At 35.6% G+C, this 144,179-nt stretch overlaps 1 protein-coding gene across 4 annotated transcripts; it reads left to right on the top strand.

Moving 5' to 3' along the window:
• Window positions 1-24,427: 24,427 nt before the first annotated feature.
• On the top strand, window positions 24,428-143,446 carry ERCC6 (ERCC excision repair 6, chromatin remodeling factor). Of its 4 annotated transcripts, none has more exons than XM_001366039.4 (21): window positions 24,428-24,962; window positions 27,242-27,680; window positions 33,680-33,800; window positions 38,025-38,130; window positions 52,379-53,102; window positions 87,996-88,124; window positions 92,526-92,684; window positions 98,317-98,452; window positions 112,203-112,373; window positions 113,230-113,406; window positions 115,825-115,941; window positions 118,208-118,303; window positions 122,878-123,096; window positions 123,562-123,672; window positions 123,804-123,923; window positions 124,455-124,549; window positions 131,797-131,942; window positions 132,036-132,752; window positions 134,710-134,914; window positions 136,665-136,743; window positions 137,781-143,446. In XM_001366039.4, exons 2-21 carry the CDS (start codon window positions 27,256-27,258, stop codon window positions 138,201-138,203), a joined length of 4,476 nt encoding a protein of 1,491 aa, XP_001366076.2. In that variant the 5' UTR covers window positions 24,428-24,962; window positions 27,242-27,255; the 3' UTR covers window positions 138,204-143,446. The 4 variants fall into 4 exon arrangements, with proteins under 4 accessions (XP_001366076.2, XP_007478682.2, XP_016283627.2 ...); XM_007478620.3 differs by having other exon boundaries at window positions 24,493-24,608; XM_016428141.2 differs by having other exon boundaries at window positions 24,507-24,968.
• The last annotated feature ends 733 nt before the right edge of the window (window positions 143,447-144,179 follow it).

Raw genomic sequence — 144,179 nt, 5'->3', positions numbered from 1 at the left:
TTATGGTGGAATTAGATCTATTCAACCTGAGGGGTGTGTATTTGTGTGTAAGATTCTCTTAAGTGGTTATTCACAACATATGTCATAGATCACACAATATCTCAGACTTGAAGGGACACCAAGGCTATCTAGCTCAACTGATATCTGAAGAAGAATCCCTTCTATGACTTCACTGTCAAATGGTCTTAGAATCTCTGCTTGAAGTCTTCTTGGGGGAGGGAACCTACTACCTAAGCACAGTGGATAGAGTGTTGGGTCTAGAGTTACAAATATCTAAGTTCAAATCCAGCTTCAGGAATTTGCCAACGGGGTGACCCTGGGTAAGTCATTTAGCCTCTGTCTGCCTCAGTTTCCTCACCTATAAAAGGAGGATAATAATAGCACCTACCTCTTATTGTGAGAAATAAATGAGATATTTGTAAAAGTGCTTGGCATAGTAATTGGCACATAATAGGTGTTTAACAAATGCTTGTTGCCTTCCTTCCCAAGTCATTCTATTTATTTGGGGATGTTCATTTAATTTATTATCAAATATAATAATCAAATATTTATTTATCGTTAAGAAGTTTTCCCTTAAATCTTTTCCTAAATATGTTTCTCTCAAACTTCCTGGATCTGTCCAGGGCCAAGCAGAATAAGTCTAATTTTTCTTCAACACGACAGCAATCAAGTGATTCACATGCAAAATTCCTTCTAGAATAACCTTCAATGAATATACCCTTGTGCTAGATGAATGGAGAAGAAAACTAAACTCATTCACTGCAGGTAACCTTGTGGAGGAAGGATGAGTTGGTAAAAAAATGCATGTGCTGCTAGATTTTTCATATTTGTTTAGAAGGCTTCCCTAGGCTGTTTGTCTTATCTGTCCAGGGAAATTTACCAGAGGCATATGTTTGGACTCTATACACACTCCCTTATTTACAGATACCTCTACAATTTTTCAGATTGGTCAAATTTCGCTTCACCAGCCTCTGCTAGTGTCCTTGGGGAAATGGGGGAATAGAGTACCTTATGATCTTCATCATAGAGTCAAGCATGATGTGCAATCTGCATAGCCACATGTACGATTCCATCCTAGAAAAGATGGGTTTTTTAGAGTGCCAATCCAGAATATTTTCTGCCAATAATAACAACTGATGGATCATCTTAGTCTTTTCGATTTTCCTCATGTGAGTGACTCCCTCTAGTGTTCAACATTTGACAAGCTTTGAAATGATACTTGATTTCTATTTGGAGGGAAAGTCCACCCTTTCAGGAAGTCCTTTCTAGAGATAAGAAATCTTTCATGTCAGTGTGGTTGTCATAAATTGCATTGCTCTAAATTTATAATGCAATGGGTTCTAATTGCTACTATGCATTGTATACACCCATCAAGGGAAAAGGGAAAACTGAAAAAATGGAGGAAGGAGGACAGCTTGGGTATTCTTTTGAAGAAAGCAGCAAATATGTAATAGGTCCAAAGTGTATAACTCTTCATTAATATTGGGGTAGGGTGGATGGTGGGTTTTTAAAGTGAAGGGGATCCAATGGATATCCTGAAACTATATCCCGAACTTCTCCCTGCAGGGTGGGAGATGAAGGCATCAAAAAGGAAAATAAATTTCAGAGTCAGAACCAAAGTTAAGTGACTGGGGCTTTTTTCCTCGGGGCAATGAATTGAGATGGTTCTGCCAATGCTTATTGCTTTTCAGCAGTATGAAAACGACAAAGCTTAGCATTTAGGTAGCTAGAATAATTCGTTAAAATAGGGAGCTTACCAAATGGCTGGCTGAAGTGAGGTTCTCCCAGAACAGTTATTGCTGCTTGCCTTGGATATAGCATGTGCTGGATACAAATATTCCTGGTCATAACTATGTTAAATAGGCTTTATCTTCTTCTACAGTTAGGAAAACTTCTTTGTGTTTGTTACTCTAGAAAGAATTAAATAAGATAGTTACTTCTTAGTGATATCCAATACAAAAGGTCCTGCTGCCTGTCAAGTATCCAAATTACCTTGATATAATTTAACATCCATTTCCATATCAGGATTTATTGTCTTGATTACTCTGGCATGACTTGCAAAGAGATCGGTTACTTGTGGTACCAAGAGGACCAACAACTTGATTGCTACAACTGGAATTCCCACTCATGCCAAGAGTGCCTAGAACCAGCTCCATGAGCTCCTAAGAAGTGATCTGATTCACCCATCTCATTCATCTATTTTTATGTTGACATTTGAGGGTTTGGGCTATATATTCTCAAAGCCCCAGTGTAATAGAGTGCAGGATTTTCTTCTCCAAGATGTAGGATAAGAATTCACATTTGAGCTCGGAGTTAGACCAATACTACCAACCCCAGATGGAGTGGAAGGCAAAGCAAAGACCCTTTCTATAGGGTGTCTATAGTATCCCCACCTGTGGTTGGTTATATTAGCTGCTAACAATGAGGATATAATTTTGGAATCAATAAGCATTAATAACACCTATCACACCTTGTTTTATTTTTGTCTCATTCAAAGCTCTCAAAATATTCTCAATGATGCAGGAAAATTAGTTATTGCTAAGCATATTTTTTCCTCTTTGGTTGTGAGAGTATAATTTACGAGTCTTGTTCAATGTAAAATGGGAGAGACTATTAGGCAGAATGAGCTAGAGTCCACTGGGTGATAATGTCACATAGGTGGTTAGCCAGACCAGGATCTGGGTGTAGATTCTCTGATAACAGGACCAATTAACTTGTAACTGTGGGCAAGTCACTTAACCCCCATTGCCTAGCCCATACCACTCTTCAACATTGCAACCGATACTTATATCAATTCTAAGACAGGAGGTAAGGGTTACAAAAAAAGAAGATATTCAACTCACACAATTGTGGGTGGTCAACTTAGAAGGGGCACAAACACTAAAAGATAGGGGAATTGAGCCTTTCAAAGAAAATTAGCTATGTGCTAGGATCATCTACTTGGATTGCTTCTTCTACAGATGTTATAGTTTTATTTGATGATCAGATTCAGAGAAATCGTTTGGTGATGATAATAATAGAGTCACAGATTTAAATCTAGATGGAGACTTAGGAGTTATCTAGGCCAATTCACACACAGACACACACACAGACACACACACACACACACACATTTAAATAAAGGAAGAAACAAAGCTTTATCCAAGATTGTACTCATAGCAAGTGGTCAAGGTGGGCTTCAAACCTAAATTTCTGACTCCAAATCTAATACTCTTTCCACAACATCCTGCCTCTAATATTAAAATATTTTGATTAATATTTACAGAATAGATACCATGTAGAAGGCACTATTATGTACAAAGTACTAGACAAGAAGACATGGCACCTACCCTACAGAAATTGACAATTTAGCACAGAGGATTAGATTTGTAAATTACTTTGCCCTTTCTTTTCTAAATGTTTCAGTATTTTTTTTCCTAGATGGTTTACCTGGTAGGTAATCACTTGGTCATTAATAAAAAATAGATTCTCTGTGAGTTGTCCTTCCTTCATTCTCTCCTTCTTTACTTCCTCCTTGTGTTAAAATTGTATCTTGTGGTCTCCTTGACTCCTCTAGTTGATACAGTAAGCTTATAAGTATGTATAGTAGTCTCTCGGTGACCGAGAATGACTATTGTCTTTGTGCAGTTTCATCTACGGTGTACCCTCATGTGGCTTTGGAGTCCAAAGGCTGAGGCGCACAGTGTGTGGCACATGGGGCTGGGACTCCAGTTGTTATGGGAGGTGCGGTTGTGGCCTGGTGTCGGCGTTCACGCGCAGCGGCAAGACGTCGACGTCGCTCATCTTCAAAGGTGATGGCGGCATGGTGAATGTGGGCTCGCCAGCTGCTTCTGTCAGAGGCAGCGAGTTCTAGTTGCTTTGGTGTCATGCCAGCCCACTTCAAGTTGGACTTTAGCTGATCCTTGAATCTTTTCTTTGGTCGGCCTTGTTTCCTGAGTCCAGCTGACAGTTCACCATAGAATACCTGTCTTGGTATTCACTGTGGGTCCATGCGGATGACGTGTCCAGACCATCGTAGCTGGGTTTGGAGGACCAGGACTTCGATGCTGGTGGAGTTGGCTCTGTCGAGGACTTCCTGATTGGTGATTCGGTCCTGCCATCGGATCCTCATGATTGACCGGAGGGAGCGTTGGTGGAATTGCTCCAGCTGTTTCATGTGCTTCCGGTACAGTGTCCATGTCTCACAACTGTACAGGAGCGAGCTGAGGACCACTGCATTATGCACTTTGAGCTTCGTCGCAGTGCTTACATCGCTGTGTTGGAGGACTTTGGAGCGCAGCCGCCCGAGTGCCTGGCTGGCCTTTTGGATCCTGGCATTGATCTCATGGTCCAAGGACCCGTCATTGGCGATGGTGCTGCCCAGGTACTTGAAAGTGTTGACGTTAGAAAGCTGCGTGCAGTTGATTGTAATGCATGGCTGGTTCGTTGGCCTCCCTGGTGCAGGTTGGAACAGCACCTCTGTTTTGCTGAGGCTGATAGTCAGGCCAAACAGTTTTGTTGCAGTGGAGAACCTGTCCACAATGGTTTGGAGATGATTTTCTTGGTGGGCCATGAGAGCACAGTCATCTGCGAAGAGAGCTTCCAGGATGAGTCTCTCTGTTGTCTTTGTTTTTGCAGTCAGGCGGAGAAGGTCAAATAGTGAGCCATCCAGTCGGTATTTGATGTATTCGCCCAGGTCTAGATCCATCACAGCATGTCGTAATACTTGGGTGAAAAATAGTTTGAATAGTACTGGAGCGAGGACACAGCCTTGTTTCACGCCATTGGAGATGTTGAAGCGATCGGAAGTCTCTCCACCAGATAGGACTTCCCCTGTCATGTCGACATGAAAGAGCTGGATCAGTTTGATGAATTTTGCTGGGCAACCGAGCTTGCTGAAGATCACCCACAATGCGTCCCTGTTCACTGTGTCGAACGCCTTTGTCAGGTCTATGAAGACAATGTAGAGACTCAGGTTCTGTTCAAGGCATTTTTCCTGCATTTGCCTCACTGTGAAGACCATGTCGATGGTGCTGCGATCTGATCGGAAGCCACATTGTGATTCAGGCAGGTTCTGCTCTGAAACAGATGACAGGAATCTGTTGAGTATAACACGGACGAGGATCTTTCCAGCAGTGGAGAGTAGTGAGATGCCTCTGTAGTTGTCACAGGCTGCTCATGAGCCTTTGTTCTTGTATTGGGCTATAGTAAATGCAGGAAACAAGATTACAAAAGGAATCCTAGAAGTCACATCCATCTTTCCCAAAGATCAAGGAGCATAATTTGCAAATTGTATCATATTATCAAAAATTGCATCCTGTTAATATGGGCTAAATAAAGAAGCTATCTAAGATTTGCTGTTGGGGCCTCTAGGTCCCATGAAGTATAAATCTTAGATAAGTTCCACATATCTGCAGTAAGAACAGCAGAACACCAAATGCTACTGACAGCCTGTGATGATGTGAACATGTCAATTTTATTTATTGACAACTTAGAGATAATTTAGATATATTAATGAACTGACTCCAAGGTAGTATGGATTGTAGTCTGTGTCTCCCCCAAAAACAATAAAATGAGATCTCAAGCTCCTACCCTCACCTCAGACCTCTTCTATCACTGAAGGGTTCATGCTGCCAAGTGCTCACAACTCTAATTCAGGATCACGAGTGACTTTCTGTTTTTCTACCCATCCCCATTCTCTTTTCACATTTCCTGTCTTCTTCTTATCCCTCTATTCTGATTTTTCATGCTGTCTACCTCTGTACTCCTTTTTACTGCTTATGTCTTGTAAACACCAAAACTGTAAGGATAATTTTTAGTGTTTTGACTTAAAATCTAAAATAAGTCATTGCCATGAGAAATTCCCAAATATGAAAATACCCAAGTCAGCTGGGGAATTATGGAGATTTTAATTAATAAAGAGAGAAGGAATTAAAGGAAGGAGAGAGAGAGAGAAAGAGAGAGAGAGAGAGAATTAATTTAAGCTGCTCTGGCTCAGGCTGAGCCAAGCAGTAGAAAAAGGTCTAGGCCAAAGTAGCCTCCTTGAGCCTAAGGGAGAGTGAGTCTGTCTTTATCACTCACCACAAGAATGTCTCCGAGCTGGGTTCTTCCACTCCGAACTGAAATTCTTCTCCAAACTGAATTTAATTGTCTCCTGACTTTTTACCCTTCCTTTTAAAGAAATTTTCTCTTATGTCACCTCCCCTAAATTTTCACATCTATCAATCACAGTAGATGTTTTTTCCAAAGACTGCCCATTCATAGTTTTCACCTTTGGTTTTCACCTTCTCTGATTAGATTATATCTTCTGAGTACTTCACACCTCTTTGTTAAGCTTGCCTTTTGTACGATACTTGAACTTTTTAGGTACTAATTTAACTTTTACAGGTACTTAACACCTTTTTATATTAGATCTAAAAATAGACCTATCTTAAGGTTCTAGCTTTACTATAAGGTATGAGTTAGGGACTTTCATTGTTCAATCAGGAGTTTACAACTTTATCTTCCCCTAAGGCACTGTCTGAGTAGGGTGGAGTAATTTTAAAGTTCCCAAGACATTCCTGATTCTTGTTAGACCAATTATCTCCATTGTTACAATTTAAAAATAGCTAAAGTACAGTCTGAGTAGTTTTTAAGATTCACAGTCTGTACTTTCTGTACCTTCTGGACCCTAGAACTTCTGTGTCATATTAAAGCATGATTATGGCCTCTGAAGATTAAAATTAATTCTCCCCTGATTATAACAATGAAAATATTTAACTCTCTTCTGATTGTGAAGATAAAATTATAATCCCTGCCTATTTTTAGAACATGGTACTTAAATTTGAGAAGGCGATCTGCCCATTTTTAGATCTAATCACCAAAAGTGTAAACATCCCACTTAATCATTAAGTGGGAGGTCTATGACCCATGTGTACCATAGTAGGTGACAAATTGGAATCAACTGGCTGCTTTTTGGGAAGTCCTAGAGCATAACATCAACTGTGATTGGTAGACGTAAAATTAGGGGAAGGCACAGGAAATGACGCAAGAGAAAATGCCTTTAAAAGAGAGTGCTACACAGAGTTTTGGGGGATTCTTGGAGCAGAGTTCAACTTGGACTTCCACTTCTGGATTCAATTCTTCATGCTTTCTAGTTGAGGCTGGTGAAGAGGGGCAGAAGGATCTTCTGACTGGACCTGAGACCCTGTTTTCCTGGTGAGGCAGATAAAAAAATCTGCTGACTGGACTGACACGTGGTGAGTGAAAGGCTGACTCTTAACTGCTGGTTTTTCTCTGAAGAGACCAACCTCAGGAAAGATCTACTCTTGAGAGAGGCTTCCCCAGGTCCTTGGCTTTGCTGAGGTCGGTTGAAACTAATTCTCCCTGCCTGGAGGGGCCGAGAGTAAATTACTCAGTGCTTAGGCTAGATAGCTTACCTCATCCTCTCTCTGATTTCTTGCTTCATTCTTTCTACATTTTGCAAATAAATTGTAAATAAAATCTCTTTGGAATTAATTAAATTTCTGGTGACCACACTCTTAAATAATCAAATCCAACCTTTTAAAAATTAACCCTATTTCCCCCTTACAGGACTCATTCTTTTTTTTTTAATCACGCAAAACCCACTTACGTATTGGTCACTATTGTAAGAATACACTAATGCATGACCAAACTCCTAAATAGAACCATAAATATACTGATGTGAAAGATAGTATGCTTTGATCTGCATCCAACCATTCTTTATCTGGAGGTGGATAGCCTTCCCCATCAGAAGTCTTTCAGGATTATCCCATATCACTGTAATTGTGGCCTTACTTCTGGCTTCTATCACAGTCTTTCTTGGTGAGTAGCCAAAGACATCTCTCCCTCCCTCCTTTTTTTCCTCCCTCCCTCCCTCCTTCCCTCCTTCCTTCCTTCCTTCCTTCCTTCCTTCCTTCCTTCCTTCCTTCCTTCCTTCCTTCCTTCCTTCCTTACTTCCTTCCTTCCTTCCTTCCTTCCTTCTTTCCTTCCTTCCTTTCTTCCTTCCTTCCTTCCTTCCTTCCTTCCTTCCTTCCTTCCTTCCTTCCTTCCTTCCTTCTTTCCTTCTTTCCTTCCCTCCCTCCCTCTGTAACAGTTAAATTAATATCTTGTAATAAAAGTATTATATTTTAAGAGTTTATTAAAGATTATTAGAAATCAAGGATACAAAATAATAAACCACATGCCTAGGGCTGATTAGCCCATTCACATCTTACTCACTACATCTTGCTATGTCCAAGTAGAGGAAGAGAGAGGCACGTGTGAGCATAGAAGAGGAAGAGACTCTTGGGAGGCAGAGAGCCCATTAAATACTCAATTGTGATCTCGCCCAGGTGGAGACTCAGGTGAGATTATAAGGAATTCTGGGAAGTACCAAGGACTTCTGGGGATTGAAGTCTGGGGTTCAAATCTCCATTTTACATTACCCCCCTGAGGCCGGAAGAAGACTAGTCTCTCCACTGGGACTTGTAAACATCCCAACTTTGAAATTACAATAATTTGAGGATAAGAGGAAAAGAGAACAAAACCAATGATTACTAGATGCATTGACAAAAAGCCAGTTAGGGGGTAGTTCCCTTTGGTATGAAAGTATACATACAAATAAATGTTCAATCAACAACACCCAAAGTTCATTCTTGAGCTTTCTCGTGTAGCTTGTAGTCTGTGGAGGCATCTTCATGGTGTCTTCTCCAGACAGTTCAGTTTCTGGATTTGGAGAGGTAGTATGTTTCTTAACCTAAAATTTCTCTCAAAAGGAATTTAAACTTTGCAATTTTAAATAATAATAATTATACATTACCCTCCTGAAGAGAGTGATTGAAAAACACAGGAATCACTTAGGGATGCATGGCTGAGTTATGAGGTATATAAATCAATTGACAAGATAAATTTAAAAAAAATTAAAAAATCCAAATAAAAAATAATTTCTGTATGAAATATAGACTATCAAAGTCTTATGTGTAAAAATTCTAAGTAAAGGAAAAATAAATCTATAACATGTCCTTGAATCAGGGCCCAATTAAAATGATATAAGCAATTAAGCATTTACCCAGTCAGTAGCCAGGACTACAGAAAGTTGCCACATTATGAAAGACAGAAAAGGGACTAGATTATAGAAGCCAGGTAGGAGCCAAATTTGAGATACTTGTCTGTAAGTATTTTCACAAAGAGTATGGATACAAGGAAGGCCTACATCTTAATGTTTGTGAAGCATCGAAACCTTGAGTCTTCACACTAGATTTAAGTCCTTTGTATTGGGTTAGAAGTGCATCAATCCTTCCTGGATTGGTTTCTTTTTTTTTTTGACCTGTGTTCTCTTTTGGCACAATTCAGGTTTAGCTTTGTGCTTCTTTGGCCCTGTGCAATGGCTCTTTTATATCTTGTCCTGGAATCAGACAGAATCATTAAGCAAAGTCCCATAATTTTTTTTAACAATTAGTGGCATCATTTTTACAGTCTCAAGCTTTTGGGGCATGCATTGACATTATAGCAAATGTATTTTAAACTTATATTACTGCTAAATCAAAAAAGTTAAAGAAAATCTTAATACTGGTGACATATGCTTCAAATATAAAAAGGAGAGAAAAAATAAGAGTGAAATAGTATATTGCACATGTAAGAAAAATATAATAATAAAAGAATTTTATAATTCAAAACTATAGCTTATAATCATTGGCACACTGTGTCAGCTAAGGAAATATAGAATACAAGGCTTTCTCACCAAAAATGAGATCCATTTCCTATTCATGCCTGGCCATGATCCACTATGAGTATGAGCAAATTAATTTTACAAGGTAACAGTTTTTTTTTTTAAATAAAGAACAGTAGTTAAAAATCCCCAAAATTCTCAATAGCACAATTAATTACAATAGCAAGCAAACCCAGTATCATATTTTACCTGAGTCTGCTATATGACATTTAAAGAAAATGGATATTTGTCACAAGTTTTTCAGTTGTTTCATGTTGCAATGTTGGCAAACATATTTTTAAACAAATTAAAACTTATTTGGGTCTAGAACATCATAAAGAAATCTAGATTTAATTAAAAAATGTGGCAGAGGACTCTAGTAAAAAAACCAAAACTCTGTACTGTTGATGTTGGGTAAAGTGAACTGAAGAGTTATTAATGAGAGATGCTCCTCTTTTGAGAGTCATCCAAAGGGATTAACTTCCCAGGTCCTTTGGTATGAAACTGTGATGTCCCATCCATTCATATTTTTATAAATGTGGGAGGTGGGGATTAAATTTGTATTTTACTTCAGCTACTAAAATGGACCTTATCTCATGTTAGAAACAGGCAAAATGACCAGAGTTGTTGGAAAAATAAATATAAAAATCATGTCTAAAAGACCCTTTAGAATCAATTTGAGATATTTAGCTAAAACTTATTAAATTTTTCAAATGTTGTTATACAATTGTAACCAGTTCTGATGAAGTCCATCTATCCTCTATGTGACAATTTACAAAGTTAAAAATAGAAAAACTGTTTTTATATGGGCTTATTCAATAATATTTGTTCAGTATAGTTATAGGTGGAAAAGCAACAGAATATAATAGTAGTTAAAACCCAGTACATTAAAATGATTCAGTGTAACAGAATAGTATTGAATGCATTAATATATGAACTCAAAACCAACTAAATTAAATCTTAAACAAAACAATCAGTAAAATGCAATAAAATACAGAGATTTTTAATAAAAAATTGGAGTTGGAAAAGTCTTAAAAATATAACCTCCAGTTTTTTTAAAGTTCCTTGGTTTTTATGCATTTAGATGCCTATTGTCAGAAGGCTGAAGATTGGTAAAGGGTAGGCAATGGGGTTCAAGTGACTTGCCCAGGGCCACACAGCTAGGAAGTGTCTGAGGCCAGATTTTAACCCAGGATCTCACGTCTCCAGGCCTGGCTCTCAATCCACTGAGCCACTGAGCTTCCCCCCCCCCCTCATAGTGAGGGTGGGTTTTAGGAATCTCAAATTAGACCAAAGACTCTCAGGGAGATGAATTTCTTCCCTGAATCTCAGGTGAGATAAGTAATAGAATCAGTGCACTCAAAACATATCCTGTGAAATATGCCATGCTTGTAATCAGCTTCCTGTTTTGGAAAAGTCTCTTCCTTCCCCTCATTGTCCTGCCCTGTGGTCCCTGTAGCCTAAAGAAGAACACCCCCATTTTTACCAGCTGGTTTGTGAGTCCTGAAGAAATTTGGGCAGTTACCAGCAGCCTGGGTCCTGGGGCTGGACCTGGGGTGATGAGCAATCTGGGTCAGAGGTCAGAGTTGCGGGGGGGGGGGGGCTGGAGCAGGGTGACCAAGAGAGTGACCAAGCAGGGCCAGAGCAGATGAATGCAGGCAGGAGCAGATAGCAGGCAAGCAGATAAGCAGGCAACAGGAGTGAGCTGAGAAAAGAGGCTTTGCTGAAAAGCCTTGGAGAAACATGGCTTTTAGAAAACATTATCTAGGCTATCTTTTGAAAAAAAAATTGAGTTCTCATCCAATCTAGTGGTTGCCATTAACTGTTACAGTCAAATTAATCTCCTGTAATAAAAGTATTATATTTTAAGAGGTTTATTAAAGATTATTAGAAATCAAGGATACAAAATAATAAAAACCATGTGCCCAGGACTGATTATCCCATTCACATCTTACTAACTACATCTTGCCATGTCTGAGTAGAGGAAAAGAGAGCTGTGTGTGAGCATAGAAGAGAAAGAGGCTCTTGGGAGGCAGAGAGCCCATTAAATATTCAATTGTGATCTCACCCAGGTGGAGACTCAGGTGAGATTATAGGGAATTCTGGGAAGTACCAAGGACTTCTGGGGATTGAAGTCTGGGGTTCAAATCTCCATTTTACACCTCCCTCCCTCCCTCCTTCCTTCCTTCCTTTCTTCCTTCCTTCCTTCCTTCCTTCCTCTCTTCTTCACTCTCTTCTCTCCCTCTCTCCCTTTACTCCTTCCTTCTTCCTTCCTCCCTTCTTCCCTTCTTTTCTTCCTCCCTTCCTTCCCCCTTTCTTTCCTTCCTCATGGCACTGAGCTGGACAAAAAGGCCTTTTGTGTTCTTGATTGGAGTAGAAAATGCCTAGAATTGGGATTCAGAACATCATATGCTAGTCCCAGTTCTTCTTTTAACTTTGGTGCAACTTGGGCTTTATTTTCCTCATCTTTAACTCAGTCAAGTTGAACTATATGCATGCCAAGGATTTTTCCAACTCTGGCCTTCAACGAATACTATGAAAAGAAAAGGGACTAGACAAGACAAATCTGTAAGGTTGCATTTATTGCTGAAAACAGAATGGAAGAGGATGCTGCTGTCCCTTTAAATCTTGTCAACCAGAATGAAGAATCTATCTTTTAATTACTGGCTATAGGAATTGTGCTCCGAGTTGCTTTCTTTCCAAGTTGTTATCCTATTTGGGTTTCCTTGTAGGCATCTGCCTGAATGCTGCCTCTGCAGCCATCCTGCTCTGTCTCCAAACCTGACAGCTGTGCTCAGAGCTATGCCTCCGACGCGTTGCCAGCATCCATTCAACTAACCCCTCAAGACTGGAAAGGGGGGTGGTGGGAGAAAGCCAGGCACAATTTAATTTCCCAGTCTTGCTAGTTCATTTTGAACAGCATAATTACTCTTCTTCCAGCTGCCCACACTATTTCACCTCCTCTGCCAAAATGGGATCCGAGAGGCAATGAAAATGATGATACCTGGACAAGGCTAATTTAAAGGAGAAAAAGATGCAGAGCCAAAAAAAAACAAAAACAAAACACAAAGAAAAAGAGAAAAAGAAAGAAGTTGGTTGGGAAACTGGACACTGAATAATACTGAGTTATACATTTGTTCTGTTTTGTTTTCCCTAAGTTTATTATTATATTGCTGTTCTTATTCCATGGAGGACTTCCCTACTTACTATCATTGCAGATAAAATAATGAGCTAAGGGGCAGGCTATAGGAGAGAGAGAGACATGGCCTCCACAGCTTATGTCTTACCTCTACACCAAACTCATTTGATTAGATTTATTCCTGTTGTGCCTGAAGGACAGAACAAGGGCCAATGGCCAGAGGCTACAGGGATGTTCACCTTTCACCCATGTTAATAAAGAAAAAAGAAGAAATAAGTCATGGAGTCAGAAATAGGAGTTTTTATCTATACTCCTTTCTGTGTGTATCCAATATTCTTTCATCATGTGTTCCCTCTGTGATTTGATTTCTCAGGACTTCTAAACCACCAGTTAACTCTCATCAAATATATTGTCTTCAAACAGTTTTATCAAGCATGCAATCAAAACATGACAATTTATCATCATTTCAGGTGGCACCTGGGGTTAGAAATTAGGGAACCTGGGTTAGGGTTGGAAATGGGTCCCTAGGAAAACAATTCCAACCACCAAATAACAGAAAACTTCACTGTCTCTCTGCCTGGGCAAAATCACTCTAGACTAAATAATGTTTACTTTCTCTTTTTTTTTCAGTCATAGGAAGGAAGGAAGGAAAGAAATAAGCAGTTATTAAGCACCTACTGTGTACTAGAGGTTAGGTGGCTCCGTGGATAGACCTCCAGGCCTGGAATCAGGAAGACTTGAGTTAGAATCTGGCCCCAGACCCTTCTCATCTGTAAAATGGGAAACAACTCCAGTATCTTTGCCAAAATCTCCATATGGGGTCATGAAGAGTCTGAAATGACTGAACAACAACATGTGACAGGCACTGTGCTAAAAGCTTTACAAATATTACCCTATTTGATCTTCACAACAACCCTGCAGTAGGTGCTATTATTATCTCCATTTTCAGATGAGGAAACTGAGGCAGATAGAGGTTAGGTGACTTGTCAGGGTCACAAAGCTAATAAATGTCTGAGGTAGGATTTGAATTCATATCTTCTTGACTCCAGGTCCTGTGCTCTATCATCTCTATTTCTTTTCCAGTGATATTATGAATAGAATATTCCTAGCCAACTTTTAACTAGTAAATCAGTTGGGCTTTCTCCACGTTTTTCTTACTTTCTAATAAATTTTCTCCTTTTCTGTGCAAGAACTGTCAGGTTTGATAATCAGTTCCTTCTTGCCAGGCTAATGGGCTTTCTAGGAACTGACCCTGAGTCATGCTCATCAGAAGCCAAAGGAATTTTAGATTGTGCAGAGGTGTGATTATACCTTATGGTTGACTACTGATTGAATCTGCTACAAAAGACAGCAAACTAAATTCATTCTTAATTCCATTTCCATTTGAAGGAGGCAGCATAGCATAATGAACCGGGCTTACTGTCTGTGTGTCCTTGAGCTAGTCATTTAACTTCCTTGGTTCAAGGTTTTCCTTATCTGCAAAAAAGGGGGTTGGACTAGTTGGTCTTTGATGGACTTTCCAGATCTAGATCTAGGATCAATAATCCTTGGGCTTCCATTTCCTAATCAATAGAATCTCAAAGTTAAACTAATTAATGTCTAAGGATCTTTCTTACCTAAATCTTGAGATTGTAGGAGATAGATCATAATGTCTGTTTTAATTCCAAGTTTTACCATGTTCAATAAGTACCAATAAATTAATTAAATTTCATGACCATTTGGTTTATTTCTGGTAGTATTATGATTCTTTCCATGAAGAAAGAAAAAAGAATATTTATATATATATACACATATATATACACATATATATATACATATATAATTTACTCCTCTACCATCTTCTTGACAACTTCATCAGCAACTTTAACTTTGGACCAGTAACCACATCTTGGAGACTTTAACCTGCTCATCTCTGAAATGTCTGCCCCGGGATTCCCACTATTTCAGACAGACCCAAGGATTGTGCTGTAACATTTTCAGTGTGAACATTTATACCTCAGATATTGACAAAAGCTACAGATCAGAGCTTATTTTTATTCATTGTCTGGGTTTAGGAAAGTATTATAGAAAATGTTAGTAATGTAAATTAAACTGAAAAATATGTCATAAGTATTTTTTTTCTGGATTTACTAACAAACCCCTAGAAGACCCCAGCAGTGCTCCATTTCATTCCCTACTCCCCTTGCCCATCTTCCAGACAACAGTCTTGCTTTCCATGTTCATCTCCTCTTCACTTTATTCTAAAACCAAGATCAAATCAACTCTGTCATTGTTCTTAGAAGGAATTTGTTAATCTACTTCCCTATGACCTCATCCTAGTATTATTCCTGACCAAGGCTCCCATCTCTAGGCACCACTCCCCCATGTGTGCTCTCTACTGCTATTAGAATGTAGAGCCCTTAAAATCAGGAACTATCTTTGCTTTGCTTTGTATGTGCTTGGACCATACTGTTTAATAACTGTTTTTTCCCAATTGTTCACATTTATATAGTACTTTAAAATATGCAATGCATTTTACAGACACTTGAGCCTTCACAAATTATTCTTATATATTTTCTTGTATATAATTTTTCTCATATATAATATATAATAATATTGCTTATATAATCATTCTTCTTTTACAACACAATTAACCTTCTTTTTTTGTTGTTGTTAATTAAAAATTTTTTGGCCAAATAGAATGGATCCAGTCTTTCTTTTTTTTATCTTTAAAAATTTTAAATAAAAATCTTTTATATTAAAATATTTTTCCATGGTTGCATGATTCATGTTTTTTCCCTTCCCTTTTCCCTCCCCCCCTCCCAGAGCCAACAAGCAATTCCATTGGGTTATAACATGTAATCTTTTTAATGTATGACAGTTCTTTAAATTATTGAGTATAGCTATCATGTCCCTCCCTGAGTCTTCTCCTTTCTAGGCTACAATTTCCACTCTCTTCAACCAGTCCTTATAGAGGTATGGATTCAAGGCTCTTCTCTAGCCTGATTGTCCCCATTATGTACTGTGCTCTATAGTTTACAAATGAGCTTAAACTGGAGTTTTCTGTTTGGTGAGATTTCTCTGGTTTCCAGCATGGCCTTGGAAACATTTGTTTCTTTTCTACATAAGCAGTTAGATAGTTGTACAAAGGAGAATTTTAGCTCAGTAAAAGTATTTTTTTTCAAGGTTTTCACACACTTACTGGGGAACTTCATATAAATACTGTATGGCTTGTATTGTGACAGAGTTTGATCTGAGAATTACAGACTGGCACTGCATGGCTTTATTAGGCCTGATTTCTTTGAATGCTTTTTTGATCCTGGTTAGAATTCGGTCTCACACTTGCTAGTTATGTATGTTAGAGGGGAATGTCTCTACACTTCCCAGCTAGATCAAAAGGTAGAAGGAAAGTCAGTTAGTGCGTCGTCAGAGTCCAAGTGGATATTTGCCCCATTTTCAAATGACACAAAACCAAGAGGGATAGCTGCATGAAAGAGATTTCCATGGACTAGAATGGTATGCCCAACTAATAAAATGAAAAAGTGGTAAATGCAAATTCCAACAATTGGGTTTAAAAAATCAATGGCACAAATGCAAGATGAGAGAGACCTAGTTAGATATTTCTCATGAAAGAGATCTTGGGTTTTTGGCTCAGTATGTGCTAACACGGACTTTCAAAAAAGTGAATAAGATCCATTGTGTTCAGAATGAAAGAGCTATTTTCCTTCTACCCCCTATCCTGCTGGTCAGATCATATCTGCTCTACTATGTCCTCTTCCTGGCACCAATTTCTAAGGACACTGTTGTAAGCTAGAGAATGTTTAGAAGAGAGTAATGGAGAAAATAAGAGCCCTTGAGGCCATGCCATATGAGAATTAGTTGAAGGAATTGGGTGTAATTAGGGTGGATTGATTAGACTTTTTGTGCTTGGCCCCACAGGGCAGAACTAGGAGCCAAAAATAGAAGTGTCCTCAGTGGTTAAGATAGCGTCTAGCACATAGTAGGCACTTAATCAGTGTTTATTGACTGACTGAAGTAGCCCAGAGGCAGATTTTGTTTTGACTGAAAGAGAATGACTAATAATCAGAAAGGTAAAAAATTACAATTGGCTACCTTGAGAAGTGGTGGGATTCTCCATCGTGCAGAAGCTTTGAGCTGAGAATTGAAGACTACCTTTTTTTTACCTAGCAATAGCAGATGCTTAATAAATGTCTATTAAAATGTGTGCTTGTCCTAGGATGTTGTAGATGAGGTTCTTACTGAGGAGTTCTGGGGACCCTTCCAACAATTTTGAGGTCTGTGATTCTACATTCTTTATATCTCCATCAGCGATATGCACAAAGTATGTGTCTAATTAATCTTTGCTCAATAAATCATACAAGACATCCCACCATAACTTGGAGACTGTATAAGTACAGCACATAAAACATCACTGATTGTTACATTTGACCTACTAACCAATAAACTAATTGGTAACAATTAACAATCATTTTCCTTGACTTTTTAGAATTCAAAAGCATTTTCTAAGATGAACTAGTTAGCCAAGATCTTTTTAAAAAGTTATCCTGAAAGGTCTGAACTGATACCACCTTTTCTCTGATTAATTTCCCAATAGCAAGGCTTTTGTACTCAAGATTTGCCTGAATTTAGGAGGAAGAAATGTAAAGTCTTGGACTTGGGCTTAAAACGTCAACTTCATGAATATAAGATAATGGGGAAGGCTTCACTGGACAGTCATTGATCTAAAAAAGATCTGGGGGGCTTGTAGCTTCCACATGATTTAGAGGATGAGATGGTAGCCAAAAAGTTAAGGCAACTTTAGGCTCCAGTTAAAAAGACAAGCATAGTTTTCTAGGGCTAGGAGGTTCTACTGAACTATTCTTTCTGCTTTAGTTATATGATATTATAATCAGTTCTGGGCACTCAAGAAGGGCATTGGTAAAATTGAGAAGGCCTAAAGGACAGAATGTCATGGGGACAACAAAGGTCTTTTAATGACTCCACATTTCCCATGGAATCCAAGCCTCATTGTTGTGGTGTCAACATTCTATTGGTGTTGCTGTATGATAGCAAGACATAGAATCCAATAATCTCTGAAGAACTAACAATAAGAAACAAAGCCTGGCCATCCTAGGAATATTTAGCTGGTAGAAAAGAAAACTCAGGGGAGGGAAGTACTCAAGAGTCTTCTGCATTTAAAGGGCTTTCAGGTGGTGAGAGAGTTGATGTTCCATTTGGTCTCAGAAAGCAGAACTGGGAACAATGGGTGCAACATTCAGAATGAAAGATTTCAACTCATTGTAGGCAAAAACTTCCTACCTCATAAGGTATAATGAACTGCTTTGGGAGGCAACAAGTTCACCAACACCAAAAGTTTTCAATTCATCTAATATGTGCCAGGCACTACAGAAATTCTTTGACCTTTTGGTTTGACAGTTCCCTCCAGTGATATATACTATGATCTATCCATGCCTACTCATCCCACATGATTTTTGTCCACAGTCTCCCATAGGTTTATCTCAGATGATCCACCCAACATCCCAGAGATCTCCTGTGATTTCTCCTGATATTCTAAGGGAACACACTAGCTGTCCTTTTCTCTTGACATATGACCAGCCCATTTTCTCTTCCTATACATTGATAATGTTCTTTGTTCCTGTTCTTTAAAATTCCTCATTGGTTATAAATTATAACCTGTTTGCACCCACTATGTTACTGTTCTCTATAGCTTGTTGTCATATAGCAACACTAAGAGAATGTTGGCATTACAATAGGTTTTGTTTTACATTGGAAACTTGGAGCCAGTAAAAGAGGTTTGCAATTTTCTTTCCTTAAAATAAAAACAGACTACTCATTTTACTTTCCTCTGAGGGATTTAAGAGTCTTGATGGGCAGATTACTCTTTCCATGGTTTCTGGAATAGGTCTGGGGGCAAGACACAGATCTGAAGTGAGGTGGGGATATATAATCTTTCATGCTTCACAGGATTGGTTCCTCATTACCTTATTATAGATCCTAAAGGCTAGCCTACTTTCTTTTTCCTTTTCAACTTTGGGCCCAGCTTGTTGCACATCTGTTTTGTTTGTGCCAGATATACAAATAAGTTCTTTAGAGTTTCAACCCAAGTGATATAATCAGGGGAAAAGGCATTCTCTATCCACGTAGTCTTTTTAAAATTTTATTTATTAGATTTTTTTTTCTGGATTACATGTAGATAAAATTTAAATGTTTTCGAACATTTGTGATCCATGTTCTCTCTCTCTTCACATCCTTCCCTCCTTCCCCAATTCAGCAGGTAATATGATAGAGGTTGTACACACGCTGTCTTGCAATACATATTTCCAAGTTAATTGTGTTGTAAAAGAAGAATGATTATATAAGAAATATTATTATATATTACATATGAGAAAAATTATATATAAGAAAATATATAAGAATAATTTGTGAAGGAAATGAAGTGAAGAATATGAAGGAATTATGAAGGAAATAAAGTGAAGAATGGTATGCTTCAATATGCATTCAGACTACATCAGTTCCTTCTGTGCTGGTGGATATAATTTTTTATCACAAGTTCCTTGGAGTTATCTTGGATCCTTACATTGCTGATAATAATTGTCATTCAAAGATGATCATTGTATATTATTGCTGTTACTATGTAAAATGTTCTTTTGGTTCTGCTCAATTCACTTGGTATAATATCCTATAAGTCTTTCCAGATTTTTTTCAGAACATTCTGTTCATCATTTCTTATGGCCCAATAGTAGTCCATTACATCATATACCACAACTTGTTCAGCCATTCCCCAATTGGGACATTCCTTCAGTTTCCAGTTCTTTGCCACACAAAAGGGTATTTTTATAAATAAAAATAAACATTTTTGTACATTTGGTCCTTTCTAGCTATCTCTGATCTCTTTGGGATGCAGACCTAGTAGTGGTATTGCCAGGTTATGTACATTTAGTCTTTCCTGTGGAGATATATAATGAAACCAATCTCTTTTGTGTGGTTATAGATCTCTTTGAGAAAGCTCTGGAAAGTTCTAGGGGTTGATGCAATGAATATAAGATTTTTCACAAATCTGTAGAGAATCTTTCTTCAACATGGACTCTGCCCTGGACCTCTATCATGGTAACACTTTTGATTAAAATACATTTTTCTGTTTTTATGCCTGGTCTTATCCATAGGCCATTGAACAAGGTTATTTCTGTTGTTGTATTAATCAAGGAAACCCAAATACCTTTGATGTATAGGTGAGAAACACTTAAAAAAAAAAGAGAAATCTTAAGATAGTGTTTTGCTTCATTGAATCAAATGATAAAGAATTGGAAGACACTTTACATACTGAATACCAAATAAAAAATGAAATACATTTTAAAATACAAGTAAGTACTTGTCATTTATATGAGTTATCCCTGAATGAGTTCTCTGTGTAGAGTCAGATCATTGACTTGTGAAAGAAAATATCAAAAGAAGAAGAATGGAAAAAATGTCATTATATTTAAAATAATTCAATTCTGAACTATTTAAACCTTGATTTTAATCAACAATGAGAAATGGTAAAATGGACATCAGAAATGACATCAACACAGATTGCAATACTTTCATATAGAAGTTTTACTACTGGAAATATATTGCTACAAAAAATACTAGACCGGAGGGCCCAGAGATAGCCTTAATTAGCAAACAGTCAATTTACTAGCCAAGTACAGAGAGGTGATTGATAAAGGCAACATTGCTTCAGGAATTAAAATTATTTGTAAATTCTTACAAAGAATGATTGTGGGTAATTAAAGCAATGTCATCTCCTAAAGCAAAGAGAGGCAATAGAGGATAAAACCAATTTATTTGTTTAACTTTTTAAAAAGATCATATGCTCTTTTACCAGCCTGGGGGAGTTCTTTCCTCATAAGGCATCTTTATGTCTTTCTCCTAATGCTCTCCCCTTCCCTAGACCTACAAGAGTTCACCATACAAATGCTGAATTTAGTGTGGACACTAATCAGGTTAACTCATTGAAGGTTAGAACTAGAGTCAGTGTCCCCAGCATCAGTGATTAAAGGTGTGTTTAACACCATGCCTGGTGTTAAACCGGTTTAAAGGAATCTTGGTAAGAAATCCAACTAAGTAAACCCATTTCAAGGGTATTTGGAAAAGATCTATTGTTCAGTTATTTTAGTCATATTATACTGTTCATGACTTTATTTGGGATTTTCTTCACAAAGATACTAGATTGGGTTGTCATTTTCTTCTCCAGCTTATTTTACAGATGAGAAAATTGTGGCAAGCAGGATTAAGGGACTTTTCCAGGGTCATGCAATTAAGAAATAATAGCCAGATTTGAACTCAGGAAACTGAGTCTTCCTGACCCCAGTCCTGGAAGTCCACCTACTTCTCTATTTGGCTACTTATAAAGATTATTATAACAACAATTTTTATTATGATGAAACTGTTCCCTTTGGATGCTAAAATCACAGTCTTTGAGGTGCGTGTAAGGGAGGAAAGAATAGTTATAAGGAAAAATGATGGTGTGAACTTCAAAAACTATTCCACCCTAATCAGACCATACTTTAGAAGATATGATTTAGCTATCTTCTGATTGTAACAATGGAGATTCTTGGTCTAACAGAATCAGGTCTTGGGAACCCTATATTGCTCCAACCTACTTAGTTTAACAAGGTCAGGAATGTCTGCACCCATACTCAAGAATTAAGTATCTAGGAGGATGGCCTTCAACAGACATGTGCAGAAACAGCTGACAGACCCCTGGGCTGTCCTAAGTCAAGCTAAGCTACCATTGGTACAGATAAGATGCAGGAAAGTGACTGTCTTTATAGGGCACGTCACTTTCTTCCTTCACTCTTTTTCCCCGGAGAGGTGGATCTGGCTGACCACTTTCTGTGATCAGCCTGGGCACCATTTCGATCCTGGAACTCAGCCTGGAGGAGCTCACTCAGACAGGTTCCTTGAGATGGTCTCGTGGTGAGTGGGAAGACTGACTTCCTTCTCCCTTGGGCTCAGGGAGGCCCCTTTGGCCAAGGCCTTTAACTCTTGCCTGGCTCAGCCTGAGCTGGAGCAGTTTAAATTAACTCTTTCCTCTCTCTCTCTCTCTCTCCTGCTTAATTCCTTCTTTCTATATTAATTAAAATCACCATAATTTCCAATTGACTTAAGTATTATATTATTTGGGATTTTCCCTGGCGACCAAATTAATTTCGATTTTTTAAGTCACAATGCTAAAATTATCTTTACAATGGGAAGAGAAGACAGTTTGAACCGAGTATATGCAAAGAATATCCATGTTGGAAGAGACAATTGTGAGGACACTGAGAGATCAATATGTGCAAGGTATCTGCAGGAGGAGAGGATTTCAAAGGCACTGAAAGAATCTCAGGTATTATTAATACCTGATTACATTAATACTTGATTACATAATGATTACATACATTTAAAAAAAGTTTTTGCCCAAACAAAACTGATGCAATTAAGATTAGATGGAAAACAGTTGGGGTAAAATTTTTTGCATCAAATTTCTCTGCAAAAGATCTTCCCCCACCCCAAGATATACTGTGTAAGGAACTGATTCAAATTTATTAGAATTATTCTCCAACAGACATTCAAAGAATATTAGCAGGCAGTTCTCAAAGGAAGAAATTTAAGCTCTCTATACTAATTTGAAAAAATGCTTCAAATCACTAATAATTAGAAATATGTAAATTAAAAAACTCTGAGGTTCCACCTTATGCCCATTAGATTGTTAAAATTTGACAAAAAAAGGAAAATGACAAATAATGGAGGGGCTATGGGAAAACAGATACATTAATGCACTATTGGTGTAGCTGTGAACTGGTTTAGTCATTCTGGAAAACAATATGGAAATAGGCCTCAAAAGTTACTAAACTCTACCTTTTAACCTAAAAATAATATTCCTAGGCCTATATTCCAAAGAAATCAAAGAAAGAGGAAAGGATCCTATATCTACAAAAATAATTATAACAGTTTTTTTAAGTAGTGGTAAAGAACTGGAATCCAATGGGGCACCCATCCCTTGGGGAATGACTGAAGAGATCATAACATGTGAATGTAATGGAATACTAGTGTGCCATAAGAAAGAACAAAGAGGATGGTCTCAGAAAAACAGGAGACTTGTATGAACTGATGAAGAAAGCAGAACCAGAATTATTTAGGATAAGACAATATTGTAAAAATAAACAGCTTTCAAAGACTTTAAGAACTTTGATTAATCTTCAGAACCTTCTGATTTGAATGATTAACCATGGGTTCAGAAGACCAATGATGAAAAATGCTACCCCTCCCCTTACAAAGAGGTGATAGATTAAATACATAATTGGAATGACATATATACATTTTTTGACAGTGAAAATATGAGAATTTCTTTTGTTCAACTATTGGCATTTTGGTATTTTTCCTACAGTTGAGGTGGAATAGATTGAGGAAAAATAAATATTTTTAACAAAAAAATGAAAAATAAATATTAAATACATTAAACATTAAAACATTACATTACATACATGCAAACAATACATTAAACATAGACCATTAAAAAAAGAGGGGAAAGGAAGAAAGAAAAGATATTGACTTCCATTTTGAACATGTTGAGTTTGAGATGCCTATAGGATGGTCATTTTGAGATGTTTAAAAGGAGGCCAGTGATGTGAAAATTAGGCTCAAGAGAAAGTTTAAGGTAGACATATAGATCTGGGAATTACATAAATAGAGATAATAATTGAACTTACCTAGATACCATATAGTAGGAAAAGGAAGAAGAGTAGTCAGGCATATAGGAGAAGAATCAGGGGAGGGCAGTGTTCTGAAGACCTTAGTAAAATGGAGAGAATTTCTAGGAGAAGAGGGTGATGGACACTGTCAAGAGTTGCCCAGATATTAAAAAGGATAGAGTGGGAAAAGGCCATACGATTTGTCACTAGTGTGTTGGGCTTCCTCTATCTCTCTAGCACATTGATCTCCCCATAATCCAGGCATTTTTGGGACCCACAATGGGGTCTTTAAGTTTCTGATTTCTGAGAGGCACTGGCAGAGGATAATCCATGGAATGACGGATGCCCTTTAACTAAAACAAGAGGAAGGAAGAAACAAAAGAATGAAGAGGAAAGATAGACCTGCTGAGAGTGAAATTAGAGAAGACTGGGAGAATAAAGGATAGCAGCTAACAAGCATTTATTAAATACCATGTGCCGGATAGTATTGCTTAACACTGAGAGAAAAAAGGGACAAAATCAGACCTGGCTCCTGAGCTCATATTAGAATGAGACAGAAAATAACTATTATATGAGAAGGTAATCTCAGAAGTTCTAAGCACCTTGGTGGCCAATGGAGAGCTGGGTTCAGAATCAGGAAGACACCGAGTTGATTCAAAACTGGCCTCAGCCATTGAGTAGCTACTACCCGGGGCAAGTCATTTCATCATGTTTGCCCCAGTTTCCTCATCTGCAAAATAAGCTGGAGGAGAAAATGTCAAATCATTCCAGTATCTTTGCAAGAAAACCCCAAATGGATCACGGAGAATGGGACAGGACTGAACGGACAGAAGAACAACTAACAGTTCTGCAACCTGGTAAACGTCGTCACACAACCATGTGAAATAACACCCAGCAATACCGGGAGAAACTGCGCATGCGCAGCCTTAGTGTCAGCTGCACTTCCTTTTTCACCGCCCTCTCCGCATGCGCAGTATCTCTCTCCGGCACCCGGCCCTCTCTTGGAAGTACAGCTGCTAGTGGTGGTGGCGTTGGCAGCGGCGCCGGTGGCTCCAGCGGCTATTTCATCCGGGTCTCCAGGGCTCCCGTGAGTGTTCGCGCCGTCCAGAACTCCCTTTTTCTTCGCCTTCCTTGGCCCCTCACCGCTCCAGGTGGAGGCTGCTCCGGTGGCTCCGCGAGGAGGTTGTCTTTGCCCAGGCAAGGCTCCGGGAAGTCTGGGCCGGCTGGAGACCTTTGTCCGCCGCGGCCCCGAGCTCGGGTCCGAGATTCTGGAGCTGACAGCGAGATTTCCGGACGTGCCCCGTCACGTTTACCCTTCACTGTGCCGACCCCACGGGAGGAGGGAGCGAGCGAGGGAGCAGGACCGGGGGATCCAGGCCAGCCCCCCACGTCTCGGCACCGTGCGACCTCCGGCGAGACACTTAACCCCGCGTTGTTCTGGGTAAAGGTGATTCCTTCAGGGATGGGCAGACTCTTTCCCACCTGTACACCCCTATGTGGGCGAGATCTCTGACCCGAATCCCATTTTTCCCTTGCCCCTCCCCGGCAAAACAACCACAAACCAATCTCGTCATTTGACCTAAGTTAAAGATTGTAGACGAGTTTGGACCAGACTAGTTCTGTTGGGGGATAAAGGAAGATTTACTTAGTAAGAATCACTGATGGACTAATGAGGGGAGCAGGTGCTCCTGAGACTTGGGAATTTGATATTTTCCTAACTCAGGGTTTAAACCCTCATGGACCCCTTTAGCAGTGGGGTGAAGCCTTTGGACCGCTTCCCAGAATAATGTTTTTACGTGCACAAAATAAAACACAGGATGAGAAAGGGCACAACTGTATGGAAGTACGGTTATCAAACTTAATGAAAAACAAGTTTACGGAACTATGTTAAGAATCCCAGGTCCATCTCTATTTGCAGGGCTGCTGCAGACATAGCACTTGCCATCAGAGTTGCTTTTCCCTTAGGCCTTACTGGAAAACCATTTTTCTAACTATTCCATGAGTCTTGTAGTTTGTCTTCACCTGCTAAGATACAAACGTATGAAATAGCCTTTTGGATAGAGGTATAATTTTTATGGAATTTTTTCCAGTTTTACCCAGTCCTTAAATAGGGTTAGCATTTGTGGTGTAGTTGACTTTCTCTTTAAACCAACTAATCTCAAGATTTTGTTGTTAGTTGCTATTTTCAAATGAAATAATGAATGTTAAGTACTAGATAAATGGAAGGTGTTGATATTAATTAAATCTTAATTGAAAGGTGGTACTTTTATAAATTAAAAGTAGGATACTTTACATGGGCCCAGGCTAACTTGATGAAACAACACTGGTTGCTCATCTGTAAAATAAGGGGAATAGGCCACATTATTTCCAGAGATCTTGCTATAATTTTATGACTTCATAATTTCTCATGTATAAGAGGATTTGATAGTATTTTGTTATTATTTTTTTAAAAGGCCTTTGGAATCAATACTATGTTTTGCTTCCAAGGCAGAAAGAGCAGAAAGGGCTAGGCAATGGGGGGAGGTGACTTATCCAGGGTCATACAACTACTAAGTGTCTGAGGCCAGATTCTAAGAGTACCTGCTCTCTAGGCCTGGCTCTCAAAACACTGAGCCACCTAACTGTTCCCCTTTTTATTATTTCTTAAAAAATCCTAGACAGACAATTTTTTGTCTGGAGTGTCTATTAAGGAATCTGTTCATGACATTTCCCAGCATTAGTTATTGAAGTGGTATTGGTGGTTGAGATTTTTGGAAGCACTTGGAATTAACCACTCTTAGATTCTAGTAAGTAATATCTTTATTATGTAGAGTGCAAACTTCCAAACTACTTTCATGCACATCATTTTTTTGATTCTCATAATCATACTTGTAAGGTAGGTAGGGCAAATATTATTATTACTTTGTTTTATATATGAAGAAGCTGAGATTTATAGAAATTAAACAACTTGTCTAGGGTCAAACAAACATTAATTGGTAAACTTAAGACTAGAACCCAAGTTTTGAAACTTCTTCTGTGCCGCCTCATTATATGTTGTTGCTTCTGGGTATTGTTTTTATTTCCCTGCCATGTCTCTTCAGTGGATGATAAGCAAAGAGGGTCTTAGTACCAGAATACTATTAAACTTTTTTCTCCTTTTTGCACTTAGATGTTGCTTTTTAAAATCTATAGAGTGTTGTTTGTGGTACAACACAATGAAAATACCAATTTGAGTAAATTGACCACTACTTTCTTAGTCAACTGAATAGACAAATTGGCGAAGTATTGGCATGCGTATCACAGGGGGAGCTGCCCTGTTACCCTTCTTCCCAGTGCATGCCCTGCCCCTCTGTCCAGCTGCCCAAAGCTAGTACTTCCTCCCTCTGCTCTTGGACTCATATGCAGCTTAAAGTTGCAGTTTGGGCATGGGAACTCGGTTCACCAACACTGGAATAGACTTGTTATTGAGAATACAAACCATAACATAACTTAGTATTTTAGATAAAACTAGGTATCAATATCAACAGTGCTATTATTGGATTTATTTGTTTCAAAATCATGGCCCAAAAAGTTTTTAACAATAATTCATGTGTATTTCAAATCCTGACTTTATAAAATTTTAAATTATTCAATTATTATTTGACCTTTTGGAGAAATTGGTTTTTGTATTCAATAACAAAGAAGATAAAGTATTCGAGCTTTGCTGGAACAAGGATTTAACTTGCAAATTTCTTTTTTCAGATATTCTGCAGAAGATGCCAAACGAGACTACTCAACACTCAAGTCAAACTCAAGAAAAAGATTATTTAAGTAGCCAGTTTTTCAGTAATGCTGAAGAAAGAGCCTTTGATTCAGAAAATGGTGGAGCTGTTGATAAAATGGAAGAAAGTCTCACCTCTTCTCCTTGTAATAATAGGCCATCCACTTCTTCAGTGGTTGGTATGTTTGAAGTCCCAAGGAAAGGACAGTCAGTATTGCATATAAACAGGCAGCAAATTCAGTCTGTGGAGCATAGTGCTCAAGCAGTTGAACTAAAAGGTTTGGGAGTTGATGTCTATGACCAAGATGTGTTAGAGCAAGGAGTACTTCGACAGGTAGATAATGCAATTAATGAAGCTAACAGGGCTGCTCAACTAGCTGAAGCAGAAAAAGAATACCATTCAGTTCTGGATGATCTCAGGTAAGTGAATACAATCTTTGACTTGAAGTTTGTTGTTTAAGAATGGTGTGAAAAAAATTAAAAAGCCATAGCATTTTAGGAGTTAGAGAAAATTCAAGTATGTGCTAATTAAAGTAGAATTTGTTATTTCCTTTTAAATTTTATTGAACTTTACCCTGAAGAAATTTAGATGATAATGGATTAATTTCCTGCTGAACTCCTTATTTGACTTGCAAATTTGTCTTTTATGGTAAGTAGTTTTTGATTAATTCAAAGGATCATAGAATTTATGGCTGGAATGGGTATTTGGTCACTAGTTCAGTTTTATATGTGAGGAGAGTTAAGGTCAGGTGACTTGACCCCAGCACTTACCCTTAATATATAATTGAGGCAGGAATTTGAACCTTGATTGTCTGACATCTGATACAACCCTCTTTGTACTGTATTACAATGCACTTTAGAACCAGCATAATCTGCTATTTCCTTTTTATCTTTTTTTTTTATTATATTGGTAGAAAAGCATTTTGCATCTTCCAGGCATTTTTACAACAGTTTAAGACAGAGACTTACTGATTATTTGTTTTGTAGTGAAGCTAATTGAGTATTTTAACAAGTTTATACATGTACTTATGAAATTAATTTTTTTCCATAGTTTTTGCATGTTGTATCTCCCATTAGATTGTGAGCATGATTAGAAAAGGGACTGTTTTTTGCCTTTTTTTGTATCTCTATCACTTAGCTCAGAACCTAGCTTGTGACAAGTACTTAAAAGCTTGTTGACTGACTTGATTAATTGAATTAGAATCATCGAATTTTAGAATCAGAAGGGACCACCAACAACATGGAAATGGGTTCGAGTCAAGAACACATGTGATACCCAGTGGAATCATGCGTCAGCTATGGGAGAGGTGGGGGGGGGGGGGAAGAAAATGATTTTTGTTTCCAATGAATAATGTTTGGAAATGACCAAATAAAATAATGTTTATTTAAAAAAAAAGAATTAGAAGGGACCTTAAGGCTCACAGTCAAATCTCTACTTTAAAGGTAAGGGATCTGGGGCCCAGAGAGTTTAGAGTTGCCTAGTTTTACATAGCTAGTTAATGATAAAACAAAACAGAGCAAAAAAGACTTATCTATCTTTATACCACAGTTACTCATAACCTTTCTCATAGAAGGAAAATTCAAAATTGGACTCATTTTTTTATCTACCTCATGCAAAGTAATGGTTTGCTCTCTGGCCAGCTGTTTCTTTTTTGGGAGTTGGTATTATCAGTCTAGGCTTTGATTTACTGGGTATAATCTATGATTGTTTTTGTGCTATTATTTTATAAGTAATGACTTATATGTGTTTAAAATGGTTGATCTGAATAGGATTGAGAGTTAGAAGTACTATGACAAATAAAGCTTAGGAAAAAAATATGATAAATTTTGGGGATGTTTTAGTTTAAAAATGGCATAGTATATTCAAGATTATATATACTTAAAACTCTTAGATTTTGTTAGTCCAAGTGGTAATTATCCTTTCAGAAAATCTTTTAAAAAATCTTCAGAAAGGGTACAAACACACCAAGATACATAGATGTCAAGCAGAGTTTTAGACTTATGAAAATTTAAACCTGTATTTTAGAAATAACCCTTACTTAGATAGCAATTGACCACATATCGAGCAGTAAAATTCCTTCTCTTAAGGAGATATAATAAAATTTACTTTGTTTTTGTTATTGGAAAAGTTATTAAAGTTTAAAAGTTTAAAAATTGTCCTAGGACTTTATGACAATGTATATATCTATGAAGCACAAGGTCAAGCAATATTATAAGAACCCCTCAGTGCCTACACTTGTTTGACCTGTATCTGTTTTTTGTTTAATCATATGAAATGATCCCATAATTCTAGCCTAGCATTCTCAGTATAAGTAGTATTTAAAGCAAATTGAATTTTCATCTCATAGCAAATGTAAATTTCAGTTCTGCTAGATAAAGGATATTGTTTGCTTCCTCATTAATGATGGCCATTATGTCAGAAGTAAAGCATATTATATATAAAATTATATATGTAAAAATCCTGAACTATACATATGCATATGTACTATATATACATATTATAGTTCAGGATTTTAATCAGTTACCATTAACTACTATTTACATGTTCTTTTATCACACTCATAACCTTAGTCATTAAAGTTTAAAAAATATGTAAGATTTTTGTGAAGGCCCTGTATAAAATACTTTTGAACAAAACAGTGCGAAAAACTGGAAGTATGATATTGATATCAAGTGTGATAGCAAAATAATGAGTTACTCATCAATGACTTGCAAAAATCAGTCTTATTACTTTTAACAATTATACTTCAAATTAAATAATTTAATCTTGGCTGGTCATGATGTCACATGCTATGACTGAGGCTGGTGGATGTCTTGAGTTTAGAAAGTTCAGGGCTGTAGTAAGACTAAAGCTGATAGGATATCTTCACTCTGACTGGTCCTGTGAATTTTAAAACTACTCCACCTTACTGAGACCATACTTTAGAAGATCTGATTTAGCTATTTCTTGATTAGTAACAATGGAGATACTTGGTTTAACAGAATCAGGTCTTGGGAACTCTACATTGCTCCATCCTACTTAGTTTAACAAGGTCAAGAATGCCTGCACCATACTCAAAGATTAAGTATCTGAAGAAATGGCCTTCAACAGACATGTGCACAAATAGTGGACAGACCTTTGGGCTGTCCTAAGTCAAGCTAAGCCATTCTTGGTATAGATGAGATGCAGGACAGTGATGTAAAACCGTCTATGTAAAGCAGATCACTTCCTCTCCCTCTTTTTCCGGAGAGGAGTCTCTGGCTGGCAGCATGCTAAGTATTCTGACATCTTGGTGTGGTGGCAGCTATTTGTCTGGGTTTTGGCAGTGAGTTTGCCCTTGAGCTAATTCAGGTTCAGGCATCTTGGCTGAGCCCTCTTGGAGTTCAGGCTGATTCCTTCCTCTTTCACACTCCAAATCCTTACTTTCTAGATCCCCTAATCTTCCTGCCCGGTACAAGCCAGGTGGGAGAAAATCCTATACCCTTTTCCTTCTCCCTAATTTCTTTCCACTATATTAATTAAATCACCATAAAATTTCAGACTGACTTGGGTATTTTTATTTTGTTATTTGGGATATCCATGGTGACCAATAATTAATATAATTTAGGTCACAATGCTAAAATTATCCTTTATAGTTTTGGCTGACCACGTTGGTTGTGACGAAATACCCTCAATCTTCTTAACTTTCCAAAATCTTTTCTCTACTGTGATTATCCCTAAGTTCAGCTTTTAATAGCTTATTTTGATTGGCTGTAGAGGTAAGTAAATTTGGAATTTTTCCCCTCTCTCCTTAAATTAGATAGAATATAGCTGTTTTTCCTTTTTTTTTTTTAATCCAAAGTGGCAGGATTGGGAAAGCTGTTTAGCTACAAATCCCCTTTCCCTCAGGGAACAACTGCCCAGATTACTCTTAATTAGGAGTTAAGGGGATCTAAAGAGAGTTTTTGGCCTTGCCCTGCTCCCCACGTGCTTTGTGAAGCCTGCTAGGAAAAGAATTACTATATATATATATATATATATGAATACTACATTCTTTGACATTTGAAGAATTAGGGACATTGAGGAATTCAGCATACCTCCAATTTTTTATATTATTAGGTAATGTCATTTTCGTACTCCTCAGTACTGTTTTTAGAGATGCTAACATAAAAAAATTAATTGAAGCTAAAATTCAGAAAAACACGCAAAATTCCAAAGCTAAAATACAAGCCTAATTGGATAATTTAAAATGTTTTTTACAGGATCAATTGGCAAACATCCATCCCACTGGAAACAGGTCTGGACCTGCCAGACCTGTTTCTGAACCTTAAATGAGGAAATTTCCTTCCTCAAAATAGAGATGGAAAACACCTTCCCTATAGATCAGCTACCAGACTGGTTCTCTCATGGTCTGCAAATCTTGGCTGCACTTAATCCCCAAGACCCTTCCCCTGCAATCCTAGTTTCTCATGTTCTCATGTTTAGCCCCTCAATCAGGGTGCTCTTAAGCTGCTTAAGATAGGGCAAACTGGTCCAAAGTGGAAAATGAAGCAGTGCAAAGTCTCTCTGCTCTTTAGCAATGCTCTTCAGCCCATGTGTCATTGCTGCTTTTCTATCCTAGGCAGCCTGGATAGGGCTCATTATCACTCACTTCTTGTATAACCATATATATCTATCAATATCTAAAATCAAAGAAATCAATGGCTAGGTAAGGGCAGGAAATAGCACTAATACAGATGATCCACAACCTGCAAACTCCCACATCCACCCCTAAACTCATAAAGAAGTCCTGAGAATCCTTCTCAAGAGTGATCAATATAGGACCCATGTGCCACTTACTAGAGAAGAATTAGGGAGCTATCTGAGACTGAGAATGTAAGTGGCTTACTCATAGTCATAGTAAAAATTGTGACAGGTGGGATTTGTTGATCTCTGTCTCAGTACAGAGGAATCAGGATCTCCAACTCAGAATAAATAAACCAGGAGTCAGTTGATACAATGCATCTTCAGGGAATGTGCACATTGTGACACCTTGAGTATAAAGAGTATAAGTGCCTAAGTATAGGAGCTTTTAAAGCAAAAATCACAAAGGAAAAGGGAAGAGAGAAGAACTTATAAAGCAAAGAGCAAGGTGAACAACATCATGGAATTAAGTACAAAATGATTGGTTACAGAGTTGAGGCCCAGGTACCACCAACATGATTGGTTAGATGTTTGAAAATTCGGGGCTAGCAACAAACCCCCTTTTTTCCACAGGACTTAAGAACAGTTCATTGTTGGGAGTTGAGGAGCAAGATAATGCCCTAAACTTTTGGACAACAAATCAGACATCCTTGAAGGATAACTTGGTAGTTATATATACCAATATTATATATACTATTAATGGATACATATTAATTAGACATTAATGAACGTATATAGCCTACAAATGCAAATAATGGTTTTTCTAATGTGTGCTGAATCTAAACTAGCCTTAAAAGTGAAAATGCTCAGTTTGGGGCTTCTTGTGGCCCTTTTGATTATTTTTGTAGTTAACAGTAATAGGCCCAACAACCCTCTTTCTTTTATGCTCAGCTCTCCAAAACCAGCAGAAATTATTAGCAGAACTGGATTTATAAACTTAACCAATTACAGACCAGAATTCTGAACTAAGTTCAGAAACAAAGAATCGTGACTGAAGTGATTGTTAGAAAGCAGGTAAGAGTTCTTCTAAAAGAGTAGAAGAATAAAGTTCATTTTCACAGATTTGACCCAAGTCATTCTGACTTCCAGTGAAGCACTCTATCCACTGCCCAGTAATGCCAAATTCAAATTGAAACAGGGCCCTTTGGACCAGCATATTGACTTAGTAAACCTCACGTTAACACTATCTATGTTCTGTTGTATTTTTTATTAATTTTATTTAACATCTACCAATTACATTTTAAACTGGTTTGGGCTAAAAATGAGTTTGACACCTCTGGCTACATCATGCTACTTCTTTTTCTTCTAGATGTAATAATTTAAATGAATTTAATTTATCATGAATTTGAATAGCATTTAGTTAATTTAAATTTAATAATTTCAAATAAACAATTTAAATAATAAATAATAGTAATTTAAACATTCAGAGAAAATTTCCAAGTTTGGGAGTCTTCCACAATGAGTATTTAAAAGTTATACTTATTTTTTATAGTATTAATGGACAGTTCCTTTTTATATGACCTACGGATGCTAGTAGTAATGGTTTTTCTAATATGTGCTGAATTTAAACTAGCCATAGACATGAAAATTACCAGTTTGGGACCTTTTGTGACTCTTTTGATTATTTTTGTAGCCAACAGTAAGAATTCTAGTTTGTTATTCATTATCTCTACTTTAATAGAGTATAGAATGTTTTTAGTTCTTGGCATCTTCCTGTTATTAAAATTGAAAAATACCTACAGTGAAGTGGAAAACAATTGTTTTTCTTATTTTTCAGGTCATGTACAACATCACTAAAGCAGATTAATACAATTATTGAGCATCTTAGTCCTCAAGCTGTCAACAACAAAGATGTCAACAGAAAACTAGATTCTGTAAAGCGACAGAAAGATAACAAGGTGATTGGAGAAAAGTGTTCACTATTTTCTATCATAAAAAGATAGCCCGTGAAGACACATTTATGGAGCATTGTACAAAGTAAATACATATATAAAAGTTAGTTTAAATTTTTATTTTTTGTTCTGATATTTTAATTATCTCAACTATAACATTGCATTAGTATGTTGAACATAAACAGAAACACAAAAATTTCTTCATTGAGTTTATATCATTGGGATTTATATGGAATGAAATTCCCAAGTTTATCTACTTTTATTTTACTTGTATATTCTTTCTCTTACCTATTTTTACTTTTGCATACCTTTTACATTCACTCATTACAATGCAAACATATTTTTGTCTCCTGCCCTCTTATGTCCTGTCTTCCTATCTTGTGTGTTAACCATAGCATTCCTAGTTTCCTTCAATAGTTAATGGAAGGGAGCAGCTGGGTAGCTCAGTGGATTGAGAACCAGGCCCAGGGACAGGAGGTCCGGGGTTCAAATCTGGCCTTAGATACTTCTTAGCTGTGTGACCCTGGACTACTTAACCCTCATTGCCTAGCTGTTACAACTCTTCTGCCTTGTAACCAACACACGGTATTGATTCTAAGATGGAAGGTGAGGGTTTAATAAAAGACTTAATGGAAGCTTTAATATGAGTCCTTCTCTGATCCCCTAGCTGCTGTAACTTCAACCTACCCCCACCTCTGACATTACCTTCTTTGTATTTTGTATCTAGTTATCTAGGTACTTTTTAGTCTTCCCCTATAGAATGTAGACTCCTTGAGGGAATGACTTTTTCACTTTTGTCATTGTGTTTCTAAAGTCTAGCATAGTGTCTGGTACATAATAAGTGCTTTATAAATATTTATTAATTCATGTGGTTTGAAACACTATTCCTTCATGAAAATTCTCTCTAGTGTTTGGACCTGATTAATTAAGCCTCTGTCATTTAGCTTCCTTCTCTATACTAAAAGGGACTGACAGACATCAGTGTCCTCAGAGCATATTTATTGTAGTGAATGAGAGCCATCTAATCTTTTATTTTTGTTCTGTCAGTAGTCATAGACCTAGTATACCTTACTTGCCTCCCCTCTTTGTGTTACAGCTCAGGGATTAGGGATTGTCTTCTCACTGGAAGCAGCAGTGGGATTTGGAAGCCTCCTGAGTGTCTAAGCAGCCTTTTTTTAAGGACTTCACTGCTCACCTCCTGCTGTGAGGAAGAGGCTAGAAAAGATGCCCTAAAAATTGTCCGCTTGAAGCTTCCTGCTTCACCTAATCCGGGTCTACTTACCTTGGCAGGTGGGGATCCTACTTGGTGGTTGAAACATGAAAAAACATACACAAACTTTTTAGAATTGTAGTTTAAAAGAAACATGAAATGTGCAAATTTAGAAACATCACTAGGCCAAACAAGCTATTTGTGGATGATCTGTGGTAGAGCCTTCCAGTTCATTTTGGTCTGATCAGCTTCAGTTGGACACACTGTACATTGACCTCAACATAGTGACATCATTTTGGCCTCCTTTGAGTATGAAGGACAACAACCAACCAACCAACTCAGAACTGTCCTTATTAATATGTTGCTGAGTAAGGACAGGTAGGTGGCTCAGTAGATAGAGAGCCAGGTCTTGAAATGGAACCTCTTGGGTTCAGATCTGGCCTCAGATACTTCCTAGTTGTGTGACTGTGGACAAATCACTTCACTTCAATTTCTTTGCCCTTACCATTCTTATAAGAGAAAAGGTAAGGGTTTAAAAAAATGTGTCTCTAAGTTTCTATCACTCTCCCAGCTTTTTTTGGATTTATTGTGGTGGATAGAATATCTAGACAGAATGGACCATTAGGTTCTGAGAAGGTATTGTGGGGGTGAGGGGATGGGAAGGAATGGGAATTATAGAAATCAGAGAAGTCATTACTGGTCAGTTTACAGAACCAGTGTATGGAGAGTCACATAGGAGCCAGAGACTGGAAGGGATATTGTGGCAATTAGAAATGACTTGTTGTAGTTTGCTTAGGTATCTAAAAGAAAGAAGTGGTCAGCTGGGTTGTTGAAGGAGGCTCACACTGGAGAGGGAGATAAGTTAGTTCAGAGAGGGTCAAACTTGAGTTTGTGATAGTTGAAGTTAACTAAATGCATTATGTAGTTCTCCAGTGTAGATGTGGTCTTAGGCAAACTGAGGTCTAACAGTAACAAGTAAAGGCAAAATGGATCCCAAAACAGTAAGGTTTGAGTAGCCCCTGAGAAATAGAAGGAAGAAAAATATTGTTAGGTGAGAGAACATGAAGGAGTTGAGGTATTATCTCTAAACTAATCATTTGGGTTACAGATAGTACAGGCAGCATTATGAAAGCTTTATTTCTTCTCATTACTAGTATAATTTGCCACCATTTCCCTGCTAAAATGTAAGGGTAGAATTTTGCAAGCAAGATGTCCTGGAGCAGCTTGCCATTTTCAGAAACCTTTTTCAGTTTTTAAAATTCTCACCTCTGCTTTCTAAAGAACAGTGATTCAAACACAGTTATAAAATCAATTTACCTTAGTAAGTTTATTTTTTTTTCTCTCAGCAATTTCTCTGTTTAGAATATTAAGTTATGAGTGAGAGAGTATTCTAGGTAGTAATAGTAATATGAGACAGTAATCGAGAATGGAAAATTATAAGTGATTGAAAGATGATAATTAGATCCCAGATTGCCTTTCTTTTCAAGTTTGATTCACGCTTACATCCCAAAGATTCAGAGTAGGAAAACCCTAGAAGTTAGCTTCTCTCTCTCTCTCTCTCTCTCTCTCTCTCTCTCTCTCTCTCTCTCTCTCTCTCTCTCTCTCTCTCTCTCTCTCTCTCTCTCTCTCTCTCTAAAAAAAAAAAAACAACCCTTACTTTCTGTCTTAGTAACAACTCATAAGACAGAAGGGCAAAGGCCAAGCCAGTGAGGTTAAGTGACTTGCCACGGGTCACATAGCTAGGAAGTGTCTGAGACCAGCTTTGAACCCAGATCTGGTACTCTATCTACTGTGCCACCTAGCTTCTCCCTATTATTTCTTTATAGAGTCAGAGGTACAATGTTAGACAACAGCTCTATGTTCCTGGTTTAAGGGAAAATAAATGGAGAGATGAGGTAAAAGGGAAGATGTTAGATGCATTTTAAAGATGTACTTTAGTACAAGGATTGGTTATTTATATTGGTATGGGCACTCTATCCACCAGTGCTGATTACAGCCTTTCCTCAGGGCAATATTCTTTGTGTATTGCTATAATCAAAAAATTCATCTTTCAGTGGGCCACCTTGTTAAGTCTTGTGGACCTCAGATAATCTGTATAAGGTCTGTAGTCAGTTCTATGTTTGTCTGTAGGAATTTCTGGAGTTTGATCTTCACCAGCATAGTCTTTAAGAACCTAGGACTACCTCTTTGTGAATCATTGGAATAAGGTTTTAGTGGAGGGGCTAGATATAATATATAGGGAAATGATTTTTTTCTCAAAATCTGAGAGAAATATTAATAGGAATAAATACAGGTAATCAGAGTTAGCTAATCATTTTCATTACTTGAACATTTATGTTTTTATTGCATATCTTTTCCCTATTTTAGTGAAACTCACTCAAAATGGTTTAAATACTTATTCAAGTTAATAGTGAAATATAGTAGAACTTAATAATTCTAAGTTCCAGCTGAGTAGACTTATAATTCAGAAGAACTGAAAATTGTGATTAGGGGACTTGTAATATAATACTTCTGCAGATAGGAAACTGAACATAGATTTAAGTAGAAAGTATTCCACACAGCCATTTATGTATTAAGCTCTGCTTTTGTGCCTTTTATAAATATTTTTTGTAGGATTATAACTGTACATTTCATCATGTTAATCATTTAATTGTCATGCCACTGTCTATTGGAGTAAGTGTGAAAATAGTACTTGAAAAGTAAAAGATGGTAGTGTGAAAATATGGTTTTCAGGCCTACCTTTATACCAAGTTTGCTGAAGCTTCAGTTCACAATATTTTACATATCAATTTGATGATTCTAGCATGGGAATGATAATATTGCATGAAAGTATTTTGAATATTGGTAGTTGATAAAATCATTACTACTAATTTGGGGTCTAGAATAGGTGTGCATAAAGTTCCTCTTACTCACTTTGACTTAATGTTTCAAAGTTTTATAAATATTAGAGCTAACTTTTTGAATTTAAGAGTAATAAACTTCCCTGATATGTTTTCTAAATTGAATATTTGGTATTCCAGGAAAAACAATTAAAGAAAATTAAAGCCAAACAGAGACGTCTTCAAGCCATCATTGGTGGGACAGAGAGAGATACTGAAGTAAATCTTGTGGATTTGGAAGATGAAGGTGAGAGAATTTAAGTCTCTTTTTCTGTGTTACTGTCATTTGTCTTGTGCTTTTGTCATGAAAGGATAATTGATTAGATAATTATCTTGAGACTTAGGGAATTTTACATGAGATAGGCTGACCTAGGTTTAAATCATTACATGAGACACTTAAGAGCAAGAGAGAACAGAGACAAGGGAGGGGACAGATTCAGAGGACAGGATACAACCATGACCCTAACACAACTGATTCTTGACAACTTTGGGTGTTCTCTAATGATAAGTATTGCCATTCCTTGAATCTAATGTGTAGTTCAGTGATTGGGCTATGAGAGGCCACCTTTGGAGTAGGCAAATCCAGACTATGCCAAAGCTTCTGAAACTTTCATTGTCTCCTTTGCAGCCTTGGGTTTTCTAGGGAACAGGCAAGGGTATGCTTAAGTTATATCTTAGAGAAACCTGATGAGGCCAGTCCTGGGACAGCTGGGTCACAGGATCATAGATTTTTGTGTTGGGAAGGATGTTAGAGTTCTTTCAGTCCAGGCTGCTTACTTAATAGATGAAGACACAGAGTCCTAGCGAGGCATATAATTTATTTTGCTAGTCTAAATCAAGTTTCCTTTCACATTGATGTTTTGGAAAGGAGGCACCAACAATTGATTGGGGAAGTCTTTGATGTATATACATGGTACTCAGTCACTTTCAGTAATTTCCAGAGAATGGCAAGAAGAGGGGGAATATCTAAAATAGGGGTAGTTTGCTGCAAGGGAGGCTAGACTTAAAGCAATAGCAATAACAACAGAGCTTTGGGGAAATCCTGTTTTCAAAATAAATTTAGAAAAATTCTCTATACCAAGCAAGTCACATATATCTATTAAGTTTCATAGAGTTTTTTAAAGAGAATTTTTTAAAAGAGAAAATAAAATTGTTGCTCAATACATTAGAGGCTGTGGATACACTTTATTGTGCTTAATAAAATAAAAATTTTAACAGCTTACAAGTAGTTCGATGAAGGTGATTTAACATCTTGAATTGCATAAGCATAGCATCATCAAACCATACTCAGAATATTCTCTGATGATCTTTTTTATCCTGGAACTATACAACTTTGTAATTTTTCTGTATGATTTTAGTGACCATTATCATTTCTTACTTGAATTAGAAATGTATGATTCATAGCATTTATAATCTCCAAGAGGAGATTGCATTTACTCTATATATAATTTAACAAAAAATTTTTTTAAATGTTATTTTTATTATGCAAAACACACTTCCATATTGGACATTATTGTAAGAGCACACTAATATAGAACCAAAACCCCAAAGTAAAAATGTAAATATACTGATGTGAAAGATCGTCTACTTTGATCTGCATCTATCTGATTCCAACAGTTCTTTCTCTGGAGGTGGGTAGAATTCCCTGTCTTTCATGGTTGTCCTAGATCATTGTATTGCAGCAGTCAAGTTTTCACATTTGATCGTTGTACAATATTGCTGTTACTGTGTTAAACATTCTAGTTCTGCTTATTTTCTCCTGTATCAGTTCATACATCTCTTTCCATCTTTTTCTGAAATCATCTTACTTATAGCACAATAGTATTCTATCACCAATATATACCACAATTTGTTCAGCCATTCTCCAGTTTGTGGACATCCACTCAGTTTCCAATTTGTCACCACAAAAAGAGCTGCTAAAAATATCAAGAGTAATTGTTTGTTTTAAAGCAACTCTTTTTTAAACTCTTAACTTCTGTCTTAGAATTAATACTGTGTAATTTGTTCCAAGTCAGAAGAGCAGTAAGGGCAGGGCATTGGGGGTTAAGTGACTTGTTCAGGGATGCATATTAAGTAGACATTAATGGACACATATAGCCTACAAATGCAAATAATGGTTTTTCTAATGTGTGCTGTATCTAAACTAGCCTTAAAAGTGAAAATGCTCAGTTTTGGAATCAGGGGCTGGTTTAAATTTTAGCTCTGTTACTTGGGCAAATCACTTCATCTCTCTGGGCTTCCTGTTCCTCAGCTGTAAATAGAAGAGATTAATTATACAGCTTCTGAATCACTTCCATTTCTAGTTGTATGACCATATAGTTTAATTTAATAAAATGAAATTTAATAAAGGATAACTAAAGTCTTATATTTGGAGTCTTCTGCATAAGCATAGAACTAGAGAGAGAAAAGTGTAGCTAAAAAATACTTAGTTGAAAAAGGTCTAGAGATTTTAGAGTACTGTAATCTTGATGTATCAACTAGAGTTCATCCAGAAGAGGGTAAAGTGATTCAGCATCTTTCCATAAATAATTGGTTGAAGAAATTTGTGTTGTTTAACCTGGAGAAGAGAAGATATGGTATACATGAGGGCTTAATGGGGAAAAGATGAGAACTACGTTCAAATATTTGAAGGACCAGATCAAAGAATAATCAGACTTAATGCTTTACTCTAGAAAACAGAATCATAGAAAAATGAGTAGGAGTTTTAAGAGTAGCAGCTTTTGTTTTGCTGTTAGAAGAAATTCTTCCCCAAAGCTGAGTCAGTTTGGGGAGTAGTATCTTCTCTGTCACTGAAGATATTGATGTGGAGCCTAGATGACTGCTTTTGAGGAATTGGGTTAGACCAGATGACTTCTTCCAAGTATGACGTTCTTAGAAACAAATGTCAAGATATTTTAATAATGGATATTTTCATGAAAACTAGATTTGTGTCTTCTTTACAGTACTCTTAAAGATAGACAATTACTACTTCTTGATTGGTAGATTGACTTGGCACCAAATGGACTGGTAATTTGAGGCTAAACTAACAGATGCTACATACAAGATAATATTTTACTCAGGTATCAAACATGTAGAACTATTTTTTTTACAATAATTTTCCCCCAATTATGTGTAAAAATATTTTTAAAATTTTATTTTAAAAATTATTTTGAGTTCCATATTCTCTCCCTTCTCACCCTTTTCCCTCACTCCTTCCCTGAAACAATAAGCAATTTGATAAAGATTTTACATGTGCAGTCATGTAAAACATTTTTCCATTTTAGTCATTTTGTAGAAAAGATCTCAAATAAAAAAGATGGGGATAAAACAAAGAACAAAGAAAATGAAATATAGTATGTTTTGGTCTTTATTCAGACTCCATCAGTTCTTCCTCTAAAGGCAGCTAGCATTTTTCTTCATGAATCTCTGGTATTATCTTGGATTACTGTATTGCTGAGAATAGCAAGGTCTTTCATAGTTCAGCAAAAAACAATGCTTTTTCTGTGTACAGTGATCTGGTTCTGCTCACTTTACTTTGCATCAGTTCATGTAGTCTTTTCTAAAAAAAATTTCTTTAGCATACTGTAAAAAAATAATTCCTGGGTATCTCACCTCCAGCCTCCCCTCCCCACATCATAGGAAACAACAGCTGACAAAAAAGTATGTTTATAAATTATGTCTTTTGTGTTTCTTTTTATCAGTTCTTTCCTTAGAGGTAGACATTCACAAGTTATTCTTCAGATATTCTGTAGGTCTTGTTTCTACTTATTTTGCTGTTCATTAGTCCATGTAAATCTTTTCAAGCTTTAAGAAAATTATGGTGCCAGAAGTATTCTATTATAATCATATACCACAACTTGTTCAGTTATTTCTTAATTGGTGAACATCTCCCCATTTCTAGTTCTTTGACACCACAAAGAGAGTTGCTATAATATTTTGGAACACAAAGATTCTTTTCCTTTTTCCCTGATTGCCTTAGGAAATCAGACTCAGCAGTGGTATTGCTTGGTCTAAGAGTATATGCAAAGTTTTATAATTCTGGGTATAATTAAAATTGCTCTTCAAAATGGTTGGGTAAGTTTGCATTTACACCAACAGTGTATTAGTGTCTGTATTTTTCCACATCCTCTCTAACAGTTGTCATCTTACTAATCTGATAGATGTAAGATGATATCTCAGAATTGTTTTGACTTGCATTTCTCTAATGTAGTGACTTAAGCATTTTTTCATATGATTATATATGACTTATTTCTTTGTCCAAAAACTATCTATTCCTATTTTTGCCCATTTATTAATTGGGGATTACTATTATTCTTATAAATTTGACAAAATTCTTTGTATATTTTAGATAAGAAACCTCTGTCCAAGAAACTGTCTAAATTTTTTTTCTCAATTTTCTACTTTCCTTCTAGTCTTGGGTGCATTAATTTATTTGTCTAAAACCTTTTTAATGTAATCAAAATTATCCATTTTACATCTCACAATGCTCTTTCTCTCCTGTTTATTAATAAATTCCTATTCTATCCATAAATCTGGTAGGTAATTTGTTCCCTGTTCTTCTAATTTGTTTATCTCCCTTTATGACAGCTCATGTAGGTTTTTCCAGGTTTTTCCAAAATCATACTGCTCATCATTTCTTAAAGTACAATGGTATTCCATTACAATCATATCCACAACTTGTTTAGGTATTCTTCAGTTGATGGATAACCCCATAATTTCCAATTCTTTGCTACCACAAAAAGAGCTGCTACAAATATTTTTGCACAAATAGCTTTCTCCTCGTTTTTAAAAAAAATCCCTTTGGGATATAGGCTTAGAAGTGGCATACCTGGATCAAAGGGTATTCACAATTTTAGAGCCCTTTGAGCATAGTTCCAAATTGTTCTTCAGAATGGTTGAATCAGTTCACAATTTCACCAATACCATATTAGTGTTATAGGACTATTTAAAAAAAAATTATAGAGGATACATGAATTGGAAGAAAGTTTATTAAATGCTCCATAGTCTTTAGTAGAGGACTGATTTTATTAAAACTACATCAAAGAGAGCAAGAGCCAAGCTGGCCAAGTAGAAGCAGAAAAGCTTGAAATCCTTGAGAATCCCCTTCAACCAATCTTAAAATAATTAATAATGTCACAAAATGAATGCAGGAGTGAAAGAACCAACAAAGAGAGAGAGTGAAGCAACTTTTAAGAAGAGAAAAACATCTGGGGTACTGGGTTGAGAGGGAAGCATAGCCAGCAAGAGGCTACAGCAAGGATAGGGAACAAACTATGCCCCCACCCCCACCCCACATCTACTGTGCACGATTTTGAATGTGAGACTCTACCTGGGCAGATAAAGGTCCAAGGTAACACACACCGCTTGAGGTTCCAAGTGAGGGGTCCGGAATTCTAGCCCAGGGCAGTCTGTGCTGAAGCAAGCTGATCTGTGTGGGCCCAGAGAAGGTCAGGAGTCCCAGCCAAGGCCTGTGGCAAGGACATAGATTTTGGTGAACCCAAAGACCAAGGGCAGGGCAGCTTGTTGTGTGCCTGATCTGATCAAGCCCACAGTGAGACCAAAAGCTTTACCCAAGCCTGAGGTGATAATTTCAGCCATCATCAGTTTCAAGGGTTAATTGAATCAGTAGTGGGAGGTGGCTCTCAGAGTTCCCAGCCCTCAGGCCATCATTCTATCTTGGTAGAAACTGGAAGAAACCCAGAAATAAAGCTAAGGGTAGCATCAAGAAGGGACTGAAGTGTTACAGGGTACCCTAACTTCCCAGAGAATAGAGTCTACTTATAAAAAGTTTGGGAAAATGAGCAGACAACAGAAAAAGTACCTAACTATAGAGAATTTTTATGGACACAAAGAGCAAAGCACAGAAACAGAAGGGAACAGGAAAGCAAAACTAACACACGCAAAGCCCAGAAGAAAAATGAATTGGACACAGATTCTGGAAGAGCACAAAGTATTTCAAAAAGCAATTAAGAGAGGCAGAGGAAAAATTGAGAAGAGAAATGAAAGTAATGCAAGAAAAAATGGGCCAAATAAAAAAAGAGGCTCAAAAACTCATGGAGGAAAATCATTTCTTAATTATAATTGGGCAACTAGAAGCTTATGATTTTATGAGACATCAAGAAGCAATAAAACAAAATCAAAAGAATGAAAAAACAGAAGAAAGCATGAAATAGCTCATTGAAAAAACAAATGACCTAGAAAATAGATCCAGGAGAGACAAAGAACTATTGGACTATTTGAAAGCCATGATAAAACAAAAAACAAAAAACCCCAAAACTTGGACATAATGAATACAAGAAATTATCAAAGAAAACTGCCCAAATATTCTTGAATAAGAAAATAAAATAGAAATTGAAAGAATCCACAGATTGTCTCCAGAAATCTTTAAATGATAGTCTCTAGGAATATAATAGCTAAATTTGAGATCACCCAAGTCAAGGAAGAAATACCACATGCAACCAGAAAGAAACAATTCAAATACCATAGAGCTACAATCAGGATCACATAGGAATTAGTAGCTTACACATTAAAGGATCAGAATGGAATATGATATTGAGGAGGGTGAAAGATCTAGATTTACAACCTAGGGTCACCTGTCTAGGAAAACTGAGTTTTCTTTCAAGGGAAAAAAAAAGGAAATTCAATAAGATTTCCCAGAATTCCAGAGGAAAAAACCAGACCTAAACAAAAAATTTGAAGTCCAATCATGAGACCCTAAAGCCTAAAAAGGTAAATAAGAAAGAGGAAATTTAAGGAACTCACTAAGGTCAAACTGTATGTATTCCTACATGGAAAGAGGATTATCAGTCATTCTTAAACATTATTCTTTGTAGTAGAGCAGATAGAATATATTTAGAGGGTGGGGAAGTAAGCTGATTATGATGATATTATATACAAAAAAAATCAAGGTGTGAAAAAGGATTGTAATGAGAGAAAAAGAAAGAGAGAGATGGAATGGAATAAATTAGATAACAAAGAGGCATGAAAAATTATTACAGTGGAGGGGAGGATGAGGGTGACTACGAACAATACTTAAACTTTACTCTCCTCGAAACTGGCTCAGAAAGGGAATAATGGCCATACTCAAAGGAGTATGGAACTATATCTAACCCTATAGAGAAGTAGAAAGGGAATAAGACAAGAGAAGTGGGGGGTGGTAATTTGAGGGAGTGAGGATTGGGGGGGGGATAAAAAGCAAAACACTGGTGAGCAAGAGTAAAAGGAAAAAGAGTAGGATCAAAAAGAGGAAAATAAGATGAAGGGCAATACACAATTAGTAATCATAACTGTGAATGTGATTGGGATGAACTCACCCATAAAACAGGAGCGGATAACAGAGTTAATTAAAAACCAGAATCCTACTACATATTGTTTACAAGAAACACATTTGAGGCAGAGTGACACACACAGAGTAAAAGGTAAAAGCCTGGAGCAGAATTTATTATACATCATCTACAGTAAAAAAAAGTAGGAGTAGCAATCATAATCTCAGACAAAGCTAAAGCAAAAATAGATCTGATTAAAAGACATAAGGAAGGAAATCACATCTCGCTAAAAGGTACTATAAACAATGAAGTAATATCAATACTAAATTTGTATGCACCAAATGGTATAGCATCTAGATTTTTAAAGGAGAAACTAAAAGCTTAAGGAGGAAATATATAGTAAAATTACACTAGTGGGGGACCTCAACCTTCCCCTATTAGATCTCGATAAATCAAACCAAAAAATAAATAAGTAAGAAGGGAAATGAATGAAATTTTAGAAAAATTAGAGTTAGTAGATATCTGGAGAAAATTGAATTGGAATAAAAAGGAATATACCTTCTTTTTAGCAGCACATGGTACATATACAAAGATCAACCATGTACCCAGTCACAAAAACATCACAAACAAATGCAGAAAAGAAGAAATAATAAATGTAACTTTTTCAGATCATAATGTGATAAAAATTATAAAGGGTTCTTATGTAAGGGTTCTTAGAGAGGTAAATTGGAAATTAATTGGAAATTATCTAATTCTTCAAAACTGGGTTAAAGAACAAATCATAGAAATAACTACCGATTACATTGAGAATGACAATGAGGAGTTAACATATCAAAATTTATGAGATACAGCCAAAGCAGTACTCAGGGGAAAATTTATATCTCTGAGTGCCTCAATAAAATAGAGAGTAGATCAGTGAATTAGGCATGCAACTAAAAAAAAAAAACTAGAAAAAGAACAAATTAAAAACCTCCAGAAAAAGACTAAATTGGAAATCTTAAAAATCAAAGGAGAAATTAATAAAATTGAAAGTAAAAGAACTATTGAACTAATAAATAAGACTAGGAATTGGTTCTCTGAAAAAACAAAACAGATAAAGTATTGGTTAATCTAACCAAAAAAAGAAAGAAGAAAATCAAACTGTTAGTATCAAAAATGAAAAGGGAATAATACCTCTAATGAAGAGGAAATTAAGGCAATTTTTAGGAGCTATTTTGCCCAATTACTTGACAATAAATGACAATCTAGGTGAAATGGATGAATACTTAGAAAAATATAAATTGTCTACATTAACAAAAGAAGAAATAGAATATTTAATAATCCCATCTCAGAAAAAGAATTTGAACAAATCATCAGTGAATTCCCCAGTAAAAAATCCCCAGGGGCAGATGAATTCACAAATGAATTCTATCAAACATTTAAAGGACAACTAATCCCACCCACCACTATACAAACTATTTGACAAAATAAGCAAAGAAGGAGCCTTACCAAAATCTTTTCATGACACAAATATGGTACTGATACCTAAGCCAGGAAGACCAAAAACAGAGAAAGAAAACTACAAACCAATCTTCTTAATTAACATAGATGCAAAAATCTTAAAATACTAGCAATGAGAGACTACATGTTATCACAAGGATTATTCATTATGAATTCAAGAAATTGAACAAGCCAAAGAACTTCCTAAGAAAAAAATCCCCGGGTCCAGATGGTTCACAAATGAATTCTATCAAACATTCAAAGAACAACTAACCCCAATATTATACAAACTATTTGACAGAATAAGCAGAGAAGGAGTTCTACCAAATTCATTTTATGACACAAATATGGTACTGATCCCAAAACCAGGCAGGTCAAAAACAGAGAAAGAAAACCATAGACCAATCTCCCTAATGAATATAGATGCAAAAATCTTAAATAGGATACTATCAAAAAGACTCCAGTAAGTCATCACAAGGGTTATTCACTATGACCAGATGGGATTTATACCAGGAATGCAAGGCTGGTTTAATATTAGGAAAACCATCCACATAATTGACCATATCAATAATCAAACTAACAGAAATCATAGCATTTTTTCAATAGATGAAGAAAAAACCTTTGACAAAATACAAAACTATTTCTATCGAAAACACTAGAAAGCATAGGAATAAAAGGGCCTTATAATAAATGGTATTTATTTAAAACCATCAGCAGGTATCATCTGCAATGGGGCTAAATTAGAAGCCTTTCCAATAAAATCAGCAGTGAAGTAAGGATGCCCATTATCACCATCATTATTTAATATCATATCAGAAATGCTAGCTGTAGCAATTATAGAAGAAAAAGAAATTGAAAGAATTAAAGTAGGAGATGAGGAAACTAAACTGTCACTCTTTGCAGATGATATGATGGTATATTTAGAGAATCCTAGAAAATTAACTAAAAAGCTATTGGAAATAATCAATAACTTTAGCAAAATTGCAGGATACAAAATAAACCCACATAAATCATAAGCATTTTTATGTATTTCCAACAAAAATCAGCAACAAGAGTTAAAAAGAGAAACTCCATTTAAAATCACTCTAGATAATATAAAATATTTGTGAATCTATCTGCTCAAACACAGGAATTATATGAACACAATTACAAAACACTTTCCACACAAATAAAACTAGATCTAAAAATTAAAAAAACATTCAGAACAATTCTGAGGTAACATCTTACACCTAGAAGAGTAGCCAGTATGACATTAAAGGAAAATAATAAATGTTGGAGGGGATATGGCAAAATTGGGACACTTGCATTGCTGGTGAAGTTGTGAATTGATCCAACCATTTTGTAAGGCAATTTGGAATTATGTCCAAAGGGCTTTAAAAGAATGCATATCCTTTGATCCCTCAATACCACTACTAGGTTTGCATCCCAAAGAGAAGGAAAAAAATGGAAAGGCTTTGTTTGTACAAAAATATTTATGGTTGTGCTTTGTGTGGTTAACAAAAAATTGGAAAATGAGGGGGTGTCCCTCAATTGGGGAATGACTGAACAAATTGTGGTATATGATGGTGTTGGAATACTATTGTGCTGTAAGGAATAATTTCTATAACTACTTGATTTCTATAAGAACTGGAAAGACTTCCATGAACTGATGCAGTGATATGAGCATAGCCAGGAGAACATTGTATTACCATAACTGAAACACTGTGGCATGATCAAATGTGATTGACTTTGCTACTAAAAGCAATGCAGTTATCCAGAACAACAATGTGGGACTTAATTAGAAAGAATGTTATCCATATCTGGAGAAAGAACTGTAGGAGTAGAAATCTAGAAGAAAACATATGATTTATCATTTGTTTATATGGATATATGATTTGGGGTTTTGGTTTTAAAAGATTATTTTGTTACAAAAATGAATAATATGGAAATAGGATTTGAGTGATAATATATGTATAACCCAGTGAATTTGTTTGTAATCTCCGGGAGGAGGGAAGAAAGAGGGGAGGGAGACAACAAAAATCATGTAACAATTGAAAAAAAAATTAAATTAAAAAGTTTTAAAAACTGGATCAAAGAAATTATGGATTAGGGCAGCTCATTGGTTCAGTGGACAGAGGGCCAAGCCTGGAACTGGGAGGACCTGGGATCAAAAATGGCTTAGATATTTCCTAGTTGTGTCTCCCTGGGCAAGTCACTTAATCCCAATTGCTTAGACACTCTTCTGCCTTGGATCTGTTACTTGTATCCATTCTAAGAAGTTGTAAATGTTTTTTTAAAAAATTACAAGTTAAGAGAAATTTTCAGTTGATGTCTGAAGTTTATTTTTGTACATATATATATATATATTTTTTAAACTCTTACCTTATGTTTTGGAATCAATGCTGTGTATTGGTTCCAAGGCAGAAGAGTGGTAAGGTCTAGGCAATGGAGGTTAAGTGACTTGCCCAGGGTCACACAGCTGGGAAGTTTCTGAGGCCAGGTTTGAACCTAGGACCTCCCATCTCTTGGCCTGGCTTTCAATCTACTGAGCTACCCAGTTGTCCCCTATAGTTGATGTCTTTGATCTCTTCCTAGCTTTAGTAGTATTTTATGATTTACAAGCTTCCTTTCCCCTATCTATAAAATATTTGCAATGTCACAAGAATAATGTCTATTAACATCATGTTTGTAAATATGTAAAAATTTTTTTATTAAAGGTAATTTAATAGTATAAACTATTAGCCAAGGAATATACATATATATGTGTGTACACATTGTTTCCCAGGATAGAAAATACAAGTTTTTAGTATCTATAGTAAACTGATAGTAAATTAGAAAATACTACAGAAAAACCTGTTTTCCAGTGGTCTTATGTAGTTTGACATAAGAATAGATTTCTTGTAAGAGTGTTAGATTTCTTATAACTGTTTAAAATATCAAATTAACAATTTTTAGAATATCCATAAAGAGACAATTTTTTTTTACTATATCACTGTGAATTTTTGTTTTTATGAAGAAATGTGAAGGCTACATACAGCAGATAATAAGCTAATTCATCAAAACATTTTCAAGTATTATTAAATAAACCACATTTATATCCTGTATAGGATAGTATTAGGAAGTACTATATTGATTTCCCCAAAGGAGTAACTTAAGTAATAACTTGATTAAGGCCATAGAGGAAGTCTTTGCCAGAATTGTAATTAGAATATAAAAATTCTTTATTCACAAATTCCTTTTTTAAAAAAAACTTTCCTATCTCCGAGGTGCCTGTTCAGCAGCCAAGCATTAGAGATTGGCTAGAGCTCTTCCAGGTTCACTAGAAAGTTCTGAGCCTGAGCCTAAAGGCAATTAGGTGTTTAGTGAATCAAACACTTTGGAAAACTAAAGAGGTACTGCAGTCTTTAAGAGTGATGAATATTGTCCTGATTTTCAAGAAAAGAGAATTCATGTAAGGCTTAGATAATTGGTTACAGAAAGTTTAATTAAAGGATGGCATGTCTGTTTAAGATTCTGTCTTCCTAACCCGGTTTCCTTTTCTTTGAATGGGTTTACTCTGCTATATGAATAGGCCACAGGAATTCTAGATAGTGTAGCTAGTTTTTAGTAATTCATTTATCCAAATCTCTAATGCTTTCCTTGCAGACAAAAATAGAGGGGTCTGGGTTAAGAAATAGGATAACTAGACAGATTTGGGACTGGTTAAAAGGTTAGACCCAAAGATAAGGTACTTGCTTAATTTAGAATGAGCTGTCCTCTAGATTGCCCAGTGATTTGAGCTTAGCCTAGTGCTATTTATCATTTTTGTCAGTGACTTTGATAAAGGCATAGATGAGGAGGAATAGCTGGGAGGGATAGCTAACATATTGAACAGAGTTGGAATCTAGAAGTTGTTGACTGGCTATAACATTAGGTTAAATTGAATAAGATGAAAATGAACAAAATCTTATTATTTGGGTTTAGAAAAATCAACTTCATAGTTACAGAATGGGAGATTTGGAATGGCATGACGAGGCACCAGTTCCTCTGAAAAAGATTGGGTTGGGGGCAGCTAAGTGGCTCAGTGGATTGAGAGTCAGGCCTAGTGAGACAAGAGGTCCTGGGTTCAAATTTGACCTAAGACACTTCCTAGCAGTGTGACCCCAGGAAAGTCACTTAACCCTCATTCCAAAGGCCTTACCACTCTTCTGCCTTAGACCAGTATATAGTATTGATTCTTAGATACAAGATGAGTGTTTAAAAAAATTTTTTTTAAAGATTGGGTTATTTTAGTGAAATGCTAGTGTGTCATGAATCAACAGTGCTTTGACTGTCAGGAAAACAAATGCAAATTGAATTAATAAATAACAAATGCAAAAATAAAGATGGGCATAGAATATATAACTAAAGAGACTATAGTCTTCTTGTACTTTGCCCTGATTTGACTGTATGTGGAATATTTTATTTATTCTGTGTGTCAGATTTTTGGAAGATACATCATTAATCCAATGAGTGTCCAGAGAAGGGCAGTTAGGATGTTGTAAGGCTTCCAGATCATTCCATGTGAGACTAGGTTGAAGGAAAGTTATATTTAATGTCATGCATTTTGGGCGCTATCAAGTAGAAAAAAGTGAACTTCTACTTGGACTTGGAAAGCCAGAACTAAAAGTAATGGGTGAAATTTCAAAAAGCCAAATAAAGTTTTGAGAGAAGTAAAAACTTTTAATTAAGGTATCTGAAAGTAGAATGGGTAATCTTTGGAAGTCATGGGTTTTCACTCACTATTAGAACTGTTGAAGTAGAAGTAGAGGGAATTCTTATTGAGGTAAAGATTGAATTAGAGAGCCCCTTGAGGTCACTTCCAATTCTGAGATTCTGTAATTTTGTTATCTTTCTTCATGATAAATGAATCATTTTCTACAATATGCTTGATAAACAGTCATCCAGTTTTTGTTTGACCTTTTATCAGTGACCTCAGTATTTCAATATGCAAGCCATCTCATTTTTGCATTGAGCTAATTTTTTAGAGTATTATTCCATATATTGAGCTAAATTATTTCTCTCTGTAACTTTTTTTTGCCATTTGCTTCTTGTTCAAGACTTGAATACTGTTCAGAGCAATCCTAATGACCCTTCAACAGGCCAGCCCTCCACACACTTGAAGATAGCAGACAGACCCCTGCTTTTCTGGGAGAGACATTCCTAGTATTCCTATGGCATTATTTCAAGCATCTTCATCTTCTCCATTTGCCCTCTGGAAAATTTCTAGCCTGTCATTGTCTTTAATATATGGAATATGGACTTGAATATAGTATTCTTATTCTCTTCTAATCAGCTCAGAGTTTAGTTTAAGCACCTCAGGTGAGTTAGGAACTCATGATTTTGCATTCCCTGGCTATTTGTTAATCAAAATATCACTATTGATTATTATCAATAAAACATAAGTATGTATGTATATGTACCTTTAGAGATACATGATAGTATTTAGGGAGAAGTCAGGGTAACAATTTTTTTCCTCATTTCATTCCCAGTATTCAAGGTAATGGTTTTTTTTTTTAAATTGTGAATAGGGATATTTTGAGGTTGCACATAAATATAAGAGCACTAGTGAAGTTTTTCTCCATTTGTATTACAATATATATTAAAATATCAATGCGTGGGGGAGTTTATTAATGATTTGCTATAAATGAGAATTCTTATTTGGTTTGAATTTTGTTTGAATTGTTTTCTCTCCTGTCCCAATACCCTTACTAATAATATTCAGACAGGGAACATTTTATGCCAGGCACAAATGAGTTTTCTCTAATCTTTCAGAGCCTGGGCCCTCATCTCTTGGGAGTATGCTTATGCCAGTTCAGGAAACTGAATGGGAAGAGCTCATTCGAACTGGCCAGATGACTCCTTTTGGCACCCAAATCCCTCAGAATCAAGAGAAAAAGCCTCGAAAATTAATGCTTAATGAAGCATCAGGTTTTGAAAAATATTTGGCAGATCAGGCAAAATTATCATTTGAAAGGAAGAAGGTTTCCCTTCAGAAAAAAAAGAAGAAAATTCAGGCTTCATTTGATTCAGATATGATCTCAACTTCAGATAAAAAAGAAAAGAGCAAGACTAGTGGGAAACAGATGAAAACAGATAAACGTTTAAACAAACATATTAAGAAACTTCAAAGGAGGGCTGTTCAGTTCAAAAGTAAAGTAGAATTTCTAAAGGAAAAGAAAGCATTGGAACCAAAGAAGCCTAAGTATGAGAAAGGAGATGAAAGTGAAGAGTCAGAGTATGTACCCGAGGATGATGACCTTCTCTGCTCTGAGGAGGAGGAAGAGGAAGAGTTGGCTCTCTGTGCTACAAACACAGGTGATCATAAGCTTAAAGTTTTATCCAAACATAAGAAGAAGCAGAATAAAATTCCAACAGAAGAAATTGATGAGGACTATCTTCCCAGTTCTGAAGAAGAAGAAGAATCCATGGGAAGAAATGGTAAAATCAAGAGAAGCCGGGATGATGGAGATGAAGATTATTATAAACAACGGTTAAGGTCAGTCATTAAATTGAGGAGTCATTTAGGGGTTAAAAAATGTTGAATTCTACAGTCAGTTTTTGCATTCTTAATAATAATGATAATAGGGGGCAGCTATGTGGCTCAGTGAATTGAGAGCTAGACTTAGAAATGGGAGGTCCTAAATTAAAATCTGGGCTCAGACACTTCCCAGCTGTATGATCCTGGGCAAGTCACTTAACCCCCATTGTCTAGCCCTTACCACTCTTTTGCCTTTGAAGGAAACACAGTATTGATTCTAAAATGTAAAGTCAGGGTTTTAAAAAAAGTAATGATAATAATTTTGCATTAACAATTGCTCACTTTTTAAAAGCTCTTTAAAGTTTTGAGAGTACTTTAAACACATCATTTGAGTCTCAAAACAGCTCTGGGGTAGTTATTTACAGATATTATTAGCTCTACTTTATAGATGAGGAAACAGCCCCAGTGAAGTGTTTTGCATAGTTTTATTGCCATTAATATTAGAGGCAAGATTTCTGAATCTTCCCAGCTTTCAAGTCTAGCACTCTAGCCATCATACCATATGTTGCCTCATATAGAAATTATTCCATTTTGTATTTTTGTGTTAGAAAATTGCATGCTGAAGTTTATGAAAAATTAAGAATTCTAGAAGTAGTTTAACTTAATAAGCCACTTAGAGTAGAGTGAATATTGGTTTTTAATCTTAAGATGCTGAATCTATCTTGGATCCTGGTTATTTATTAGCTGCATAACTACAAGCAAGTTATTTAATATTTGTTACCCAATTTTCTCATCTATAAAATGGGAATCACAACACTTGCACTCCTTTCCTCTCAAATTGTTGGAGTTAGGCATTATTATTTGGAGATCAGACCTCAAACAATATTTAAACAGATCTGAGAATTAGGATAGATGAAAAAGCGTCTGAGTCTCTGATCTAGTTATCAGAGTACTAGCCTACTAAAACTTTTCCACTTTATTTTGGTGGATTTCTTTCAGAACTTAATGACTTCTGTGGGGTGGTATTTTCTGATGGAAGAAATGACACTTGACAGCCTGCCAGACAGGAAATAGATAGCAAAATGACTATTATATTTGATCATAGGATCATAGATTTAGAACTTAATTGGCCCTTAGAAATCATCTTAACAGCTTCCTCACTTTACAACTGAGGAAACTGATAGAAATGATAAGGATGAGTTATCAAGAAAAAAGGATTAATTATGTTCTGCATATTGTGTTTAAGAAAGCAGTATATATTAATCACTTTGGGAAAAAATTATCAAAATGTATAAAATACTGCTAATGGCACTTAAAGAAGTAGGTTTCTGATATTTGAGAAATTCACTTATGTAGTAAGTGAGGTATTGTTAGAGTTTAATTTGAAAGAAATTATGTAATGAATTATGAAAAACTATGAATTCCAGAAATATACTTAGAAAATGCAGATTAGTAGTGAATTTCTTTTTAATTTTCATTTTCTCATTGAGAAATAATTATCTAATATCAGAGTATTGGTTATTTGTATAAATAAGGTTAAAGGGAACATTGGTATGCTGATTCAGTACTTTAAAACAGCATGAAATCAGTGTAGAAAATAAATATTCCTTCAGCAAAGGAAAATTAACTTATGTTTACTTTTTCATTGACCTGGCTAAATACTACAAAATGCTAAATATTACTACTACTATTACTACTATTACTACTACTACTACTGCTGCTGCTGCTGATAATAACCCAAGTTTTATGTGTATAATAGCTAAGTTTTATGTGGTACTTTATAGTTCACAAAGTTCTGCTTAATTAGTTTGATGTTCCTGATCTATCACTTAAAGATCAGTGCCAATTTTAAATATTCACTGGTACTTTAAAATAGATATGATATAATTTTTTCAGTTATTTGAAAATGACCATTAAAGTGACTTGCAGTAGGAACTTTGGAGCTTATCTTTTCTTCCTCTTGTCTTTTTCTTTTTGCTTCCAGTCTCTTTGCTTCTGTTCTATCTTTTTACCACTAGTCCTTGCCATATCAGTAATCCCCTTTCCCATTCAACTTTAGTTTCTTGCCAGCTACTGGATTCAGGTCAACAAGCATTTAAGGATCTACTATGTACAAAACCCTGTGAATAGTAGATGCTTGCTATATAAATCAGTCAGTCAATAAAGATTTATTAAGCACCTACTGTATGCCAGGAACTGTGCTTATCCCTGGGGATAAAAAAAGAGGCAAAAGATGGTTCCTGCCCTCAAGTTTACAATCCAGTGAGGGGAGACAACATGCAAATACACACACACACACACACACACACACACACACACACACACACACATGATAAATAGGAAATAATTAACAGAGGGAAGGCACTGGAATTAAGAGAGAATGGGGAAGGCTTCTTGTAGAAGAGATGGTTTTAGCTGGGACTTAAAAGATGTAAAGGAGGTCAGTAGTTGGAGAAGAGGAGAGTGTTCAAGATATGGAGGACAGTCTTTTCTGCCTTCAGGGGCTCATCTTCTTCATGAGACTTTCTCAGATTCCAAGTTTCTTCCCCTAGATTGTTTTCTTCTGTTCTCAAATGTTTTTGTTATTTTGATTGGACTTTTTCTTTGCACTTACTTCCCTTCCCTCACATAACAGTGACTTGCATTTCTTTCCTTCTTTGAATTAGATTGTAAGCTCTAAGAGGAATTATGTCTAATGCTTGAGAGTGTAGTACCTTTCTTTATGGACTGAGTATCTAGTACAATCCCTTTTTGAACAACAGCAGTTTTATGAATTATTATTCAGTATATATTGAATTAAGTTAGATTACAGGGAGAGTAATTACCTTTTTATAGAAACATACTTTTGTTTCAGAAGGAAGGATCTGAAAATTTTAAAACATGTGACATAAAAAAAGACCATCTTGTACTAAGAAATCCTTCAATAGGAACATTTCTGATTAAGTTATGGAGTATTACCCAGATATGAAGAAGCAATGTAAACATAATTGGTAGGATGTTTGAGTAAACAAAGTAGCAAAATATTTTATTAATGAAAACCAATTTTCCTTATTAAATTACACTAACATTAATTTTTTAAAGTTAGATTGTTATTTCAAGTGATTAATTCATGTAATTAAACTTCAATGTTTCATGGATCTGTGATTTCATCTGTGTGGATATTCAAATGTTTGGGACATTTTAGGACCTGCCAGTGCTTGTGCCTCGTAGCTATATGGCATAGCTTTTGATAACTCAGAATCTTCCATTCCATAATGAGGCAGAAGAGAAGGTTTTTTGTGAAGGAAACTTTTTTAATATGTTTACTTAAATTCAATGAAATACATTTTGTTTTTAATGTTAAAATTGCAGAACAAAATGATCAAAGCCATATCATAGACTGATTTTTTTAGTTAAAGTTACAATAATATCTTAAATGAATTTCAGAATTGTCAGTAACTCTTAATTGCCACCAAAGCATTTCTCTCTTAAAATTTCACAACTATGGTTATTATGGCTATTAAACTACAGCTGTCCATAGTGGAATGTTTTCACTGACACCCCTAGACATTTTTCAGTTTAGGAGATGCAATAAGAAAATAAAATACTTAGAATTAAAGTGTATTAAGAACATTTTAGAAGTATCATTCACTTTTATTTATGCTTTGTTCCATGTAGTTTTTCAGCTTTGTATGTAAATAGCTGATTGAAATTATAGCAGTGTTCCCTTAAGTGAGGAAAAAGACCTTTAGGATTACTTAACTTGGCAATAGTTTGATGATAAATGAATAGTATAAAATCCCACATTTTCGAACAGAAAATTGAGTTTTTTTCTAAAAAGTTAGAATTTAAGAATATATATTCAAAAAAGGCTATTTCATGCAGCTACATAGTTAAAGCCCTGTTTGGTTATCATGCATAACAATATCCATTGTAAACTGCAAGAATTGAAAGTGAATGACTCCTAGATATATTTTCACCTTAAAGTGTTCTCTTTCTTGCAAATACTAGATCTTAAAAAAAAAAAAGTCTATTTGGGCTAATTCTAGCTGCATATATTTGTTTCTGTCCTAAATTTGGTGAGTCATTCCTATAAATGTGGCAAGTGATCCCATCTTACCAGCCTCTAAAACTTCAGATTTATCTCAGACAAATATTTAGTGACTTGTTTTTAAACTTGGAGGCTGGTAGGTGGTTGAGTGGAGAGAGCACTGGGCCTGGAGTCAGAATTCTGGTGAATTCAAATCCAACCTTAGATACTTACTAGAAGTGTGACCTTAAATCTTGCCTACATAAAACTTGAAAAGTGCAAATCACTCTACTAGTATCTTTGACAAGAAAACTCAAATGGGGTCACAAAGAGTTGGAAGTGACTGAACAACAATTTAATAACTTATTTCATAGGTATGTTTATTATAATCAGCTGCTTCACACCTCTGTCCTGGCTCATGTATTTTTTAAAGGAATTGTTGAGGATTGAAGAGGTACAAGGGATAAGGAAGGTTTTGTAACAGGGAATGGAGGACTTGAAGGGATAGAGGGAATATGACTGTGGTGAGGTAAAAGGAGAGAGAGACCCCCTGCTGAGAGGCTGTTTTTGAAAAATGGGGTTCCTGAGAATTGGGCCAACTATGATAGGCTGAGGGGATGTCTTTTCTATTGATTGATATTGAAGATACCCCAGGGCAGGTAAGCATGGACCCTACTGAAGGACAAGCCTCCCCCTGGACCAAGGTCACCTGGCAGGGTCCGATAAAGACTGTTTATGGTTGAATGTCTGTCCTTAGGTTCTGCTCCCTCTGTATCCCCTTGAAATGATAGTTCTCCTCTTATCTGACTAAGGGTTATTTAAATAAAAATGAATTTAATTACAAATTTGGATTGGGAAGTTATCAGGGTAGAGACAAGAGGGGTTCCCTATACTTTTTCCCAGATTGGGTTTGAGTCTCTCTCAGCTTTTGAGCTGAGGACAGGCCTTCCAGGCTGGTGGAGGATTTCTTTTATTCCTGTCTATGCTAATCTATGCTAGCTTTCCTAAGTTCAAAGTCTTTAGCAGTAGACAGCAAGAGGAAGAAAAAGTTCTGACCTTCAGAACTGGTTGGGTCTGTTAATCCAGGTTGACGCCCCTAAAGACCAACCTTGCAGTTCAAACTGCTCCCGTTAAATCCTTTTGTTCGATGACACTATCAAAGGAATCCAGGTAGAGCACACAGTTGGGAAATATCCAGGAATAGAGGTATTTCTATTCAGAGACAGGGAGAAAGCACTCCTTCCAGTACTAGGGCCAGGAAAGAGAGAACTTGAGAGCAACTGTCACTCTCCCAGTCATCTCTCCCCCCACCAACTGTCATTGTTGTCAGTATCTTCACTACAATATTCCAACTGCTATCCCTTCCACCTCAGTGGCAGAAAGGCCAAAAGCTTGATTCAGTTTTTCTTTCCACACTCAGAAGTTTAGATCTTCCCTTCCCTTTCTGCCCTACCACCTCATCCCATTTCTAGGACCTTATTATTTTATGCCTTTCCCAAATATATGACAATACTTTAGTTCTTTGTTCTTAATTTTATGGCTTCCTCCCTATAATTTGAAGTTCAAGTATTATTTTCCTCAGGAAGCTTTCCATGATATATAATAGTCACATACTGACTCGAACATTGCCAAAACCATTCTGATATGTTTTTAATTTTTGCGCAGACCTGTGAGTTCAGGGGGAATGGAACTTCCTGTGTGGAATTGCCTTCCAATGATGTATACCTGCAAATCATCTATAACTTACAGATATGGAGCATTACCTGAAGTCCTGATGGTTAAATGACCTGACTGTGGTCACACAGCTTTATCTGTTGCTATAGGACAGTGATGGCAAACCTTTTAGAAACCATACCCTCCCAGACTGTGTGCAGTGCCTGCCCTTCCCCCCCTTCCTGTGCCCTGCCTACCCACAACCCCTCCTCCTCTTTACCCCAGACAAGGGAGGTGAGAGGCCTGAGTGCTTTGCTCAGAGGAGGGAGTAATCATAGAGGAGCAGGGAGACTTGATGGAAAGGGGGAAGGGAGCAGCTGTGCTGGTGTCCCTCAGCCTTTCTAGTTACTAACTTTGCTGGGGATGGTGTACATGCCCACAGAAAGATCTCTGCTTCCCATCAGTTTGCTATCATGGCTATAGGACATTACTTTGGTTTTCTTGACTCTCTAGTCATCTATCAGGCTGTCTGCTTGTCACTAGGTGAGGACTATTATTTTGAGCCATAATTTTGCTCTAGAAATCCCATTATTGATGTTTTGTAGCCTTTGATGAAAGATGACAGACATAGCCACTTTTTTTTTTAAACATTATTTTATTTGGTCATTTTCAAACGTTATTCATTAGGAAAAAAGGTCACCTTTTTTTTCCCTCTCTCCCTTCCCCCAACTTCCCCTTCCCCCAACTCTCCCATTGGTGATGCATGATTCCTCTGGGTATCACATGCGTACTCAACCCGAGCCCATTTACATGCTATTGGTTTCCGTAGTAGGGTGTTCATTCAGAGTCTCTCCTCAATCATATCCCCTCCACCCTTGTAGTCAAGCTGTTGTCCTTCCTCTGTGTTTTTATTTCCACCATTTGTCCTCTGCTTGTGGGTAGTGTTTTTTTTTTCTCCTTGATCCCTGCAGGTTGTTCAGGGACATTGCATTGAGACTAATGGAGAAGTCCATTACTTTTGATTGTACCACAATGTATCAGTCTCTGTGTATAATGTTTTCCTGGTTCTGCTCCTTTCGCTCTGCATCACTTCCTGGAGGTTGTTCCAGTCTCCATGGAATTCCTCTACTTTAATATTCCTTTTAGCACAATAGTATTCCATCACCAACATATACCACAATTTGTTCAGCCATTCCCCAATTGATGGGCATCCCCTTGTTTTCCAATTTTTGGCCACCACAAAGAGTGCAGCTATGAATATTCTTGTACAAGACTTTTTCCTTATTATCTCTTTGGGGTACAGACCCAGCAGTGCTATGGCTGGATCAAAGGGTAGATATTCTTTTGTCACCCATTGGGCATAGTTCTAAATTGCCCTCCAGAATGGCTGGATCAGTTCACAACTCCACCAGCAATGAATTAATGTCCCTACTTCGCCACATCCCCTCCAGCATTCATTACTATCCTAGCTGTCAAGTTTGCCAATCTGCTAGGTGTGAGGTGATACCTCAGAGTTGTTTTGATTTGCATCTCTCTGATTATAAGAGATGTAGAGCACTTTTTCATGTGCTTATTAATAGTTTTGATTTCTTTGGCTGAGAACTGCCTATTCATGTCCCTTGCCCATTTATCAATTGGAGAATGGCTTGATTTTTTGTACAATTGATTTAGTTCTTTGTAAATTTGAGTAATTAAACCTTTGTCAGAGGTTTTTATGAAGATTGTTTCCCAATTTGTTGCTACCCTTCTGATTTTGGTTACATTGGTTTTGTTTGTACAAAACCTTTTTAATTTGATGTATTCCAGATTATTTATTTTGCATTTCGTAACTCTTTCTAAGTCTTGCTTGGTTTTGAAGTCTTTCCCTTCCCAAAGGTCTGACATGTATACTATTCTGTGTTCACCTAATTTACTTATAGTTTTCTTCTTTATGTTCAGGTCATTCACCCATTCTGAGTTTATCTTGGTGTAGGGTGTGAGGTGTTGATCCAGACCTAATCTCTCCCACACTGTCTTCTAGTTTTCCCAGCAGTTTTGGTCAAATAGTGGATTATTGTCCCCAAAGCTGGGGTCTTTGGGTTTGTCATAGACTGTCTTGCTGAGGTCACTTACCCTGAGTCTATTTCACTGATCCTCCTTTCTGTCTCTTAGCCAGTACCAAATTGTTTTGATGACCACTGTTTTATAATATAGTCTGAGATCTGGGACTGCAAGGCCCTCTTCCTTTGTATTTTTTTTTCATTATTTCCCCGGATAGCCTTGATCTTTTGTTCTTCCAAATGAACTTTGTTATGGTTTTTTTCTAAATCAGTAAAAAATTTTTTTTGGAAGTTCAGTGGGTATGGCACTAAATAGATAGATGAGTTTGGGTAGGATGGTCATTTTTATTATATTGGCTCGTCCTACCCATGAGCAGTTAATGTTCTTTCAATTGTTCAAGTCTAGTTTTAGTTGTGTGGAAAGTGTTTTGTAGTTGTGTTCATATAATTCGTGTGTTTGTCTCAGGAGATAGATTCCTAAGTATTTTATTTTGTCTAAGGTAATTTTGAATGGGATTTCTCTTTCTAGTTCTTGCTGCTGAGCTGTGTTGGAATTATATAGAAATGCTGATGGCTTATGTGGGTTTATTTTGTATCCTGCAACTTTGCTAAAGTTGTTGATTATTTCTATTAGCTTTTTGGTTGAATCTCTAGGATTCTTTAAGTGGACCATCATGTCATCTGCAAAGAGCAATAATTTGGTCTCCTCCTTGCCTATTTTAATGCCTTCAATTTCTTTTTCTTCTCTAATTGCTATTGCTAGTGTTTCTAATACAATGTCAAATAATAGAGGTGATAATGGGCATCCTTGTTTCACTCCTGATCTTAATGGGAATGGATTTAGTTTATCCCCATTGCAGATGATATTAGTTAATGGTTTTAGATATATACTGTTTATTATTTTTAGGAAAGACCCTTCGATTCCTATGCTTTCTAGTGTTTTTAGTAGGAATGGGTGTTGTATTTTATCAAAGGCTTTTTCTGCATCTATTGAGATAATCATGTGGTTCTTGTTGGTTTGCTTGTTGATGTGGTCAATTATGTGGATAGTTTTCCTAATATTGAACCAGCCCTGCATCCCTGGTATAAATCCTACTTGATCATGGTGGATGACCCTTCTGATCACTTGCTGGAGTCTTTTTGCTAGTATCCTATTTAAGATTTTTGCATCTATATTCATTAGGGAGATTGGTCTATAATTTTCTTTCTCTGTATTTGGCTTGCCTGGCTTTGGAATTAGTACCATGTTTGTGTCATAAAAGAGTTTGGTAGAACTCCCTCTTTGCTTATTATGTCAAATAGTTTGTATAGTATTGGAGTTAGCTGTTCTTTGAATGTTTGATAGAATTCACTGGTGAATCCGTCAGGCCCTGGGGAATTTTTCTTAGGAAGTTCTTTGATGGCCTGTTGCATTTCTTTTTCTGATATGGGATTATTTAAGAAATCTATTTCTTCTTCTGTTAGTCTAGGCAATTCATATTTTTGTAAATATTCATCCATATCACCTAGGTTGGTATATTTATTGCCATATAGTTGGGCAAAGTAGTTTTTAATGATTGCTTTAATTTCCTCTTCATTGGAGGTGAGATCTCCCTTTTCATCCTTGATGCTGTTAATTTGCCTTTCTTCTTTCCTTTTTTTATTAGATTGACCAGTACTTTGTCTATTTTGTCTGTTTTTTTCAAAGTACCAGCTTCTAGTCTTGTTTATTAGCTCAATAGTTCTGTCACTTTCGATTTTATTAATTTCTCCCTTAATTTTTAGGATCTCTAGTTTGGTTTTCTTCTGGGGGTTTTTAATTTGTTCGTTCTCAAGTTTTTTGATTTGCATTTCCAATTCCTTGATCTCTGTCCTCCCTAATTTGTTAATATATGCACTCAGGGATATGAATTTTCCTCTAACTACTGCCTTGGCTGCATCCCGTAAGGTTTGAAAGGATGTCTCACTGTTGTCATTTTCCTCAACGAAATTATTAATTGTTTCTATGATTTCTTCTCTAACTAACCGATTTTGGAGTATCATATTTTTTAATTTCCAATTAATTTTTGATTTGGCTCTCCATGTACCCTTACCAATCAATATTTTTATTGCCTTATGATCTGAAAAGGCTGCATTTATTATCTCTGCTTTTCTGCATTTGAGTGCCATGTTTTTGTGACGTAGTGTATGATCTATTTTTGTGAATGTGTCATGTGGTGCTGAAAAGGTGTATTCCTTTTTGTCCCTATTTATTTTTCTCCATATGTCTATTAAGTCTAATTTTTCTAAGATTTCATTCACCTCTTTTACCTCTTTCTTGTTTATTTTTTGGTTTGATTTATCTAAATTTGATAGTGGTTGGTTCAAGTCCCCCACTAATATGGTTTTGCTGTCTATTACCTCCTTCAATTCTCCTAGTTTCTCTATTAAAAATTTGGATGCTATACCATTTGGTGCATACATGTTGATTAGTGATATTTCCTCAGTCTATACTCCCTTTTAACAGAATATATTTACCTTCCCTATCCCTTTTGATCAGGTCTATTTTTGCTTTGGCTTTGTCAGATATCATGATTGCAACTCCTGCCTTCTTTCTATCAGTTGAGGCCCAAAAGGTCTTACTCCAATCTTTAATTCTAACCTTGTGAGTGTCAACCTGCCTCATATGTGTTTCTTGAAGACAACAAATGGTAGGGTTTTGGGTTCTAATCCAATCTGCTATTTGTCTACGTTTTATGGGTAAGTTCATCCCATTCATGTTCAAAGTTATGATTGTCATTTGTGGATTCACTGACATTTTGATATCTTCCCCTAGTTCTGACCTTTCTTCTTTAGCTATCTCCTTTTGAACCAGTGATTTACTTTAGGTCAGTCCCCCTAGTCCCCTCCCTTGAGATGCTTCCCTTTCTAGCCCCTCCATTTTTATGCTCCCTTCCCCTCCCCCCTCTCCTTCCCTCCCTTTTTATACTCCCTCCCCCCTCCCCCTCCTTAATTTTCCTTTCTTTCTTGCCCTATTGGATAAGATAGAATTCAGTATCCCACTGGATCTAGATGTTCTTCCCTCTCAGGTTTGATTTCACTGAGAGTAAGGTTTAAGTAATTCCACTTCACGCTCTCTTCCTCTCCTTCTCATATAAGAGTTCTTACCCTCCCCTTCCCATGTGTATCTTTATATGGGAAAGATTATTCTGTTAAGTCCCCTCCTATTTCTTGAAGTAAATCTTAGTGTTATCGACGGTTCCCCCCCCCCTCCCTTTTCCTTTCTTTGCCCCTATTTTCCCCAAATCTTCTTAATGCCCCAATCTTTCCCTATGCATGTTTCTTCTAACTACTCTTATGATGCATACAATTTTTGAGAGTTACACAAAACATTTTCCCCACATATTAATATATATAATTTGATGTAAATGTAGTCCTTATAGAAGAGAGTTTGACTTAAAGAAAAAGATAAGATTCATCTCCTTTTCCCTTTCTTTCATATTTACCTTTTCATGTTTCTCTTGCTTTGTGTGCTTGGATATCAAATTTTCCACTAAATTCTGGTGTTTTCTTAGCAAATGCTTGGAAATCTTCTATTTTGTTGAATGCCCATACTTTCCCCTGGAAGTATATAGTCAGTTTTGCTGGGTAATTGATTCTTGGTTGGAGACCCAGCTTTCTTGCCTTTCTAAATATCGTGTTACGTGCTTTGCGGTCTCTTAGTGTGTTAGCCTCTAAGTCCTGTGTGATCCTTATGGGAGCCCCCCCTATATCTGAAGCTCCTCTTCTTGGCTTCTTGTAGGATTTTCTCCTTTTCTTGGAAGCTCTTGAATTTGGCAATTACATTCCTAGGGGTTGTCTTTTGTGGATTTAATATAGAGGGTGTTCTATGTACCCTTTCTATTTCTATTTTGCCCCCTTGCTCCAGGACGTGTGGGCAATTTTCTTTTATAATCTCCTGTAGAATAATATCGAGTTTATTGTTTATCTCTGATTTTTCTGGGAGACCGATAATTCGGAGGATGTCTCTTCTCCCTCTGTTTTCCAAGTCTGTGACCTTTTCAGTTGAGATATTTTATATTTTTTTCTAATTCATTAATTTTTTGGGTTTGCTTTATTGATTCTTGCTGTTTTATGACCTCACTTTCTTTGAGTTGCTTAATTCTGGTCGTTAGGGACTGGTTTTGCTTTTCAGCTTTGTCTGCCCTTCTATTGGATGCTTCGAGCTCTCTTTTTCCAATTGAGCATTCTTATCTGTCAGACTGCTGATCTTTCTCCCATTTTTCTTTCCAGGTTTCCATCTTTTGGGTAAGTTCCAGTTTGAGATCTTTCAGAGCTTGTTGATAGTTTCCATTTTGGGAGGCATGTTCTGATTTTTTTTGGATTTCATCATCTTTCTCTTCTTTTTCTTGGGTACTTCCACCATAAAAGTTTACAATAGTTACCTTTTTCCCTTTCTTCTTGGCGGCTTGATTTTGGGCCATGTGAGCCATCCCTTTGGTGGTTTTATTCCCCTTTCCTTTTTGGTCTGGGGTCTGGGTGATATGGGCGGGTTTTCTGTGAATTTAGGTTGCCTCAGACTAGCTCTTCTCAGCCTTCGAGGTTTCTTAGAGTGCTGGGCCCCTGATCACAGCCAAAGTTCCCAGGTGTTCAGCTCCACCCAGATGATCAGCGCGTGGTCTGCCCCTGGTATTTAGCTCCGCCCAGATGCTCAGCACTACCGCCTCTAGTAAGACTCCGTGGCCCCGTGCTCAGCGCAGGATTCTCCTGTGAAACCGCCCTGAGATGTTTTTTCCTGGCAGTCCCCAGATCCCAAGGACCCTGGAGTGCCCCCCCCCCCCAGACAGAGACATTCCCCACTCACTCGCTGTCCCAGTGAGTGCTCCAGTAGCTCACTCTGATTTGGTGGGGGAGGGGGGGAAGGGCGGCTCAATTTACGTTTCTGTGCAAGTTTTCCTCCTTATTATAGTGTGGAAATGTTCAAACCCCACGTACCTTCACCTCTGTGGTGTACTGGGGAGTACTGAGGAGTCCTTCTGTTCCTCCAAATGTGATTTTTATGCTCCTTTGATGTAGTCTATTTCGTTCGGTGCCAGGGTGAGGAAGCGTGTGGAGTCTATATTGCAGCCATGATTACCCGGAAGTCCCCAATCTGTTTATTTTCTACTTTCTTCATAGTGTTCTTTTGAGGAAAAATGAGATAATTATGTAGAGTTCTTTAGCAATCAAAAAAACACTTTATAATTATGAGTTTTTTCTGGTACTACTTTCTCTCTCTGACCCACCCTAATTGCCCTCAGTTGAAAGTCCATACATGTTGATTAGTGATATTTCCTCATTATTTAAAGTCCCTTTTAACAAAATATAGTTACCTTCCCTGTCCCTTTTAATCGGGTCTATTTTTGCTTTGGCTTTGTCAGATATCATGATTGCTACTCCTGCCTTCTTTCTGTCAGTTGAGGCCCAAAAGGTCTTACTTCAACCTTTAATTCTGACTTTGTGAGTTTCTACCCACCTCATGTGTGTTTCCTGAAGACAACATATGGTAGGGTTTTGGATTCTAATCCATTCTGCTATTTGTCTACGTTTTATGGGTGAGTTCATTCCATTCACGTTCAATGTTATGATCATCATTTGTGAGTTCCCCAGCATTTTGATATCCTCCCCTAATTCTGACCTTTCTTCTTTAGCTATTTCCTTTTAAACCCGTGGTTTATTTTAAATCAGTCCCCCTAGTCCCCTCTCTTGTTATGCTTCCCTTTTTGTACCCTTCCCTTCCCCCCTCTCCTTCCCTCCATTTTTGTGTTCCTTCCCCCCCAACCCCCTTGAATTTCCCTTCTTCCTTACCCTGTTGGATAAGATAGAATTCAAGATCTCAATGGATCTAGATGCTCTTCCCTCTCAGAGTTGGTTTCACTGAGAGTAAGGTTTAAGTAATACCAATTAGCACTCTTTTCCTCTCCTTCTTTTAAGAGAATACTTCCCCTTTCCTTCCTGTGTGTATCTTTGTGTGACAAAGATTGTTCTATTTAATTTATTTCTATTTCTCCAAGTATATCTTAGTACCATCATTGATTCCCCCCTTTCTTTTTCTTTCTTTTTTTTCTCCCCTCCAAATCATGTTAATGCACGAATCTTTCCCTATGAGTGATTCTTCTGATTACTCTATTAATGCATACAATTTTTGAAAGTCGCACATAACTTTTCCCCCATATGTTAGTATATATAATTTGCTCTAATTGTGGCCCTTATAGAATAAGTTTGAATAAAAGAGAAAAAAAAGCACTTTTCTCCTTTTCTCTTTCTTTCATATTTACCTTTTCATGTTTCTCTTGCTCTTTGTGTTTGGATGTCAAACTTTCCACTGAGTTCTAGTCTTTTCTTTATGAATATTTGGAAATCTTCTATTTTGTCGAATGCCCATGCTTTCCCCTGGAAGTATATAGTCAGTTTTAATGGGTAGCTGATTCTTGGTTGAAGACCCAGTTCTCTTGCTTTTCTGAATATCGTGTTCCAGGCTTTACGGTCTCTTAGCGTGTTCAATGCTAGGTCATGTGTGATCCTTATTGATGTGCCTCTGTATCTGAAGTTTCTCTTCCCAGCTTCTTGTAATATTTTCTCCTTAGCTTGGAAGCTCTTGAATTTGGCGATTACATTCCTGGGGGTTGTCTTTTGGGCATTTAGTTTAGAGGGTATTCTATGAACTCTTTCGATTCTATTTTGCCCCCTTGTTTGAGAACATCAGGGCAATTCTCTTTGATGATTTCTTGTAGTATGGCATCTAGGTTTTTGTTAATCTCTGGTTTTTCTGGTAGACCAATGATTCTCAAATTGCCTCTCCTTCCTCTGTTTTCCTGGTCTGTCTCCTTGTCAGTGAGATATTTTATGTTTTCTTCTAATTTATTAATTTTTTGACTTTGCTTTATTAATTTTTGCTGTTTTGCAAGATCACTGTCTTCCAGTTGCTTAATTCTGGTCTTTAAGGACTGGTTTTGCTTTTCATTTTGGTCTACCCTTCTGTTAGAGGCTTCCAGCTGTTTCTCCAATTGTGAGATTTTGTCTGTTAGGTTGAAGACCTCTTTCTGAATTTGTTCCCATTTTTCCAGCCAGAAGGTTCCCATCTTTTGGATAAGCTCCATTTTGAGTTCTTCCAGAGATTCTGGATAATTTCCATTTTTGGGGGCATGTTTTGATTTTGTTTGCATTTCATCCTCCTTTTCGTCTGTAGCCTGCATTTTCCCTCCATAAACATTTTTAATAGTCACTTTTTCCCCCTTTCTTCTTGGTGGGTTCATCTTGGGCACTCTGAGCCATCCCTTTGGTCGTTTTCCCTTTCCTTTTCAGTCAGAAATCTGAGAGAAATGGGTGGATTTTGATGTTTTTGCCTCAGGCTGATTCTTCCCAGCCTCCAAAGTGTGTTAGCATGCTCGCCCACACAGTCTGTGGTCTCTTCTCTCCCATGCGTGCAGACTTCCCCTGTAAAACTGCTCCACGGGGTAGTTCCCTGGTAGTCCTTGTCTGTTCCGGAGGTACCTAGTGTGCCCCCCCCCTCCCCACTACAGCAAGGAGCGGAGGAGATTTTGCCTCAGGCCATTTCTAGAGCCTCCATGGTGTTCACAGTTTGCAGGAGCCCCATGGTCTGTGTGCTCTCCAGTGAAACTGCTCTGAAGGGTAGTTCCTAAGGAGTCCTCCTAAGATCCCAAGGACCCTGGAGTGCTCCCCACTCACTTCAGAGACGTTCCTCACTCACTCGCTGTCTCCAGTGACTGTGCTGGGGTGGGGGAGGGCAGCTCAGCTCAGCTCATGCTTGGCATCGAACTTTCTCTCTCTTTTAGTGTGGAAGTGTTCAAGCCCCATGTACCTTCATTGCTGTGGGCTGCTGGAGAGTCCCTCCGATCTTCCAAAGATGATTTTTATGCTCTTTTGAGGTAGTCTGTTTCATTCCCTATGGGGAGAGGAAGTAATTCGCGTCTAGATTGCCGCCATGTTTACCCGGAAGTCTTCATAGCCTCCTCTTAAAATATGTTGCTTTACTCTGAGAAAATAGAGGTTTAGGAGTTTTCCTCTAGACTTCTAGGAAATTACTTTTAGGTACTATAAAAAGGAATTCTTTATTCCTTTTTTTAAAAAATTTAATAGGGGACCTGGAGGTCCTCTTACCATAGAGATATGTATGGATTAACCAGCCCACAGTGATAGGAAAGAGGAACCATAGAGACAGGAAGTGAGTTGCTGGCAATTTGGGCTGTCAGTTGCTGATCTTTAGGAAGAATTTGGCTGCTACGCATGAGTTGGTCATTGGGGGATGGATGCTGGTAGTGTGGATTGGTGATTAGTTGCTGGTTGACATTTAGTTGCTGGAATATAAAGGTGGGCCTGGGCTTACTGAGAGGGCTTCTGACTTTTGGTTTGAGCTGTTACTCCCCCCCCCCCCCCCCCTTGAACTTTTTGGAAAGTGGTTGGTCTTCGTTGACAGACCTAATTGAGGTTGGATTAAACACTGATTGGATTGGTTTTGATTGGTCTGGATTGGGTTGGAACTTTGTGGGGTGGTTGTTATTGGCAGTAGTTACAGGCAGTTATAGGTAATATAGGCAGTTTAAGACAGTAATTATAGGCAATTATACATAGTTATAGGATTGTTTGTTAGGTATTAGGAAATTTATTTTTCTACCTCTTTCCTATATTTCCCTCCTTTACTATATTCATTTTACTATATTCTTTTACTATCTCTATTTTAATTAAACTAAATTGTTAATTGTTAAAAGCTGCTAAAAGTTTTCTCTGGCTTAAAATGATAATATTAATTTATAACTCTACTATGTTCTTATTAAAACTTAAATTATTGGGAGCAGTTAGGTGGCTCAGTGGATTGAGAATTAGGCCCAGAGATGGGAGGTCCTGGGTTCAAATTTGATCTCAGACACTTCCTAGCTGTGTGACCCTGGGCAAGTCACTTAACCCCCATTGCCTAGCCCTTACCATCCTTCTGACTTAGAACCAATACCCAATATTGATCTAAGATGAAAGATAAGGGTTTAAAAAACAAACAAGCAACAAACAAATTATTAAAAGCTGCTGTTTTATTTTGTCAAAACCCTTACAGTACCAAATAAAATCTTGACAGAAAATGTATCGTATTTGAATCAATACATGCTCTTTGAGAATAGTTTAATAATATAATTTATTATAGTAATGTGATAAAATAAGGATTGATTAGTGGACTTGAACATATATTCTATGAGTATTATTTCCATTTATATGCAAAGAGAAAATAAAGATGAATAGTTATTCATTCTCATTTCATGTTATCTTAGGTATGCCATTTCTACTCATTCCTCAGTTGAGATACATGGTCATATTAGATTCATAGGAATTTTCATCCTGACTGCATGAATGCATCTGTTAGGGAATAGTTTTTAGGGTTCCTGGAAAACTTAGGTGAAGTCCTTGACATCAGAGAATTTAGATTCCAGTATACATTCATATAAATTCCTTACTTATAATTTGAATGTTAAGATCAATTTTATTTATCACAAATATTGATCTTTTTGTTAAGAGAAATAAATTACTTATAAAATAAATTACTTATCTTGAGAGTTCCTTGCATTTTCTGAGAATTCTCCTTGTTGCTATTCTGATTTACCAACTGATGAAGGAAGCATTTTCCCTTTTTTTAATCTGTTTTAGATTGTTACTACTTTGACATGGAAATGTGTTTGGATAAGAACAATAGACATCTACCTCTGAATTTATTATGTTTATTAATTACTCCCAAGTATTATCTTGGAGTCGTATTACCATCTCACTATACCCAACTGGTTCTGCCATAAATACTAAGGATTTATGGAACTGAGATTCTTGCACATCAAAATTGCCTTAGTCTTTTTAGTATTAAATATTTACAAATACAAACATAGAAATTACCTGGGTTATGCATGCAGAGTGGAAGTTTCTTGAGAAAACATGATAATATGTTCTTAACATTTTTTTCAGTCAACAAAAAATATTTGTCCCTTCCACATTCTCTCCTCATTGGAGAAAGAAAATCTCTCATGATAAAAATACAAAATAAAGCAAAACAAATGATCTCTTTGACCATCTCAGCAAAGAATGTTTTGTTTTGAGTCTGGTTCTCCTTATCTCTACTAGACTAGAAGTTCAGTGAACATCATGCTGATCCAATTGCTTATCAACTTGGACCTCGTCTCTTTGTGATCTGGACTGGTTTACCCTCCTCGCTCTCCCACTCCTAGGCCTCACTGTATTCCTGCCAGACTTAGTGTGGAACGTCCAGTCAGTTTTAGCCCCACTTCACCTGGGAGATCTCTCATTCTCAGCCTCTCTGTCTTCAGCACCCTGGACTGGAGGAGAGTGCTCCCACATCTGGCCCCCAAAACATTTATTAAGGAATGTGTTCCTGGTCCAGGAAAATGCACAAATGTTTTGCATTTGTGGTAGAATCTTTTGTGTCGCACACACAATAACTTTTAAAGTTAAGAAAAATATTGGTGTTGGAGGCTCTCCCATTTCAAACATTTACTGTCCCTACTGTTGTTTAGTTTTGGATGGACTTCCCAGTTTTGGTATATTCCTGCCCTGGGTTACTTTATGGTAATATTGAAAGTGGGGCATGGGAGAGGGGGAACAAAGAAGGTTAATTTTAAGAAGGATTTTTTTTTTCCCCTTATCCTGAGATTCTGGGCTAATTGCAGTTTCTAAGTGTAATCACAAGGTGGTGCAGTGACTCAGCACATAGCTGCTTCTCTGGATTCATGAGAAGAAAACAATTCTTACTTGTGTGTGCATATATGTGTGTGTTTAGAGATTTTTGGCAACATCTTGGGTATCTGTGAATATTGGCGAATTCAGTGCCAAGAGGGAGAATTTGATCAATATCTTATGTACATCTATGCAGTATTTTATTGATTTCATAATCTGTCATCTTTTAAGCTATTTTCTTGTATATATTTGCAGTAGTGAGTACTGACAATTCATTTAGTAATTATTTATTGATTGCTTACTACTATGAATAAACTATAACCTTGGTGTTTTATTGTCTATAAAGTCACGTAAGACATTGATAACTTTGTTCTGGTAGGTGGAGGTGGGAGAATCACCTGGTAGCCTGGTAGAATTGGTAATTGTATGTGAATTCTTTATATAAAGTGATCAGAAGGGCTCGGAGGTAGGAGTCCTCTCCACAAGTTGGATCAGATCTTGTCTCTAATAGAGAGCTCAGACCAGAGCCTGAGTTCTGGTGGAGGCAAAGCATTGAAACAAAAGTGGTTTACATGCAAGAACAGTTTGGGCTAAACAATTGCCTGGAGGCCTGCTTTTCCCAGATCCTGAGTCTCTTTTGGAGGTATAGTTCAAGGATTCTAGGATCATAGATTTAGAATTGAGAGGGACCTTAGAGATCTTTTAGCCCATCCCTTCCATTTTATAGATGAAGAACTGAATTCCAAGAAGCTTAAATGACTTACCCAGGGTCACACAGTTCTTATCTGATTCAGTGACTTGTCCCTGAGAAAAAAACTTTCAGGTTTTAAATGTCTGTTTTGGCTTCACAGCAGGCTTTCATATTTTATTCCTTGTATATTATAATCAAAATTGAGCCTCTTGAGTGAGTGATAATTGCCTTATGAGAGGCACAGATTATAGTACAGAGGATCAGTCACTTCCAGCTGGGTTGACAAGAGTATCTTAGAGGAGATTACATTAAAGTTGAGCCTTGAAGGAAAGATAGGATTTCTATAGATGAGAATGGGGAAATACTTTCCCTTCAGAGGGGATGGCATGAGCAAAAACATGAGAAGGTGCAATGAGTATTCAGTGAACAATGACTGAATTTCAAAGTACTCATGATGAAAAATGCTTCCCCCTCCAGAGAAAACTGGTGAACTTAGAGTATAAATTATTGTGAAGTTTGTCCTGGAATCAACCCTAAATTTATCTTTTCACATGTTGCTCCTTTTTTTGCTAGGGCCAAAGAGAATACATCTCATCCCTTCTCTGTGTGACAAACCCTTCAAATTCTTGAACGTGGCCTACCATAGTTCAGAAATAAAGTTTAATAGGTCCCTCAATTATGGTGAGAAGAAAAAAAAAGGCATTTAGAGATCATCAAAGAACTGTTACGATGTAAATATAAAATTAAAAGTTTTTCAAGCTATAGAAAATCATAATTTGACAAGCGATAAACATTTAGTACAACTTTGTTACACTTTATTCAGGTTGGTTGGGAAACTCAAATGAGAAAATTAATGTAGAATACTTAGCAAATCTTTAAAGCACTATATAAATGCCTATTATTATGATTGTTATTATACTATCTATAGCTACCATGCCTTGGATCTGGTGATGATTTCATTACCTGAGCCTCCTACTATACTCCTGAGCTAAAGTAAGGTTTATATAAATAAATGTCTAACAGGCTTGGTGGGGGAGGGGAAGGTAAGGAGGAAATACATGCACATACTTTAAATTTAATCTGTATTATTAACACTTAAATCTAGATAATTAATAACAATATATTAAGCCCTCACTTGAAATGATTACTCAGTTCTGAAATGTAAATATTCACACCAAAAAATTAAACAGCCTTGTTAAAGCTAGCTTTGACACACTTTTGATTGTATCCATAATATCTTAAAAATCTTCTAATTGCCTAAATTAATCTTACTTTATTCTATCTATAAGTCTTCATTGTCAAAAGGAAGTTAAAAGATGAACCATACCAAGTTATTTTTTAATTCTAAAGAAAGTTCACAAAATCTGCAGTGGCAGTTCCTTTATGTAAACTTCATTTTGCTTTTAGGAAACTGTATCAATCTGCCTTTTTGAGTTGTCATGATTATCGTGATTATCATCATGAAGATTAATATCCTGTATTGTATAATCATATGTTTTTAATGAAATATTTAAAATGTTTATCTTTAGGAGTCCTCATATGATAACTGAATGTAATAGGATAATGAAGAAACAGTAGCCAATTTATATAAATATAGGGGACTACTTTACTTCAGTCATTCTGATTATACCATTTTAAAATCAGAGTCTCAGTATTTATTTCCCTGCTCATTTTAAAATAAATTGATCTTTAAAAACTTGAATCTAGCAAATTTTCTAAGACTAAGTTTAGCTAAAAAGAAAAACCCAAATTAATAAAGATAGCACTTGTCCATGTCACCAGTTTTCTGCAAAAATTCATTTTTGTTCAAAGAAATTTTAATTCAACATTTTTATGCTTTTAGAGTATTGTATTTCAAAGGTAGAAGAAAAAGGCATCAGATATTCCCATAAGGGCATTTTCTTAGAGAGCAGGTTGACTGTTCTTTTAAATGACAAAGCTAAGACACAAATGAAGACTGATTCTGGTTCACTCAATGAACGCACCTTTCATTCTAAGCTCAAGTACATAATTGTCTGCATCAGTCTTAATTTACTGTGTAAGGTCTGTGCTACTAACTGTGTGTATTTCATCTGCTAGTATGTACCAATTAAACCCACCCAGATAGACCATAAAAAGGCATATAAGAAAAGTAAAACACTGTGTATCTCAATTTAGTAAATTAGAATAATCTGTAAGGGATTCTTAGCTGTCTGAAATAGAAAACATATTACACTACAGAAATTCAAACTATATTAAATACCCAGCTTGGTGCCTGAATATATTTTTAAAAAATCAAATTGTACTCATTACTGTGCTTCTTGTTGTAGGATTTCTTTCTTGGGTATTGCAATAAGTACAAAATGAGCTTGCTATCTAAATATAATACTATATTAAGAATGATTTAACTGCATGATATATAGCTTTTTTCATACCCAGTGCAGATTTAAACTGCTCTTGGGTCAGTGAACCTTGACAGTATAAAATTAAGAGATATATAACAGTAAGGTCATTGTAGAATTTCAAATAGCCTGTTATATGAACTCATTGATATTCAGAAGACTATATGTGTTCATTTTATTGATTTATTATTTTAATATTTTAATAATATTTTGGCACTTCGGTTGATATATAAGAAAGTAGATAATTTTTCTGTGAGTTGTTCTAGACAGTTGTATGTATTTATTGATCTTATTTTTGAGTGAATAGATGATAAGTCCTTAATAAATGCTTTATGTGCCAGACATTGTGTTGAGTTGGGGATACAAATATAAGCAAGGCAGATAGTACTTGCCCTTAAAAAGCTTACATTCCAATAGAGGAACACAATATACAGAGGGGAGCTGGAAAGTGGAGTGGTGTAAAGAAAGTTGGGAATAAGTATCGAGACTTGGTTCTAAGCCAGACAGGTGAAGGCTTATTCATCAGAAACTAGGATCCCAGGGGAGTCTTAAGTATCTGATGGAGGTGGAAAGGAAGATTTCAAAACTGTTTAACTTTTTTTTTTTTAAGTTTACTTTTCTGGTGAATGTTAAGTTGCAGATACTTGAAGAAGACCAAATTCAATTTGAGATTTTTCAAATACTATATTTTACAAAGATGTTATGCTTTGGCAGTTAAAAGAAGTAGTTCTCATTTAAGCAAGGAGAAAGATGGTAGTTTGGGGAATTTAAAATTTGAAAAATACTTTAAAATTAATATTTGGTAAAACCATACAGAGTCTAAAACTTAAAATCTGATAAATTCCCAATCTAAAAATAGAAGTAACTGATGTAGTGACAGGGACACTGGATTGGAATCAGAGAACCTTAATTCGAATCTTACCTCTGCTTACTAAATAACTGATTTTTTTCTCTTAAAAATTCTTTGTTATGGAAGATGTCTCTCTGGGATGAGGAGAAGGCACTGGGGGAAATTTGTGTTTTAAAAAATCAGTTAAAATTTATTTTAAAGAGAAAAATAATATATATCAGAATCTTCAGTATTCTTCCCAAGATAATTTGTTGATCAATTTTGATCCATAAATCTTTTTTCTTGGCATATGTTTAAAGATTTGTTGCCAATTATATTTATTTTGATTTTTCATTTAAATCTTTGAAACTTCAGAATATAGTGAAAAAGGAGATGGAACAATCATTTATTTATCTAATGGTTTATAAATAAATAGCTATCGTGCTAGACACTGTGCTGAGGGCTTTATAAATATCTCATTCAAGCAGTATTTAATTTATGAGTATAAAGCATATCTTTTGATTAAGAAATGATGACTCACCTCAAAACAGGTAAATTTAAATCATTTGACCTCTTTGGGCCTCAGTTTTTGTATGATGCTGGGGTAGGGGGGGTGGGGATGGTTTGGACAAAATGGATTCTAAAGTTCTTTTCACTTTTAAACTTATAATCCTGTGATCTTTAAATGACTATGAAAATCATGTTGAGTTCAGATGATCAGAGATTTGGAAAAATAACTACTCATCAAGTAGATATCAGACATTTTTTAGTGGTAGGAATAATGAAATAACCATTAGCTATATATGGCTTTTTCACTTTAATGCCCAATTATTCTTAAATAAGATGAATTTTCTTTATAAGTCTGAGTAAAGCTCATTTTTTTAGTGATAAAAAATCTACATGTTAATATTTTACCAGTAGTTGTGGGGGCAATTAACAATTATTGTTATTGCTTTCATATACATACACACAATAGATGGAGCTGTATTTCTTTCCAGGGAGTCTCAAATTTGATTACTTACTCTCTGACTTGTCATATATAGGATAAGATTAGACATTGGTTTCTTATGTAAAATAATTGTCCAGTTTGTCATTTACTTTATTCATTAAAAGCTACCGAGAGCTCGACTGTTCCCAAGCATCTTTGGATTTTAAATGCTAGTATGAAAATGTAGAATTATTTTCTTCTCAAATTGAAGAATAATATAAATTAAAAATCAATGTTGTAACACTATAGAGAATAAGCTTAGCTCAAAGAAAAAACATGAGAAAATATGGGATGATAACTTCTTCCCCTCCCTTCCTTTTCAAAGATAGGGATGGGTACACAGTTATAGAACCTTACATATACTGTCAGATTTTTTTTTTTGATGCATCGGTTTGTTGCCCCCCCCCCCCATCCCCCTTAAAGCCATTACTACATATGATGACTGTCTGGGTAAACTGTTCTGATTTTCAAAACAGGAAGGGAAACAGAGCTTGTACATTTTAGAATAGCGGCTTGATGTTGCTAGCAAAAGTCTATAATGGGGGTATAACTAGGTGGCTCTTTAGATTGAAAGCCAGGCTTATAGACATGAGGGTCCTGGTTTCAAATCTGGTCACAGACAGTTCTTAGCTATGTGACCCTGGGCAGTTTTCATTGCCCAGCCCTTATTGCTCTTCTGCCTTGGAACCCATACAACATATTGATTCTAAGATGGAAGATAAGGGTTAAAAAAAAAAGTCTTATGGTAGGTCATTAAAAAGTTGCTTAGTTAACATGCAAAAGAAGGGGTGTTGATCACAAAGAATCTGAATGGATTATAAGCAAGAACAAATTGTATGGGCTTGGGGTGGTAGGGTGTGGTTTGGAGAAGAGGAAGAAAAACTGGGAGGGGGAGAATTGTTGAATTTTTAACATATTTTCAAACATGTTGAATTTAATATATATTTAAAAGGAAAAAAACTAATAGAGATGGGCAGTTTTATTCAGCCTTTTTAAAATTTTCCACTTTGTATATGGAAATGTCTTATTTGTTTGGTGTTTAAATTTAGAATTTTAAAAATTAAAAGGACAGGTTATGTCAGACTTTTAATGTTATTTCCTTTTTTGAGGGCAGGGCTATTAAAACAGTGGGCAATTAGGTGACTCAGTGGATAGAACTCTGGGCTTGGAGTCACAAAGGACTGATTTCAATTCCAACCTCAGATGCTATTGTCTGACCCAGGACACATCACTTATTCTCTGTTTGATTTAATTCACAAGAGGATGAAATGACAATCTACTCCAGTATCTTTGCCAATCTACTCCAGGATCTTTGCCAAGAAAATCCCCATGAAAAGTATTGGCATGATATGTTCTTTTGGGTCATGAAGAGTCAGATACTACCAAATGATTGAGTAACAACAATTAAAATAGTAGACCAGAGGAATGCTGTAGAAATAATTTACCTAGATTTTAGCACAGTATTTATGTATCTCATCCTATTCTTACAGGAAAGAAGAAAAGTGGGTTCCATAGTTAAATTAGTCAATCTAGAATTGGAGAAGTGATTAGATTCAGAAGTCTTTGACCTTAGAGAACTTCAGTATCAGCTTGGTGGGAGTGTCCAGTGTCATGTATCAGGGATCTGTGCCTGGCTCACACCACTTCATGTTTTTATCAGTGACCTGGATAAAGGTATGTTATTAACTTTGCAGATGGCACAAAGCTGGGAGAGATAGCTAATACACTATATGACAGAAGCCCAAAATATCTTAACAGGTCAATGCACTGATTGAAACTAATTATATAAAATTCAAGGGGAATAAACATAAAATTTTATACTTAGATTTTAAGATATCAACTTCACAATGAATTCAAATTTAGTAAGTCACTAACCCACTGTCAGTATAATAGGCCACCTATTTAGCCTTGGCTGCACTGAGAGACAGGAATGTTTCCTTCCTTTTCCTCTCTGCTTTGCAGACAGCTTCCAAGAATAAAGAGGTAACAGGTTGTCTCTGCTAGTCAGGCCACATTTGGAGGGTTGTTTGATTCCAGGTACTACCACTTAGAAAGGACATTGATGGGAGAGAATGCAAAAGAAGACAACTGGGATGGCTCAAAGGGACTTGAGTCTTTCTCATATGAAGATTGAATGAAGTAAGTGGTTATGTTTAGAGTCTGGAAAACAGAAGATTCCAAAGGACAAAATTGGCATGTTCAAGTGTTTGAGGATTTGGTTTGTTCTGTTTCACTCCAGAGAGCAGAACCAAGAACTGTAGGTGTAAACTGTGGCATATTGTGGCATAATGTCAAGAAAAACTTCTTTAACCATGAGAGCACCCCAGATATAGAAGGGATGCCTTGGTAGAGATCTGGCTTTTTCTTTATTCAGAGCTTGAGGACCCTGAAGTGTATCATATTAGGGATTCCATTCAAGTATGAGATGGATTAGATAGCCACTCATGTCCATTTAGCTCCAAAATTTTTTACTTCCGTAACTTAATTCTTTAAAAATTGTACTTCTTTACTTCAGAGATCAATGTGGGTACCCCCATAACCCCTCTTTAATGAATAAATCAGTCATCAAAAAACATAAATTATGTACTATGTGCAAACACTGTGCTAAATACAGGAATAAGAAATGAAACAGTTCCTGCCCTTGAGGAGCTTATAGACTCTCAAAGGGAGATAAATATATAAGTGACCATTAATGTAAACTGGTAGAATGCAAAATTCAGTTTAGTATGCATTATAAAATGGCTCTAGGTCACATTGAATGTCAGACAAAACTTACTGTGATACCTATGAGCCATTTGAGGGTTTTCAACATTTGTCTGTCCTTGCATGTGGTTGTGTGCTGCTACCAGTGCAGATGAGGATGTAACAGCTCAATAAATATTAATGTGGATGAAAAAGACCAAAAAGATGTATTCCAATACTTAACCTTGAGAAAAAACTCAAGTATCCAAGGATTTCTCAGCACTTCTGTGGAAGTGTTTGCAGAAGAGGATTTTGAAAGAAAACCATTGCTTGTTTATTGGTCTTGAAATCCTTGTGCTTTGATAGACTACAGCCATCTTTGACAGTCAGATAAGAGATATTTCTTCTCTGGATAAGATATTTTTTATCATGATAACGAAAGCTGTTTTTGAAGATTAGGCTTCAAATTATTTTAGCCCAGTTGTTGAAAAATATTGCAAGGACAACAACGTCGCTTTTTAAGCTTTACTGATTTTAGATAATGTTCCAACTTGGTCCACTGTGATATGTAATAGGAGCATGCAAATTGTGGCTAAAATTCACTGTAACTAACATTATATGTAAAGATTTAAAGAGAAAAATCCATTTTGTCTACATTGCTAAAATATTTTAAACAACTCTAATGATTTCATTGTATTATATTTTTAGGTTTATCTTTAGATACAAGATTTAGTAATTAAAAAATTTAAATTGTACTTTCTAGAACTACTCTGATGTTATAATTTCAATCTTAGTTTATCTAGGTTTTAACAAAGTATGTATCTCATCCTATTCATTTGGAAAAAGAGTGATAGACGTAAACATATGATAATATAGTTAGATAAATTGATTCAGAATTAGAGGAAGGAATATATTCAGAGTAGTCTTATCCTTTCCTGTAAAGAAACTGATAAAAACTTACTTAAATTTTTTTTCATTGCATATTTCCATTAGGTTGTGATTGCCATATTTTATATGTAACTATCACTTCTAGTGCAAAATTGAAAATGTGACTGCTTTTCTAATAAGGACCTCCCTGTATGAGTATACAAAATAATTCTAAGACATGTGATTAATGGCTAGCTTCTGGTGATGTCTTTTTATATTTAGCTAGACTGGTCATTGCAATATGACAAATCGTTATAGCTTGGTTAAATTTGTTAGAACTTGCTTTGGCCCAGCATAGCTTTTGGGAACTCCAAGTTGTCTATATAACAATTATTGTTGAAGGGTAGGACTTTGAGTTTTAGTGTTGTTGTTGGAGCTGTGAACAGACAACCATTTTTTATTTTATTTAAAACCCTTACTTGATTTTAAGGCAGACGAGCAGTAAGGACTAGGCAATGGGTGTAAAGTGACTTGCCCAGGGTCACACAGCTAGGAAGTATTTGAGACCAGATTTTAACTTAGGACCTCCCTTCTCTAGGGCTGGCTCTCAATCCACTGAGTCGCCCAGCTGCTCCCACAGACAACCGATTTGAAACACAAATTTGGAATCATGGGAGAATATGACTAAATTCTCATATTTTTTGACTCAATATTAGATACCATTAAGGGACATATTCCCCAAGGTTGGCCAAAAACAATGGGAAGAGAATTCCAGCCAAGATGACTGCCTAATTGAAAGACAGATTGTACATTTTCTACAGTCAGCTCCAGCAAAACTCTTGTCTATACTTAAAAAAAAAATAACTTTCCCTTTAAAAAAGCCCTAATTAAACTTTTCTTTGTAATTAGACAGGTCAGATTTATAGATTGGTTGTTCTTTTGCAGTGGACCCTTTTATTTTCTTTTTTTTTAAATAATTTTTTATTTGATCATTTCCAAGCATTATTCATTAGAGACAAAGATCATTTTCTCCCCCCCCCCCCCAATAGCCGACGCGTGATTCCACTGGGTTTCACATGTGTTTTTGATTCGAATCCATTTCCATGTTGTTGGTATTTGCACTAGAGTGTTCATTTAGAGTCTCTCCTCAGACATGTCCCCTTAACCCCTGTAGTCAAGCAGTTGCTTTTCCTCGGTGTTTTTACTCCCACAGTTTATCCTCTGCTTGTGGATAGTGTTTTTTAGATCCCTGCAAGTTGTTCTGGGACATTGCATTGTCCCTAATGGAGAAGTCCATTACCTTCGATTGTACCACAGTGTATTAGTCTCTGTGTACAATGTTTTCCTGGTTCTGCTCCTTTCGCTCTGCATCACTTCCTGGAGGTTGTTCCAGTCTCCATGGAATTCCTCCACTTTATTATTCCTTTTAGCACAATAATACTCCATCACCAACATATACCACAGTTTGTTCAGCCATTCCCCAATTGAAGGGCATTGCCTCATTTTCCAATTTTTGGTTGCAGTGGACCCTTTTCTGCATGTGATCCTTAATAGAAAATGGCAAAAGCTTTTACAGATTTGTTTGTTTTTAAATAAGTTGCAGGTAGAATATAATATAGCAAAATGTAACCTAGAAGTGAAATGGGTTAGTAAATTGTCAGTGTACATTTTTTTAAAGACTCTGACAATGTTTATGTGTTCTTATTGGGACTACTACTGTTTGATTTCTTTGCTTGCTTTGAGTTTTTTCCCCCCTCATGTTTTTATGCTTATGTAATGTTGAACATGTACCAAATAGTGGAAAATTGGCAGCAAAATGAAGCAACTAGCTTTTTTTACTCCAGCCCTTTTTACTATCTGCACTGACAAAATGTCTCAATAGAGCACAACTACAAGGGACTACTTGTGCAGTTAAATTCTTTATGCCATGTATTGATTTCTTTGGTGTTAGTATTTTGTTTCTTCATCCAAAGTTACTTGTTAATGATGAACTAATTTTGCAAAACCAGTCAGAGGTTCCTAGTAACTTGATGGAAGTGTCTTGGGGAAACTAGGGAATGTTTTCACTGTTCATATCAAATTTTCTATCCTGATCAGTATTTTAAGTTTATTGCTGAGTTTCCTTGTAGAAGATTGCCAATAGATTTGGAGGGTAGGCTGAATATGATAGTAGTCTGTGTAGTTAGAAAAGCTGCCAGTGAACAACATGCCGCCATCATTTTATTTGGTTGCAGCTGTGACTATTGCGTTTTGTTTTTTTTTTTTAAACATTGGGGTGGGAAGATTTTTTAAAGTTTTTTTTTGTCTAATTTAAACAAAACAAAACAGAACCTGTTTAAGTTACTGATTTTTTTCTATTACCTGCCCTGTTGTTTCTTGGATAAAGTAACTTGAGATATTTTCTAATTTTTGGCCACTAGAAAATCTGGATTCTGATCTTGGCTTTGGTATTAGCTCCCTCTGTGCATGTAGACAACTTATTAAGCCACCCTATGCCTGTTTCCTCCAATATGAAGATTCTTTTATGGTTATGCATAATTCTACAGTGGCCTTATATATATGTAGAAAGTTGTTATTGCAGAATTTTAAAATTAAGGTAATGATCGAGTTTGCATTACCCAGAGACTAAGAATCTTTACTGGTACAGTGATGTTTGTTATAATTCATAATTTACAGAATGATGTTCTCTGAATGAAGGAATGAATGAATTAAGGTTATAGTGTTTAATTATCTTTAAATCTGTGCTAAATAATGCCATGTAAGGAAAGCAAGATAGCCCCAGTTTTCAAGAAGCTTACATTTATTTCCTTTGATAAAATTTCTGTTGATAAAATCATTCTGGTATTGAGCCATTTAACAGTACCAAGGTCTTTGGTGATAAGAATTTTCTTTTCTTCCATACATTTGTAAGAGCTCTCAATTGCAAAGCTATATCTTGATATAGGCATTGCTTCCCTGAATGATGGCTCAGGTCACTTGACTAGAAGTATTGCTGTTCTCATGGCTCTTATTTTAAAAGGGCCTAGGCTGTCTGAAAGGTTCTCGTGGCCACATGGGAGTTAGCAAAGTTTTTTGAGCTATGTGCTATAACTCTGGAATAAGGTCCTTACAATCCTATTAGCCAAGTCAAGCAAGAAAGGTATGTTAGCCGTGTCATGGAACAGTAGTTCTAAGGAGTTTGTCAACCTACAATTTCTTGTGAATACTGCTTTTGCAGAAACTTGGAGTGTTTGAAGAGGCATAAAGGACAGGTGTAACATTGTATAGTAACAAGATATTGTGACTGGGATTCAGGTGGTTTCTTGGTATCTTTCTACATTTGCTAAATTATGGAACCTTAGAATTAAATGAGACTTTTACTTTTCATATTATTATATCCTATAAATTGTACTTTTTCATATTCATCCCATCCTTTATATTTCTGTCATCACTATTTTGCCTCAGACTTTCATTGCCACTCACTTGAACTATTGCAGTAACTTTGCAAAATAATTTTTTAAAGAACTCTTTAGTCTTTATACTATTTCCAGAATAATCTTTCTAATAAATAGACATGGTCATTTCATTTCCTTAAACCAAACATGAACCAATGATTCCCTTTAGTCAACCAAGGAAAATTAATTAATTTTCCTTTTCTTTACATTTAAATCTCTTCACAGTCTGGTTTCCTCCTACATTTACAGAATTTTCCCACATTTCTTGCCTCTTCCCAATGTACTTTAGTCTAAACCAGACTGACTATTCTCTACTCCCCAAATAAGCCCTATCCTCTTACTACCTGTACCTTTGTTGATGCCTAAACAGTTTCCATCCTTTTCTAACTTTTAGAATCCAATCAAAATAATTATCTTGTTTGTAATTACCTTCCTCCTGAGCTATCTTGTGACCTTTTATTTTAGATCCCTCTAATGTAGTTATCATGTAATATTGTTTATTGTAGTTATCTAAGATTGTGTCTAGACCATAAGTTCCATGAGAGTAAAAATTGTGTCTTACCTAAACTTCATTTTTCCTAGTGCTTTGTACTTAATATTTTAGTTTAGGTATTGGTGGTATACAGTGGCTACATTCTAGACCTGGTTTTGGTTCTTCAGTAGCTGTATAATCTTGGACAAAGTAGTTAGTTAATCTGGGCTTCTGTTTACCTATCACCAAAGTGAAGTAGTTCTAGATAATCTGGAATGTCTCTCAGCACTCAAATTCTTTTATATGGTCAGCAATCAGTTCATAATCTTGCTTTAGGTATTTGTGTTTAGGTGCTAATTTACCCAAAATTTTATCTTCTAGACCACATTTCACTAATATATTTACAAGGTTAACATGAAAGATTGGCAAATATTTTGCTAAAAGTGTAAAATGACTGGCATTTTTTGATCTACCAACCTACTAGAGTTGTGTCATCAAAAAAGAAATGTTATTAGTTGAACCCATGTTGTATTCCAGTACTAACTGCATTCTTTTCCAAATGTTCCCACTGTGTTTAAAAGTCCCTTCTGTAATTTTATCAGTGCTAGTGTATGAACTTACTACTCTATAGTTATTAGAATATTTACCTTTTGCTCCATTTAGAAATGTATAATGTTTGGTCTAATCTTTTCTTCCCTTTTGAAAACTGACATTTAACCTAATCCATTCTGTTGACATATCTTCTGTTTTTTGTGATTTTCCCAGAATTATTGATAGTAGTTCTAAGCTAATATAACTAAAAAAAATTTTTTTTTTAAATACCACACTATACAAAATTGCACAATAAAACCATAGGGCTTAGACTTAGGAGGAGGTGGAGAAAGATGAGTGGAAATGGAGTTAAGGCCCCAACTCTCAAAAACTTCATCATTGAGCCATAAAAAGATAGGAACTAAATAAAAAGAATATGATTCTTAGTTTTGTGCTTTCTTTATCAGTCCTTGACTTATCCTTAATCATTGTCTCCCCTTTTATCTTCTCTATCAGACTAAAAGAACCTAAGCTCATCAGAGAACTCCTGTATAGATATGTATATAAATAGGTCTATTACTTTGGATACTCTGTTTTTTTCTTCTTTAATAGGAAAATGTGTGGTTGTATAGACAGAGCTTAGAAACTAAGCTTGTACTATTTCAAGCCTAGGGAGCATATGGCTTTGATTTTTTGAAATCTGATTTCTTAAAAGTACATGATAGTCTGTGTTTAGCATTTTCTTCTCTTGTCATCCTAAACTCTTGGATGGACAAATCTATCAGTGTATCTAATCCATAAAACCAAGAAGTTTTTTTTAATGCTAAAACAGTCAATTTTTTTTATTTTTATATGTCAGTACAAATATAAGCTGCATTTTTGCCCCATTCTTTTTAAAACTGTTTCTTTGACAGGGAGTAGGAAGTCTTCTTATCTGTTTGGAAACCATCCTGTGAGATCAAAATTCAGTACTCTACTCTTTCTTATTTTTCCTGTATTCCATTTTCTGTTATTACTTTTGAAGAATTTAAATTCCCAGATAAAGATTTTGAAATGCTCTCTTTTTAGCAGAAGATACTTGATTAAAGTGCCCGTTACTATTCCCTTTGTGTCAGTTTTGTAGCTTCCTTTTATTCCAGTTTTATAATCTGTATTAGGAAAGAATCAAATCTGTAGTGTTCTTCTACAAAAAATAGTTATATTTCATTTTTTTATTTTCACCCAAATATTTTATTTTATACTTTCATTATCAGACTGATAGATTTCTGTATTCCACTTATGTTTCTAATTAAGCCTTCTTTTCCTCCAAAAAATAAGGAATAACTTTATTTTAGTCATGAATCTAATCTTATCATTTCTGAGACTAAAAACTTACACATTTTTTCATTTACATGTTGAAGAAATGGGCTTTAAAAATTTTTTTAAATCTTTTGAATAAAAACTCTCAATGTTTCATGAATATTTAAAAAATTAATATCCAATTGAAAAAGCAGGCCTTGTATTCATATATATAAAAAAGCTATTTTTAAAAATAATTAGCTCCTACCAACCAAAAGCATATTGCCATGACTTTCATAATTTTAAATTATTAGCACCTGTAATTTTCCTCTTAAATATTAAAGTCATATTTTTTCTGAAATTCTTTATTCATTAAACTTTTTCTGAGTGGATGAAAACTTCTAAAAAGAATAACAAAATATTAATCATGTAAAAGAGTGCTATAAATCATTAACTATAAAACAAATATAACTCCTAGAGGGTTCACCTTATATTTAACTAATTTGCAAAGACCCAAAAAAGGGAAATTGTTAATGTTGAGCTGTGAATTGTTCCTCTCATTCTGAAAATCAATTTTGAATTAGGCCAAGAAAGGGAATAAAATATCCATAGTTTGAACTAAAAAAACTCGCTGCCTGGCGCATATATATATATATATATATATATATATATATATATATATATATAGAGAGAGAGAGAGAGAGAGAGAGAGAGAGAGAGAGAGATTCTTTCCATCTTTAACTTCTGTGAGGTGCATATATATGTATATGTATAAAATTCTAAGTTTCAAATCTTAAAATGGGTATAATAGAATTTATTGTTTTTTTATAGAAATTTTGGGATATACCTCTATTTCTTAGTTTACTCATTTTCAGTCAAGCTGGTTGTATAGTTATTTAAATCATAGACCTTAGATTCAATCCCAGTTAAGTCCAGTTAGTTTTGTGCACACACACAAAAAAATCCCAATCCAGCCAGCTATCCCATACCATGCCTCAGACCCTAACTCAGCTTCCTGTCAAATAAAAATAACAATGAAGTTAAATAAAGCATCATACATGTTAATCACAGCTATTTGAAATATGTATTAGTAATGTAAAAATTAAAATTAATTTCAAATAAAAAATATATATACATATATACCTCACAGAAGTTAAAGGTGGAAAGAAAAGTTCCATATATACCAAAATACTTTTGACAGCAATTTTTGTAGTAACAAAGAACTAGAAAAAAATAGATTCCATCTAATTTGGAGAATGACTAAACAAATTGTGTTAAATGGATAGCATGGAATATTATTACTATGTTGTGAGAAACCATGAATAGGAAGACTACAGGGAAACAGGAAGATTTTTATAAACAGATACAGAAGTGAGGTAAGCAGAACCAGGTTAACAATGTGCACAATGACTTACAACAGTGTAATTGGAAGAAAACAAAACTGAATGTTGCATAATTTAAAGACCAAGCTTATTTCTAAAGGCTTGGGGATTGTGTTAATAAGTTTGGAACATTGCCTACATTTGTCAGGCTTGGTGGATGTGGCTAATTTTTCTGAACTATTACCCTCCCCACCTCTTTTTATTCTTTGTTACAAGGAATGGCCTTTGGGGATAAGGAAAGGATTTGGGAGAAGGGAGGTGTCAGGGAAGTGGATACATTTGGAATGTGATGTAGAATCAAAAGATATCAATAAAATTAAAAAATAAAATGCTATTCTGGAAACTTAATATTTTTATGAAAGTCCATTGGTTTTATTTTTTATTAGTGCTTCCAAATTAAATAATTATACCCTCAATTGTCTTTATAGTAGGTAAACTCAATATGAATTTATTTTGATTATGTATTTAGTTTATTGTACAAAGTAATATAATAACATGATTTTTACAGTGTAGGCCATATACAGAAATAGTAAGCACTGTTCAGATGCAATTAAAATGACTTGTAGTGGGGGTGGGACAGGGATATACATAGTTTTTTCATTGCACCATAATGATATTTGGATATGCATAATTATGGAGGTTTTATGGTCATATTTGTAGGAGCACTTGACATTTTATTTTTAAAAAATTAAGTTTATATGTCTTAAGAACTATTACAGAAATTCTTTCTTTTGGTATTCCTTGATAAAAGGAATTGTTTTTCCCAATGAAATCAGGCCTTATTTAAAATACTGCAGATAAGAAGTGGATTGAGATGGGGGCAATTGAGTATAGAGATATTTGCAGTGCTTTGGGTACTGATAGCAACTGTGACACTTTGAAGCTTTCTTTTATGGCCTAATTTGTTAGTTCTTGATATAGATATTGTATAGATGCTTAAGATTCTCTATGATAACTACACTCATTGAAACATGTTTTTTCTCCTTATGTGGTAGGAGGTGGAATAAACAGAGATTGGAGGACAAAGAGCAACGTAGAAAGGCTGAAGAAGAATCTGAGGAAAGCGATGCTGAATTTGATGAAGGTTTTAAAGTGCCAGGTTTTTTGTTCAAAAAGCTTTTTAAGTATGTATTATATGCTTCTTCCTTTATTTTGTATCATTAGAATATTATGTGCAAATAAATATTTAAAGAATAGACAGTAGTTACCTGTGGTCCCCAAAGGCGCTTATAGCAGTTTGTTGCAAATACAAATATAGTCAAATCTAAATTTATGCCAAATGCTATTCATTAAAATTAGATGATAATAAATTGACTAAAGTGAATATTGGACTTGTCTGTAGCTGATGAATCTGCACAGATATAGTTCACTAGGCTAATGGCTGTACAAAATAGCCAGCAGTGAGGTTTTAATTTTTTAATTTTAATTTTTTTAGTAGTGACTTTTTTTTTTAATCATTTGGTAACAATTTCAATGAACTAAATCCTGACTTTAAAAAAAAAAAAAAACCTTACCTTCTGTCTTCGAATCAATACAGTGTATTGGTTCCAGTGCAGAAAAGTGGTAAAGACTAGGCAATGAGAGTAAAGTGACTTGCCCAGGGTCACACAACTAGAAAATGTCTGAAGCTAGGAACCCAGGTTTTCCTATCTCTAGGCCTAGCTCTCAATCCATTGAGCCACCCAGCTGCCTCCCTCCCCCGACTTTCTTAAATTAAATTTCTTTGTAGCCATAGCCTTTCAAGGCTTTAGTATTAAAATAAAAATTAAAAAGTTTTTTTTACATATGAAACAATGGATCCTATGCTTTGATGTTTTCAAATATTTATCTATATATTGTCCTTATAGTAGGAGAGATGATAACTTCTAGTATTCTGTAACTGCTTAAAATATAATTGACCAAAATTGGATCAACTGTATTCCAGGGAACACAGGACACTGGCTAAAAAATGATATTGATCCTGATTCTTTAGCAACTATGTTTCTTAAATGACTAATGTAAATAAAATACTAAAGAACATTTTCACTATCATCACTCCTGGGATTTTCTTAACAAACTACTTTAGATAGCCTTTCTAATTATGCATAGAAAGTTGAAGCATTAAATAGCTTCTCAATACTCATTTCCACCTTTAATTCCTAGACATTTGTCTCTAGTAAAGGATGATTTGCCAAGAAGAATTGAGACAGTTAAAAATTAATTTTTTATGGAGACTTAGCTGACAGTCATTTTGTCAAGATGTCTGCTTACTAATAACATGCACTAATATAGCTCTACCCCTTGACCCAAAGATCTATAATCATACCATCTATGTTATTTCCTCTCAGTTTTCAGGGGGAGTGTGAGAAAAGAGAAGATGAATGAGTATTGCTACTCTTATTCAACAACAGAAAAAACAACTAAAGTTGCTAGAGGAAGAAGTAGGACTAAAATTTAAAATCTCAAAACTAATAGTTTTATACTTTTGAGAGGTAATTGCTTTGTTCATTGACCTCAGAATGATAGCTGTGAAAAGGCAAATAATAATAACTTGTTGATAGCACTAATCATCCCTTTTAAAGTGCTTGTTTATTAAGCGACTCAGCTTTAATAATAGAATTTTTAAAAAAAGTAAAGTACAAATAAGTAGTATTAATACAATTAGAACTTAAAAAGATAGGAGAAGAAATGTGCCATCAACAAAAATCATATTAATCCAGACAGTGAAGAATAGTGTATTTCTACTTGTGCAGTGTCCTTTGTCAAAATATCCTAAATGGTGAGAGGAATCAAGTGAATGATTATTTTGACTTTTGTCAAGATTTTTAGCACAGCTTGGTTCATGGTTAATTGGAAGAAAATTTTATTTTTTAAGTAAGTTAGAATGTGGCTCCTGTGGTAGTCAATACAAATATTTTCTAATTAGTTTAATTGCATACTACTTGATTCTGTTTTATGTCTGAAAATACAGAATTTTAAATATTTTATAAACATAATAAACCCTGTATATTTTTCTGTCTAGCATAGGAAGGAATTAATGAGGATGATAAATTTCTCTTGTATAATTAAGTTTTAGCCAGGCTAATTGAATTTTAAACTCTAAGTATAGTTTTACTGTATTTAACTATACTATATTGGAATTAAATTAACAGAGCATAGTGCAATTCACAAGGGAAAGGAGTTTGGAATGTAAACCATTCTCTCCACCAAGTGTTTTAACAGTGTAGTTGAATAATCAACAATTTAAATCATGTATTTAAACTTTAAAGGTTTGTGTTGAAAATTTGCTCTGTAGTCATTTATTGATGCAACTTTAACATCAAGAAGTCAAGCTTTCATCTTTTAATTCTCCTTCTGGTTCAGTAAAAATAGATTTTAGTTTAAAGTGAAATATTCTGTCCCCAATTAGCATGAAAATGCTATGGTAATAATCTAGGTTGGCCTCCTGTGATTGAAATTTTTAAAAGATTCCTGAACCTCATTGTGGTTTAGAAATATCTACTACAACACAAAATTCACAAGTGAGATATCTAATCAAGGTCAAAAATCAGAAAAGCTCTGTGCCACATTTGCCATATTATTTATTATGTAATGAACATCTTTCACTTCTCCTGCAATGGTTGTTATTTCTCTTATTTTTGAAATGTCTAGGAAAGCACATTTTACAACCTGTCACAGTATATAAGGGGTGTTACAGTTTTCCAGTTATAATTAGAGGATCATTTTTAATGTCTAACTGAAATTGCTTTTATGTAATCTAAGCTTACTCTTACCCTTAGAACTACAGAACAGTTCCTCCAGACCATCACTATGATAGTCCTTCTTGTGCATAAAGATGTGTTAAGGGTCCCAACACAGCATGGCTGCACAGTAAATATTAAATCTTCTTTTAATCTTCATTTGTTCAAGTATAGTCAGTTCAGTTGCTTTAGTTTTCCTACTAAGATTCAAGGGAAAATCTCACAAGTTGAAATAGACATCAGTGAGTCTAATTCCATCATTCTTTAGAAGAGGAAATTAAGTGAGGTCTGAGGTATTACACAGTGGCAAAATCATGATGTTTCACAGTGTTTGTGTACTGTACCTTAATTATGATGTGTTTTAACGGAAATTGGTTAGTATAATTGACATATAGCTTGTTATGATTTTTGCCTTGTTGATAACTGATCATAATACTTTCAATGGAATTTGTTTTTACTTTCCTGAGAATACTTATATGTTTTCTCTCTAATCTGTATCCTATTATATTTTTACTGTTTTTATTGTGAAATCTAAGAATGTTCATCAAGGTACTTGCCATGCCACATAATTTGGTTTTGTATGCAAACAACATGTAGAAGTATTTCCCATATGTTACAATCAATCACAGTGCTACTATCAGATATTTATTACTTATGTCTAAAATAGAAGGGAAAGATATTCATGGTGGCCTGTTTATTAGGAAATAAATTTAAACTGTAATTCAGACTGAAGTTTAGTGTCAAATTTCAAGTAGGCATGACAGTAGTGAACAGCAAAAATTGGGGAATGTAGGAAATTCTTTTTGTAAGGGAATATTCAATTATTTTGCCAGTTCTAAAAAAAGCTTTAACTTTTTATTTTAATGGGTTTGTTTTTAGATTTTTCACTTTAAACTTATTCTTAACATCCTCTTTTGTATATGATTTTACATTATTTAGTATTTATAGAAGAAAAACAATCTTATATCTTTTCACCAAAGAATGTATTTCTTTTCTGTAACCTATGCTAAATCTAAAAAAAGGACCAGAATTTGTTATCCTATTACAACCAGTGATACTTAATGAATTCTTGCTTTTAAATATAAAAGGCCTTTCACAAAATTAATCTTTTCAAGGCTTTGACTTCCCCCCTCCTTATTTTTATTTAAAATTGTTGTAGACCTTTAAATTATCTTTGTTCCCTTCTAAGCCTGATAATTGTACTAGAGTAAATATACTCCTGATAATTATTTGCCATGTTCCATTTGTTGAAACCAAATCCATTATTCATAATTGTTAATGATATTGAAAAAGAATTTTCATTTAATTCATTTTTCTTATTGAAAAATATTTTACTTAACTGAATTTCTAGTTGGATACATAGTAAACAAGCATTTTCAACATAGTTGTTTATTAGACTGAGAGAAAATAAGTTTGTTGTTTTCCTTATGACTTCTAATGTAACTTTCTAGATAAACATAAAAAATATTTGGAGGTTAGACAGTGATATAAGAAGCTTCATCTTTTAGCAGGCAGCACACCAAGTTAGACCTAACATAAAAAAAGTAGCTCCTAATTATCATGTCTGTCAGTTTAATTAGAAATGTTTTAGTATTCTGTAAAGAACAAATTTGTGACATATTATGGCTAAGTACATCAATAATATATGACCTTATAAATACAGCACTCATGTAAAACATATCCAACATGTTTCTGTAACTGGTACTAGAATCTTGCCAAATGATTAATTCATGAGTACTTTCTGTTATGATCAGTATTATCAAACATTTGCCGTTTTCTTTTTCTTGTTGGTGCATGTTGTTGTAGGTACCAGCAGACAGGTGTTAGGTGGCTGTGGGAATTGCACTGCCAGCAGGCAGGAGGAATTCTGGGAGATGAGATGGGATTGGGCAAGACCATCCAGATAATTGCCTTCTTGGCAGGTTTGAGCTACAGCAAGATCAGGACTCGTGGTTCAAATTACAGGCAAGTGCTCCTCTGCAGACTGTCAGTCTGTGGAGCTCAATTAATATTTCATCAGATGTATTGCTGGTGGAGGAGGGTCTTGTGAATTATTGATGACATTTCAATTACAATATTCCTTTAATTCTTTTAGTGGGGGACATCAAAGGAAAATTTTTACGAGACAATGGAGCTGTAGGGCAGGAGAAATTAAACATGTAACACTTTTAATGAATTCCAGGCATTGATGCTTCATTTTGCAGATGAGCCCCACTAGATATTTTGGGTCAATACAGTGTCTAAGGTTAGCTTCCACAAATGGATTGTTTACAAACTCAATTACATTAATATCAATAGTTTACACAATATGGAATTTTAAATTAGATATAATACCATTAGTTCCATTTATTAAATTTTACATTAAAATATTTGTTCTGGCAAAACACCAGGTGTGCACTACAGGAAGTATAAAGTCTATTCATGGGGAAAGTTGGAGCTTTAGATTAGTGAATTGGAAGCAGTGATCCAGAATTTCTTTTATAACTAGTATGCAATATTTGTAGGTCTGTTTTCTTTGGAAAGCTGCTATTTATCTGAGAATTTTCCTACTTCTCCTATCTAAGTCTGCTGGAATAATCCTAGGATTGAAAATATTTTTTTTTTGTTTTAGTTTTAGCTTTAAAGAATTGCATGAAAATTAACACTTTGAAAAGCTCATCTCAAGAGGGTCTGAAAATGTGTGATCATGCTTATTTGGGTGGAATCAAGTAAATGATCTGTTATCCTATGTACTGAAATAGACTACTTTTATAATCTAATAAACAGGCCATGAAGAACTTTTTTTTAGAAAGCATAATTGAAAATTAGTATAGACAGAAGCTGTGATAGATTAAGTTGTGATAAGAATTCCATCAGGAAACTCTATTTCATGATGACCTTTTGAATAACTGGCTTCTCCTAATGAGTAAAAGAGTATCTATATTTGATATACAGTGGGTTTCTTTTGAACCTTAGACATAAACTTGCATTTCATAAAACCACAGTGGAAAAAAAATTTGAAAGGATTTCTAAGCTACTGAAAATTTGGTGTTTGGTAACTCCTTTTTCATAATTATCATTTATTTAGTATTATAGAACTGTGTGTTTTATTCTAAATTAGTCTTTCTATTGACTTCTGTACTTGAGTTTTTTTGATGACTAAATCTCCCTAAACTGTCCATAAAGTGATTTCTGGACTTTCCTTTTTTCCTTTCAACATTACAAAACTTGTATGGAATCTTATGTTTTGGGCCTAGGAAACCTAAAGTCTTCCCTACAGTGCTGTTTGGATATAAAAATTAAAACATGTTCTCTCTTGAGTAGGAGCAATTCTATCGGTAGCTGAAGTCAGTACTAATAATGAGCAGCAGCTGTAATCAATTAACTATCAATGCTCATATCCTCTGTTCCATAATGAAATAGCATGGCATATTGGATTATAGCCCAGATCATCTTTATTAAAATAGTATCGGTGGAAATGGCTTTGGTGAATGTGGTTATATATCACCCAAACAACTGGGCTATTTATGAATGGAGATATACTCAGGAGCATAGTCCCTTTAAATGTGCCCATGTTGCCATGGAAAATTACAAAAGAAAATAATTTATAGCTACCCTTGGCCTCTGAAGCTGGATAAATACTTTATTTTCATGACCTAAAGAAAAAAGAAATTGAGCATAATGGTATTTGGCAGACTATTGAGTAGTTGATATATGTTTTCTTATATATGTTATATACTACAGATATCTTAGTGAGGAAATAGGAAAGGCTACATATATCTCCTCTTTAGTCATCGCTGTAAAGGTAGTCAGAAGAAATATTAGGTGTCAAGGAGAAACATTGTATATGATTAAAAACAAAACAAAACAAAATTAAAAAAACCTCTTTTCCTTTTCCAATTAGCACATTCTTTTTTTTTTAATGAATTCCATTGTTTCATTTGGCTTCTGGAGTAGTAATAATAATACAGAAGTATTAGACCCAAACTTAATTACAGCTAGGGAGTAAATAGTTCACTTCTTAAATTTACCTGAACTCTTTTAGGTCATTGGATGCCATTTAGTGAATTGTTGTTCCTAATATAGTATGTCAAAAAGTTAATGCACTTTCAAATGATTTCTGCAGGGAGTATTTCTATGATTTGAATACATGGTTTATTCCCTCAAATTTTTTTTTTAAAGATGACAAACCACAGGTAGTGGACATCACTTCTAACATGTAGACTGAGGTATAGATTCATTAGGCAATCAGTGACAAACACTAAATAATAGCCATTAAATCTGGTCAAAATTGCTGCTAGTCACTTGAAATGTATTTAAATAATTTCTAATATTCAGCCTGTTGGTGCTAGGAATTAGAATGGTGGCTAATTTTATATGTGCAATGACCTCTCTTAGTTTTTAACCATGCCAAGGTTTCAACTTAATGGGGCTCAGTTAGAAAGTTCCATTTTTCTCATACTGTTGAGAGAAGAGAGAGAAATTAATGGGCATAATAATCTGAAATCAGAGGTGTTTTACTAGAATTTTTTTAACTTGACTTTTTAAAACCCACAAGGAGATATCAGTTATAGTTTTCTAATTATGGAATCTAGACAGAAAAGGATTGGTTTAAAGCCTCAAAAATTTGCATGTGTTTATTTGAAAGCATTTTTTAAATTGCAAAGAACTTTTGATCAGATGCTTATTAAGCACTGTATTGACATTAGTTACATTCCATTTCATCACTGCATAGGATAGGAGAATTGAACTGCATAATCTTTTGATGGAAATCCAATGTACACAAAGAAAAGCTGGCAGGGGAGAATGTTTCCAGAATAATATGAAGGGTATATATGAACATCATTCTTCCTATTGTACAGAAGTATATATCCCTGACTGGAGGCATGTCTGAGGATTCTGCATTTAAACTATGAAAAAATGCTTATTACAAATATTGCTATAACATTCCCTAGCTTCTCCATTTCACAGTACTTTCTGATTGTCATATAATATACAAGGGAATGTGGCTGTTGTAGCAGCTGAGCAACCAATTCCTCAGAATTAATTCATTTAACCTGCAACCATTTATTGTCTTTACTGTATATATAGAAAAAATTTCCTCTCTTTGAGTGAGGAAGGGCATCTTTCTATCCCCTTTCTGGGACACCAGTAGGAAGGCAAGTATTATTTTAAGTTGTGATTTACTCACACATATGATTTTTATTTCACTTAAAAAAACCAACTGGTCCATTTCTCCCTCCTTAAATCTGACAAATTTTGGGTTTTATTTATTGATACAAGATTTTTGTATTACAATAATTTAATTTTTTATTTAAAAATAAAGGTAATTTTAGAAGCTCCCTTTCTTCTGCCCCAATTTTTGATGGAGTTTTTTTTTTTTTAGGATTACAGAATTGTAAGGGATATTTGGTGGTAATCTAGTCCAACCTTCTAATTTTACAAATAAGGCAGTTTGGGATTAGTGGATAGGACACTAGACTTTGAGTCAAGAGGACCTGTGTTCACCTTAGTTACTTAAGAGGTGACTATTCCTGGAAGAGCCATTAAAACTTTTTCCTAGCCTCAGTTTCCTCATCTGTTAAATAGGAATAAAATACCATAGTTTCTGAGAAGAGTGAATGAGATTATGTATGTAAAGCACTTTATAGTCTTAAAATGTTATATAAATGAGTTGTTTCTCCTGTGCCCATGACTACATCTTTTCCTATCTTCCCTCAAAGCTAATTCTCTTTATTGTTCTTCCCTTTCTCATAGTTTCAGCTTCTCTTTATCTATGGACTTTCTTTCCTACTAATTACAAACACACCCTTCTTCCTCCACCTCCAGTTTTAAAAGCTTCCTTTGACCCAGCAGTTCCCCGCCTATATCTTTTCACATCCAAAATACAAAATCTCAGGAAGGGATGTCTGTGTCACTATAGTTGCTACTTTGTCCTTATCCTCTAGGAAGCCTATGACTTCTTTTAAACATATGGCTTTTAATATTACCACTTGGCTGAAACTGCTCTTCCTAAGGTTACTAACAGTTTCTTCCATGACTTTTTTTTTTAGTCCTTATTCTATGTGAACTCTTAGTAGATTTTGACAGTTAGTCCCTCCCTTTTCTGGACAGTGTTTCTTCCCTTGACTTCTAGTCCATACCTTAATTATTTCTTACCTGGATTTTCACTGGTTAACTTATTGTTTTCTCCTTTTATTCTTTCTTGTCTCTAGTCCACTTTTACCCAGCTGTAGAATTAATCTTCCAAAGGCAGATGTGACTGTGTTACTCCTCTTCAGAGATCTTTAATATTTACCTCTTGTTTCCATAATAAAATATCCTCCTTATGACTCTTAAAGCCCTTATTAATCTGCTCCTACCTATTTTGGCAGTCTTAATTCATGCAATGTTTTCATGCCTTCTTGACATAAACTTGATATACCATTTCTGGTCTCCAAACCTTTTTCATAGGCTATCTACCATATTTGTAATGCAAATCATCCTTCCCTCTGCCTCTTGAAATATTTTTTAGAAAAAGTTTTTGTAGAAAGACCTGTTGTTATTAACAACCTACCTCCATCTTGAATCTTCCTTTTTTAAAAACCTTTATTTAATTTTCTTGTGTTATTGGAAACCTGCCCTCTCTTCTCTAGCCTTTGTATACTATTCTTCCATGCCTAGAATGCACTCCCTCCTTACATCTATCTGCCTCTAAGCCCTCTGTTGAGTGCTAAGAATCCCCATCTTCATTCAAGATTCAGCTCGAGTGCTACTTCCTATAGAATATCTCTTGAGCCCCTTAGGAGAGGTAGCAACAGTCTCTCCACTCTCTCCTGAAGTTTCTTTAAATTTAGTCTTTTAAGAAGAATGTAAACTACTTAAGGAAAACGGACTGTGTATCTTGAGTATCTAACACAGCAATCTATAGGTATAATGTTTCCTGAATTATTGTTGAAGGGGTAAATTTCAGCCATCTGGAAAATTTCAGTTATATAGAACCTAACATTATTTATCACAGGCAGTGTGGTATAGAAAAAGATGCTGAATATAGGATCAGGATAGATCTTAGTTTGAATCAATTTCCTGACCCTATTTATGACTTTTATTCCTTGAAACTTAGTTTTCTCATGTAGGGATAAAATTGGGGATAATCATGCTAGTACCTTCCTTGCACAGCTGATGTGAAGATCAAATGAAATGTGTATAAAAGGCACTTTTTGAGACATAAGTGTTTTATAAATGCTAGCTATTGTTTTGTGCAAAGTCACGTGCACATACTTACATTAGACGAAATAAGGGAAAAAAGGTTTTTGTCACCTATTTTTGTTTAGCTTTCTTATTTATCATACCACCTTTTCACATCTAAATAAGATGCTTCTATATCATAGAAACTTTCAAGATGAGCTTTATTCAATTTTAGTTCTACATTGACATCTGCATCCATTAATTGCTCAGTGATGGGAGATCTTTCATTATGTTTTAACTCAATAGTTTTTTTCATTAAAGAAAATGACAGTAAATTTCTCTAGCCAGAATGATTTTTACTCAGTCTATTAGGTTTGTTTTTAATCAAACACCTAACTTCTGTTATATTTATTTGACAACAATATTTTCTAATCACATGTTTTTATTCTAGATTTGAGGGATTGGGTCCAACTGTAATTGTGTGTCCAACAACAGTAATGCATCAGTGGGTTAGAGAATTTCATACTTGGTGGCCTCCTTTTAGAGTTGCAATTTTACATGAAACTGGATCATATACAAACAAAAAGGTAATGTTGATATTAATGCAGTATTTCTTGTCTTACACTTTTAAATCCCTTGATTTTACTTATCCACCTTTTCTTTCATTTCTATGTTTCTGAAACAAAAATCATGTTGTTGCATTTTTATTATTGAATTTTATACTTTTATATTATGAGCCAATTGACATTTTGAAATTACTTGAAAATTACCCTTTTTGTTGTTTCTAATAGTTTTGGGGGATATTTTAAATATATTGTATAGAAGAGCAAACAGAAGAGCACCTTGCTTCACTGGGAGTCAGTCTGTCAACATTTATTCAGTGCCTACTTTGCTAAGTGGTAGGGATATAAAGAACAACAAAAGACAATCCCTGCTCTTCAGGAGCTCATGGTCTAATAGGTTATAACAAATCCCAATGGAATTTGAGGGCAGGGACTACCTTGCTTTCCTGAATTTGCATTCCCATCAATTAATGCCTGGGATATATGGTATATGTTAAGACTTAAATGCTTTATTTTTCATTTATTCAATCTTCCATGGGTTTTCATCTTGGTGCACTGTCCAGGTTCTCTCTGTCTTAGTGTTTTTCTGCTTCATTTGCCATGTCATCATCTATCTTTCAACCTTAAGTATTGTTTTACCCTCAAGGCTTTGTTCTGGAAAAACCCTCTTTTTTCCCCCTTCCCTCTATAGTGTTTTTCCTCTTGGTGATCTCATTAACTCCCTTGGGTTCAAAGATCAGTCTAGGAAGATTACTCCCAAATCAATGCAATACTCTTCTATCTTATTACTTGTGAAATTTTAAAATTACTCCACCCTACTCAGACAGTGCCTTAGGGGAAGATAAAGTTGTAAACTCCTGTTTGAACAATGAAAGCCCCCAACTCATACCTTATAGGAAAGCTAGAACTTTAAGCTAGGTCTATTTTTAGATTTAATACAAAAAGGCGTTAAGTACCTGTAAAGGTTAAATTAGTACCTAAATGGTCAAGTAACTTACAAAAGGCAAACTTAACAAAGAGGTGTGAAGTACTCAGAAGATTTAATCTAACCAGAGAAGTTGAAAACCAAAGAAGGTGAAAACTAAGAATGAGCAGTCCTGGAAAAAAAGCATCTACTGTGATTGGTAGATGTGAACATTTAGGGGAGGTGACATGAGAGAAAAATCTCTTTAAAAGGAGGTGAAGGAACAGTTCAGGGTCAATTGAATTCAGTTTGGAGAGTAATTTTCAGTTTGGAGTGGAAGAACCCAGCTCAGAGACCGTCTTGTAGTGAGTGATAAAGACTGACTTGCTCTCCCTTAGGCTCAGGCCTAGGCCAAAACTAGGCAGTTGAAATTAATTCTCTTTCTCTCTCTCTCTCTCTCTCTCTCTCTCTCTCTCTCTCTCTCTCTCTCTCTCTCTCTCTCTGACTTTCTCTCTCTCTCTCTGACTTTCTCTCTCTCTCTCTCTCTCTTCCCCACCCCCCCATCCATCTCTCTGTCTCTCTCTCTCTCCTTCCCTTAAATTCCTTCTCTATTTATTAATTAAAATCTCCATAAATCCCCAACTGACTTGGGTATTTTCATATTTGGGAATTTCCCATGGCGACCATTTATTTTAGATTTTAAGTCAAAACACTAAAAATTATCCTTACAGTTTTGGCATTTACATAGTTTAAATCCCATATCAACTACAGTTAGACATTTCCACCTGAATATTATAGAAGCAACTTCAACTCAACATATTAAAAACAGAACTTATTATTTTTTTTCTTTAAACTTGCCTGTCTTTCTGTCTAATCTATTTCTGGGGATTATAACCTTTAATTTTTCTTGTTTCTTCCTTCTCTTCCATACCTCCCAGTTTTATCCTCCATCTGCTTGATTCTAAAGTCTTAACTATTCACATCTCTCTCACTCATCCTTGTCCTTTTTCACATGACCAGCACCTCATTGTCTTTTATTTGAGCAATTGTAATTGTTTCCTAGTTGGTCTTCCTGATCCCAGTTTCCCTGATCTTCTATGTATCTTCCTTAGCACTGACAGCATAATTTTCCTAAAGCACAGGTCTTATTATGGGCTTTCCTGGTGAGGAACTTTCCTTTTGTCCCTATGATAGCTCTATAGCATTGTAAGGGTTAAAATTGGGGTTATTGACTGAATATATTATACTAGTGGTTGCCAGGGATTAATTCAATCCCAATAAAAATACTCAAATCAGTTTGGGATATTTGTAGTGGTTTAATTACAATAGAGGGAAGAAATCAAGAAGTGAGAGAGAAAAGGGTATAACATTTCTCTGGGTTAGCCTAAGCCAAGGGAAGTTCAGAGAACTCAGCCACGAGGCCTCCTCAGAAGATTAAAACTAGCTCAGCTTCCAGCCACAAAGCCTCCTCCAAGATGAGGGGCCTCCTAAGAGGATAGTGCTTTAGGCGGTAAAGGAAAGGAGCAGTCAGCCTAACCACTAACCCAGGTTGCTCAGGGAAGACGCCTCACCTAACCTATACTACAGAGCTTCTCCAGTCACCTTACTGGCAAGCCACAACCCCCAAACCGCCAAGATGCCCAGCACCCTGCCAGGAGTCACAGGAGCCAGAGAGAGAGACGGAGAGAGGAAGTGATGTGAAATAAATAGACCGTTCTTTACATCACTTCCTGTCTCACATGTACCCATGGTTGCTTAAGCTTGACTTAGGACAGCCCAGGGGGGTCTGTCAGTTGTTTCTTATTTGCTACTTGCTAGCACATGTCTGTCATAGGCCATCTTCTTCAACACTTAATTCTTAAGTAGGGGTATATACATTCCTGGTTGCTAGGATTTTAAAGACTAATCAGGGTGGAGAAAATCTAAAATTCACAGCATAAAATCAAACTTTTTGGGTTGGCATTTAAAGTTCTTTGCCGTCTTGCAACAGCCTGGCAGATCTATAATTAGTTTATATTACTCCCCCTCAAATGCTGTATACTTCAGCCACATTCTATCTTCTCTCTGCCTTTGAACAGCTTGTTCTTCATGCCTGAAATGTTCTCCCTCCTAACCTTCCCTCTTCTAGTTTCTACCTTCCTTCAGAGCTCAGCTAGGTGTCATACCTATGGGAGCCTTCCTTTGTTAGTGCTTCTTCATGCCCCACCAGGATTTGTTTGTTTTTAACTTCTCTATGTACATGTATTATCCTCCTCCAAATAGGATATTAATTCCTTAATGTTGGGAAGTATTTAACTTTTACCTTTGTTTACCTAGCACCCGTACACACAGTGGGTGCATTAAAAATGCTTATTGAATTGTTAAATTTGCTTCAATGCTGAAGAAGCTTTAAAAAAAATTTGGACACCAAAAATGTAGTTGGATAAAATTATTGTGAGTTCACTGATTGAAATGCCTTTTATAAATTTGTTTAATAATTTGAAAAATTAACATACTACATTGAGATTTGTGCTAATAGAGCACTGGCTCTATTCTTGTTTTTAATTGCTTTATTGTCTTTTGCAACCTGGACTGTCATAATCAGGTTCTACTCTTATAGTTTTGCTAATAGCTATATTAAAAAAATTATACTACAAATTAATTGAATAAATTATGCATATGTAATTAAACACTTTCAGACATTATTATTTCCCGAATATATGCTCAATCTGGATTTTTTTTCCATGACTACACTGATTGGAATTTGTAAATTCTTAAGGGGGAGAGTGTCCATTGGTAAGACCTTTTTAATGCTTTGCCTTGTTGAGAAACATGAAGTATTTTCACTAGGTTTTGCTAACTCCCTTACTATAGCTATCTTATTAATATTTCATTTATAAGTATAATTTTAGTATCAAAAAGAAATGAGGATTATAAAAAAGAGTTCTTTTTTGAATTCACTTGGAAGTATAGTGGGCAATTTTTGTGTCTATAGGATTTTGCAGTTCCTTTCTCCAACCCTTCCTTCTATCTTCTTTCTCCTTAAAACTAAAGGACTTGGCAGCTAATTAGATATGGTGGTTTTAGGTGCCTTTGTGTGGGTTGTGTGTGTCTCTATGTAAGAGAGAGACAGAGAGAATTGAGAAGTCAAGGTTGACACTGAGATTGCAATGATGGGCCTCTTGGGTCGATGGTGGTACCCATAACAATAATAGGGAGGTTAGGAAAAGAGAGAGTTTGGGGAAAAGATAATAAGTTTAATTTTGGACATGTTGAGTTTAATATGTCTGTGGGACATTCAGATTGAGATATCCAGTAGGCCAGTGTTGGTGAAGCATTGGCATGTGTACCCAGCTGGCACTAGGGGAGCTGCTCCATTTCTCCTCTTCTCAACACCCAGGGATATTTTTTGCATGCCCCGTCCCTCTCTCCAGCTGCTCAAAGCAAGTATTTCTTCTGTCCGCTCTCTTGGGTAGTGGGGGTGGGGGCGAAAGGGGGTACAGATAGTTTGAATTTGCCCGCTGGACACTTGAACTCAAAAATGCTTGCCAATGCTGCAATAGGCAGTTGAAGATATGAAATTGGTGGTTAGGAGAGAGATTAGGGCTGAACAGATAGTTCTGAGAATCATTTTCATGATTAAATTCATGAGAGCTAACAAACAAAGTTGCATTTAGGAAGAAGAGAGTGGGACACAGGGCATACCTTTGGTGCTAGTCTCCAGTTTGGCTGATGTGATCTGAAGACTCAGCAAAGGAGCCAGAGAAGGAGCAGTCAGGGTAGGAGGAGAACCAGGATAGAGCAGTGTCACAGAAACCTAGAGAGAAATATCAAAGAGAAGAGGGAGAGACTGAAAATTAATGAGATATTAGAGGTGTTAGAGGGCATATAGAATGCTGTAGAAAGATGGGATTGAATGGGATCATTTGTGAATATAGGTGGAGTTTATCCTCTTCATGTGAGATAGATGAAGGAGGAGAGAGTGGTGGGAGGCATCTGAAGGATGTGGAATGAGGGAGAGGGGATAAAAGGGAGTTCTCAGCAACAGGCTTCTACTTTTTCAGTGAAATGTAAGTCAAAGTTGCAGCTGAGGAGTGTGAGGAGGAGGAACCCTAGAGGTGGGAGGTAGAATGAAAAGGTGAAAGGGATAGGGAATTGATCAGAAAGGTGTAAAGGGATTGCTTTGCTATAGGGAGGACCTAGTTAAGATTTTGTAACAAAAGCCTTGCGGTGGACCCTATCAGCACTGTTTTGTGATTATTTTTATCCAGTTTTGTTCAGTATCACATGAATAAGAATGAAGACAGCAGGTTAGAGTAATCCAAGACTGAGGGTTGGCAGGTCATAGATGAAAAGGATAAGGGTACAAGGGATGATAATATAAAATTGAACTGGTTCAACAAAAGGTCAAGATGGGGAAGGGAGGCGAGTGTAGTCCTGGGGTATAAATCATTGGTCCATAGGCAGCAACATTCTTGAGTGTTGTCTAAATCAAATTAAAGTGTGATGGAGAAATATTTAACAACAACAAAATAACATTACAATAAACATAGATAATGTTAAGATGTGTTTTTCTAAGATATAATGTGTCCACAGGGGTCCTCAGGAATGGTTTAGTGGCCTATTTGTTCAAATTTGACACCACTAATGTAGTCAGTTTGAGGTCAGTGGCCTTGGAAAGAAGTGAAAGGTTATGGTTTTGACTTGGAGGTTATGACAAGGACAGAGAACAGTTAGGAGTTGTAAGGTATAGGGGAATGTTAGATTTTGCTCAGATACAGGAGTTTCAAAGTTCATGAGAATGGAAATTAAATACTTATGGGTGATGGTAATATCAAGACAAGTTCTGTTTTGAATATATTGAGTTTGAAGTACCTATTGTAAATTCAGAGATATTTGGCAGGCAGTTAGAGATAGAGGATGAGAGCCAGGTTATATGAAGCCTGGATGTATAGATTTGGTGTCATCTGCATAGAGGTAATAGTGGATTTTTTTTTTAATGGGAGCTGATAGCATTATTAAGAAAGATAGTGTAGGGGCAGCTAGGTGGCTCAGGCCTAGAGCCATAAAATCCTCAGTTCAGATCTGGTCTCAGACACTTACTAGCTGTGTGACCCTGGAAAAGTCACTTAAGCACCATTGTCTAGCCCTTGTCGCTCTTCTGCCTTGGAACCAATATTTAGTATTGAGTTTAAGACAAACAGTAAAGTTTTTTTTTTTTTCTTAAAGAAAGAAAAATAATATACAAAGAAGAGGAGATAGGCCCAGGACCCAGTAGACTTGTACAGTCATGAGTAGGGGGGAAAGACTTGGATATGATCTTGAAGAGATGACCAAAATGTATTGGTTTGAAGAAGAGAATCACTATAGGACAATGTCACAAAAACCCAGGAGGAGAGAGAGTATCCAGAACAAATTTTATAAAGATTTGTCATTTATATCTTTCTGACAATGTTATAATTCTGAACGTGGCCATTTGAAAAACTTTTATTTTTCAGTCGGATTTACTCATTTTTCTTTTGCAATATAACCTTGCCATTGACTCTTCTACAATACTGACTTAGGCTTTTGAATTAAGCTGCTGGTTTGTTGTACATAATTGAGGCCTGTATATTCAAAAAATTGGAGCAGATCCATCCAGCATGCATATGTGAAAAGCAGTGTTTCTCATATATATACATTACATGACTTCTTTTAAAGCCAGTGGTATTAAATTTATGTCCTTTTGCATGTGAAAATTAATCTTGGATCCATTTTCAAATAGAAGTTGTTTCTGATTTTTTCAACAGTTAAAGGTATGGATATAATCTGTTAATCTGCCTCTTTTATAAAACATTTGTAAAGTATTTTGTGCTCTGTTTTAAAAATCTAAGTATATGTAGATAAGTATCTATTTATATATGTGCATGTATGAATTGTACTACTTGACATGTAAAATTCATTTACGTGCATATATTTTTTCTTTCATGAACTATCATTATACATCATTTCTTTCTAACTGCTGTGGGATAACTACCTAATTCACCACCCAATGACTGCTTTCATTTGGTCATACTACTTAGTTGAATTTTCTGTTTATGAATACAAAACCTCATCATTTTCTTTCCAAATTATCCCAGTTTGACAGTATCTAACCAGTTTTGGCATATAGGATTGGGAAAGAGAGAGGCTAAACGAAAATTTTCCACAAGGATTTCTTTTATGTAAAATTATTTATTCTTTGTTATTAAGTTGATTGTATTTCTTTTCTTAATATATATTATTGCTGTCTTATTATGAGGACTTTTAAAAAAAGACTATATAATGGGCAAGTATCAGAGAAACTAGAAAGATCTAAATTCATCTTCCCTCTCCACACTTCTCAAAATTATCTAGTAGCTATCAGATGGTTTTACTATTGTGTTTCTACTTTTTATTATCTTCATTAATGTTCCCCTCTACTAGCAACAATGAATTTACTGTGTATATAACTGGTCACATTTGAAAACAAATACCCTTTTTACCTCCATAAACAAACTTGAGGCAGCTTTCTGAAGCTATTTTATTCTGTAGTTACTGGGGAAATGAGTTCTTTCATATTAAATGCTATTTAATTTCTTTCCCAATATAAAAAGACAATATACTAATTGATCAACAGACATTTTTTTATATTATGCCTAAGACTCTGTGCTATGGATACAAGAAAGTATAAAATGTGATTTTCGCTCTCAAGGAACTACCATCTTAGTAAAATATATATACATTAAAAGATTGCTAACAATATAATATATTATTTGATAATCGTTATAACCTATTTTTTTCCCTGCTGAGATTATCCTTGTAATTTTGTAAAACCATTTGGATAATTTTAAAGCTTTTGTGTGGTATTGAAACATTTCATTATATAGAAAAATAGGATATGTAATCAAGAACATGATAGTTTTAATTTAAAGATGATTTCTGGTTTTAATGATTAATTATAAGATAGTGAAATATTGATGAAAGGAATTTTTAATAGTAATATTCAAGAGAACATTTTCACCTTTGGTGCTTTATAAAGTCTAAAATGTCAAATATTCATGGATAACAAATGCTATTGAAATCTATACCTATTACTATTTCATCTCAAAAGGAAACAGTGGAATTAATTATTATAATTCTTTGTGGAAAAAAATAGAGTATTGAATAATTATCTGTTACTTTCTTAAATTATTACCAGGGGCTTCTTTCTTACTAGAAAATATAGTCATGATTTTTTTAGATCTTGTAAGAAAGCAGGCTCAAAGTTATCAAATCCACATCCAAAGTCTCTCATTCTCTGACAACCTAAGTATTAAAACAAAGCAAAACAAACATTTTCCATGCCAACAGAGTGTTGCTTGTCCTATGTTTCCTTAGATAAGAGGAAATGTACACCTGATAGGGTAATTGGGAAATGGTGTGTTTATATTTTTGTGAGTTGTATTGTTAAATTTTGTTACTGGAGACTTTTTTCTTCATTGTCAGCACAAATCCTTGTTTATTAAAGATTTAGCTTGAAGGAAATTTTAATTAATTACAGGTTCAGTAAATCCTGACTGAGAAGCTGCTGTGCTGTGTTTACAGTGAATGGCCTTCATGTGCCGATGTTTCACTCCTGTTCTCTCTGCTACCTGACAATGTGATTTATGGCTGTTGTTTTCTACCAGTCCACTGTTTGCCCTCTAGGAGGGATTGGTCTCCTGAGCCTCCATAATAACAGCAGCACTTTCACAAGACATCTTTTAATGACAACGGCACTGCATTCAGTAAGTCAGGCTAATTGCAGACATACCCTATTAATTGCAAAAACTAGGAGAGGTTACATATTTTACAAGCTTTTAATTTGAAATCGCCTGAGATGATTTGTCTTAAGTGTTTGGATAGAGATGTCTATGGCAATATACTATTGTTGAGACTGGTTCCATACTACTGGAGGATACTGGGACTGAATCAGGTGAAATGTGATGTGTTTCCACTTCACTATGTAGTTTGTCTTCTAAGTAAAGATTGTGTTTTAACTAAGAGCAATATTTATTTTGCTTTTTAGGAGAGGTGAGAGAGGGAAGGAAAAGAACTATCATTTTTAGCTGTGCTTATTTGTTGGATTTTCTTCCGATTATAATGGAAAATCTGTATTTCACAAAAGCAACACTGAGAAATTTATTTTAAAGTCATCATTTAGAGATGGAAAAGAAAATAGTTATTAGCATTTTGTGACCTGTTATAACTTTACATATGTATACCTTAATTCTGATTTAATCTCTGCCACTATTTGATGCTTGGAAACAATTTAAATGATATTCATCTGTTTGTGGCTCTGTAGATACATATATTTCTATTTCATCAGTTTGGAAGTCTTATAGGTGGAATATTTCATTTGAAAGTTCTCTATTTCCCTCATTTTTCATCTGCCCACCTATCCAGACCTACAATAAAGAGATGGGAACCAAAGAACATGAAAGTCGGGGTTGAGAAGTTAAGAGCTGGTGAACAACCTAGAGCATTTCTTTTCCTTCTAGACATTAAAAAAATTTGCCAGATGAAGTATAAGCAGGGCCTTTCTGGTCTTTGTTGTAGGCTCTTAGTGAAGGGGAAGTGATGATAATAACTGGGAATATCCTGGGGAAAAAATGTAAAGTGTGAAGATGAACTATATATTTTGTCCACTTATAGTACCAAACGGGTCACAGGTTTCCACTGGTTTTTCTTTATGATCGTAAACCAGTCTTAGAACTTACCTGCATCACTTTTCTGATCTGTAAACTGAAAGTAATAATTGTTATTGTGAGGTGTCACTAATATAGATAGAAACCTAAAAAAGAAGTAAAAAAGAAACTGGGGGCTAGTAAAGGTATTTAGTGGAGGAGAGATTTGAAGGCTGGAGACCAAGTAAAAAGCAGCTTAGGAGGCAATGAAGGCTTGAACCAAGGTGGAGGATGTAGGTGTGGAGAAAAAGAGTTTGTTAAGGTAGAAAGAGCAAGATTTAATTGTCTCTGTGGTATCTCTTGCATCTCTCCTCTTTTTCTCCACTCACATATCTGCCATTCCATTGCTACTTATTTGCCTCAGTGATTTTCCAAAAGCACAAGTCTCTCACACCCAATCACTTCCCTACCCTCTAAATTCTAGGGATTCTGTTATTTCTAGTATCAAGCCTATTTGGCATGCAAATCTCATTATAAGAACATGGACTGATGAAAAACAAACTAAGCAGAGCTAGGAAAATTAATATGCACAATAATGATAGCAATTTGATTGGAACAAACAACCATAAAGCAATTGAAAATGAAAGTTAGACCATAGTAATCTAGTGTTTGTTAACCCAAAAATACATACTTTGGAGGCAAAAGCTTCACTATTCAGCAGAAACTACTGGTAAAACTGTAAAACTCTGGCAGAAGCTAGGCATAGACTAACATTTCACTCTGTATAACATGATAAGGTCAAAATGAGTACAAGATTTAGATGTAAAAGGTGGTATCAAAGATGTATTAAGGGAGCATGGAATAAGATACCTGTCAGATGTATGGATAAGGGGAGATTTTTATGGTCAAACAAGGGGTAGAGGATCACTGAAAGCAAGGTAAGTAATTTTGGTTACCTGAATTTAAATTTTTTTTTTTTGCACACAAAAAAATGAATGCAGCCAAAATTAGAGGAAAAGCAGGAAATTAGGGGGGAAAGTTCATAGCAAATTTCTCTAATAAAAGCCTTACTTCTTAAATAAAGAACTGAACCAAATTTATAGAAATCGGTCATTTTTTAAATTGATAATCAGTCAGAGGATGTGAAGTTTTCCGAAGAAATCAAAACTGTCAATAGTTTTGATTTCATATGTGTATATGATATGATCTAACTATTAATAGTTATATGAAAAAATGCTCTAAATTTCTAATAATTAGAGAAATACAAATTAAAACAACTCTGAAGTACTACCTCATACCTGTTAGATTTGCTAACATGATAGATAGAAAAAGAAAATGACAAATCCTGGAAGGGATGTGAAAAAATAGGTGGGATTGTGACTGGTCCAACCATTCTGGAGAACAATTTGGAGCTATGTCCAAAGACCTCATCAAAACTGTGCATACCCTTTGACCTAGCAATACCACTTCTAAGACTGTATTCCAAAGAGGTCAAAGAAAAAGTAGAGAAAGAACCAACTTGTGGGTTCAAAAAAAATTTATTAGTAACTCTTTGTTGTGACAAAGAATTGAAAATTGAGGAGATGCCCATCAAATGGGGAATGGCTGAATAAGTTGTGGTATATGATTGTGATGAAATACTACTGTGCTATAAGAAATGGGAAAAGGGGATGGCTTCAGAAAAGCTTGGGAAGAATTATGTGAAATGATAAAAAGTGAAGTAAGCAGAAACAAGAGATCATTGTAAACAATAATAGTAATAGTGTAAGGATGATGCATTGTAAAAGATTTAGCTACTCTGATCAACACAGTGGTTTACAACAATTCCAAGGGACTGGATAATAAATACTACCTGTCTTTAGAGAAAGAACTGTTGAACTCTGAGTGCATATTGAAGCATATTCATTTCACTTTATTTTTTTTGTGTGTGTGCATTTGCGGGGGGGGGGGGGTAGGGGTAGGAAGGAGTGCAACATGACTAACATGGAAACATTTCCCATGATTTCACATGTATAAGGGGTATCATATAGGTTGCCTTCTTAATGGATTGGGGAGGAGTGGGTAGGAGGGAGAAAATTTTGAATTCTAAATAAAAAATTGAATGTTAAAGAAAATAACAACAAAAAATGAAAGTTAACAAAATTACAAAGAAAAAGCATGCTCTCAGAAGAGATCTGAGATGACATTTTACTCCTTTTCAAAAGTGGGAAGATCATGGATGTGTAACATGGCATATATTTTCAGATTTTTTTTCAATATATGGTTTGGTTTCCTGACTCCCCCTCCCCCTATCTTCCTCCTAACTTTTTTTTTTTTTAAACCCTTACCTTCCATCTTGGACTCAATACTGTGTATTGGCTCCAAGGCAGAAGAGTGATAAGGGCTAGGCAATGGGGGTTAAGTGACTTGCCCAGGGTCACACAGCTGGGAAGTGTCTGAGGTCAGATTTGAACCTAGGACCTCCCGTCTCTAGGCTTGGCTCTCAATCCACTGAGCTACCCAGCTGTCCCCTCTCCTAACTTTTTTTTTTTTTATTAAAATCAAACAAACAAACAAAAAAGTGTTGAAGAGATCACTCTCTGGGAAGGGGAGTAAGAATATAGAGGAGTAAATTTAGGAGGTATAAAAACAAAATATTAGTAAAAAAAAAATTCACGTCACTTCCCCCTCTGCCTAGCAATTCAATGGGAGCACTTTCTCCCTCCTCTTTGTGGGGTAAGGGGTGGGGCTGGGCAAGCCTGGCACTGGGTGTGGGGCACAGCACATGGTCTCTCAAAGGTTCGCCATCCCTGCACTACTTACTTTCCTTTAACCTTATACTTCTGACTCCCTGTCTTTGCACTGGTTGCCTCCATGCTTAGAATGCCTTCTCTGTTCTTCTCCACCTCTTCATTTCCCTGGCTTCCTTCAAGTCTCAGCTCAAATCTGACCTTTAAGAGACTTTTCCCAGTCACCCTTCTCCTTCCCAGAATGTTTAGTCTCCCATGTGGCCCACTTAAAAAAAATACCTTTATTTCTTTTGTATATACTTGAGTGTGTATATGTTTTTTTCCCTGATAAAATGTAAGTTCCTTTGATATAGGGACTATTTTAATTTTTAACTTTATATTCCTGACACATAGTAAGCACACTTAGTAAATACTTGTTGATTAATTGATGTAAGTATCTTTTGCATTAACATTCATCATTCTCTTCCAAATTATAAGCATGTATTTATTGGAAGAAACATACCTAAAAGATTATGGTGACCAGAATATAGGGATCAGAACTATAAATACATTCTTCTTCACTTGTGGGAGAAAGTATAACTGAAGGGTTAAGTGTTACTGGGGAGCTCATCTACATTCTACCTATCTTTTCCCTCTAACGTAGGGGAGAAAGGATCAAGAAATAGAAAAGAAGAGTAATTTAGTATATGACTAAGTCCAGCTAATCATTTTTTTCTCTTCCCTCCTATTTTTTGGGTTATAATGGCGATTTCCTATATTTTAGTGGACTAGGAGGGTCTGCTCTTTTGTGCTGATATTCAAAATTTATGAACTAAGAACTGATACGTAGTTAGTTCAAATTGCCATGTGTTGTAAAATAATAAAACTGTTAAAATTTTAACTTAGTACATCTCATTTAGTTCAAATTAGTGATCTGCTCTATGTAATATTTACTTGAATAGGTCTGACATTGGTACAGTTCACCTTGTAAAAGCTTTAGGAAAGAAGAAAATTATTTTGAGGCAAGAATTGTATCTTTTTTAAAAAATTCATATGCCTCGCACATAATAAGCACTTAATGTTTCATGAATTGAGATGAAGATACAATTTACCTCTTCTGAATATTCAGGGATTTTTGAATTCTTTCTGGAAACTTGCTGTGTTATCTCTTACTATAATTCCTTTTCACCTGACATTGTGTTCTTAAGTTCACTGAGGTTAGAAACAAAGAACGTTCTGAAAGGATGAAAACTGCTTTGTCATGTGTGATAAGTTTTCTAGTCTTATCTTGAGGATTTTATGGTTGAATTAATCACATTTTAATTGTTGGTCTATGGGGCAGTGTTTGTTCTGTGTAATAAAGTAAGTGCTAAGTAAATTGTCAATGATAATAAATGCATAATTAGTGAACTATATGTACAATCATGAAATCATGAAATGCTTTGGGATCCTTTAGGATGAAAGATCATTGTAAGATCATTCTTATTTATTTTGACTCCTGCTAATAAATTTACAGGAACATTTTATTTTTATTTTAGGTAAAACTCATTCAAGAAATTGCAAGATGTCATGGAATTTTGATCACTTCATATTCCTACATTCGATTGATGCAAGATAATATTAACAATCATGACTGGCATTATGTAATCTTGGATGAGGGACACAAAATCCGAAACCCAAATGCTGCAGTTACACTTGCTTGCAAACAGGTATAACCTTGTAGTGGAATGAAGGATATTTCAGAAACATTATAGTTAATTCAAGCCAATCCGTCAACTTTGGCTGATGTTCTGCCAGAAAGCAGAATCCTTCCTGTGCCTACATATTATACTTCAAATGCTTCAGTAGTTCTGTAAACTTATATATAGGTTAAGTATTGCTCCACTGGTAGAGATCATAGTGTGCCGGAATCTCATCCTTTGTGATTCCAAGTGATAAATCCATGGAGCATATCCCCAAACTCTGTAGGTTCTTCTGTGGTTTTCATATTTTGTGCATACCAGTGAAACTCATTTTTCACACTGGCTACAGTACAGTTACCTTGATATATACCACTTCCTTTGTAAATTTTCTTTGGTGAGAAATTGGAACCTACTTTTTACTCATAAGGATTTTTCTGTGTGCTTTACATAATGATTAGAAAATGCCAGATATGTTTAAATTTTTATTATCAAACAATGAAGAAAATTATTGTGAACTCTTTCATTAATTGTAATTCATTTTTATTATTGCCACTTTTATAATGCTTAATATTGATATTTTATAATGCTTAATAATACTCTTCAGTTGCAGAATGAAAAAATCTGACCTTTAATTTCATTTAGCTCAAATCAGAGCTAAATTTAAATATGAGAACCATGTCTTTTTCATTTCTGACCTTTGTGTTTTTTGGAAATCCTTAATTACAGCAGCAGAATTTTCATATTGAGAAAGATACAAGTTGATATTCAGGGGAACAAATTTACAATGTGGGAATATTCTTGGGCAAATTATATGGATGTGTATTAAAACATAATTTTAGGAAAATGAAACTATTGCAACTATTTTTGTCTTTATAAAAAACAGTTCCGTACTCCCCATCGGATTATCTTGTCGGGTTCTCCTATGCAAAATAACCTCAAAGAACTATGGTCTCTCTTTGACTTTGTCTTTCCTGGGAAATTGGGAACATTGCCAGTGTTCATGGAACAATTTTCAGTTCCAATTACCATGGGAGGGTATTCAAATGCTTCTCCTGTACAGGTATGTTATTCAGTTAACAAATATTTATAGAGTTTATAACAACTAATTTAAAGATAGTTTCCTTTGTTGGCAGGAGGCTAATTTTAGTAAATAATTTACTCTTAGGATTTTAATATTTAAAATTAGGTTTTACCACTTTAAGTAATCAGAGAGAGAAGAAAAAAATTTAAGCCCTAAATTGGCATTAGGTAAAATAGTGAAAATATTTTGGCATAATAGGTTCTTTTTACTCAAAATGAGCATATAAGACTTCATCTAAATAGTAAAACAAAGATAAACTCTTAGAATAGTACCTATTTGGAAATACTTGAAGGGTGGGTTGGAAAGGGGAGTCAGTGGATTTATTACTTTGACACTATAGGGATGTCCCAATTCCCTGTACTCCCATTGCTGAGATCCACAACTCTATAATAACTTAAGTCTTAGAGAGTTGACTGGATGCCTAAAAGGTTAAGGACCTTTTCCATGGATACAAAATCATTTTGTGTCTCTCAAAAGCAGTTCTGAGCCTAGGTCTTTTGGATTCCAAAGTAATCACTCTATCCCTGACTTAATGTTTGTTGCCTCTTGGGATGGGGAATATAAGGAATAGAACTATATTTCATTGGTTTTTGGAATTCCTGAAGAGGAAATCCCCTCTACAAAGGTGGATAGGCATCTTCTCTGCATTTTATAATTTTAGAGAGTTCCTAAGGACACTGAGAAGATAAGTGATTTTGTCCAAAATGTATCTGAGATGGCGTGGCACATGAACTCACAACTTCTTGACTGTGTTGCTTCTTTGTTTACTGTTCCTCTCTTGGAGAACACCTACCTCTTCTTAGTAAAAACTGAATTATCTTCAATGCTCTCATCAAATATTAGAAGGGAAGAGAAGGAGAAAGGATCTTATGTATCCCACTCCCTTAAAAATAGTCAAATAAAGATTTCTGTGTAGAGAGCCAGCAAAACTATTTGAATAATTTAAAAAATTAGAATTCAGGTAGTTTCAGTCCTAGTTCCGAAAATAAGTAGCTCATTTTTGAGATGTTTTATGAGCTCTTTATGTATTATTAGAAACTATTGAAAGAAGATAACTAAATGTAGAATTTGGGATCTAGAAAGTACCGTAGAGAGCGTTTCATTAAGGCCCTCATTTGACAAATGAGGAAACTTTGAGTCAGAGTGACTTGATGATTTGCCCAAAGTCATGGAGAATTGACAAAACTGAGTTCAGCCATTTTTCAGTTTGCTTTTAACACTATATTATATAGGAATTACAAATGAAATTGTAATGTTTATTTATGATTCACACTGCATATTTCTGGAGAACTAAAGAGAAGTTATAGAAGTCTTCCTCTTCCCTTGCATGACAATGACATATTACTAATTCCCATAATTAAGTCATTGAGCCTTGTTTTTTCAGTGTAAATCCTCATCAATGAATAAATATGTTGAAGGAAGAGACAAAAAAATTCAGATTCCCTCATTAGTTTGGAAACTTTGGAATTATTTGTCTTCTCACCCCGCTAGTTCAAAAATAGAATAGATGGCATAGGACTTGAGTGAACTGTTCTCAGAATTAAAAAAAAAAAATCTTTTATGTGACTTTTACATATTTATTTTGAGGTTTTATCATCTTGAATTGTAAAGCCTAGTTTCAGCAACTGAACTCTAGTTGAGGTTCTTCCTGTTGCATTGACTTGTTATTTGCTAAACTTACAAAATCAATTTAAATAAAAAAAAAATGTGCCAATAATTTATTGAATTCTTGCCTTTAAGTAAATTGAGGGTGGGTAGGTTTTTTTCAGGGTTATATTTTTTTAAAGCCATTATCTGTATTTAATACCCATCTCATGTATCTGTGATCCATTATAGGACCATATGCTCCCTTTAAGGCAAGAGTAGCCTTTTGTTTCTCTGATCACAGGGATTTTCTTGAATTTATTTTCATAGTCTCAGGTGGGCAGTCATCTTTGCTTGTTGTCTGGTAGCTCCCTTAGCTGCAGCCTGCTCCTAGTGTTAGCTTTTGATCTTTAGTCTATTCTGTTTTAGTTTTTGGTCATTTATAAAATTATGTGGAAAGATTGATTTACAAGTGTTTTCCCTGTACTTATAATCATATTAAACTTTGATTTTAGAGTCTTTTTGCAAAATGCAAAAATTGAGCACGAATGATGTCATTTTTTCCATGAATTTTTAGTTAAGGAAATTCCTTCACATATAATAATTTGAAAAGTACTCCAAATTTGAGAATGCCTGTTGGGAATGGTTATTTTATAATTTTTTATATTTATGCCATTTTATAATTATATAACTTTTCTAATATTGTTGACCTATGAAGTGAATCATTTCTATGAAAGCAATTTTTTGAGGGATGGTGAGAATACTTACTATATTACATAGTAAAGATTTTTTTCCCTTTTTTCTTTATTAAAGGTGAAAACTGCTTATAAATGTGCGTGTGTTTTACGAGATACCATAAACCCATACCTACTGCGTCGAATGAAGTCAGATGTAAAAATGAGCCTTTCATTGCCAGATAAAAATGAACAGGTTTGTAAAACTGAAATGCTATACACATTTTAATTTTTTTAGAAAACAAAACCTAAGTAAATCAACTATGTATATTCTGTCTTACTCTAATTGCTAAATAATTTTAGCTTGTGAATATTCTGAAAAAATCTCATAGTGTTTCTCCTGGTCCATTTTCTAAGATGAATATTTATACAGAATTGAAAGTTAAGTCTGAACTCTACTTTTTTTGTGATGAAAGTATTTAAAGTCATGTAATCTAGAAAGCAGTTGCCAGAGGAAATTAGCAATTGACTTTACATCAGTAAACTCAGTCTTAATAAAGCAAACCAGGGATTGGAGGATATGCAACATTAAGAAAAAATAAAAATAAGAGAGTGGAGGAAAGGACAAGACTTTGTGGTGCCTTGGGGAAGGTTAACTTGGTGTTCCAACCCATGTAGAAATCAAGGTACACTCCTAGATGGCTTGTGGCTTTTTCACAATACTTTGAGAGGCAGGGTTAGAGAAAATGGTAAAAAAAAAGACTTCAGTTCTTCTATCTAGAAGGGATGATTAGAGCTTTAAAATCACTGATCAAGCAATAAAGATAGGACTACCCCAAGAGATGCTTTTCCAAGAATAACAAATCCAGATGAGAAGCCAAATAGGACCAAGTAGAAAAGACATTTTGAGATCAAATAAGTATGGAGGAGAGAATATTTTCCTTAGAACCATGGACAATTTTATAAACCATGCAAGGGTGATGTGAAGAATTTTAAAAAGAAAAATAGTTATGTGTGTCAGAGTTGTTCTTTTTTAAGATTACAATACAGAATAAGGTAGTTTGGGATTTTTTGTTAGTTATATAAACATTAACTCTGGTTAGCTCATTCCTTCTAGGTTTTTATCTATTTCTTCCCTGCCCTGTAATCCGAAGAATAACTTGGCAACTACAACCAGCTAGTAGTGCTTGTTGGCCTCCCCTGAACCTCAGCTCCAAAGGGCTTCTGGTGACTTTTTCTCTCTTAGAGAGAAGAGGAAGGTTTAGGTCCAACAAACAAGATTTTAGAAAACTAGATTTGCTATCCAACACTTACTCTGTGAGGCAAGAGTGAAGCAGTGAAGATAGAGGGTCCCAATTGGGCTTGAAAAATCATGGTTCTTCTCACTACTGAATCCTGTAATGTTTATATAGACACAAATACATTTAAACATACATGCTTATGAAACCAGGAAAAACTGAAAGAAGGAAAAAAGGAGTAAAAAATTTTAAAAGCTACAAATAAAATAATAGGTGAATGGATAAAGAGAGGAGGAAACAGTATGGGATATAATGAAGAGGAACAAGGAAGCTCAGTTCATCAGAAGACACAGAGATAGACATTGGAATGAGGAAAAGGAGAAGAGAAATTAAGGTTAAAGGAAAGGGGGGGGGAACCCTGAAAAAATCCTTGCCCTCAAGAATCTTAGAATCTAATTGAGGAAGTAATGTTCATGAGGTAATTGTAAAGAAATTAAAGAGTATGTAACTGTTCTGTTGTATGGTAGAAAAACATCCTATGCAAGACTCAAGTAGGATGAGATTAGTATTGTTAAGGATAGTTAGGGAAGATAGTAAAGCTTGAGACTTTGAAAAAGGTTTAAGATTTCAAAAATCATTTATGTTACATTCACAATAAAAAATATTGATTGTTCTCACTTCTAAATTCTTACGGAATAAGGAAATTGTTTGCCATCAACTTTGTTCATCATGTTTAAGTATGTTATGGCAGTTGCATTATTTATGTTTTTATTCCTTTTCTAAATATACAGGATTGGTGTACTGATTTTTTTTCAATTGCCTATTTCTGTTATGTAAATTGAATGTAATTTTATAAAATTGTTGAAATCAGTCATGAAAATTTAAAGGCATTTCTAAGAAGCTAAAAACATTACTTATATTTTGGAAATTATGGGTCATTTTTTTTCTTTTTTAAACCCTTGTCTTCCATCTTAGAATATTGTGAATTGGGTTCAAGTTAGAATAGTGGTAAGATCTAGGCAATAGGGGTAAAGTGACTTTCCTAAGGCCACACAGCTATAACATATCTGAGACTGAACTTGAACCCAGGACCTCCTATCTTTGGGACTGGCTCTCTATCCACTGAGCCACCTAGTTGGCCCCAGTCAAATTCCTTTTAAAATTTGCCTTTTTTAAAAAATATGTAAATGTTTTTGCTTCCATCAGTTCAATCTCACCCAGATTTTTAATTTCCAGTGTTCTTTTCATAATTTTTGAATGCTCTTATTTGTATTTTTTTAATAGGTCTTATTTTGCCGCTTAACAGATGAGCAACGTAAAGTATATCAAAACTTCATAGATTCCAAAGAAGTCTACAGGATTCTTAATGGAGAAATGCAGGTTAGCTGAAGAAATCAACACCGAATGACCCAAGAGAAAAAAGCACTGATTTCTAGCATCTGATGGGAGTCAAGATTGTGCCCCACATGTAAAAAGAATTTAGTCATATTTGCTCTAGTCTTGCTATTATTAAGTCATTCTTCTCTCAACAGCAACACAAAATTCAGGACTCAGAGATTAATAGATATTTTCTTCTCAGGAGAGGCCTGTTATAAAAATGATATGAAGTAGAATGGAATTTGGTTTGCTCTAACACCTTTCATACTTCACATAATCCCAAAGCACTTTAAATAGTAATGAGTTTGTAATAATAGCTTGACTGATATAATCATTATAAACTCAGCCAAAGCTAACACAGTGGGACTTAAGTATCAATTTTTATAGAAGGGAAGTTCTGTCCATTGCAACAGGGATTTTGCCTTATTCTCTTTTATGAATAAATTCAATGTCAGTTTTAACTTGAAACATCACCTGAAGGAAGTGGAACCATAGTGAAAACCTTGTGCCTTCTCCATTCTCCTTCCAGAGTGCTTGTTGGCACTGTTGTTATTAGGGCGAGGCCATGACACTTGGCTTATAGGGAGGATGTTGCCTTCAGAGCTATTATGTATCACCTTCAAGCAGTGGGTAAAGCTGGGAAACCAACTGGGAACCTCTACTATTAGTCTATTTAGAGAACATTGTTAAAACTGAAACAATGGCAGTAGTTTTTCAGCATTGTTATTTATTCTCTGTATGTGAGTATTCATGGCCATTCAGTATGTACATGTGGATGTAAACTCTGGCCCTTGCTTAACCTCCTACTCTACTTTAACTCTTTAGACAAATTAGTTTCTTTGGACTCTAGCTTACCAAAAAATCAATTGTTATAATTATTTAACCTTGGTAGCTTTTTAGAACCAGAAGTAACTTTGAAATTATTTAATCTTTTTCCCCTTAGCCATCTCAGATTATATCCCTGAGAGAAGGACATTTTAGAAAGATTTGTCCATGTACCATTGGTGGTTAACAGCTCTGATTTCAGCAGGCTTGTCTTTGTGTGACACTTTTTTTGTTGCCAGTCTCTTGTTGGTTTTTGGGAGAGATAGAACAATTGTCTAGTAACCCATTACGGTCAGTCCACAAGCAGTGATTAATTGCCTTCTGTGTACTGCTAGGTACTGATTGTATCTTATTATTGAAGATGCAAAGAGAAAAAAAAAGTCTCTGTCCTCAAAGAGCTCACAATGTAATGAGGGTAATAACATGTAACAACTACATACAGACAAAATATGGGCAGGATAAATTGGAGCTACTCTTTGAGAGAAGGCCCTAAGATTAAGGAGGACTGGGAAAGTCCTTTGCAGAAGTGAGACTTTAGCCTCTGAGACTTGAAGGAAATAAGGGAAGCCAAGGGGGAAAGATGAGGAGCTCAGAAAACAGTGGTGGAAGGCAGAAAGGAGAATGGAAGTTACAACTTCCTGCCCTTGATACCTCAAGTTTATGTTTCTCAAGTTTTAATATTTTCATCTTTCTTTGTAGTTTATCCATTGGTTTACAGTAGAGGTATCTTTAAGCAATTTACATATTCATTTTTTTTTGAAATGTCTTCCACATTTTCCATGTTTCTTAAGTTGTATGTCCTCATGTTAGGCCCTAATGCTCTGAAAAAATACAAATTGGTATTTTGGGAAATTTCTGATTTGTTAATACTTTAGACATTTATTAGTTAAGCTTCATTACCAGAGAAAAATAATTTGAATTTAGACTTGGTTTAAGGTGTTCTACTAAGAAAGTATTTGATGCTGTGATGAAGAATCTATTTTTTTTTTTGATTGTTGATTTAGGGAGTGCTTGGTCTCAGTTGTATAAAGGTGAGAGGTCTTTTAAATTTAGGAATATCTATAAAGTTAATTGAAATAACTTCAGTTACAAATACTAACAGACTTTTTGAGGTCGAGTGGGGATAGTTCATATGGAGGCTGTCGAATAACAGTTCTTTGTGCTCTTAAGCTGGCACAGAAGATGTTTTGAAACTAAAGCATAACTATATGACTATATGACATAACTATATGACTATAAGTTTTAAGTCCTTTCTGTGCTGAATAGTGTCTCCTTTTGAGACTTCAGCTATGCATTGTATCATTCTCAAGTTAGGGAATTTTATATCCAATTACTTTTGTATTGTAATAAAAGCCAAACTGAAACAAGGGAAATGAAACTTAAAAGTCTAATTCTTATTAAATTATGAGAGTTCTTGGTCAATTATGATTATTTATATTCAGAGTTAGATGTATCTGACAAACCATCTAGCAGTTTTGGTTTATCTTTTCAGTTGACATGATAATCAATTCATACAAAGGACGGATGGATTTTGCAAATTTTGTAATACCTTAGATTCTTTTACCACTTTTTTTCCTAGTGAGGAAAAGGGAAATCATTATCAAATACTTAAAGTTAATTTTTAAACATTGAACTCTACAACTTTTCACCTATTCTTAGAATCAAAGATTTCTAGAATTGAAGAAACTTCAAAAATCAAGATAAAAGATTACATTCTGGGGCTCAGTTCCCCATATAGGTTAAGTACCACAAATTAATCAGGATCCTTTATTTCAGATTTGAAAATGGCAGTATGATTCTCAGTATTTTCTTACCTTCCACTTCTCTATTTTAATCTTTATGTAATTATAACTCTATCTGTTAAAATCCTTCATAGTTCTTCAATGATGGTTTTCCTGATACCTTTAGAAATTAATATAATTAATATCTTCTTAAATTGCTGCTATCATTTTATGCAGACCCTGCCCATGTGGTCTTATTTCTCTTTTCCTTATATTAGAGTTATTCAGACATGTTTTCAACTCCTTCCTCTGCACATTAGGTTGTAATGTATTTGAGGATAGGGTCTGTGTGTCATTGCCTTGTATCCTCAGTTACAAAGGGCATTTATTAGTAGTCTATTATAGATATGGTGGATAATGTAACCAAATTCATGGATGTGAAAAAGGTCAAAATATGAATATAGGATAGAGAAAATTTCATTTTGGTTAGAACATAGAGAATGTGGGACAGCTAGGTGACTAAGTGGATAAAGAGCCAATCCTGAAGCCTGGAGGACCTGGGTTCAAATGTGATCTCAGATACTTCCTAACTGTGGGACCCAGCTGTTACCACCCTTCTGCCTTGGAACTGATACTTAGTATTGATTCCAAGACAGAAGGTGAGAGAGAGAGAGAGAGAGAGAGAGAGAGAGAGAGAGAGAGAGAGAGAGAGAGAGAGAGAGAGAGAGAGAGAGAGTGAGTGTGTGTGTGTGTGAGAGAGAGAGAGAGAGAGAGAGAGAGAGAGAGAGAGAGAGAGAGAGAGAGAGAGAGAGAGAGAGTGTGTTAAGGGGAGGAGTGTGAGATAAAACTAGAACCAGATGATAGAAGTCCTTGAATGCCAGGATCAATGAAGTTAGTATTAAATGGTATTATAGGCAAAACTTGCTTTCTACTGTAGTGTGTTTAACAAGCAGAATTTCACATTGCAAATGATTTTCCCCCCATGAAGTGTTATAGTTCGGAATCATAGACTTTTGGAAAATCACAAATATTACTAATAGCACCTTATAAAATCAAAGATACAGTTTGAAAAACATCTTTCACTCTTAAATAATGAAATAAATCCCATACCTATGTAATGGATCATAATTTAGAAAGGAACAACCTTAAAAGTCATCCAGCCCACTCTCACCCTTTTTTATATAGTAGAAAACTGAGACCCAGAGAGATTGGGAAATGTGTTCTTTTTATAAACCTTAATGTATTATAAAGTGTGTGTGTGTGTTTGTCTATAACACATAAGGGAATATACCCTTGACATCAATTTGGTTTAAAATTAATGTTAGCTATACATTAAACTTATAGTATAGAATTTTGGTGTCTAAAAGGACCTAGAAATCATCCAACTCCATAACTTTATAGATGAGGAAGTGATTTTCCCAAGGTCACACAACAAGCCAGTGGCAGACTTGAGATCTGAACTCGGCTCTCCTGATTCCTAAAGTAGTCGTCTTTTTGCTGTACCACATTGTTTCGCCTATAAACTTTCCACCCTCACCTGCCCCCCCATATTGGATTTTGTTTTGTTTTTGGGGAGGAGGAGAATTGGAGAGTGATTTCTGTGGCTTGAGTACCTAAGGAAGTCTGAACTTAATCCTTTTTTCATCTTTGATTAATTTCCTTTATAAGCAAAAATATTCAAAACCATTTCATTGTCTTTTACTACTACCATTTTAGGAAACAGGATGCAGTTTCCCTCATTTGCCACTAGATAGCATGCTCAGGCATTAGTAAACTATGAAATAAATGAGTAAAGGCACCACAGAAATGAAATGGAGCTTTAAATTAGGCAACATCAAATAAAATTTAACAAAATTTTAGCAAAAAGTAGAGTCTACATAGAAAAAGAACGAGTTGAGAAGAGTGACTTCTGGTGTTTGAGAAATAATTGTTTTTAATATTTCTTGCATATTAACATCTACTTACTCTTGCTTTCTGAATAACTTTCAGTATGATAAAATATGTTACTATAGAATTTTATTTCTTTTGTAGGTTTTTTCAGGGCTTGTAGCATTACGAAAAATATGCAACCACCCTGATCTCTTCTCTGGGGGTCCCAAAATTATTAAAGGTATTCCAGATGATGAATTAGAGGAAGCTGACCAGTTCGGCTACTGGAAGCGCTCGGGAAAAATGATAGTGGTTGAATCTTTATTAAAAATATGGCACAAGCAGGGACATCGAGTGTTGTTATTCTCTCAGTCAAGGCAGGTGAGTATGTAGGCTCTGTACCAAGAGTTTATGTTACCTAAAGATTAAGTTTTGTGAATACAACTTCAGAAGTGAGGATATAATCCAAAATAAATGTTGTTTTCTTCATTAAATCTGGATAGAATAAATAGTGAAAGAATGTATTTTATACATCTGGGGCATCTTTTTTTTTAAAGGTAGGAGATTTATGGGTGTGAAATGCTTTTATTCTTTGTCTTAAGGGCTGGCTTACTGAGTAATGGCAGGGAGCATATTTGGAAATGAAGGTAATATAAGATCTAAAGATATCAATAAAACATTTTGGAAAGAAATGGTGCAATAAGCCTTTCTTAGTGAAGCACAAGTTGTATTTGTCTACCTTAAGGTTTCTGAATGGAAGAGTTAAGATGTTTAGTGCTATACAAGCACTTATTGTGTATTATTTCATTAAAACCAATCCTTTCCTTCTCATTAAAACCCCTACAGATGTTACATCTACTTGAAGTGTTTCTTAGAACACGAGATTATTCCTACCTGAAGATGGATGGTACTACTACAATAGCTTCAAGACAGCCACTTATTACAAGATACAATGAGGTGTGAGATCTTATCAGTTATTAACATCAAATACAATTGCTACAACACACATTGTTCCACGTGCTATTGACAATAAAATAAATATTTGTGATTTAACTTTAAATATTAAATGGCTAATATGTTGCCTACAGGATACTTCCATATTTGTATTTCTTCTTACTACTCGTGTGGGTGGTATAGGAGTCAACTTGACAGGAGCCAACAGAGTCATTATCTATGATCCTGACTGGAATCCCAGCACAGACACACAGGTTTGTTATGTTCTAATTAATGCTAAAAATCAGGAGCTTATTTTTTTAAGGTTAATTTTGTGAGAAATATGTCATGAGTTAAGAGCCTGTGCAGATTTCTGTCTATGTTTTTATAATTATGCTTAAATGTATGCACTAGATGGCTTCAGTGTAGAGTACTAGAATTCATATCTGAACTTGGAGGACAGCAGTCCTGCAGTTTGCGGGGCAATGGACAATTTATCTTCCGTATAGGAAAATATTTCCTATCTGAATCATCTAATCAGATAAATTCATCATTAATGTAATTTATCTACATATTTGTTATATTTTAAATAGTGTAGTGTGCATGATGAGATTTTGAATTGCTGAACACATATCTCAGGTTATAATGTAACAATTTTAGCTTCATAAATAGGCTGTCTTCATTTTTAGTAATTAGGCCTATTTATTTCTCTCAGATGTTGTTGTAACTTTAGGGTGGGAGGAAGGACACTGCTTCTTGTCTATGAATTAAGCCTCCATTAAAATGAAATGCATTTTCTGTAACAGGCTCGAGAGCGTGCTTGGAGAATAGGTCAGAAGAAACAAGTGACTGTTTATCGGCTCCTCACTGCAGGTACCATTGAAGAAAAGATCTATCACAGGTCAGCAGAACCAGCAACTTTTTTCTTAATAATGTTTTCTAACTTGACTGACTGTATTTGGAATGAAACCAGAACAGTTATAACTGCCAGAATTCTGAATCAGGATTGGGGTGGGGGGGTGGAATTGATTTTTTAAGGTTCAGATGGTCCTGATTACTCATCACCTTATGCTGTTTGCACCAAACTCTGGAACAGTGTAGATCTACCTACCTTGAAAGTGTATAACCACTCAAAAGAGTTGAGGTTAACCATCCAACATTAATTTCTGAATGTATTTCTTCCCCAATAAGCTTTCTCTTATAACCAAAAATTTAAAAGAGAAAGGAAGAAAAAGAACTACAAAATTAGACAGTATATTGATTGGGGCTGTCCATATGAGGTATTCTGTACCCATAGTCCTCCATTTCTACATTGAAGGGAAGGAAATGCATTTTTTCAGCTTTTCTCCAGATCAGGCTTGCCTGTTATAATTGTTGTTCCATCCATTTTATTCTTTTCATTTCCATTGTTGTAGTAATTGTGTGCATTTTTTTAATTTTGTTTGCTTTGTATCAATTAATAGGTCTTTTGATTTTTCCCCCTTAATTCTTCATATGCATTTCATATGATATAAAATTATGCCATTGAATTCATGTACTCCTTTTTGTTTAGTCATTCTCTAATGTATGGGAACTTATAGTTCAGTGCAGTGAACATTTTGGTAGATACATGGCTTTCCAGTCATTGACCTCTTTGAAAGATATGCCTTTTAAATGGGATTTTTAGGGTAATAGACATGAGTATATTAGATACTTTTTTGCATCTCAATTTGCTTTTCAAATTGCTTTCCATAACAACTGTTTCAAATCACAGCTTAGCCAGAAATTAAAAGGGTGTAGATGACTTGTGTTATCTTAATGTCTTTACACTTTATTCGAACAGCTGTTATACCTTTAAGGTTTTAGGAAGTTTCACATATGTATACTTAAAGGATTAAAATTGAAAAGACAAGAAACAGAAGGAAAATGGAAAAGATCTGCAAAAGTTTTTATAACAAGCTGTTTTCACTGTCAAGAACAATAAAACCACCACACTTGGACTCTTATCTTCACAGAGTTAAGAATAGCACTAAAGCAAACAAAGATGAGAAAAGCAGTTGAATTAGGTCATGTTGAACATAGTGAGGATTAGTTCCCAACGTATCTAAGAAAGGAGAAGTTTATAACAGGCCTGAAAAAAAATCTCATATTTTAACAATCAAGGCAAAATAACTATCAACCTAACCCACCTTTCCACATATATGAAATTTTTATGAGAATTATCTACACATAAATTGAGAGCATCCTCAATATATATACATACACACATGTGTGTATACATATATTTTTACCTTGAATAGACAGTAAAGATGCATAGTCATTGGAACAGAATTAAATAAGAAGATAATAATTAGCTTGGGTGCCATTAAGAAATTGTAGGGTTTTTTTTTTAATGATTTCAGATTTTTCTCTGAAACAAAGTCCTATCCATGGAAAGGTAGTCTATGAAGAATCAAATTTAAATGTCAGGAGAGTACAATGATGATTATGAACAGGCAACCACCTATTAACAAGCCAGAAATTTGGAGGAAGAACTGGAGGAAAAATTATTTGTTAAGAAAATTGCAAGATTAATGGATAAATGATGAAATATTCTGGAATGTCAGGGAAAAGAAAGTCCCTTTGCATAGTGAGTGGCCTCCATACGGTGAATTTATAGAAGTATATGGATAAATAGCAACCCCTTTTAAAATACTGATTATATGCCAAGCTCTGTGCTAAGTAGAAGGGATATAAAAAAAGCAGAAAGCAATCCCTTCTCTTGAGATGCTCATGGCCTAATAGGGGAAGCAACATAAAGACAACTGTGACCAAATAAATTATATATGGTGTAAACTGGAAATAATCAAGAGGGAATTCACTGGAATCAAATAGAATTAAGAAAGGCAGGCTTCTTAAAGAAGGTGGCTGTGATTTAAAGGAAGTCAGGAGGCTAAGAGGCAGAGAAGAAAAGAGAAAGAATTTTAAACATGGCAGACAATCAGTGAAAATGGCTAGAGTTGGGAGATGGGAGATAGGAGATGTGTCTAGTGCAGTGAATAACAAGGAGGTCTGTGTCACAGGGATACAATACATGGGGAAGGGGGATGGAGAGTAAGTCAGGAGAGGTGGGAGATGAGCCAATTAGGAAAGGCTTCACGAAAGTGAAGTAGATTTTGTATTGAACCTGGAGGTGTAGTAAGCCACTAGAGTTTATTGAATGGGGGATGACATGGCCAGACTTGTGCTCAAGGAAGATCAGTTTGTTAGCCAAGTGGCAAATAAACTGAAGTGATGAGAGCCTTGAGGCAGGGAGACTAGTGAGAAGGTTTTTGTTGTCATCCAGTCTTGAGGCATTTATATGATGAGGGCCTAGAAGAGAGTGGTAATAGTAGGGTTAGAGTATAGCTAGGAGTATCTAAGATTGATATTACAAAGGTAAAATCAATAGAATTTGGCAAGAAATTGGGTATGGAGAGAGAGTGCGGAGTCAAGGATGACTTGTGACTGGGAGAATGGTGGTGCCCATGACAGTAATAGGAAAATTAGGAAGGGGGGAAATGACTTTGTTTTTAGATATGTTAAATTTAACATATCTACAGAGTAATCCAGTTCCAGATGAGTAATAGGCAGTAGGCTATTTAGACCAAAGATTAGGAGGAAGATTAGGGACAGATAAATCTAGGAATCATCAGTATAAAAATGTTTAATTTATAGGAGCTGTTGAGATCACCAAGCAAAATGATATATAGAAAGAATAAAAGAGGGCTCAGGACAGAGCCTTAGGGATAACCATTGTTAATAGGTGTGACTTGGATAAAGATCCAGCAAAGGAAACTGAGAAAGAGCTGTCAGAAAGGTAAGAGGAGAACTAAAAGAGAGCAGTGTCATGAAAAACTAGAGAAGAAAATACCACAGAGAAGAAAATCATCAGCATTGTCAAAGGTTGTAGATAATCTGTCAATTAATTGAACATTTATCTAACCTCTACTATGTACCAGGCACTTTGCTAAATACTGGGAGTACAAAAGAAGCAAAAGATAGCCTTTGTCCTCAAGGAGATAACATTCTAATGGGGGGGGGGTGACATACAAACAAAAAATAGGCAAAGTAAGCTATATACTGGATAAATGGGAAATAATTAGCAGAGGGAAGGTACTGGAACTAAAAGGGGCTAGGGAAGTTTTTCTTACAAGGTGGGATTTCAGTTGGAACTTAAAGGAAGTCAAGGAGATCAGTAGTTAGAGCAGAGGGGGACAGTCAGAGAAAAATGCCAGCAGTTAAGAGATGATGTGTCTTGTTGGGGAACAGCCTGGAGATTGGGGTCACTTGTTGGTACATATTGGAGGTAAGATATAAGATGACAAGAAAGGTGGGCGGAGTCTAGGTTATGAAGGCCTTTGAATGTCAGATTCTGTGTTTGCTTCTGGAGCAAACCATGTCAAAGGCTACAGATTAGTCAAGAAGGATGAGGACTGAGAAAAGTCCATTAGATTTGACAACTGATAAGTTTGGCAGATCACTGTAGATTTGGGGGAGAGCTGTTACAGTTGAATGATGAGATTCGAAGCCAAACTGCACAGAATTAAGAAGAGAGTTAAGGGAAGGGAAGTGTAGGCATCAATTATAGATGACCTTTTCATGGAGTTTAGACACAAAGGGGAGGAGAAATATGAGACCCAAGTAGGGATGGATAGACGCAATTGAAGGTTTTGAGGATAGGGAGACATGATTGTGTTTATAAGCAGTAGGGAAGTGACAGGGAGAGACTGAAGATTAATGAGAGATTAGAGGTGTTAGAGGGCATATAGACTGCTGTAGAAAGATGGGATTGAATGGGATTATTTGTGAATGTAGGTGGAGTTTATTCTCTTCATGTGATGAAGGAGGAGAGAGTGGTGGGAGGCATCTGAAGGTAGAATGAGGGAGAGGGGATAAAAGGGAGTTCTCAGCAACTGGTCTCTACTTTTTCAGTGAAATGTAAGTCAAAGTTGCAGCTGAGGAGTGTGAGGAGGAAGAGCCCTGGAGGTGGGAGGAAGAATGAAAAGGTGAGAGGAATAGGGAATTGATCAGAAAGGTATAAAGGGATTGCTTTGCCACAGGGAGGACCCAGTTAAGATTTTGTAACAAAAACTTGTAGTGGACCCTATCAACACTGTTTTGTGATTATTTTCTTCGGTTTTGTTCGGCAGCATATGATTAGGAGTGAGTAGCAGTAGTATAATCCAACATGGAAACTTGGCAGGCCATAAGGTGACAAAGGATAACAGAATTGAATTGATTCACCAAGAAGTCGAGATTGGGAAGTAAGGCGAATGCAAGGCAGAGAGAGAGAGAGAGAGGTAGAATAATAACGTTCCCCCCCTCCCAAATAAGGGGATTTAAGAGTTCATAAACTTGAAAATGAAAAAGTTGTGTATGATGACATGACCGAGAACAGGATTCATTTTTGTGGCCCTGAATGGGTCCTCCCTGTGGCAAAGCAATCCCTTTATACCTTTCTGATCAATTATGGAAAATGAGTCCAACTAAGAGATTAGAGTGTTGGAAGTAGCTAAATGTATATTGAAGTCCCCCTAGTATGGGACAAATGTGGGGAGAAGAGACTATGAGCCAGACCCTGAACTCATTGAGGAAAGTATAGTATACTGGTGGTCAGTAGATAAGTTACAAAATCTTAATTGGGTGGTGTGTATTGAGTGAACCTCAAAGGATGAGAGTTCCTGAGTGTTGGAGGTAGAGGGATCCCTGAGCCTGAAAGAGGCTGTGAGAAGCAGATATTCCCACTCTCCCACCTCCAGTGGTGAGTCAAGGGTAAGAATGAATGAAAGTGCAACCACTGCTAGAAAAGGTGACCAGGGAAGCTGTGTTGTCAATAGGGGGAGAATTTTCTAGGAATAAGTAGTTTGAGGTAAAAAAAAAAGAGTTTGCTGCCTATGGAGTTGGCATCTCAAGGAGCAGAGTGGAAGGGATGGATAGATTTAAAGTGGGATATTATGGGACTTAGGTTATGGGGGTATGGAAATAAGTGGGCAATGGTGGTCAGAGAAGAATATTTGCATGATAACCAGGAGTTCCAATATACTGGGATGGGCAGCCTATGATAGAGCAGGAGGCTTCTTAATCATTTAAGCATGAGTTTAGGCAGGGTTATTGGCATCATTAAGCAGCAGTGTATAGTTGAAAAAAAGGGATGGGAGGGACTCTCATGCCAGTGCGGGCTTGGGTAGGCAAGTGGAGGGTACATGGTGCAGTGACTTTCCCTCCTTCCCTGGCAAACAGTTGGTAGAGAGGGATAGAATGGCAAGAAGCACTGGGGATAAATGTACTTCCAGTGGAGCTAATATTTGAATGGGAAAGATGACAAGTACAGATAGAATTAAGTAGAGTTAACGTGAAGAGAATGCAATCAAAATACGAATTCATCAAGTATGGTGTAGTTTGGCTGGACATATACGTTTGAGGCATCCTCACAGAGCTAATTAATAACAATAACCCACGGAAAATAGAAAAAGAAGAGAAGAGGGCTCAGGATACAGCCGCAGGGACACAATCTTAGGGATTGATGATGAAGAGCCAGTAAAAGAAAAGAGTTAAACATTATGTCTAGCATATATAGCTTACCTTCTATGTCACTAGAGGGAACATCCTTGTCATGGAGGTTGTAATATTTGGATTATTTTGAGTTTTTGTGCTTTTTTGATTAACTTTATATTTTCTTTTCCTCCTTGAAAGGTCAATTTGGCTAAATACAAATAAACTTATTCATAGTTTCAAAAATGCATTTGATGTAGAAAAATTTTATGCCTTCTTCAACTCCAAAGGAATTAGTTTGCTTGTGAATTTAAGATTAATTTGCATCTCTTAGTTGTGTACTTTCTGTGGTATGAACCACCTCTTTTTTTTTAAGGTTTTTTTTCCTAATCTAACCTAACCACCTCTTTAAGAAAGCAAAATGTCTGGTAGCAAAAAAATTGGGAATTAAAGGGCAACCTATCAGTTAAGGAATGGCTGAATTCATCATGGTGTATGATTATGATGGAATACTATTGTGCTTAAAGAAATGGGGTGGGGAGGGCACAGTTGGGTGGCTCAGTGAATTTAGAACCAGGCCCAGAGATGGGAGGTACTGGGTTCAAATCTGGCCTCAGACACTTCTTAGCTGTGTGATCCTGGGCAAGTTACTTGACCCTCATTACCTGGCCCTTACCACTCTTATACCTTAGTACAAATACACAATATTGATTTTAAGATGGAAGGTAAGGGTTTAAAAAAAAAAGAAATGGGAAATGATTTCAGAAAAACCTGGGAAGACATTCAAACTGTACAACCCGGAGAACATTGTATGCAGTAACAGCAAATGACTGTCACCTGTGAATGACAACTATTCTCAGCAATACAAAGGTCAAAGAGAGTTCTGAAAGACTTAGGATGAAATATACTGTCTTCTTTTAGATAGAGAACTATGAACTCTGTATGCATATTGAAGCATATTATTTTTTACTCATTTTTTTGTAATGTGGCTAACATGGAAATATGTATTATTTGAATTCATATGAATAATGGGTATCATATTGCTTGCTTTCTCAATGGAGCGAGAAGGGACTGGAGGGCATTAGAGAATTTGGAACTCAACATTTTAGAAAATGAATGTGTAAATAAAGAATAATTATTTTTCAAAAAGAAAAAGTAAAAAGTAAAAATGCTGAAGTCCTGGTATTTACAAGGAATACTTTAGGATCCTACTGTATTTTGTCTGGATCTTTGCTAATAAGCATTGTTCTGAAACTACGTGAAGAAATATTGAGCAAAAGACATCTATCTACCCCATTGCCCCAACTTATAATTATAGTGACTTTATAATGTTTTGAAAATTTGTTTCTTAGAATTAAAAAAAAATATTTGAATAGAAATGTCTTTCATTATAGCTGAAGTTGTTTGCTACTTTAAATCTAAGTAATATGGAGTAGCAGCTACCTGGTACGTTAAATGTAATTGGTGTTGTAATATAAATTCTTATATTAATTGACTGTAGTGGTTAGTAATATTACTGAGTATTACACATCTCTTCCATTGCTTTCGAACTCTTAGGTAAAATTATTATAGATTTTTATTGCATTTTAAGGATTATGTACTCAGTTGTAGCTAAATATTATTTCATACCATTGTATTTTTTTCCTATGTTTTTAGACAAATCTTCAAGCAGTTTTTAACAAACAGAATATTAAAAGACCCCAAACAAAGACGATTTTTCAAGTCCAATGATCTTTATGAGCTGTTTACTCTCAGTAGTCCAGATGAATCTCAAAGCACTGAAACTAGTGCTATTTTTGCAGGTATTTCATAAGAGAATTACACTTAAAAACAGAACACTCCTAAATTATACAGTATAATGAACATTTTTTTTCTTTTTTAAATCCATAAAATAGGAACTGGTTCAGATGTTCAAGCACCTAAACATCATTTGAAAAGAAAATTTCAAAGCTCCTCTCCCGTTGCTGACAAAGAAAGTGTTCACCAAGCAGATGTTTTTCCAGAATGCAGCACATCATTTGATGCCAACATTTCCAAAGCCATTTCTGGTTCAGTTCAAGAACAAGATAAAGCTGAAGAAACAGGTGTAAATTTAGGAACTTTTAACCAGAGCAGCCTTTCAATGGAGAGTGTTGAAGCTGATCTTATAGAAGATAAATGTGTACACACAAATACATTTTCCATCACAGATGAACAATCAAAGAATATAATGATTTTAGGAAATGGAGAAAATTTAAATTCTTCATGTATTGCTGAAAACTTCAGGATAGCTGGCGGTGAAGATTTAGATGAAAAACAAGACCTTCTTTGTAAGAAAGGAAGCTTAAAGGCCAGGCTAGATCCTGGCCTTGAGAGCAAGCAAACCAAGAACCAGTTTTGTAAACACAAAGCCAAAACAAAGCATCATCTGGAGGAAGGAAAGGATACTTTAAAGCATAAAGGGCAGAAACAGAATGTTAAGACATCTAAACATTCCAAAGATGCTAGGTTTGAAGGAACACGCATCCCCCACTTGGTAAAACAAAAACGATACCAGAGGCATGATGATGAGAAAGAGGAAAATGAACAAAAAAATGATGATTACGTCCTGGAAAAACTTTTCAAAAGATCAGGTAATCTTTTTCATTGAATTTTCCATAAAGGTGCTATAATTAGAAGTTGAAAGGAGTTTTAAAAAATTATATATTGACTTGTGGCAGAAATAGAAATTGTGGTAGTTCTTACTAGTCTTTAAATTTAAAAACAAACAAAACTACCTTTGATCTTTTCTAAAGACTTGGAGAAAATTTAAATTTTTGAAAAATTATATTTTAGTTCATAGCAATAAATTGCTTAAAGAGAAAATTCATTTTTGAATGGCTATATGAAAAACAGAAACTAGTTTATTTGCATGTTATGTTTAATATCAGAATTTAATTTTAAATGATGCGGTTTTTAATATTTTTCCAAAATTTGCCACCTGCTAATAATTAAAATTTAGTTTTAAGTTCTTGATTTAGTTGGTTTTTTTTTTTACTTGCTTGCCAACTTTAACATCCAGAATATAGCTCAGATTCCAAACATAAGTAAAATGACTTTTAAGTAGCCCTTGGGTCTTGATTCATAACTTATTTACTGTTACTTTTAGATACAGTTCTTTAAAAAATGCTTGGTTTACTTATTTTTTGCTGGAGGTCATAATATCTCCATTGGCTGACAAGGTCACAGTTTGGGAAATGGCTGCAAGGCAACCCCCAGAAAATGAGGCCCTCACTTATCCCCCCTGTGACTTCTCTCTCTTTAACTTCCCTTAATAATGGATGATTATTATTCTCTCTCCAATATAAAAGAAATGATATAAGAGCAAAGATTTATAGAATAAATATATATCCCATCTTAATCTCCCCAGATTATTACCCTAAAAGATTACATTCACAGAATTAAAACCTAAAGATCACTGCCCATTACCCTCCTCCTTTCCTTCTCCACAGAGTTGCATTCACTCCCATTATAAGCCAGGCAAACCAAGAACATCAGTCACCTTCAAGACACACTTCACTGCAGACAGAAACCAGGCAACATTGCCAGGTGCTTTAAAGTAACACAAGAAAAACAGAACTTGTAAATTGTCTGTCTCAAAAAATTACCTTCTAACCTTGTACCTAGCTATGAAATGTTTTGTTATCCATCTCCTAAGTAATTGTGATTGATTATGAAAGCTGGCCAAAAGTAACATCTAACCTCCAGATCACCCTACCTATGTCATTTATCTCCCTTTCTGTTGTAGCAGCAATGTTTCATTGACTATCCCCTTAGACTTTGTGTCTGTTGTTAAGTTCCATAGAAACATGTATGTAGAAAATTGATTGTGTGCCAAAGACGTATTTACTATGTACTCACTAACCTATATAATAAACGCATCTCTGTGCCATGGAAGAACTCTGTGTGATGCCTATGCATGTGGGCTTGAGCACACAGTGTCTCTCACTCCGTTATTCAGCTGGACTGTCACACTTAGGCAGAGGACCCTCACCCTCTGAGAGACCGCTGGTTTGGCTCTCAAAGATTTCTTAGTCCAAAGCAGATTAGAAACAAATTTCCCTGTTTAAGACAGATTAGAAATTGTAAATTATAAAGAGGGTTTGAGATAAAGGAGATGAATCTTGTCATACTGGTAGGAGATAGAATTGAGTGTAGATTTCCTGATTTTTAAAGAGGAGGAAAATCTAACTCAAAAATATAAGCATAGTAGTACAAATAAATTTGCATAGTTTTTAATAGCTTCAGAGAGCATCAGTCTTCTACAACTTAATAAAATAATTGGTATTTAAAGCAATTACTCTAAATCATCAGGAGAATTACTGGAATAGTCAATCATATTCCTTGGATTCATTTTTCTCTAGAGAAAATTTTTCTAGCTTTTTAATCTATATATTACAAAATAGGAACAGATATTCTTTCTAGGTCCTTATCTTTTTTGTACTTAAAGTAAAACATAAGACCTTTACCTCTCCATTTTGAATGGACAGGACCATAACTAGCAATTGTGTAAGTGTAGACTATTTCAGTTTTCTCTTTTTGTCTCACTAGGAGGAGTTCACAGCGTCATGAAACATGATGCTATAATGGAAGCTTCTAGTCCGGATTATGTATTAGTGGAAGCAGAGGCAAATCGAGTAGCCCAGGATGCATTGAAAGCACTGAAGATGTCTCGTCAGCGGTGTTTGGGTGCTGTCTCTGGTGTGCCAACATGGACAGGCAGTAATGGTCTGTCAGGTGCACCAGGTGGAGGAAAGTAAGAGATCGCTACTACCCTTAGGATCCATAGGATTATAGGTTAAGAGACTTTCTAGCCTAACCTCTGCCCTCACAGATGAGGAAATAGACTTGGAGAGGTTCAATAAATGACAGGGGCTGGCTATGAACTTACATATCCCCAACTCCATGTCTGAATCTTTTTCTACTATCCCATGCTGTTTCTCCATTATCATGGTGCAGGCATCCAAACCTATAAAGCACTAACTGTTTCAAATATTCTCAATTCATAATCTTACCTTGTCACTACATGGGAACCCTAAATATGGAAATTGTTCCTCATAAAATTATGTGTCTTCAAAACAGAGTTGACCATTTGTGGCTTATTATTAGACTGAATTTGAGTAATTTTGAGAAGTAGGATTGCTATTATTCTATTTCTCCACAACTGAGATTTTGCATTTGGGGCAGCTAGGACACTTACTCTGTTATGCTTATTTTCTTTCCCTAATTTCAAAACTAATATAAAAAGAACACTTCATTTAAAAGGGATAGGAATTTGAGCATCATTAGTTAAATTTTTGTTAAAATATTAACCAATTTACAATAATCAGCTGTTCTAATCTAAATTGGACTCTCATTGCAGCAAGGAAGTCCTATCTCTCTTCCTTAATCGATGCCCTGCCTCTGATGCCACCTCTTTCGCTCTTAGTTAAGGACTTTACATCATTTCACTGAAAAATAGACAGTATGTTAAAAGTTCTCTCCCTTACTCTTCATCTTTTATGTCCCTTTGACACCATCCTTCACTATCTTCTCCACTGAGGTTTTTGATGAAGAGGTAGTCCTGCTACCTGCAAACATATGCCCTTGATTCCATTCCTTCTCATTCTTTCCAGCAGAGATTACCCCACTTTCATACTCACTCTCTGATTTTTCAGTGTCTCACTGTCTTTCTTGCTGCCTACAAACACATTAGGCATCACTAACCTAGATCTTGCCATACCCTTTGGCTATTTTCTTATATCTTCTTTTCTAGAAAAAAAAAAATCTACACTCAATATTTCTACTTCCTTTCTTCTAAATCCCCTGCAATTTGGGTTCTGTATCTATTCTCTTGTCAGTGCTCTTAATTGGTAAGTCTGATCTAATGGCTTTTCCCAGTCCTCATCCTTCTTGGTTTCTATGTAATATTTGACACTGTTAATTCCTCCTAGATACTTTCTCTTCTTTGGGTATTAGTAACTCGGCCCTCTCTTGGTTCTCCTTCATGTCTGACCCCTTTGATGTGTCTTGATCCATGTCCTGCTCAGTAGTGGTGTCCTTTACGGTTCTATTAAGTCTTTTACTCTCTTTTTTTCTCCCTCTACTATCTCAGTTTATGATCCCATTACCTCTCATGAGTTCAGTTGTCATCTCTATGAAGATGATTCCCAGACATATCTTACTAGAACTAGTCTCTCTTATTCTTTATATCACTTAGCACAGTATCTGGCACAGATTAAGTGCTTAAAAATTGTTTGGAAAGCTTGTGTGCTCTGTTAGACATTAAATTTAGATGCTACCATAGATAATAGATTTAATCTAGTAATCCCTATTTGATTGTGGGAATTTTATGGCACTGTGTAGAGCAGAAGAGGGATCTTTGAGCAGAACTATGTGGGAATCAAGAGTGTTCGTGGGAATCAATACTAGATGGCCTTGAAAAAATCCCTGGAAAACAAAAAATTGGAAGTTGGTTGGATATTTTTTACTCCAAAACACTAAATGCAAACATTTTTCTCATATAGGAGTAGATTTGGGCAGAAAAGGAATCCTAACTTGCCTGCTTCACAGCCTTTTTCAAAGTCTACTAAAGAGAAGTGCCAGGTAATATACACATTGTAACAGCATTGGGCTTGATGGAATCTAAGTAAGGATGTTCTCCTTGGTCATTTCGGGGGCTAGTGCATGTACATCATATAGCACACCTTAAATCTGTGTAGTGCTTTACAGTCTGTAGGGCTTTTTCATATTGAGGATAAAAATTCACTTGGTCTTAAATCATTAAATTTGTTGCTGTTCCTAGAGTACTTCTGTAAGACCTACAAAAAATAACAATTGATAAAAGCATCTTTGGATCAATAATCTAGAAACTAAAGACACATCAAAGATAGCTCAGAAAATAGGGAGATTAATAGTTAATTTTTTTCCTGGCTCTCCATTCTCAGTAACTTAACCTCAAATGAGGTGTTATCTTATTGGTCTACATGTAGACTAAAACCAGGTGTTTTCTGTTTTTGTGTTTTTTAGTAATTATTTTTCAGGGAATGGGTTTCTATTTTTTTTTTTTTCACTTAAATGAGGTCTCATTTTAGGCCTGGGGCCTAATTTTGGAACAAAACTGATGGGAGAGTGCAAATGTTTTGCATGAAGAACTATCCTGAAAAATATTGATTGTTCCCTAACTTTTAGACAAGCTACCAGAAACCCTTAAAGGATTTTTGAAAGTGATATATTGAATACAATTAGCAGTAAGGAACTAGTCAAAGACTTGTAGAAAGTATCGAATTTTTCTTTGTTTCTTGACTATTCCAAATTTATTAGTAGTGATAATAATTTTCATGCTTAATGTACAAGTACTCCATATGCCAAAATTCAATACTTAAGATACTAATAGTTTGGGGATACTGTTGTTCTCTATTAAACTAAATTGGAAAATTCCAAGATTGGTTGGAATTGACTTTAATTTTGTGATTATTTAAGGAACAAGATATCCTTGTTCTTGTTATCTACTTAAACAAAAAAATCATTATTTTTTGTTTTTCATCTGGCTTGCCTTTTGTATTTTGAATTAAACTTAAATGTTCTATAACAACTGATTTAATAACTCAAGTTTTAATTTTATTTAAAATCTCTCTCTTTAGGATGCTGATCTAAAAAAAGATGAAAAAAATGCCACCCAAACACATTTTAGTGGGAAAATAGAAGGTGGAGAATCTTCATCTGGTGCTTTAGCTTCATCATCATTGTTAGCTAAAATGAGAACTAGAAACCATCTTATCTTGCCACAGAGAATTGAAAATGAAAATGTGAACCTTCAGCAGGCTTCTGCTTCATTACTCACTGCAACAGAACATGATGATCTTTTGGTAGAAATGAGGAATTTCATAGCTTTCCAGGCCCGCATTGATGGACAGGCAAGCACCCAAGAGATACTGCAAGAGTTTGAATCCAAGTTATCCACATCACAATCTTGTGTATTTAGAGAACTGCTGAGAAATCTCTGCACATTTCATCGAGGTTTGAATGGTGAAGGTGTCTGGAAGCTAAAGCCTGAGTTCTGCTGATTAAGACTTTTAATGAATCTTTTATCATTGAAATTTGTGGATGAGTCTTATTTAACATGTATATTATATAGAATTTGAGAAAATAATGTAAATACAGACTGTTTTATATTTACTTTATACTGAATCTACCTCATAATTGCGGCTTTAAGAAGAAATTCTCATTCATTTCTGAAACTGATATGATGCTGACTGAAAGCGAATGTGTGCATAACAATTGTTCCGTTTTTATTTTTAGTTGCAATAAGAACCATGTAGCAAAGAGGCAGTGGGGCATAAGCTAAATCAGGAAAAACTGGGGTCACCTCCTGCCTTTGGCCTCTCTTCAGTGTCAGACCCAGGGTCAGTCACTTAACTTCCATATTCCTCAGGCAACTATTTTTCTAGCACTTCTGGATGACGTTAAATTGAGATCTACTGAAGTAAACTGGTATTTTTATACCTGGATCTGACACAGATTGTGTGCATATTTGGTAAGATCCATGGATATTTTCAGGGACCTAACACTTATTTCTTGAAGTTCCTTTGTTGTGTACATTTTGTGAGCATTTATGAAAAAATATCAGGGAAAACATTATTATAAAACTCATGAAGTAGAATCTTAGGAATATTAGATTATTTTTATTGGTCCAAAATGTTTTATCATATTTGATCAGTATTATTTCACAAATCAAGTTGTTAATATATATGATAATAATATTATTTGGATGCTCTATTTTAAAGTGTTTTTCAAATTTACTATCAAGAAAAGTAAATTTCTCTCCAAAGCATTTTAAATCACTTTATTAATGGTCTTGTGAATTGCTACTAATATTTTTCCTTAGATTGTGTAGTATTTTCAATACTACAGAATGAAAGCTATAAATAATACATTTTCAACTTTACAAAGAGCTAGAAGAAAGTTACCAAAACTGCATTTATGATGCATTTACTTCAAATGTGGAGATTACCCAGGGGCTCTTTGAAAACAGAATTGGAAAATTTAAACCTTCAGTGGTAGGCCAGGGTTTAGGTAAATCTCTAGTCTTTACGTGGAATATTTCTATTTAAAAAAAAAATATTCAGGTAGATATAATTGTGGATTCCCCCCATTTCCCCCAAACTTTCACATACATGCAGATTGCCTTTTTAGGCCCATTGTGGTCATTGGTTTTTGAAGACTTTGCGCCTTGTGTCCAATTGTTATTATTCCTGTTTTGTGTAAAATCTAATCTTATAGTGAACCTGAGAGAAGCTGTAGTCTTCTTTAATCAGAAATACTGTCAAGCATTTCTTGATGATGATGTTTACCATCTACTGGGAGATAAAGTTCTTGTCTTTCTTCTGCTACTGCTCTACTGTGACTTTGGGCAAGTTGCTAAACTGTCTTTTCCACAGTTTGGCTATCTGTAGCATGGCAATAATGTCTCATAAATTAAAGGGCTAATGGTGAAGGGTGCTAAATATATAATTGTTGGTATCATTTAATAATAGAAAGTATATGCTTTGGTGAAATTTCTTCACTTTTCTTTCTGCTTTTGAAAATCCAGTAATGAAATGTATATAGATTTTATATAGCTTATATAGTTTTCTGACATGTATTTTTTATTCACTTATTCTATGAAGCATGTTCAGTAATGGTGTTCAAATAATTCACTTTCCTAATCTTGACCTTGTAGCTAATCATTTCAATTTGACACAGTCCTGTACTCTCAAATCCTTTCCCCAATTGCTTCTTATGTCTTGAAACACAAACCCTGGATTTATTACTACCTTTAGGCTTTTGTTCACATATCAGAGGAAATCTTGCATATAGACCAGATCTACTACATATTTGTATTATCCATCTCAACTTGACCCTCATGGACCCAAGGCAATCCTTTTACTCTTCCTTAATTGACTCCCTATTGCGTTATCTATAGCAGCTCTTTTAAACCTTTTCTTTCTTCAGGTCTTTCACATCATTTTTTTCCTTCCACTTCTTACCTTGCTGAGAAAACAGACAGTTTTCCTTGAGCTCCTCCTCACTTACTCTCACAATTCTTTGGCACATCTCCTCCATCCTCTCCTTTTATTTGCTCTGTGATGATGTCCAAACCCTCCACTTGTAACCTGGATTTCCTTCTCCCCCATCTTCTCCACAGATTGCCCTTATAGACACCATCTCTTTCTAATCTCATTAGATTTAGAGCTGGAGGAGATAATAAGGCCGTATAGACCAACCTCAGAATTTGACAGGAACCCAAAGATTTGATGTGACTCTCTTAAGGCTACACAGATGGTTAATTGACAGAGGCAGCATTTGAACCTAGATCATTTCATTCCAAAGACAGTGCTTTTTCCATTGTGTTATATTATGCAATGCTATTAATCTCTCCCTATCTACTGGCCCCTTTCCTGCCACCTACAAACACATCCAGGGCTTCGCGTATCCTAAGAAATCCCTATGTGTTCCTTAGTCTACCGTCCTTTGTATCTTCTTCCTCTCCTAAAGCTTAGTAAAGGTCATCTTTCCTTCTTGTTTCACTCCCTCACTCACTTAAGGACTCTTTGCAGTCTGCCTTCTGATTTCATTACTCAGCTAAAATTGTTCTCTCCTGGCTTACTGATAGTCCTTCCTTAGTCGTCTTCCTTTCAAGCTGTCCGTGTTTTAATCTATTGACCATTCCCTCCCACTGTATTCTCTTTTCTCTCTTCTACCTTTCTCATCTTTCTTAGTCCCATATGTGAGTCATCATCATCCATTTTACACACCTTCAATCTGAAGGCAACCCCCCAAGACTTTCCTGGGCATTTCTTATCTTTTGGTGATCTCGACATGTTTCAAACAAGTCATCGTCTTTCTGCCAAAGCTGACCTCTCTCTGACTTGCCTGTTTCTGTTGAGGCCTAACCATTCTTCTGGTCACCCAGCTTCTCAACCTCAGAGTCATTCTTAACGCCTCCCTCTCCCTCACCCTCACCCAGTGTAGCCAGTGAGTTGCCAAATTCTATTGATTATTCTCCTCAATGTCTTTTACATCCATCCTCTTCTTTTCTCTCACAGGGCCAGAACCCTGATTTGGACCTTGAACACTTCTTGCCTAGATTACTACAGTAATCTCCCATTTGGTCTCCCTGCTTGAAGTCTGTCCCCATTCCAGTCCATCTTCATAGCTGCTAAAGAGATAATCCTAAAACACAGGTCAATTCCCTGATCAGAATGCTCTGGTGGCTCCCTATTGCCTCCATGATCACATACAGACTCCTCTGTGGAACTTCAAGCCCTTTACAACCCGGGCTTCAGCCTACCTTTCTCTACTTCCTGCACATAATTTACCTTTGCATAGTCTGCTGTCCACCTAAATACTTCCTTGCTCTTCTTCCCATGAGATATCCCATCCCATGTCTCTGTTTTTGCACCAACTGTCATCTGTCTTGAATGCCTTGTCTCGTCATCTCAGCCTCTTAGCACTGCCTCCTTCCTAAAGGAGGCCTCTCTCCACTGAGCCTCCCTGCTGCTAGCAACTCTCCCCTGAAATTAGCTTGTATTTATGTTATGTATATTTTGTACTTGCTTATCAATATATATGCTATTTCGCCCTTAGAATAGAAGTTCCTTGAGGGAAGAGACTTTTTTTTTAGTGGTCTAGGGCTCTAGCATGGTGTCTAGTATATATAATTAGGTCTTTAATAAACACTTATTAACTTCTTGGGAACATACCTATGAAGATATTCCTTTATTTCATAATACCTTAAAGCCATTAATATATATTTTCCAATTCTAGATCCAAAGGAGTTATTTTAAAACTGTGTTGTGAGGGACAGGTAGGTAGATCAGTGGATTAAGAGCCAGGCCTAGAGATGGGAGATTGTGGGTTCAAATATGGCCTCAGATACTTCCTACCTGTGTGACCCTGGGCAAGTCTCAATCCCAGTTGCCTAGCCCTTACCTTTCTTTTGCTTTGGAACCAACACACAGTATTGATTCTAAGATGGAAGGCAAGGGTTAAACAACAACAACAAAAAGACTACTATTGTAGAACATCTAGGTAGCACAGGGCTGGAGTCAGGAGCTAGGAAAAAAGATAGGATCAAGTTATTTGGGCAAGTCACTTAGCTCCTCTTGCCTAGCCCTTGCTGCTCTTCTCTCTTAAAACTGATATTAAGACAAAGGTAAGGGTTTTTTAAAAAAACAGACTAGGTTGTTTTCTTTGTTGTTGTTTTTTAACTCAAGTAGGGACTTATTTTCTACTTTTGTATTTTTTTTCCCAAGTTTTTCTCATACTATGCAGCTTCCCCCTCTCCTCCCAACTATGCAGCTTTTTCTATGAAATCAATAGAAATTTAAGAGGGGAGGGAAAATGCAAATCAAGAAATCCAATTTGTGGTACATTCAGTATTGTAATGGAGTAAGTTGATGGGAGCTGAATGTTTATAAAATTAGTCTAGAAGTACAGGAATGTGTTTTAAGTCTTAAAATAATTGTTCAGATTTAATTCTTTCAGAATTAAATTTTATACAGAAGTCAAAGATGTACATTTTGCTAATGAATGCTAATGGGATATGACCTTAAAATTGTACTTCAAGATTGTCCTCTCTGATTAGATGTAAACAGTCTCCAATTTCTATATTGATGCATGTGTACTAAAAGACATTTCTGGTGTTTTCTTTTTTGACGATTAATAGTTTTCAGTACATCATTTAAATTATTGGTCCTTCATAATCTTTTATACTTCTGGCAAACCGCAAGATGGAGATGGGCTCATTTAGCTCAGCTACTGGTTATTTAGCTTTTCCACGCTGTTAAGCAGTGAGGGTCTTTCATAGAACAATTCCCATCCCAAACTGGCCAGTAGGAGAAACATCGCAAGGTTCTCAGTCTGATTCAGTTAACATATTTTAAGCACTTACTCTGTCTTATGCATGGAGAATACAGAAATAATAAGACAAAGGCCCTGTACTCAGAGAGCTTAAAATGTGACAGCATTCACATAAAGGAATGATATATAGAAAGATTGTTCTAACAACATTAAGGATTGGCTAATGAACTCGCCATAACAGATGAAATCCCTCATGGAAAGGAATAGCACTTACTACATCTCTAAAACCAACATATATCCATATTCCAAGGTGCCAGTCATTTACATTAAATTCAGACTTCTGTGTGGAAGATATATTGCTGTGCATGTTTTATGACTAAACGCTAAACCCATTAGTTTTACAGATTGTTCTTTTGTTTATGTTGCTGATTTCAAGAGATAGAGAATAAAATTCTTTATTCATGGATTTGTATGATTGCTATTTATTGAGTAAATTCTTAACTCTGATCTTGTCTGGAGAACTTGAAGCAAATGAAGGGAGAAAATCCATAACATCATCTCATTTTTTCAGTGTGAAATATTTAAATTTGTTATTATCTGCTTAGAAGGGAGAAGAGATTCTCCATTAGTATTATCATGTCTTCAGAAATTCCCAAGTTGTTTTGGTTTAGATTTTTCTTCTATCATTTTGCTTTTCCTATTAATTTTGAACCTTGTACCCTTTGTCTGCAAAGTGTAGCATATAGTATTAAAATAATTATGTATTTCATATCTTATTAGTAGAAAAACAAGATTTGATGGCCATCACTTTTCCTTATTTTGTCTCTAAATTCCTGTATAAAAGGGGTATGGTACCTTTTAAAAGTTATTTTGAGATAACTGTATAAGAATATAATGTAGGGGAATGCATTATTTATCAGAAAAGCTGGGTGAGAGTTGTAAGTTTACTTTGCTCTAACTTACCCTACTTTTAAGAACTTGGTGATTTTTTAGAATAGAAGATGACACACTTTTATGGTTGGTGACGTATTATTTTGGATAAGGTCTGACCTGCCCTTTTAACAAGGCTATGTTTGTTTAGCTATTTGGTCCTGGGAAAAATGTGCTACATTTGAAACACTTGCCATGATAACTGAACTCGGTTTTGATTTCCAAACCAAATTTTTATTGGATGCTGAGACCTTAAATCAGAGAACCTT

This window comes from Monodelphis domestica, chromosome 1 (genome assembly GCF_027887165.1).
Source record: "Monodelphis domestica isolate mMonDom1 chromosome 1, mMonDom1.pri, whole genome shotgun sequence".
NCBI classification, from domain to species: domain Eukaryota; kingdom Metazoa; phylum Chordata; class Mammalia; order Didelphimorphia; family Didelphidae; genus Monodelphis; species Monodelphis domestica.
The sequence above is the reverse complement of the archived record's forward strand: the minus strand, read 5'-3'. Positions and strand labels throughout refer to the sequence as shown.

Bases quoted from the DNA above. Each gene is read 5' to 3' on its own strand.
- ERCC6 (XM_001366039.4), top strand. From the start codon at position 27,256: ATGCCAAACGAGACTACTCAACACTCAAGTCAAACTCAAGAAAAAGAT. The intron at 112,374-113,229 runs GTATAACCTTGT...TATAAAAAACAG, and splicing joins TTACACTTGCTTGCAAACAG to TTCCGTACTCCCCATCGGAT. The intron at 123,097-123,561 runs GTGAGTATGTAG...AAACCCCTACAG, and splicing joins TATTCTCTCAGTCAAGGCAG to ATGTTACATCTACTTGAAGT.